Genomic DNA, 132,699 nt, shown 5'->3' with positions numbered 1-132,699 from the left:
CTGTTAAAAGGTTGTCGACATCAGTGACTTTACCTTAAAGAAACAGGTGAGACTGTGTTAATATTTAAGTACTTGGGAGACTATTTTCCCTTTCCTGACAAAAGGCATAACCAGCATGTTAGGTCTGTTAAACATAAGCGCGCCCAAGAAACCACAAAGAACACATCAACCGTCAGTTCGATTACAGCGGGGCAGGCAGAAAAGGCACCTGGTGATTAAGATCTTCTGGAGCCGAGAGAGGAAACCCTTTATAATGTAAAAATTATAGTCAGGTGGGGTCCCGGAAAATCTCCCTTATGTTCAAAGCCTAATGTTGACAGGTATGGTACATGAGTGGGTGCACGTAAGCCTATTTCCAGTCATCTCAGCAGCAAATTAAAGGAAAAAGTCAACCTCTGCATCCCATAGACTGTTAAATGTCAATCTGTAATGTTCGCTGTGTTCCCGGAGTTATTTTGCAGCTCTGTAATTAACTTTTTAAAGACTTAACCTGAAAAAAGAAAACATCAGAAAACCCTCACATGAACCTTTGTGATTTCCACGGTTACTGAAACATTACAAACCATTAAAAACCTTCATTACCCATTAGGCCCGTTTGCATAGTGGTTTCAGTGGGTTTAATCTAATGGTTTCCACTACATCTTTTAGCAGTGGTTAGTAATGGTTTCCATTACAGGGTGCATTTATTACTAATGGTCATGACATGTTCCGGGAGATTACAACAGACAAATCAACAAACCGCTATGCTTTAGTTCATCAGAACCCATCACAATTATGGATAAACCTCTGAAACTGTTTTGTAAAGTTGTTTTTCTTCAGCAGGTTATTTTCGATCCCCAAAAGACCTCCCAGAGCTGGTTTTAGGCCTCTCACTTTTGAATTTGAAATCGTTGTCCAGAAACTTTTAAACCTTTTATTTTTGTTATTTTATGTTATTTTTATCACTCCATGAATTAACACAGAGGAACATTAAGTTCCAGGAATACAAGAACTGATGATAACTGATGAAATGTAAGATGGACTAAATATACACGTTTGTGCTTTTAGATTCATGATTCAGCAGGCAAGGTGCATTTGCAAAAAGGTGCAAAAAAATTCAGCTTTTTATCCCAATCAGAGACATGTTGTGAGCACAGCGCTGACATATCATCGCCTGTTAAGTTAATATATTGATCTTGTTAGCAAACAGTTGCTTATTTCTTCATCCAGTGGTTACGGAGCAACATTATCATTCATTTGGAGTCGTGTTTCTGTCCACCTGGTGAATGTTAAGTCTAATATTCACCCTCTTTTAGCTCTGTTTATACTCTCTACTAACTCCTGAGGGAAATATCTGGCTCTTTAGCCTCTAAATGCTCCACTATGGTCACCAGCTAGTCACTAACTGTGTCTGTTTGCCATTTGGTGCTGAGCAGGTAGTGTACAGTGAGTTTTTAAGAGATTTTTCTCTGAAAACAGCTGCCTTCTGCGGCCAAAAACGACATTATGAGAGTGAACCAAAACAATAAAGCTGCAGCTGGACAGCTAAACAATGAGCTGAAACTCGCCATAAAGCCCTCTGACATTACACACTGTCATTTCACACATTGTTATTATAAAAAAATATAGACTATAGCTGCTTCAGGTGAAGAAATCATGGTGTTCTGAGTCATCAAAGCAAAGAGGCAAATGTCTTCTCTTGTGCTGCCAACTACAGTTGACTACTCTCTCTCAGCACACTCTCTGCATGTAGCGATGCACTATAATATAGTGCTGCGTCACAGCTGGATGTGGTCACGTCTGTGCAGATCACAACTAGCTGTGATCATGTGTGTGGTCAGAAGTTCAACCCATAGCGGTGAGTTCAGCAAAGCTTTACCTCCGTACAAGAGTTACTTAAGTGCAGTGGGTATATTCGGCCTTGTCCTTGGATTTCTCTTTCTTGTCACTGCAAGGCTGTCAAACTGATCAGTCGTGTAACTGGAATTAAGTCAGTCACGGCTTAGTCCGGAGTCTTGGTCCCGTTCCTGCCTCACTACAGAGGCCTGAGCATTGATCCGTGATCAGGTTCTGCTCATCAGCTGTTCTGTTGCTGGCAGAGCGGGCAGCAGCAGCAGCAGCAGCAGCAGCAGAGCCAGCAGCTCATTTAATTAATGCGGATTTGACTGGTCACGCTGCTGCTGCAGACTCAGAGCTACCTGCTGCCACCGAAAAAAAACCTTCAGCCGTGTCACAACACCACATCAAAGAGATTTTAGAATTTCTTATGTAATTAATTCGGACCTCTCTCGGTGAGGCCATCACGCAGCTCATCATGCAGCTGGCAGGAGAGTTTTGTCATGTTCCCCGCCGTCTAAAAATTACCTTCATCCTGTTGTTTTTGACAGCTGCCTCAGATTTAGGCACTTGTACGATAATTGTCATCTGCCATGTTTTAATATAGACACAGACAAGCTGATGTTCAATACGGTTGACTTGTTGCCATCAAACTGTCTGCTCTCATTCGGTACTGGCCTGTATAATCATTTTCTTAGGCACCAGTGATTTTAGAATCACATTAATACAGTGTGAGAGCAAATGTAATAAAAAAAAAAAATGGAAAGGAGAGAATGACAGAATAACAGTGGCATAAAGAGACTGAGAGATTAAAAAAAAAGAACAGAGACTGAAAATCATTTCTCACAGCGTGTTCAGGTAAGATAAGTCTTTACATTCTATTCAGTCTGTTTAATAAAACTTTTTAAATGTTCATGTTGTTTATTCGTCAACATGAGTTTGAAACAGCTGCTTGGATAACTCAGCGACGAATGCTCTTTCTTTCAAGAGGTCACTGTGGTTGTTAAATCGTCATAAATATTCATTAAAGTCTGCTGATGTAAACATTCTGTAATATCTTCTCATGTATGAAGTATATATAGATAAATCTATATCTGTGTGTGTGTGTGTGTGTGAGCCTACACCATATTGCATGTTAGATTTCGCTATCTGCTGGCACCAGCTGTGAAACTATTGGGGATTTAAATATTTAACATGTTGAGATATCATTTTCACAAGCTTCACTCGCCGTTTCTGTCCCCGTACGTAACTGCAGAGAGGGTGAATCTCTGTTACACACTCGTACGTGTGCATTTCAACGTGTGTTTGCAAAAATCTGCAGGTTCATTTGCATGTACAGTATGGCCACTATATATATATACACACTATATGGTCAAAACTCTACCAAAAAGTGAATGTGAAATACATTTTTTTTCCAACAATCATGTGTGTCGACTGTATAGACAAATCTAAAAGCAAAGGCAAGTTTATTTATATAACACATTTCAACAATGAGGCAATTCAAGGTGCTTTACATAGAGCATAAAAGGCATCGAGACAGAGTATAAAAGCAACACAAAGAGATGTAAGGAGACATTTAAATACAATTAAAAGGTGGTAAATTTGGAAATAAAAGAAAACAAGCTAAAAGCAAAAAGCCATTCATGTGGTGCTGCCTCACTTGTAAACCAACATAAAACAGCGTAATTATGCACTGTTGGGATGCTTTTACCAAGAAATACATTATGTTGAAGAGATCCTGTAAAAGCAGTCTATACCTTGAAAATATAGTCATCATATGCAATTATAATACAGGTTACAATCTACTAAACTTAACTTTTCTGAGAAATTGAGTTCAGTTATTAGGTCTTTCCTTTTTTTTTTGTACAACTTTTATTTTTTCAGTTTTTACAACAAGAAAACGGAAATGGGGGGGTCTGGGGCACAACAGTACACAAAAAAAAGGAAGGAAGATACAGAGAGATATGACCACTCGATGTCTATTTGGTAGTAACAGTCCCATTTGTTCCAGTATGCATCCCCCCTTCTCTTTCTGAAGTCGAAGAGTGAAAGTCATTTTCTCCATCAGGCGGATAGAGTTGATTATACTAACGAGGGCAGCGATGGTGGGGGGGGTTTTCTGAAGCCAGCATTTAGTTATTGTTTTTTTTTACTTGCAACCATAAATATCTTCAAGAGATATGTGTTGCTTTTACTTTAAGACCTTGAGGGATATGTCCGAGCTCGTTGAAAGAGAAATCAGTGTCCATGTCCAGAATCTCTGATACCAAATTTCCCTTCCAAAAAGGCTGAACATACGGGCATGACCAGAAAATATGAGCATGGTCTGATCCGAATCTGATCCACACTCCCTCCAGCAAAAGTGTCGTGTCCCACTTGATTTTGATTTTTGGTAAGGGGTAACAAAGAAACAGGTCAGAGTTTTCCAGCAAAAGTCTCTCCAAAAAAATGAACTTGTAGTAGTAGACTGGGTTTAGCCATGCTTTAGCCCACATGTCCTCAGTTATTACCATGTTTAGTTCCTTTATGTAATCTGTTGAGGATTTATTCATTGAAGTGATAGCCTTGTATAGTTTACCTACGATGCCTTTGGTGTTTTTTGAGTTGTATGCATCAATAAATACCTCAATTATTTTAAAAGTTACGGATCTGTAGGCGCTGAAAAAAATCTCCTCTGTCCAGCTCATAAATCCAACATATATCCTTAAAATCATTAAAGTCTCCGTTTGTTACTATCCATCATAAAGCAGTTATGCACTGCTTAGCCGTCCGTCTGAAGCTGTGCTGTTATTATCAGCTGTTCTACAAAGAAACTGACACTTAGGAAAAAACTTTCATGTTTTGATGGCATTCTGAACGACCGGGTACCACTAAAGACCGAGAGATCTGCTTTCACGGGGCTAACGGTGAGCTGCCACCCCACTGATCTCTTGCTAGCTAACGTTAGGTGCTACGGTATGTTTCCTAGCTGGAATTCCATTTTTACAGTATCAAGTGTTTGAATTATGAGTTTAAATTATGCTTTTATTCTGCTTAAAATGAGAGAAATTATGGAACTTGATTGATTAAATCATAAGCTAACAAGTAGTTCCTGCTGGGTTAACGCGTCTCCTCAGACTGTGGAGGTCACATAGAAGAGTTAATGTTAATTTACATCATAATGAAGTTCAGACTAATGTTTAAAGACTTATTTAGAGTTATGATGCTAGTTTAGCTAAGAATTGGAGGATATGTGAATCGTGCAGCTGAGGTCGGGACTTCTGGAGTGCTGTGTGCCATAAGTGAGGCTAAGCTAATGCTAGCTGTTGGATGGTCAGTAAATCCTTCCAAACTGTATCTTTCCTGCCTGTTAAACTACAAACGTCTCATTTTCTGTTTCTACATGTGTTGAATACAAAACATGCAAACATGTGATAGTAAACTGAATATATTGAATTTTGGGGATGTAAGTTGGACAAAAGAAGCAATTTGAAGAAAGAAAACTGTGATAGGCATTTTCTATACTAAACAAAATAAATCCATAGTTACAGCCTTAAATACAAGGATGTTTTATGTGTCCAGAAAGAGGACATGAACTGATATTAAACCAGTAACAACCAGTAAAGAAGCAGCAAATCTGGGCTGTGAAACAGGAAACTGAAGAGGAAGGTGAATATTTTCATCTGTACATGCATACATGTATAAGCATATACATATTTATTGTCATCTTAGATATTTCTCGTTATTACAGCAGGGATGTCTCTCTTTATTTTTCTCTCACAGAATATTTCTTTTTCCCCTTTTATATCTCTCTCTCTCTTCTCAACCATGAGATTACCTGAAGGGACAGCGAGCTATCAGTGTAGCACACACACACATACACACACAGAAGTACATACCTGAGTGCACACACACACACACACACATATATATATATATATATGAGGGAGAATACACATGAACAAGCTGCACACACACACACTCATGCAGAGGCAGGCGGTTGTAGCAGTCAGTAGGGACAGTTAGCTGAATTGCACTCATTTAGATGGAATGGCCATTTCACACTGCCTCTCTGTGTGTGTGTGTGTGTGTGTGTGTGTGTGTGTGTGTGTTTGTTCATGTTTGCACCGTGCAGAGCTTTGGGAATAAGACACTATTACCTGAGAGAGTCTATGAGAAACTCTGTAAATATTGACAGAGAGAGGGAGAGCGCAAGATGAGGCGGAGATATGAACCCTGAGGGGGTTGTGGATTGATAATTTAATGGTTTCACTGGGAGAGAAGATTGGATCGAAAGGAGAGAAGGAGGAGGAAGAGGTGGGATTTGAACCCTCGCTGTTGCCATGGCAGCATTTGGCTGTGAGATGAGGCAAACGTCCGCAGATCCTAAGAAAACACTGCAGGAGAAGAAGAAGAAGGAAAAAAAAAAACTAAACACAGCAGAGAGTCGCGTCGCGTCGCCGCCAGCAGCGCCGCCGCAACTCGACAGCAACAAACAGAGAATCTCGTGGAAAGGGAAGACCTTTAACAGAAAAAATAATTAACTTTTCTTAATTTTAAATTAGCCTTTGTTACGAGTCAACTACTGGGAGGAGTGACTTTAGGGCATTTGTGAGCTGCCGTGTTTATATGTCAGGTTGAAAAGAAGAATTAAGTACTCCCAGATGAAAAGAGTGAAAATTATGAGTTTCAGTCCCACAAGGGATTTTCATCAAGCAAGCAAACACAAACAGGGAGGTCATGGTTGTTAAATAGAAACACTAATTATCTACATGCTTTAACAATTTGGAAATATCAACACAAGAAATCAACTGAATATCATCTAATTCACCATCATTAGTGTAATTAGCGTCATTGTTTATAAGTTTCCAGATGTATCTCGATTCATATCACACACATGCAGTTCATGTATATGTGTTGTGCAACACTCAGAACTTCTGGTAATTTTTTAAATATTGTGTCCTTGATTTGTCACAGAGGAAGACAAAAGCAGGTTTTTTTTAATTTCTAGTCTGTGAGCATTGATTTTACCACCTAAAATGAGAAACTCAGACAGTACAATCCTGTCTCCCAGAACTATAGACGACTAAATCGTTTCCCAATTATGTTGCATTAGCAAACAAAATCACTGCCTGGATTATGTTTACAAGTAAGTTTTGTTCCAAAGGAATGAAACTCTACATTTAAATACCAAACTGAAGTTGTTAGAAGTTGTTCAGGGTGGATGTGAATGTACAAAACGCAGGAAGTTGATGCAGCAGATGGAGGTTCGCAACAAAATATCTCCTTTCCGGGAGCCGCCATCTGGCTTGTGTGACGTGGGGCGGGATGACGACCTGTGGGACACGCCCCCTCAGCCGTCCAGAGGTTTGAGCGGCTGTCACGGCTGTCAATCATGATGCCACACCCCCTTTTTATGTCATTAAATAACTAATTAAAAACAAACATCAGAAAAATGAGCACTTTGACATACATCAGAGTGATAAGAAATACTTAAAATGACAGAAACCATCTTTGGGAAAAATTTATTTGATGTGAACTTTGATTTCCTAGTTTGGCTCATGTCCCATCCGCTAACATGGAGGGGGCGGGACTCATGACCTATACTGCAGCAGGGGTGATCCAGATGTTTTAGCTTCACTTTTAGGGAGCTGTCATGGCGTCTATGTTTATATACAGTCAGTGGTCGGCGCTATGAACAACGTGTGTTCCCAAAACCCAAGTAATAAACCCTAACCCCTGACCGTAACCCTAACCCTTACCCTAAGGGGTTAGGGGTAGGGTTAGGGTTTATTGCTGGTAATTTTGGCAAGACTGCATTGCTCAGTATTTATGTCTCTCTTGCAACAACTACATCTGCATATGTTGATTACTGAATAAACAGACACAGTCTAACAGACACAGAGGACTGTAATTTAATAAGTGCTGCAGTATCTGTGCCGACGGTTTCTATCCTGTATCAACACGGCTTGCATTGTGAGCATACACAGTATAAACCATTAGAAGCCCCCAAAATGCCAGCAAAAACCTTGAAATTGAAACTATATGCTGCCATGTGTACTATGTTTAATGCAATTCTTTCCTGATGTGTTATGTCCCTTTTTGTTTTTTTTCCAGCCAAGGACTGTGTGGGTTGCACCATGAGGTCTCGCAATGGCCTTTGTCTGAGATCAATGTTTACATGCACAAAACTGTTTACGCAGACAAAAACTGATCCAATGAAAAAGAAGTAAGATTATACTTGTCTCTGACACTTTATAAAGATGATCTGATTATTTATTTGTCCAGTATTTTAACATTTTTTAGGCATTGATAAACAACATGTTATCTTCTGTTCCCATTAGTGACTTGCATTTGAGATCCTTTGTAGACATGCCAGAGGGCCGGTTCAGCTTGGGCTTCATGTCTACACCTGGAGGAGAAGCTGATGCTTCGCGAAGGGAAACATACCAAACTGATGACCCTCCTTCTCACTCCTGATGTAGCCGCACCATTGAGATTTTACATCTCTTCTACAAGCTGCTTGGTATCGTTGACCCCAGGTAGGCTTTCTGCTGTCCGCTGTGATGTAACACTTGTTTCTTCTTCCTCGCTTTTTGTGTTGGATTTTCCTTTCCATCATGGAGACGTTCCTCTGGAGTACCAACTCCATCTTGAAGAAGAACACCATCGAGTGGCTCAATGTCCGCTACTTCTCAACAGAAGCTTTCTATCCATTATGTGACAAGTGTGCTAAATATGTTTTAATTCATGTTGCTTATATTGTCAATGTGTATCTGTACTATAATTAATATGTCTTACATATACTTACACTACTTTTGTTTTTCATATGGTGTCAAGATGGTGTTCACTGTGACTTCAGGACGGACACACTGGTAAATTTGATATGGCAGGCATCGTACTCTGTATCACATACGCTTGTCAATCCTGTTCCACTCAGAGTGCATCATGTGCACCATCATTGCCAAACAAAACGACACAAACTAAATCACTACAGCCCTCAGCCAGAGTCCAAAAGCCGGTCTCCCATCTGCCGCCCTTCCACATATACTTGATCAGCTTCAGGTGATTACTGCTCCAATTGTTCCAGATTATTATTTATTACCATCTACCCAGTCATGTTTACTTTGATCACTGATATTTAACAAATAGCAAGAACTTTCCATTTTCTTACTAATACAAGGAGGAGATGTTGGGATAGACGGCGATGGTTACCAGCACATTTGGCTCAAAAAAATCAGATCTTTCATGTTTAGACAAATTCTTTAGTTATGTTTTGCAACACGTCATCATCTAACCTTCAATTCTATTCACAGGGTGTAGCTATTCCAATGTACTACCCATTATCTTTCATGCCTGTTCAAGCCTGTATTTCTGCCCCCAAGGTGACGAAACACTGACAAAACTATCTGACTCGAGAGGATCTAGTCAGTCCTGTTCAGTTCAAGTGCACAAATATCCGACACAATGCCACAAAACAATACAGTCCTTAACCTCCAATCTGCCTTCCTTACACATCTGCTTTTCCAGCTCCAGGTGACTATAATAACTTAATCAGTAATACTATACAAATATACAAGTGCTCTTCCATTTTCTGTTTAGAGTTAGATATTTCTAGATGAAAGAATGGGGCATCGGGATCAACATCCATGTTTATCAGCTTAAACCGCTGAAGAGATAGTTATTGATATTTGTAAGGTACATTTCTTTCAAGGACACACATTCTGAATGTTTGCAATTTCATGTGGTTTATGACCTTGAGAAGTACTCCTACTCCTACCTCCTACATGAAATTCTGCTACACTTTATAACAAGTTATTTGGAATTAAATGACTGTTAAATTATGTTGTCGGGGTTCCTGTGTGTCATCCGCTGCCATTCAAGACTGTTCATTGAGCCTTTATGTCCGAGAAGAAAGTTTTGTTGATCGGGTGTGTGGGATTGGCAGACTTTTGGATGTAGTGGAAGGAGAATACTGTGGTTGGTTCTTCGACCTCTCACACCAGCCACTGTCCGGGTATCCGGTAGTGACTGACGGAGCTAACAGCATGTTCATTGACTCCCTGGAAGTCTCAGTAAATGCAATTAAACAGACCTTTTTTTAAAAATTTTTGTTCAACTCTGCTATCTCTGAGCACAGCGGCACAAAACATTAACCCTGCATTAACTGATGTTTTGTCCTCCTGTGAAACAAGCAGAACACAAGTCTTCAAATGTCACATTTTGTCCAAATCCAAATATATTCAGTTTACTTTTATGTATGACACACAAAAGAGCTTAGAATCATCATTTGAGAAGCTGCAACCTTTGTCATTTTTCCTTATAAAATGATTATTTAGTCATCAAAACAGTTACTGATTCATTTTCTGTCTATTGACCAACTGATTCATCCTTGAGCACAATTTTTTGTCCATATTTTCAGAAGAAATAAGTAGTGAACACAATACAATGTCAGAAACTAGTTATAAAGGTTGGTTATAATTTCTTAGAGCACATGCTAATGTCTTCAGATGTATCACGTCCTACTGGGACTTTTTCTGTGGTTTTTGGACTCTTTGTGTATTTTGTTCTCTTGAGTTTTCAGTGTTGCATTTATGTTGCCTGGTTTTGGTTTTTTCTCTGTTTCCCTTGTGTGTTTCCTCCTGTGTTTATGTGCATCTCCTCTCACCTGCCCAGCATCACCCTGGTTAGCCCAGCCCTGCTCCTAGTGTCTCCCCCAGTTTATCTGCTCCCAGTCTGCCCGTGTGTTGTGTCACCTGTTTATTTTAATTCCTGTTTTATTTTGAAATATTTTCTCCTTGTGTCTGCTTCCTGTGTTTGATTATCTCATGTGTTTCACCTGTGTCTAGTTTGCAATCACACCCTGTGTATTTATAGTCCAGTTTTCAGTTCGGTCTTTGTCGCGTCGTCTTCTTTCGTGCTGTGTTTATTCCTGGGGTCATGGTCGATGTTCCTGTGTCTCCTGTGACTTTTTTTTTGAATTATTTCATTAATATTTCTGTATCAGATCCTGCATCTGCGTTTGGGTCCACCTGCTCCATTCACCTTCATGACAAGATGTCATATTTTGTCCAATCAACAGTCCAAAATCCAAATATATTCAGTTTACTATCATATATGACATGAAAAAAGCTTTAAATCCTCATGTTTGAGAAGCTGCATCAAATATTTTTGGCATTTTTCCTTAAAAAATTATTATTTAGTTATCAAAATAGTTGCAGATCGACTAATTATTGCAGCTCTAATTGTTTTTGTCATCCTGTTTTCAGCAGAGATAAGTAGCGAACACAAAACTATGTCAGAAAATAGTTTTAATAGTTATATTTGCCGTGTCGTCATCATTCATATCTATACAACCAATGTGTTCATGATTAAATTGTTTACTTAGAACACAAAGATCTTCATAGATCTCTTAATTTTGCTCTCAAAGTGCACCAGATCGATGCATTTAACTTTAAAATGTACAAAAAATTCTCCCCGAGAGGATCCGAGGTCCACTCACCACCGTCTCACCAGATCCGTGTGCTTGTCAGTCACATGAGGAGTGAACAGGGAAGGCAATGAGGCCTCAAATTTGCAGGGTTTGCCAACTTGAGTCCAAATGGTTTTCTGCTTCTTTCCTGGAAAACAAAACACACATGGCTTTTTGTTATTGTGAGCTGTTTTTCATGCTGATTGTATCACGCTGATTTATTGACGTGGAGTGTTTTAGAACTCATTTGTCTTGCCCGCCTACTCTATATATCGCTTTTAACGTCAGTCATGCCGCTGAAAGGTATACGTAGCTTTCCTGCATCATAATGTCTAAAAAACAACTGGACCTATGCTGTATATTTTGTTCATAAATTGACTTTTTACCCAGTTTTAAGCTACACACACAGATTTCAGCCTTAACAATGTGTGATAGACAACTTTTGCTCATGTTTGATCAGCAGCAGCAGCAGCAGTCCTCCTCCTTCCCAGTTCCCATTTGGCTACTATTTTCACTCAGCTGGACATTGTATGCACTAGTGGAAAACCCTGCAATATAGATAATTATAATAAAAACATTGACCAAAATGTGCAAAAACAAACTGATGGTAGCCTTCCCGGTTCTAATGATTGTGTTCAAAGTGCTAATCTGTCTGACTGTGATGATGAAGAAGAAGAAGACAGATACAGGACCAGTGACCCCATTCAAAAGCAAAAATTTTGACACAAACAGACTAACAGTGTTTCTTAATAACTATCCAGGATTAGATGTAAGACACAGTTTAACTTATTCAACTGAAGACTCTGCCATCAGTTGCTCACACTCAACAAATAGCACCTGGAGACGGTAAAATACCAACCAGTATCTTGCAGGAGTGTGATTGTCTTCATCCCAACATCCTAAAGAGAGACACATTTTTATAATCAGTATGCAACAATATTTTCAACAAAGATTACTCTAAATGTTGATAGATTTGCTAACATGCCCAGCTGTGCCTTCGCTGCTTTTAATGAAAAACATCAGCTTGAAAGAAATATAAATATATATATATTTCCTAAAAGGCCAAAAAACACAAACAAGTGCTGGATGCCTGAAATATACATTAATATACACCCAGATATTGACAAAAGAAAAAACTGGAATTAATCTCTAGACTAATTTATCTGTCATTAACCTACATCATTATTAATCATCCTACTATTTCTATATTATTAAACACCAATTATATCATGTATTCTTTTAATGCACATATGCTCCAATAAAAAACAATAAAGTTGGTTAAACTCACTAATATGCATTTGACTGTATGTGAGAAACTGAGTAGAGCCTCTAAGAAACAGTCAAGAAATAGCAAATTTAAACAAAATCTTATTGTGAGTTGTATGAACCTAAACATTAACTTTCTGTTACCATCACAACCTTTCTCTTTTCAAATCTAATCCTTCAAATATCTGAAAGCATTGACACATTACTGATTTAACAAATAAACAGAAAGAAAGAGAATTTTAAGAGCATGTTGATGCATTATTTATTTAACATTAGCAGTAAAAAGTGTTTTTCATAAACCACACTCCATATAACAGGTCAAAACTCTCAGAAAAATTCCTTTTGTTACTCTGCAAACTTCCTCCAGCTCCGGAGGCTACACAAACAAACAACAGCATTAGGATTTAACTTCTTTTTCTCCTCCTTTACTTAAAACGACAACTTCTCAAATACACCTGAGAACGTTTGAGCTGAAATCTGATCCAAGATATGCAAGTGGACACCAATCCCCATGAAACAACTCTAGCAACAAAGACGACAAGACAGACGGGCATATGCGACAAATCTGACATCAGTCAACTTTACACAATGTAGAACCACTAAAACTAGACTAACATTAACAGGAATCACGCAAACATTTAATGGTCTTGAACACAAATAACCAACAGCCTTTCCTGAGTGGCAGGCTAGGAGCTGTCGGGTTCAGTAACTTGTTTTTGAGGCTCATGAACCTGGAAATTGGTTTTGGCCGCAGTGTTTCCAGTCCCACAAACAGTCTTTGAACAACTTCAAAGGTTTTGGACAGTTTTGAAGGTTACTCCAGGTTCAGAGCGTATGTCAGGCCAAAAAGAAGGCAGCCACGTTGTCCACATCAGTAAGCACTGGGATGCCTTCAATGATGATGCACCACTGCATCGGCCTCACATAAATCTTCATGCTGTGCATTTTAAGGTTCTGTTGCATGTCGAGCTCTGCTGTTCGCTGTACAACATACAGACAGAACACAATAATGAAGACAAACGGTCTCATTTGTTGATGAAAGATACCAATAAATTAGATTTTATGTTATCTACTTCAGGTAATGTTTCAGTTTCATCAGAGCAAAACATATCACATCTGTAGAGTTCTGTATAAACATTTAAATTATTCTATAAGAATTCTTAATTTGAGATTTTGTCCAGATTTTTAAAAAGCTTTGCAGCTACTGCACATGATGCGTGCAAGTACATCTATTCAAAGGCTACATAAACATCTAATTGTTTGTGTGTAGATGGTGTTACATGCCGTGTGCAGCGTTGTCTTGTTGTTTGATTTTTTTTTAGCCTGCTACTTCCAATTATTACACAAACAAAAAGCATACAGCAGTGCTCAGAAAGGAAGAGTTTTCAATTAGATTTAGCAGTTAAAAGGAGTATTTCAGGTTTTTTTAGGAAATGTAATTGTTCATTTTATAGCAAAGAGTTAAATTAGAAGATCAATATCAATTTTGTGGTATCCTTAATTATGACATGATTTATGGAAGATGCCTAAAGTGCCTAAATTAAAACATATCAAACAAATGAAATACAACACATTATTAATCAGAAATAAGAGTAAAAGTTACATGTTGTGCTTTCAGGGTGAATTATGTGCTGTAAATGTTTCTTGGCCAAAGCTACAGGAGCGTAAGAGCTTCATGAAAGGTCAGTATAAGACAAATAAAAGCTTTGTCAACTGTGAAGCATGCAAAGATATTTCAGTAGAGCCCAAAAATAAAAATATGGACACAGAAATGTGCATGATATGTCCCCGTTTTATGCTACTGCAGACATGAGTGGCTGATTTAACAGGTTGCTAGCCCCAGCATGCTAGTTACCAGCCCTTGGAAGCTAATGACCAGCCAAACCAGTAGGCGATCCAGCAGGTTGCTAGGTTAGACGCATGAGTTACCACCTTGATTGAATGAATAGTCGCCTTCTCATTTCAGTTACCAGTGCCGGCTTGCCCCTTCCCCTCCGCCATATTCATCACACCAGGAAATTGTGTTTTTAAGATGAAATGTTTTTCCAAGTAAGGCAATCTGTACAATCTCTGCCTCTCATACCATTAGAGTATCTGGTTCCCTGGACAGTGACCATGTTAGCCAGCTTTACCTGAGACTGACAAGGAGATAAGACACCTGATTGACTCCTGAACATCTGCAGGCAGAACATCTAATGGCACTGACGTTACTCGTACACTTACAACACTCATAGCAGGCACATCTGCAGCCATGGATAGACTTAAAGTAGGATCCTTGAACCCTACTGTATGTTCTTAAAGCTGCCAGTATGCCTCACAATCCATTTAAAGTAGCTGTGTTTGGGTTCAAATCTCATTGTCTCATTGCTACCGCTGGTCCAAAAGCTTTTATTAAATCAGGATAGTGTTTTAAGAAGTGGTGCTTTGGGATTCATTTTTCATTAGGAGATACTTACATGAATCTGTGTCATGTTTGGGAATTGTTGAGTCAAGATAGGCAAAGCTTGAGACCACAAACTCATTAAGAAAGTGTTTACTGAGGTAATAAATCAAGGGAGAAGTTGGGTCATTTTCTTTTGGACTTCCTTCATTTTGCAACCAGTGGAGTCGCCCCCTGCTGGCCATTAGAGAGAACGCAGATTTAAGTCGCTTCTGTATCGGCCTCATCTTTCAGACCCGGATCTTCCCACTCGAGGGCGACACATAAATCAGCCATGCGCCCAACAAAGCAGTGGACACAAGAAGAGCAAATAACCACTTTAATTGTGATGTCTGACCTGGTAAAGGAACTGAAACATATTGTATACTTAAATGTCTTGCCTGGAGTTTAATTCCTTACAAAATCTAGTCAAAAAGACTAGTTCTGGTGCTGCATGTGTGGGCAGGTTATGACCATAACGTTTGACATAAGCACTTGACATCAATTTATCGCCAAGTGTAATAAAAGTCAATTTAATTTTACAAAATATTGTTGCAGTTTTTACTTACAGATGTGTAACTTAATCAAATGCACATAGAAAGGAAAAAATTAATTTAGCAGAAGAAATGTACATTTTAAAGTAGAGTAATATAGGCAGAACCATTGAAGCCCTTTTACAATGTGCATAAACTGTATAATATACTGAATAATTAATAAACTCTACCATTTACTATTACTGGGTGTCATTTGCTTCATTATAAGTTCTCTTTCAAATCAAACATCTGGTTACACAGTGAAACAGTCAGCAGACAGCAGAGCAGGAGAGAAAACAGCTCTCCATGTGCCGAGAGACATGAGGGAGAGCGCACAGTTGAAGCACCCGAAATAACAATCACTCTGACAAAACACTCGATGCAGAGTGAGTCATAGAAAAACAAGAGACATCCGCAGATAGAAACAGATGAAAGAGCAAGGGGGAGTTAACAGATAATTAGCATAGTTATAATTACAATTACAATGAGTTAATATGTTAAGATATGAGTGTAAAGAATTGTTCTTGCAAATGTATTTATAACATTTTTTTTGTACTTAAACGTAGATTAAGCATGTCATGTGATACGCTACTTCAGTATACTTTAACAACAAATATTACTGGGACCACTACAGAAATTTGCAGATGAACATTTAATATCCAGTAATTCACATTATAGACACTAACACTGACTATCCCTGTAACACACTGACCCATATCCAGCCATATACTAGGTTTTGACTTAGTCTTTGTAATAGTAATGTATGAGCTGTCAGTGTGTAATGTGTTGGTTGTGGCTTGTAGTGATGAACGTACAGAGAATTATCAGCAACTCTGCAGCTACCTTCGGCTTTTATAGTGAGTTTCAGCTCATTGTTTAGCTGTCCAGCTGCAACTTAACTGTTTTGGTTCATTCTCAGAGCTCTCATAGCGTCGTTTTTGGCTGCAGCAGGCAGCTGTTTTCAGAGAAAAAGCTCTAAAAAGCCACTGTACAATACCTGCTCAGCACCAAACTGCAAACAGACACAGTTAAGGTGCAAACACACCGAATCCGTTGACGGATCCCATTCATTTTCTATGGAGAGCAGGAGATCCAGTGTGTTATGCATGATGTATACAGCATGACGAGTTGACGGACCAACTCAACCTCAACTTAATGCAAATGTGGTCCATCCAGCGCAACACAGCCAGCTCACTGAACTCAGATCAAACTGTCAAATTAGGCAGTGCTGATCAAGTACAAATCAAGATTGTGTTACTGCATTGCCTGTTTCTCACCTAAAATGTTTTCAGAAACAAAATGAGATCATTTGTAACACGACTGCCTTGTTGAAAACGGCAGAGCAAAAACCAAGCGCTGCCCAACTCGCAGTACGTCACCCACCACGTCAACCACCTGTTCAGTTGTCTGGTGTGTCCAGATGCACCATTACATTACATTACTTACTGCAGCTCCATGCCTGAGCTTTCACATCAAGAGAAATCTAAAGATCGACAGACCTGCTGTGCCTCGTTACAGTTGATAAACTATGATTGGACAATATCTTTCTGGGGGAGGGGTTTAGTGAACAGTCAGTTAAGAATCTTAAATGCTTTATTCTAAAAGATATAATAATATTATAAAAAGTAAACCATTTGTTTTGGTAGAGAAACAGACTAAGTCCCACAGAAGCATAATGTGGAGACACATTTTAAAAATGTCCATACACTATATACTGTACTTACATGGGTAATAGAGCGAATAAGTAATGTCAGTTAAGTCGGGGCGGTGCTCAGTGTCATATAAGAACAAGAAGGTGGAGATATTTATTGATTTTATTGAACGCTTGTGACATCGCCATTCACATCTGCCTGTCATGATTCCTCATGGGGCTGCAATGTACAGTTTTCAATATATCTACCAGCAAATGAGTCGTAAGCATCACATTCATCTTTGTAGTCATCACCGTTATCGTCAGCACCAATCTCAACCAATCAAACTTACATAAACTATCATTTCATTTAAAAACGTATGGCAAGTTAATTAAGTAATGTTGTTGTTAGCTAGTTCTGATGGACTCCAAAATCTAACGTGTCAATCTGGGCACTGTTGAGGAGCTTAGACCACGGTCCAGTGAAGTACTGTTCCTATTGGTTTGGTGCCATTTAACCGTTCACAAGTACTGACGTGTGGCTCTAGTTACTAGGACTACTACGCCATCTCCTGCGTATCACTTTGTCAGGTTTTGTCAAGGATTTAGTAGCGCACCAGGAGAGCGAGAACGAGAACCATCTTCCAGTGTCTCTAATCACTGGATAAAATGTTAATAATAACAACATGGTAAATTACTGGTATCAGTGAAATCAGTATGTGTTAAAGGTCTCTCCTTCTCCTGGAAGTCCGTTAGTATCTGACAGAGAGCCCCAGCACCAAGCCAGGAACGCCCCTCGTTCTAGGCTTTACCCCGATACGTTGGCTCCTGTTCTAACCCTTCTAAGGCTGGTTCTTCTTCTTGAGAGATCCAAATTAGCACTACTAACACATTAGAGAAAGTTTAGAAGTTCAAAAATGAGAAGTTTCTGTCTTTCAGGAGATCAAGATGATCTACTTGGATTTATTCAGCACAAAAGCAAAATAAAAAATACAAAAACAGCAACAGCAAAAAATGTCAGAAAATCCATCAAAGAGCTCCGCTGGAAACTCAAAATCTATCTACCAACTTCTCTCCCCAAAGGATATATGCCTTTAATACTCTGGACAAATAGGAGATTGTTCCTGTCAGCTATCTGAACACATCATGCGTATATTGTTTAAAAGCATTTCATTGGTTACGAGGCACATGCATACATTATAATATTCAAAGATGTATGTAAAGATGATATCATGAGAAGCTAATATGGAAACAGGTCAAAAGGCCTTTACAATCTTTATAATAGTAGCTGTTCACGCAAAGATCGTATGACATATTTTGAATAAAAATCCTCTTTTCAGTTCATTGAGACGTATACTGTAAAAAGCCCCAAACCCGCCATTAACAGCTGGCAATGATGAAGGTCAAACACAGGTCATGACAGCACCATGACAGATTGACAGTGTCAAGAAAACAAGTCAACATATAAAGGTGTTTAATAGCAGTCCTTTAACTGATAAGTCCGGAGATCATTAACATATTATAGCGTGGAGCCGTCTCTCATTAAGAAGGTCAGAGATCGGTCGCCAGATAATAGATCCAAACATTGGCTGCAGATAACGGAGACAGAAGCAGCCCCTCGCAGACAGCGGCGTTATTATCCTGATTTCACAGTCTGAAGTGGGATTTCCGCAGGAATAAAACCTCCTCGTCCTCAGCGCTGTTCTGACACTCCTGACCTTTTGACCTTTCCTGGGTAGAACGCACACACAGGCTCCCGTCACTCTCACCTTACGATGTTTAGATTAACGTCTTAAATCAGACTGTATGGCAGCTACTGTAGGAGTGGCTGCACAGTATATATGAGTATAAAGATGGGTACACACATCTATATTGTCTCTCTTTACATGTTGCATATCTCACACCTCTAATGACAGCAATAATAACTGAAAAACTGATTGTTCAACCTTGTTTCTGCCATTGCAGCGATGATTTTCCTACAAATGTTTTGATTCTGACTAGAAACTTGCCTCAGTGGGAGTTGTGTAAATACTGTATGCTTAACTGAATTTTTATTTGTTGTTTTGAGTTTTATAAGCCTGTATGAGATTAATTAAAACACAGTTTTAATTGGGTCAAAACCATCTCATTCACCTATGAATTTAACCTTCTTTTAATGCTTTAATAACCATATATCTGACTGTGTAACATTATGGAGCATATTTATGACGTGTTTTATTGTTTCATTAAAGGAAACAACCATCTTTCACACCCCTGCAGTTTTTATATGGTATAATTACCTGGTGAACAATGAGCGAAACACATCTGGGAGGTTATACGGTATGTCTTTTTTCCCACTTTAAAGTCCGTCAGCTATAGTTTTAACGATTCACATCTCAGTGTTTCTTTCCCACCTACCAGTCAACTGACCGTTCAGGGTGTCGTTTCCAATCAGCAGCTTCTCTGCTAATGAGCTGCTGCTGTGATTGTCAGCCATAGCAGAGGCTTGAAGACTTGCAGTAAGTTAGAGCTGAGTGGTCGATTTCAGGCGAGTCGACGCTGACACTGCAACAAAATCTGAACTATTTAGACGAGACAGTTTGTTTGTTTTAATGTCAAGAGACTCCGAGGACATAGCATGATGAATCAGCTATTCGATAAAGTACTGCAAGCACCAAAAATATCAGGATTTGTCAGATTTTAGGATAAGGGATGCAACTAATGATTATTGTCAATATCAATAAATCTGCTAATGATTTTTTATGATCAATTGGTTAATCATTTAGTCTATAAAATGCCAGAAAATGTTGAAAAAATGCCCACCAACAGTTCCCAGCTTCAAGATATTCAACTGGCAATGATATTAAACAGAGAAAAGTATCAAATTCTCACTTTTGAGAAGTTGGAACAAGACGATGTTTGGTATTTCAGTTTAGTTAGTTAGTTAATTAGTTGGTTTGTTAGAAACTTTATCGTCCATATTGTAGAAAATTATGTTTCACTTCACTACTTAGTGTTAAAAACAATACAAGATAATTGATAATACTGGATTATGATGAGGACAAGCAGCAGGAACACAATATCAACAGACAACATGATTTAAAATACATAAATACAGCTAAAGTAAAATAAATTATGACAAAATAAAACGAGAATAGGGCTAGATTTTTGTGAAACTGTGGGCTGAAATATAAAATTATATTAACAATGAGTTGATTATCAAAATTGTTGAAGATTAGAGTAATTATACATCCATCTGAAAAGCAGCGTTTCACTGCTCTCTCTGGTTGTAAGTTTCAAGTCTGTTTCACCTCCAACTAGACGCCAAACGATGATGTCACGATGTACCGACACACCCTTAAGTACAGTTCTACATCACTACAGCAAAGTGTGAAGGTCAGCCACTAGACAACCTTCAAATAAGCAGTTTAATTTGCTTTTTGGTATTTTCTGTTATTTATTTTTTTTACTGTTATGATGTCAGATGTTAAACATGGTCAAAATTCCAAAATTTGAGGTCAAAAGCCAAAGAGTCAAAAGCTTTGTTTACAATGTTATCTCTACTGACACATTGTCCGTTTGCATATTTTGAATCAGATTCCAGCTCAAACGTGTACAGATGTATTTGAGAAGTTCATATTTTGAGTTAAAAAAAACGAGAAACAGAAGCAAAATCCGATTACTATTGTTTGTTTACGTAGCCTCTGAAAGGTAATCAGAGCAGAGTGGGCTCATTTTGAGGGAGACTTTACAGAGTCAAGAGCTAAAACAGCCTGTTTCAGACAGAGGCTGAGCTGAGGGGCTGCATAAAGGACCATTATTAAGTTAAATAAGGAGTTGTTTTTTTTAACTGTAAATCATGCAAAGATATTCCAGTAGAGCCCCAGAATAAAATTACAGACCTGGAAATGTGCATGATATGCCCCCTTTAACAATGTCTTGGTCTATTAGTAATGATTTACATTTATTTCTCTTACCAGCATGCTGTTCTACTATATGTATCTCTTCTTTGTGTAGTGACGATAACGAGGGGGGAACAGAGATCCATTTAGTCTGTGTGATCCAGATTGTGTATTTCCTGTCAAAGCTGAAAGAAAACCTACACTCTCAATGTTTTTTTTTTTTATCCCTCAGGCCCACTTAGCATTCTGGTTTTATTTTCTCAGCTCTGTTTTGATCGACAGTGGACATATCTTGGTGGACAGACGATCTTGGTGGACAGACACACAGACAACACACACACACACAGAATGTAAGGCATTTCAGTGGAAGTGATGGAATCAACATTGTTGATTTGTCATTTGGTTGGTACACTGCAGGCGGCTGCCAAACAGCCACTGATACGGTTGCCATGGAAAGAGCACTGGTTTGGTGCATGTGAGGCAGAAATCTGATGTGCTGCCATTCTGGGTCTGGTTCATTTTTTTCTGTGTTGGAGATTCACTCTGAAAATGCAAGCACATGCGAAGAACGGATAAGTTCTGCTATCGATCGGCTTATTCCTCGTTCCTCAGCGTTACAAACGTATCGTTTCCTGCCTTTTAAGGTGTAGTTGACAACGGGAGATGCGGCCAAATATGTAAATCCTGATAAGCAAACAAAACAGATATCACTTCATGTAAATCTGTGACAACATTTCAATCTGTATTAAGTGTTGTGTTTCATATTTTAGTTCACATTGAGCTTCCTAGAAAGCAGACTTTGAGGAGAAGTGACACATTTTTGGATTAATTTTCTCTCCATCTGCCTCCTCTTCTTCTTCTTTTCCTTCTCCAGAGCACTTTGTCAAACCTCCAGCGTAAGAGAGTGAACTTGCTTCAGGTTTGCAGCAGTATAGAAGCAGGACATAAGAGCTTTTCTAGTCTTTGTTTTTCCTGTCAATAAAAGTGAGACTTGTGTGCTTTACTCAAAAAAACAACTTGTCATGTGGCAGCTTTGTACTCTGCTGAGGCAACTGTCACGGGAGGAGTTTCCACTCCTGCCTGTTCTTTGATAGATATTTTTCCCTGAATGATTGTTGGATGTTTGTTTAAAATGTAAAAATAGAAGCTTTTTGGTGGTTTTATGTTTGGACAGTGAACTTTTTTTGGCACACATGAAGTCAGATTTAAATCAGATTTAAAAAATGCACAGGGTTGGTACAGACCAGTAACAACTAGACCTGTATAAAGATACTGTATGTTTTTTCTATTTTAATACATACTTCCTTACTTTTGCTTAGCTTTGTTGTCTTCGTTTAACAGCATTACAACCATATGCTTTGTTACATACAGTTGTGCTTGTTAACGATTATTCTGCTGATTATTTTCTCAGTGAGCATTACAGTTTCCTGGAGGACTTTGAGGAAATGGTATGATGAATCAGCTTTTCAGTAAAGTATTAAATTCACCATCAGTATCAGGATTTGCCACATTTTTGGGAAATTTTTGCAAATTGTTGCCGATTCATTTTCTCACCATCGACCAGTTTTCACTAAGAATATCCCACATTTAACCTTTACTGTCCAAATAAGCCATTTATTTTACAAAACGTATCGCTGTATGAATAATAATTAACGTTTGTTAATCATTATGTTATATCCATTAAAGCCCAAGGTGATTTTCAACTTGCAATAGTGAGTTACAATCACATTAGACAAAGAACAGCAGCAAATCCTCACTGAGAACTAGGTAATAGAAGTAGGCAAAAGCTCTTTATTTGAGAGTAAGTGTAGAGAGACAGGAAGCAGGGGGTGTGACATGCAACATAGGTCCTCTGGCTGGGAATCAAACTGATTGGGCCACTGGGACGACCTGAACCTGGCATTTTTGCTTGAAAAATAAAATAATTGCAGATAGATTTTTCATTTGTCGACTAATGAATTGTTGACAATTTTCTTCCAGTTAACAGATGTTGGTTAGTGCAACAGAGGAGATATTGTTGACCTAAACTTTGTTATCTGTTCCTTTTATTAATTTTTTTTAAATGCACCTTCACTAGTGTTTGACTCTTCTAGATGTGGCTGATTTTTGGTTTGTGTCTATGAGATGTGTGCCTTGTTTATGTCAGTATTTGTGATTTTAGCTTTCTGCTCTGGTCTGTGCAGCACTTTGGTCGACGTGGATTGTTTTTAAAAGTGCTTTATAAATAAATTTGACCATCAGGTAACAAACACATACATCGTTACCACAGTGAGACTGGATTTGTCTGTCTAGACGGTTCTTGATTGTCTACATGATGATAGACAATTATCCATCAGCTCTATCTATCTATGAAAAAAAAACAACCTTAGAGATACTGTATCATTCCTAACAACTTCTGAAATCAAAGACATTGTTGACTACTCCTGAACTGATATTCTACCAAAATAGAGTCTTTCCAAGTATCTTAGAAAATTAGTCACTTTCATTTACTTAATGGGCATCTTTTCCAAACACATGCAGTGTTCTGAACTATTCAGATATTACATCAGTGTCTGCTGTACTGCAGTAATTACAATCATGCCTCTAAATAGCTTTCTTAAAAAACATTAAACTCTCAAAGCAAAAAAAAAAAAAAAGCACTAAGTGGCAACAGAAAATTATAAAACTCCAAAAAAGGAATAAAAGAATTTCACGGCTCATTAGCCATTGATTTTTGTCAGTGCAGACTCCAATCTTTTGTCATCGCCGAAGTGCAACATCAGTGTGAGAACATGAGTGAGAAAGTACTCGAGGTTAAAGACACAGAGGGGCTGCAGCACAGCCAGCAGAGAGAGAGGAGACACCTAACAGCATGCAAAAAAAAATATATCCACGGAGCAATTAGCAACACTTAAACTTCTGCATATTGTTGTCATGACAACACTAGGACAATGTCGGTCATGGTTCAAGTGGTTACAAGACAACAGAAGGCGATGATAGAGAAAATAGAAAAAGGAGACGAGGAGTCGCAGAGGATGTCAGGAGCTGGGAGGAGAGGAGACAGATGGAGCCGAGAGAGAGAGAGAGAGAGAGGAGTCATCGGATTTGTTTGGAGGAAATGTGTTTTGAATTTATTGTAAAATTGCAGAAAATTCATGTTGGTGGCATTGCAGCAGTACAAAATAACATGTCACAGAGCGGGTAAAATTAGGCAGAGCTATAGGTTATGAGCGATGGTTAATTATAAATACACTTATAAATAATTTAGAGAAATTATACATTCGCTCAGTAATTATTTTAGCATGGCGTACAGCATACTAAAGCGGGGGATCTATAGTGAGAGTCCAGTGTATGGGGAGAACTGGAATACTGCACAGACTGACTGAAGCTCTGTCCGGTTCTGAATACCGCTGATGAAAGCAGAAAGTTGCATAAACTTCTCAAGTAAGTCATAAGAGTTACAGAGCATTATGCATAAGTCCTGAGGCTGTAAAATGGCACAGTGAGCAAATGCAGGGGTAATATAAGGTTGTGCACACAGTGTAAAGCTTTGTAAAGAGATTGTGCAATTACTGCCTCAATAGTGCGGAACAGCAGGGAAGCACTGCTACAGGGGGGGTGGACACAATAATATGAATACCCGTTCAGTCTAATGTATAATGCAACAGTACAACAGCTGTGCAGCAAATGCTAATACTGCAAGCCTGTAATATTCAGGTTCGGTCGAGACGGTGTCACAGAGGTGCTTGTGACTCACACATATTGGTTTGTTATATTCTAATATCTGTGTTAAATTATAAACTTCCACACCAAGAACCTGTTCGGCAAACCTTTATAGATTCAAGCAGGAGTGTGGTTTGAGTCATGTATATTAGATTAATGGAATAAATTCATTGCCTTTAAGGTCTGGTTAAAAAAAAAGGCTGCAGGTTAGTTTTTAACAGCAGAAAGCAGACGTGGGACCAAGTCGCTGTTTTTCAAGTCACAAGTAAGTCTCAAGTCTTTGCACTCAAGTCCCAAGACCTAAACTTTGAGTTTCGCCAAATGTGATGCCATAACAACAGAGTAATAATATATTAAATTTATGCAAATCATGAATGCTTTTTAAAAAATTCTATTTATTAGTTAAAACAAGTTAAAAAGAAGAAGGGACACTGTCTTCACTTGCTCAATAAAGATACTTTAATATATACAATGTTTTGGTCAATGACCTTCTTCAGGTATATGCTGACAAATGGAGGTAAATTTCTTTACAAAAGGCAGGGTTCACACTGACCAATTATCACAAACATTTTATCAGTGGCATCAGGCTACACCTTGTGGCTCAGAGTATAATTCACAGGGCCTCATTTGACCTCAATCAGATAAACAAGTTTGTTAAAACAAGTGTGACTGAACTTAATCATAAAAAAGTAGTGCTGACATTGTACTTTCATAGCATATAGCACTACTAACCAGTACCACAACAGTATGGATTTTGTTGTATTTAACTTATCTCATTTTGGAACAATGTCTATAACTTTCTCTTCCCAAATTTTTAAGACGTTTGTCACACGTTTTATGTTTTTTTGTCTAAATGAGAGAGAGAGAAACATAACAGATGCATAAACAGTTTCATTCACCCACAGGGTTGTGCTTTTTCTGTCATCTCAAGGCCCTATGATGTATTGCCTTTGCAATAGACCAAATTGGCCAAAAGTCTGTCAGTCATTTGTGCACGATGAGGCCGCAGTATGATGCCACCATTGCTAAAAACTTGCTCCGCTGGAGCACTGAATGCAGGCACAGCCAAGACCCTGATGGCCAATCAGAACAGTGAAGGAAAAGCCTTCATGTTCATTGCCCAGAACAAAAGGGCGTTTTGTCCTTTGGATATGTAAAGGTAGTGACTCAGCTGTAGTGCTGGAGTGGTCCCAACATCCTTCATCTGACTCTTATGGTATGCGGCAAACAGCCCTTCCCCTGGTCCAAAGTCCTCTCAACAAGAGGCACAGGTTGCTCAGTCTCTGCAGCATTTTGCAGGATCAGTTCTGACAAAACATGTAAAAAAACCAACAAAAATTACATTAAACTCAATATTTACCTTTAACATTTACCTCATGATTGACCAGCACATGGTGGTCCACCCACATCAGAGAAACAGGTGGATCCAAGGCAGCTGCTTTGAGGTAGACTGGATCTGAAAAGGGGGCAGTGATTCCATCTTGCGTCCTGGTCATTTTCACACTGATGAAGATTCCAAGAAATCTTTGGTTCAGGAGACTTCTGACCAGGCTGCTCAAGACACAAGGTGGTGATTCAGGGACAGGACAGAGGGAACAACAGAACTGATTGTGAGTATCTTCTCCTCGTGTCAAATCTGTTGCTTCTCCAAACAGCTTCAAGATGTCCACCAACTCCTTTAACAGATTCCACTCCCGTGCTGTGAATGACAACTCCGTGTGCCCAACCTTTTCTAGAACGTGACGGAGCTTTAGAAGATCACATTGAAGAACTGCCCTCACTCGCTGCAGTGTTGAGTTCTATCTTGTGTTGACAGCAGCAGGGATGCCTCTTTGTTCCCCAAATTTAGCATCAAAAACATCTTTGAACATCACGCTCGTGTGCAGCAATGAGCTGAGTTTGGATAACTTTGAAAGAGATTAAGTTGTCACTTTCATTTCTTTCAGTCTCCTGTCGACAGCTGGAGAGTGAACGCAAAATCCTGGTGTTTGCTGATCTTCCAGGGTTAGGTCATGCCAGAACTCTGGGTCATCAAAATGATCTTCGTCACATACTTGTTCAATGGGGAAGCACACTGTGAATGCTTTCTACATGTCCCTTATAGTCCAATTTATCTTTAATGTTGTACTCATCACATGTGGCTTCAAATTACTCACAGATTCTTTCGGCTGTGTGTGAGCCTTTGAAGCAGCCACAGGCTAAGAGATTGGACTTTAGCTGTATATTTTCTGCATCTCTCTCTATACGTTGCACAGTGACACCAAGGAGCCCCTTCATCTTTTGGTCAGACCGAATGTCCACGGTGACGAACAGGGTCTGTGTTGCTCAACTGAGTTTCCAATTTTGAAAGTATCTCTGCAGCGACGTTCTCTGCTTTTGATGTCAATGTTCTGTGACACACTCGGCTGTAACTTACTGTCAACTACTGTCAGAAAGGGCAGAAAACTCATGAACCATGAACTGTGAGACTGAAGGCTGTTGTGGTTAATTTGTGATGCTTTTGTTCATTTGGTATTCTTCAGATCTGTAAGTGGTAAGCATATTAAATAGATGTCAGAAAACGCTTCATAGCCCTACACGAACTGCAGATTTATTACTCATATTCTTAATTTGATTATGAATTTGTAATTATCAACCTTGTCTCTATAGTTACAGTAACATTGAGTTTATTGTCATGTTAATGACATGACAATAACAAGCTAACATTAGACATTTCTGATTGTTTATTGATTTTATAAGATGTATCAATCTTGTATCCACTGACTGTGTCTAGTGCTCAGGCTCAAAAGACTGGATCGCATACACAGGAATAAGGTGAAAATCATTCATTTTCAATGAAGGAAGTAATGTTACGTTACCTTGTGAATTCAATACAGTAACGTTAGCAGATTGCAGTGTGTGCCCATCTAATTTAGAAGCTGATTTGTCATCTTGTTTCAACATCAAAATAGGAGTCGAGGAGGGAACCTGCAACACTCGTCTGTTTAAACAAATCATTGCTGTACAATGGCTGAAACAGCCTGTGGTACTTAAAAGCTAGGGGAGACGCTGTGGTGGACGCAAGGGATTGCTGTGTATGCAAACTGTGAGTTTCCAGCCTTATTGATTTAAGTAGCTAGCTAGTAAAGTTACTTATCTGTTCAGCTAACGTTAGCTAAGCATTGGCTTGCTAGCTATATTAATATTAGCCTCGACTTACTGTTCTTGGTGCAACGTTAAATCCAAATAAAGTTGGAAGTCTCCATCTGTAATTTTCAACCCACTTGTTTTGCATACTTCAATTACTTCAATCAGTTTTCGGGTGACCACTGCATAGTTTTTGTACGCAAACGACATTATCTTTGGTATAATTTTTTTCAAACTGGCACTCAGTGGATGCTGTTGGACTGGTTCAAACAAGGTGGATCTGAGTAATTAAGTGTCAGCTTGCTGGGAATGAATTAACATTAACATTAGTTTATTACGGAAATGAAGGGAAATTAATTGATTTGTGGCACACTTTTTAAATAACATACTTCCTCATCTTTGGGTTTTGGGAAAGGTATCAAGTATTTTCAAATCAAAAGGCTCAAGTCCAAGTGAAGTCAGGAAAGTCTAAGTTGAGTTGTAAGTTTTTTTTATTTTGACAAGTCAATCTGAAGTCATCAAATTTTGAATCTAGTCTGACTTGAGCCCAGGTCATGTGACTCGAGTCCACACCTCTGGCAGAAACTAAATGTTGACATGTTCTTTACATATTCTTTTATACTTGTAGCTACAAATGTTGATGTAAATGACATAGACCTGAAACGATTAATCGATTAGTTGATCAACACAAAATTAATTGGCAACTATTTCAGTAACCGAATAATTGTTCAGTCATCTTTTTCTTTTTTTTTTGCAAATATGCCATGTATTTGCTGGTCTCAACTGGATATATTTTGGTTTATATTTGGTTTTCTGACATTTTATAAACTAAACAATAAATCTGTTAATTGAGAAAATAATCACCAGATTAATTGATAATGAAAATAATCGTTAGTTGCAACCCTAAAATTACAGTAAACATACTAAAAGAAACATGCCTGAGTAGATATTATGTATGTTTTGTCTTCTGTCATCCCGACACTGAAACAAAATCTTTGAAATAAGTTGACCTTGGAGATAGTAGTTTGACAAAAACCTCACCACAGTCTACATCAGGAGAGTTTTTCAACGTGACAACCCCCAAAACAATGAAAAAATGCCATAATGTTGACAGAGCGGAGGAGTGAACTGGCCCACTGTGTGTGGAGCAGATGACCATAAAAAGAAATCTGTCACAAGCCGGGGTTCACCTCTTTATTTGACACTTTGGCCATGTTTGATATGAACATCTGACATTGTAACATTATATATATATATGACTGAAAATAAGGAAAAGCATAATAGGTGCCCTTCAAGAAGTACATATAGTAGATGGCCACCTCTAAAGGATGCTGCACACACATAATCCTCAAAGTAAAGGTCAAAATGGTACATAAAAAACACAAATCACCAGTCACAAGATAGTATTACAAAAGAGACCAATAATTTAATACCTGAGTCTATATTAAAAACAGATAACACACAGAGCAAAAACTACAAAACTGGAGTTAAAGTGCAACTTACATTTTTAAAAAAATGAAATTTATACTTAATACTGTCTGAAAATGACCATTTGAAAAGTTAATGCAATATTACGTACGCATCATATTACGTAACAAAAGGGAGTCGGTCTCCTCGGCTCTGCCTCAGCTCAGTGTGCAGTAGTCAGTGGTAGTGAGTCTGAACAGTTGTGATATAGCGAGTCGGTCTTATTTCAGTAGTTTTATATTGCTTTTCAACATTTATCATCATGGTAAATTATTGTGTTTGTGCAGGTTGCACAATCTGATGAGTCATCTGAAGAGGAGCCATCAAAATAGCCACTGCAGGAATCTCACCCTGATGTCAAGTAAGACTTCTTTTTAATTTTAGATTATGTGTATCACCAAACTGTGTCATAGTCAGAAATAATAAGTGTTTTTTTCTTTTTTCAGTGCTGCTGATTGTGTGCCAAAGCCAGCTGATGTCCTTGTTTACCATTTGTCCTTCCTGTTGTGGGGAAACCCGGGGAAACGTGGAGCAGCAGGATGGAGGAGGGAGGGAACACGGAGGGAATTTATATAAAAATAAATCAGCTAAGAGGATATTTGTAAATTCTACTGATAGAAAAATAAAGTTGTATCATAACCTGTACGTTATTTTTTATTGATTTATTTGTTTTATTAATATATATACTTTATTATTTTATGATATAGTTTATTTATGACTGTTAAGAGTTCTCTTAGGTCTGTGCAATATGTGTGTTTATGGGCGTTATTGGCAGAACCAGCCAATGCTGCACCGAAACATGACTGCCTGCAACCTCTTACTGAGTGGGGCCATCCGCTTTTACGGTTGCATGGCCACCCAGACCATAAGGATGCTGAATCTGTTTGGACTTAAGCGCATCAGTGCCGGCACCTTCTTCCGCATTAAACACCTGTATACAATCCCTACCGTTGTGCAGGTCTGGCAGAGTGAGCAGGTAAGAGAACTGAATGAGATGGGGTTGAGCTAATCCTCTCATGACTGCAGGTAGTACACTTCGACTTGTATCACTGATATAGAAAAGAGATCAAAACAATATTTGCATATAGTATAATTTAATGTGTCAGTTTTTGTGCTTTAACATCTGAATTGAACTGTTTTTGACATTCATAGGTCAGACTCTCCTCGCCTTTGTGCCAAATATGACACCTACTCTTTGATCGAGGACAGAATTAACAAGGTTTCGGATCTCAACGTGTCCAGATATGTTAACGTTTTCAGACACACATATCAGTTGTCTGATGTAACACAGATAGTGATATGACCGGATGTTTCTAACGGAGCTCAAAGGTGTCGAGCAACACGTGCAAGTGTCGGCCGTCATGACAGACAGAAATCGGCAGGTAAAGACAATCTTGGCCCTGACGATATTTGCAGCTAAAAGTAAATTTACTTATAATTTAATGTGTTGTGTCGCACGCTTTAGGTTGCCAAGTGGGTGTGGGAGGAGTTGTGTCCAGAAGGAACAAGCTATTTCTTTGACCTCTGGCATATTGATAAAAATTCTTTATAATTACATTTTCTTTCTTAGCATTTTGTGTTTCTTTTCTGAGACAGGTCTAAAGAAAGCTTTGGATGCTGCTGCAAAGGAGAAACAGTGTGAGGACCTGAAGCTGTGGAGGCCAGCTGTTACCAACCACCTCTACTGGACTGCAGCTTCCACTCCTAATGGAGATCCAGATGTGATGGAGGCCAATTGGCAAAGCAAGGTCAACCATGTTCAGGACATTCATGAACACGGCACTCCTGTGTTTACCCGCTGTGCACATTCACCTCTGGAGGGAGAAGCAAGGATCAAAGAGCGGCTGGAACCTGGAACAACATACTGTGTACAGCGTGTGGCTGAAAATGTTTAGAGGTTCAATCTTCGGTGTGCTTGTTGGTGTTTGGTTTATTTTGGTCCTATCAATATATAACCCAGAATGTGCTAAGACACACCAAAATTTGTACTTAAAAATGAGTTAAATTCTCCAGCTCCATCATGTATGAATCATCATGTTTTATATCTGGTATTTCAGCCCAACAGCCTTCTTCAAGATAAGGAGACAAAATGCATGAAAAAAGGTGTTATACAAATCACACCTGATCATATAATCAGGCCTTGTCAGTCTATGTAATAAATGCATATATAGACAGTTCTATTAACATCAGAACAAAATATGTGTTTATGCAGGATCAACTGTAGCAATTAAACCTGGAGAGTGTAGCTACTAGCATTACAGCTACAGCTCTTCCACTACACTACAGCTCCAGATGTTCAGCAGTCGTCCCAACAGCATCAGATCTTTTCAGTGGAGGCATTTCACTCCCTCTTCCTGCACTTTGCACCAAAGCCCACTGGGTTCTCCTTCCTTGGGATGTACAACAGGTAAATATTATGTGATGGTGAAAGAATGAGTATGATGGCTAAAACTAATGTAGTCTAACACAGCAGCCAAAACCTCAATGATAAAAATCTGACAAACATAACATAAGAAACATCACTCAGTGTTACACATTACAACTCAACAGAATCAAATACTACACTCAAAAATGACCATAATGTTGAATCATCGCCTTTCGAAACAGTTTGAACAAAAAACATTATGACCTTTATGAAGAATTTATTGCATGGCTGTTGTATTAGACTGCTTTAATTTTAGCTTGGTGTACCTAATAAACTGGGAACTAAGCATTTATTGAATTTATTATTAATAAATAATAAAATTTATTTGTACAGCACCTTTCATACATAAAATGCAGCTCAAAGTGCTTTACAGGAGGAAAATAAAATCAAAGACAGGTATTAAAAGAAGACATGAGGGGCAATTCAAATTCAAAATTCAATTCAAATAAAAAAGAGCAATAAAACAATAAGAAAACAATTTAAAAAAAAAGAATAAAAAATGTATAAAAGTTATAAAATAGGTATCAAAAACAGTGATGTTAAAAAATAATTAAAAGCAAGATCATAAAAACAGATCTTCAGCTGTTTCTTAAACCTGTCGATAGAAGTTGCTTGTTAAATTTGTGGTGGGAGTATGTTCCAAACTTTTGTTGCATAAACACAGACGGCTGCTTCACCAAACTTTTTACAGTTAATTTTTGAAATATTTAACAAGTCTGCACTACACGACCTAAGGGGACAGTTTGGAACATACTCAAATAAGAAATCAGAAATGTATGAAGGTGCTGAACCATTAAGAGCCTTAAAACGAGTAAAAGAATTTTAAAATCTATCCCCAGTGACAAAGGCAGCCAGTGTAACGATGCTAAAACTGGAGTAATGTGATCTCTTTTCCTGGTTCTTGTTAAAACTCTGGCTGCTGAATTTTGTAGGAGCTGCAGCCTATCAATGTTTTGTTTTTCTCAGTAATCCAGAATAAAGTACATTACAGTCTAACTCTAACTAGGTGATAAAAGGGAATCTTTGTAACATTGTTTATGTGTGAATTAAAATCTAACTCAGAATCAACAATAACACCGAGGTTCTTTACTTCCAACTTGTTCTGTGGTGCCAGACTTACAAGTTTGCTAAAAATCTTTTGTCTGTGTTCATCTGTACCAATTATGAGAATTTCTGTTTTGCCTTCATTTAATTTAAGGAAATTGTTGCTCATTCACTGTTCCATGCTTGAGAGGCAATTCATAACGGGATTCAGTGCATCAGAGTCATCTGGCGTTACAGATAAATACAACTGAGTGTCATCAGCATAACAATGATAATTCACACCATGATAACCAATAATTTTACCGAGTGGTAGCATATATAAACAAAATAATAAAGGATCAAGAATTGAACCCTGCGGAATACCAAAAAGACTATCATGCTTTCCAGAGACATCGTCGCCGAGGCAGTGAGGTATGTGTTAAACCAATTTAGAGCTGTACGTTTTAGACCAATCCATTGTTCAAGTCTGTCTAGATGAATCTTGTGATCTACTATGTCGAATGCTGCAGTTATGTCAAGAAGTATCAGAATAGATACATTTTTCTTATCTGCTTCACTCATCATTGGTCCTTTTTACCAATGCTGTTTTTGGTACCCTTCTAAAGCCAGACTGAAATTGATCATGAATGTTATTGCCAAGTAGGAACTCATCCAACCGTTAAAACACTGACTTTTCCAGTATTTTACTTAGGAAAGGCAGGTTGGAAATGGGTCTGTAGTTACTCAGCACAGAAGAGTCAAGGTTGTTTTTTTTTAAGTAGGGGCTTTACTAGAGCTGTTTTTAAGTGCATCTGGGAAAATGCCTGTCTCTAGAGAGCAATTAGTTATGTCTAATAGATCGGGAATATTTGAATGTTCTGTCCTGTCATGGCTGTCTATGACTAATGGCACTTTTTAGTTACAGGGTGGCAGCATTGCGTCAACAGTACACAAGAAAATTAGGTTTTGCAAATTTTCTATAAGTTGTCTTTACATCTGGGATTGTTCACATATGTACAACTTGTGACTGTGCATCCTTTTTCTACAGCTTCTCTTCTCCCTGCATTTCAACAGTAATGGCAGCAGAGAAGTTGCTCAAACCATGGTGATGATGGTGAGGTGTGTTATACGGTTTGCTACCCAAGGGTCCAGAAAGGTGGCTGAGTAGTCCGTCCTATCAAGGAGAAGCCATCATACAGCAGTTTAGCCGTTTCAGTCAGTCCCTATATAATATTTAGGCAAAATGCTATAACACCCTGGTGTCAGTAGCCAACAGTGCTATTTGTACCCAGGGTGGAATGGCCAATGTGGCTATTTACACCAATAAAAGTCCTGAGTTTAAGTGACAAGTAAAGTAAGTGGAAACATTTCATTTTTCCAGGCTTTCTATTTCTATTCTGGTTTTAAAACAGAGCTTCTAACAAACGGAGAGATCATTTACCACACTAAACACATAATGATGATTTTAGCTGCAATTTAATTGTGCAAAGTTAATTTTCTCCGCGGAGTGACAGCTGAGAGTGTGGATGATTTTACACTCTGATTCCATCACTGCAGCTCAGAATAACATGAGACAACTGTGTGATGATAACTGGAAATAAAAACGAAAGACTGTTTTATTAGAAAAATAATCCACACGCTGTTAATTGGCTCCCATTATTATAAATGCAAAATTTCAGTCAGATAGACCTCATCAGTCATTTACACTCTTTGCTTCTGTAGCAGAAACAGTTTGGCATTACTTTTTTTATGTGCATGACATTCAGAATGGTTTCTTCATCATCCAACTAAATAAAGAAAAATACTCTCTATACTTAAGTCATACATAATAATACCTACATGTCTTTTAGCCTACTTTTGTCAAAAAATGATCTTAAACTACTGCTATTGTTTTTAAAGCACTGAATGGTTTAGGGCCAAAATACATTTCTGATCTGTTGCTACATTACGAACCATCCAGACCTCTCAGGTCTGTTTTCTGTCTCTACATCTTCTTATTCTGTTGTATGATTACAGGCTCATCTACATTTCACTTCGTTGAATGTCTTTTTGCTGTCCCTAAAACAGATTTTTTCCACAGGTACTTGGTTTCACCGTTTCATCTCATATCATATTCAGTACTTCATCCATGGTTCAGATGATGTCCCTCGTAATTAACAACCCAGTTTCTTTCACATACCTGCGCTCCTAGCTGGAAAACCCAGAGTTAAGTGAGCTGGTTGATAGCCAGCTTCATAGTGCTGGTTATCTGGACGGCCAGCGTTAGGCTCAGTGAAGCCACTTAACAAAAAGATATCCTGGATATGTTGAACTTGCTTCGTAGTACAGGCTCTAAGTGTCCGTAGCCAACAATACTATTAGATACTATATGTGGATGTGTATATGTACTGTATGTATATTTGGTAACACTTTATAATAATGAGCAGTAGTAACTCATTTATAAGACAATAGTTAATGATGAGCTAATCATGAACAAATCATTCATATACCTTTGTAAATGACTAATTAATATTATGTTGACATCACTAATATCTTGTAAGTCATCTATAAATGATTAGTTAATTATGAAATATTCATGAATAAATCATTAGTTTGTGGGTCTGTAGGGGTGGAATAAGGTGAACCTATGCACGTTGTGACCTGACAGCATCGCTCCTCATGCAGGTGAACAGGGGCTGTGTTAGCTCTAGACCATCCCCAACTACTTTCTTTCTATCATCCTCATCACTTCTAAATGATGTGTTAATTTACAACTAAATCATTTATAAGTCATTTACAAGTGCTTTTGCATCCCCCTAATCTGAAGTGTAAACAAGTAAGCTGAGTAAAGCCTAAGTGACACTTCAGTCACTTTAATCAACCAAAATCACATGTAGTGTTTCATCATACTGATATAGCTTTAACTTTGACTTTCCTGGCTAACTTAACAATACTAACACACTAATACACCGTAATGTGGGGTGCTACCATGGATGTATGAAAAGAACTGGACTTTTCCCATGCTTGTGTGCAGGACAAACACTTTCTGGGCCTGTTGGACCCGCATGTTGTAATTCTATGTCAAATTGTCTTCAAAGCCCAGTGTTGTTCCTACGGGGCTTGGGTGCTACCCATAGACTGTAAAAAAATATGGACATAGTGACTGTGACATCACCCATTAGTTAGCGGACTGCTGTTTTGAAGCTTTGAGTTTGACCATCGCCATCAGTCAGTCCATGAGTCAACTTTAATGTCACTGAATGTGATCTAAACATTTGTTTCCCTGCCCCAGCATGTACATCGGCCCTCATGGAGTCTCTAAGAGTGGGATACTTCCACTACACCTGCCCCCCTTTTCGAGATCCTGCCTGTATCTTACACAGCATTTAACACAAGACGTTAGTGTGAAACCAGCACAGATGTTTGAATGACTAATTTTTTGTTTTGTTTTTTAAGTTTTCTCAATGTTGCATAAGAGTCTTTTTTTTTTTACTATTTACCTTTGCTTATTATACTTATAAAATACATGTCTCATGATATTCCATGTGTATTTACATGTAGAGCCAGATGCAAATTAAAATGTTTTCTATAAATAAAATATCTAATTGAGGATTGATTCAGCTTTAGTTGGAAGTATGCGCTCTTGAATGCTTTCTAGTTTTAAATGGGTCAATTGGTATAGTTTTCTTTTGATCATATACTGTACATTTAGTACATCCACATACATATTTTAAAAAGTTCCAATCTTGTGTTTTGAGTTTTGGTTTTAACTCTTAGTTTACGTTTGTGGTACAGAATGAGCCTTATTGTCTTAACTGCAATTCATGAATGTAAGAATACATAAATAGTATATTTATATAGGACATGTTTGTTATTAGCCTTAGGCTTCTGCTGCTTCTAGGCCTAACCATTAATTCAGATCTGTTTGATACATATATCTGATCTAAACTTCATAAAAAGTTTTATTTACACAGTAAAACACTTTGTGATTGTGATTAATTTTTATTGCCACCCAATTAAGGCCATTACAATCCTTTGTAAATTCCTCCTTCCTCTGGAAACTCTTCTGATGGCAGACACAACACATGCAGGTAGCTAAGGGTTTCCTAATGTGCCGGCCCAGCGGACAACCTGCCTGTAAGCTGTGTAGAGGCATTGCCTGGGGATAGAAACACAATATCAATATTGATACTTATTATTAACATCATCAAGAAGTGTGGAGGTAGTGATGGTCTAAATATGGGCAACTTGTAACAGACAAACAGCAAAATATTTATGTTTTAATATTGTCTCTAATTTGATATTTATCTGCATATAAATACTGTACTATGTACTGTTATTCTATTTTAAAAAAGATCAAGTATATGATTTAAAATCAATGACTTCTAGGTTTAGAAACCTGCTGAACACTCAGCATCAATATGTGCTTTATTATCTTGGTCCACAAGGCTTTTATTCTAATTGTACAGAAAATCAGACAATTGAAGGAACTCCACAGAGTAATAGATTATTTCTGCCCTACACATACTCATGTCTGCTGGCCTGGAGAGGGCCATGCTTCTGCCTGAAGTTCATGTAGGGTATCTGTTGCACAAAGGGATTCAGACAGCATGCTTCAAAGCGTGGGTGCAGTGTCAGGCACGGTGTATCAGGTCTGTAGGAGAGATTTTCTGTCAGGGCCCAGAAGGCATCAACATCCCTGCAGCACATATTCTCTATAGCTGAGGCCATGGGCTGGTATTTCCTACACAAGCACCTATCAAACAAAATGTTTATCAGAAAACTGTTTACCTCTCTGCCCCCTCTCTCTCTCCCTCTCTCAATATGCCTCGCTGTCTCTCTCCTATGTTACACAATGTGAGATATGACTGATACAAGCTGATACCAGCGCATTAGTTCCTGTTATGGGTAAGTATCAATACTCCTGCCAGGATTAGACGACCAATCTAATTTTGTTATAGCCTGATACATGATAGCAAACTTTACAATGTTGTGAGGTGAACACAGTGTTAGATATTGTTAGCTTATGTCCATAGCTATATATGTGTATACAGTATATCTATAAGCTATAAGCTGGTCACTCACCAAGACAGCTGACCAGTTCTCCACTGGTTCTCCTCACACCACAACTCAATTTCTCTCCTCTGACTGTTATTCCTTCTAAACCTGGTCTGTTCCTGGTCTCTTGGACGCCTAGCAGGCTCATAATTACAAGGCTGTGGTCTGTCATATGCGTATGAATAAACATTTACAACCTCTTCAGTGTCAAAAGAGATCCAATCATTTCTTATTGTTCTCCCTTCTGTTATGTCACTTCCAGTTTGGCTTTTTTAGATGCAGAAGTTAAATTCTCCCACAAAAACAACTCCAGAAGTCGCTGTAGTGTATATCCAATTATATTTTAAATTTTAAATTGCTTTGGAATGAAAATGACCCTTTAATGAGAGCATTACGTTGACATGTCTGTCTGTTATAAAGCCACAAAACCACGTGTTTGAGATTCTGATCAGCAACGTTCATGTTTTCCATCTCCTGCAGCTCTAACTGTTGCTCAGCTCCACCTTCACCTGTTTTGGTAAATCTTCTTCTCCTCGCAGTAATAAAACTGCACAACTAGCCGAGTGGAGCCGCCACCTCACCCGAGTCATTACTGCAGCCATTTTATTCATTTTATTCATTGAGTTGTCATACAATTTTTTCACGCTCGAGTGCGACTGCTTTACCCTGTGGGCCACTGTAGGTGAACTGTGGGAGCCTCGGTTTATGGCTGAGGTGATTCTTTCCTAGGTGGTCAGGGCGAAGGGTAAATGAAACAGTTTCCGATAGCCAGGGCTTTGGCCTGCTCTGAACGCTTAGTTTACAAAGTTACCTCTATTTCATCAAACTGACGTCAGATTGTTCGTGCATGCCCACAAGTGGCTGTCCGTTGGTAGCCTTTGTTGCTAAGGTTGTTCCAAGGGTTGTTCGTGTTGTCCACTCGTATATTTCGGATTTGATTCAGGCTTGAACATGTACGGATGTATTTGAGATGTTGACATTTTTGAGTACAGAAGGAGCACAGGAGGTGAAATCCTACTACTACTGTTTGTTTACGGAGCTGGTGGAAGTCTGCTGAAACCATAGACTGTAAAGAAATATGGACATAGTCTCTGTGACGTCAGCCATTGGTTTGTGAACTGTCATTTTGAAGCCTCGAGTTTTGCGATTTGACCATCGCCATCTTGGATTTGACTGTCGCCATGTTTGATTTTTGGAGCCAGAAGTGACCATATTTGGATGAGAGGGTTGAGCTGACTATAGCACTAGCTGCTAGCTTGGTTAGCATTGTGCATTTACAATCTGTGGTTAACAGCAATAATGCTAATGCTAAAGTGTGTGTGTGAAAAACAGGCCTAAAACCATTAAAACAAAATGTACTTACCGGAAAAACGGAATATCCGACTCCTTAGAGGGTCTTTTATCACAACCAAAGCTGAACAAGACTTCTTATAGGAGACGAAAATGTTACGCTTAACTTCCATGAACTGAAAACACACTGTGAAGTAGCAGCAGCTACGCCTATACTCTAAGGTTACGCCATGGTTACATTATGTAATCAACGTTGTTGTCGTGGAAGCGACTTGTCAATCACAACGTAGCCACATCCTAAAGCATACTCTGCTTTATCATCTATTTTACTCTAAATGGGACCATAATTTACAAAATGAACACCGTGCTGTATAGAAGAAGACTTGAAACTAGCGATTGAGACCATAAACTCATCAGGAAAGTGTTCACTGAGGTAATAAATCAAGTGAGAAGTAGGGTAATTTTCTCATAGACTTCCAGACAATTGGACTTCTTTTTGCAACCAGTGGAGTCGGCCCCTGATGGCTATGAGAAAGAATGCAGGTTTACAGCACTTCCGCATTGGCTTCACTTTTCAGGCCGGGAGCTATCTTCTTGGCTGAGACGCAGCTTAGCCTGGCCAATCAGAACAGAGTGGGCTCACTGGGAGGCGGACCTTAAAGAGACAGGAGCTAAAACAGCCTGTTTTAGACAGAGGCTGAACTGAGGGGCTGAATAAAGGACCAGTAGAAGATAAGTGTTTTTTTTTTTAACTGTAAATCATGCAAAGATATTCTAGTAGAGCCCCAGAATATAAATATAGACCTTGAAATGTGCATGATAAGTCCTCTTTAAACATCAATAAATATGAATTTGCAATACTCAAAAAAACTTAATCAAGGAGAAAAGGTTCATAATGTCCTCCACTATACCTGACATAATCTTAAAGTAAAAGAAAATAAGTTTAAACAAATCTATGCAGTATATATTTTTGGAAAAATGTTCTCATATAACATACAATTGTACTATTTTGTATGCTACCCACGCACCATCTACACCCTTGTAGAAGACCCAGATCCCACTGAAAATCAGATTGAAGACACTCATTTAATTAATATCCTTGATTTTGTATAACACAATTAACAGTGTGAGTGTGAGGCTGTCAGCCAGTTGTATGGGAGGAATGAATGAGTCCAGATTCTGTGGAGGTGTGCTGCACTCCGGCGTTGGATGCAGGGCGGTTTGAGGAGGGTGACAGAAAAGAACAGCACATTCCCTCAGCTCTCCTCGCTATAGTTCCTACTCAAAGCAACACAATGTTTCTTTCACTCTTCAATTGGCTGCTATTACCAACCTCCTGACAATGAAAACTCTGGCTGCCTGCTACAATAAATCACTCCCTGTTTGTGTTATGGGATGCCTGCGCTTGCGGGAGATAAATTCAGAAATGTACTGTAGACGCACTCGTAGAGTCAACACAAAGTCTGACTTCAATGAAAACACAACTTATTAAATGTGCAAATACAGGAGAGTGGAGTAACTACAGAGGGTTATTTAAGGACAAGTTGATGTTTGTGATTCAAATTAGAGCTGCACTGTTAATTAGAGCATAAATTATGATTTTATGTTTCCATGATTAATGTGATGCAATTTAGGATTTTTTTTTAAGTGTTTCTCGTGTTTTTTTTTAACTGCCCTGAAAGTAACTTTGTGGTATATCAAGCACATTAATTGTTCACTCCATTTCCTCCCTCACCAGTTGTTGAAAACCAAAAGCCAAGTCAGAATATATAGCAACATCAAGTCAATAACAAAGTCTATGTACTATAATCTATACATAGAAAAAACCTTAAGATTTATGGTCTTTAACATGTGTTTTTTAAGCAGGTTGGACTAACTTTTTTCCTCCCATCTCTCCTCCGAAAAGTCACAGGCAACTTCATCTGATTGAGATGTTACTGCTGCTCTCGGTTTGATAACTGTACCAAGAGTCCAAACTAGATATAAAGAAGTTACAGTGGTGTACAACACAGGAACAGTCTTCCAGAAGATACAAGACGTGACTGATTCATAAAGTCTTTACTATCCAATTTACGCTTAATGCCTGCAACTTCTCAATCCATCATTTAGTTTATAAAAAAGTCTGAAATGTTCACAGTTTCCCGGAGCAGAAATCATGTCCTCAGATTGCTTGTTTTGTTCAACCAACAGTCCAAAACTTTAACATATTCAATTAACGGTGATATGAAACAGCGAAAAGCAGCAAATCCTGCCAGAAGCAGAGAATGTTTGACATTTTACTCGACAAATGACTAAAACATTGAATCAATTAACAAAATTGTTGCAGATTAATTTTATGTCAGTCAACCAATCAATTAATTATTTTAGCTCAATTACACTTGGACCTTCAGACCAAATCTGTCTGATATCAGGAAAATTACACCAAGAATTGTCAGTTTTAATGCTTTTGACTTCTTAAATAATGTCTAACTTTTCAACCATCATATCAGTTCTAGTTATGTTATGTTTTTCTTTGTTTTATTTGAGTTTTGGATGTTTGGTTGGATAAAACAATCCAATTATCTGCGTGTGCTTCAGGAAACATGGAGACATAACAATTTAGCTAACATATATTTATTTAGGAAATCTCATTGAGATCAAAATCTTTCAAGAGAGACCAGAGAACAGGTTACATGTAGGCAACGCAGTATCACATTCACATCACCATCACAAAACAAGTAACACGCACCCCCAAGGACACGTGATTTAACGGAGAAAATAACCGGCAGATTAATCGATCGTGGAAATCATTGTTAGTAGCATCTCTTATGAACAGTATGTTGCAGAAAAACTACTTTTACATTTTCAGTCTACTCCAGAATTAATCAATTTTTGGCCAACTGGGTGAAGAAGAACTTCAAAAACAATCTGACAGACACACACGCCTGAAATATCGTGGAGTTTTTAAGTTATTATTGTTGACATTTCAGCAAACAACTGTGTATTTACATGTGCAGCAGATACAGAGCAACATCATCATGCCATTGGATTCATGTTTGTGTGTCCACCTGATGAATTTAAGTCTGTTATTAACTCTCCTTTTATCCAGCATTTTGCTCCACTTTCTTCACCAGCTAGTTTCTAACTTTGTCTGTCTGCTGTTTGATGCTGGGCAGGTAGAGTAGAGAGAGTTTATGAGAGCTAGTTTGAAGAAAACAGTGAGAAAATGTGCCGTAAAACCAAAACAATGAGCGCAAAGAGGCTGAAAAGTTCCATAAAGCTGCAGATCCTCACTCCGAGTGCTCCCGTTCACATCATACAGTCGTCGGATTCAACAATAATCTATAAAATATTGATTCCCGGAGCTTGAATTTCCACTCAACATGTGTTGATACAATATCTGCCATCACTTGACCTCCCGTCAGCCGATTCTTGGAAAATGGACACTGTCCTTGCCGCTGAAGGTGTGTGACAGTGTGTATCTGTCTAAAGTGGACAGCGGCCTTTGTCCCTCAGCACTCAGACTTCCTGATTGCTGTTATTTAGTCATCCATGGCACCCGCTCGCTGCAATTTACAAGACGCAAAAGGCTGTATGTGTGTGTGTGTGTGTGTGTGTGTGAAGAGAAGAAGAAGAAGGAAAAAAAAGGAGAAGAAGAAGAGTGAGGGGAAAGAGAGGAGAAGAGTGTGGCAATTTGGAGTAAGCACAAGCGCGTGTTTCCAAATGTGTGTGTGTGTGTGTGTGTGTAGACAGTTCAAGTAGCAATTTGGAGTACGCAAGTGTGTGCGTGCCCGTGTGTGTGTGTGTGTGTGTGTGTGTGTGTGTGTGTTTGTGTGTCGACAGCTCCAGCAGCTTTTCGAGTGGCTACTTTGATGTCTGACCCACTTTGGCTGTTGCTGAGTATAAAGCTATTTATTTAGTTTGGAGTGTGTGTGTGTGTGTGTGTGTGTGTGTGTGTGTGTGTGAAGCTATTTATCTGGCAGTGGACTGGGAGAGTTTTGCTGTGTGTGCTGTTGGACCCGCTGCTGGTGGAGACAGCAGAACATCTCACGCTCCGTCTCCTCCTCCTCCTCCTCCTCCTCCTCCTCATCTTTCACTTTCCTCCTTCCATCCTCACCATTTTCTTCTTTCTCCAGCACCTTCTCCTCCTCCTCTTCCTCCTCCTCCTCCTCCCCTACACTTAATATAATGTGTTCTCCTCTTCATGCCTCATAGTACTCCGTCCTTCCATCTTCCGCATGCCATTAACTCTCTCTGATATAGTGGTTAGTTGTGGCTCTCAGCTCTGATTGGCTGAATCGTGTTAGGAGCTGTTGCAAAGTACCACATAAATCTTTTCTCTCTCTCTCTCTTCCTGCCACACTTCACCACAAGGTTGGTTGTAACCAGAAATAAACACAGCACACTCCGGTTTAGAAGTGCTGTCATTGAAAGAAATGACAAGTACACAGGTTCCCTTCAAAATAATCCAAGGCTTACTTGGACCAAAAAGAGCTAAAACTGTCCAGATTTCTATCCGCAGGATAATAACAAGCACTTTTAATTTAGTTTTAGTTCTACACCGGTCTCCTTATTAAATAATAACATCAGTGAAATCTCTACAAAGAAAACAGAACACAACTTTTTCTTGTTTTACTGTTTTTTTTTACTGACTATCCAGAAGTGTTGACCACAGATTAAATACCTGGAACTCCCCACAAGCAGTAACACGTCATTACTTTTTTTCAGTAATTTGTAGTGTAAGGGATTATAATTTGATTATAAATTATTATAATATTACAGTCACCCAGTGCACTAATGCTCTTTTACACTTGAGAGTTGGTGTGTTTGCTGTTTTATCTGGATTAATAGAGGGTTGATATCAGTGCGGTCTCTGTGATCAGCTGACAGACGGCTCCAGAAGAGGAGAAATGGGGCTTGTTGTCTTCTTCACATGTGTGTTCTTAGCTTGCTGAGCTATTCAAGAGTCACCTGATGATAGTTGAGCTCAGAATCGGAGGATGTGTGAATCGTGCAGCTGAGGTCGGGACTTTCTGGAGTGCTGCGTGCAGTTAATGAGGCTACGCTAACGCTAGCTGTTGGATGATCAGTAAATCATTCCAAACTGTATCCCATCTGCTTGTTAAACCACATCACTTACAACAAAAACATTACTTTTATAGCCCTTTTTTTGTTGTGCAGAAGTTGCATCTCCCTCTCTCTTGTCTCCCTGTGACAATAGACTATGGGACTACAGACTGATCAGGGCAAGATTTGGACTACTGTGCTGCTGTGGCTGGCGTGTGGGGAAGGTGGCGTCGCCTTTGCATGAGAGAAGTCACAAGGAACTCTCCTCCGTTTTTTCTAGGTTGTCCTCCTCCTCTAATACTTTCTCTTCAACTCACAGTCTCCTTTTTCATCTTGGGAGAACAGATCCACCAAATCACTCCTTCCACTCCACAAAATCAATAAAATAGGCACTCAGGTACTTTTTATAGTCCTATGAAAGCTGCCCTCCACTACAAGGAAGACTATGTCGGGCAATCACTATGTTGGTTGCCTGGGGATTAATGGGTTTGATTTGTTATTTTGGATAGGCTTGTTTGCAGGTGCAGATACACAACTAGCTGTTGCAATATCTCGGGAACACAGGCAGATTATGTGACAGTGTCAAGATCCTCTTTGAGCTCGGACTCAAAGCTCTGCCTGTTCTTTTCTGTTGGCCTGCGTCCACGTCATGTGACTGTCAAATTTCTGTCTGTGAAAAAAAAATACAAACAGCTGCCATTCCTTTTATTCTCAATGGAAAATGCAATTCGGCATTAAAATGCATTTTGATAGCATTTCTGGCGAGAAATGTGCATTTTATTTTCATTATCTCAGTTCAGTGAATGTATATGATGCTTAGTTTTTTCAGATTTTTTCAAGCTTTCTATCGTTGCTATGGTGGTTGCTACGGTCGCAGCTATCGCCGAAACCATGTAGTTGCATGTCGTTTGAATCATTGTCTTTGCATTGTGTAGTTATCTGAGCTGTTATCTTATTTATGCTGTTTTATGTAACTGATGATGTTCTTTCATTAAAAAAATGTAGATTTTAGAGCCTCAGGGATGAAATTCAACTTGAAATGCAGAATTTGAAGCTTTGTGATTGGCTGGATGGAGGACCCGCGGCCCTGAAGTATTTTCCTCAGTGTCATTGTATTACGGTTTCCTTCTTTTTCCAGACAGAAACTTGACAGTCACGTGACGTGGACGCAGAGAAGAACAGGCCAAAAAAAACATAGGCGTCTCACAATTTTAGAGCCGTTATTGTGAAACTAATACATTTTGCTCTGTTGACCAAAGTAGCTATTACACATTTAGATGTGAGACTGTGTTGCAACAAATCCCATGAAAACACCAAAACTGACAGTTTGTTAGTCTGTCTCTTAACACCCTGCTCTGTGGCACTCAGCCCCAACCGTCGCTTCCTACTGAAGATGTAAATATTTGAAAACAACTCACAAATATAACATACATCATTTTATTTCTTTATAATAAGGCTCATAAATTTCCTGGGCATTATAGTTTTTATCAAACGTCACTCAAACATGAGTAAATAGTGTGTTTAATTGGGACTATTTTCAGCTGCGGATTAATACACATTTCGTGCTCTAGTGAGTGTTTCCGGCAGCAGGACAGAATATGTGGGACTGACTCAAAATAAACTATATCTGTCATGTTCATGGTAATGAAGGAACATGTCAGCCAGTGGACCCAGAAATAAGATCTATCAGGCTTCGACCACACAGACGACACTTGTCAGGAGGATCGTTTCACTGTTGGGTTTTCTTTTTCTGAAAAATATAGAATATCACCAGTCTTGCCCTTTATAGTCTGTCATCGAGGAGAGCAGTTTTCACTTGGTTACAGTATATTAGTGCAGGTTTCCTTGTTTCAGGATTTCTTTAATACAACATATTGTCTCTCTTGCACTGAACAAATGTATAAAATCAATCAATGTTTATTGGAAATAGAGGAAAGAATCCTACCAGAGGATTTATCTGGCTTGTTTTGTTTAACTAAAATTGTATCATACAAAAATATTTAAAATGACAAATAATATCAAATATTTTCTTAATTGGCAATCAGATGTGTTTTTCTGCTTTATCAATATGTAATCTGAAATTTTACCAACTAGCCAGTGCAAATAAAACTGTTAATCTAATGATGTCATAGAAGCAGCAGCATAAACAACAAGACTGTTAGCTTTGTTTGACATTTGACAAAAGAATCTCACCACAGCGTCCATTTAGTTGCTGTTCTGGAGCTTTCAGTCGTATCACATAAATGTCATCAGCACATGTTGAATTCTCCATTTTCCTCCTCTTCTCGTTCTTTTTTTTTATGGTGACATTTACATTTCTCTTGTTCTTATTCTACCGTCTGTATATTTGGCAACATTGCTTATTGTCTGTTTGTGGACATAAATCATGTAGGTTTGCAACTAATAATCATTTTTATTATTGATTCATCTCTATCAGTTTTATTGGCTAATCACTTCATATATAAAATGTCAGGAAATAGTGAAAATCACAATTCCCTAGAACTGAAGTTGTCTTCAAATAGCTTGTTTTGTCCGACTAAAACCAAAAGATTTTCAGTTTACTGTCATATAAAACAGAGAAAAGCAGCAAGTGACTTATCAATTATGAGAATAGTCGCTTGCTAGTTTAATTTTCTGTCAATCATCTAATCAATCACATTAAATCTCTCCATCACAAAAAGGATTAGACTGCAACAGCTTGAGTCAGACACAATATGCTCATTTATTTGGAACAATATGTGTCGAACTGACGTGTCAAACATCCTGAGTTACAGTTAGACACCTAAATTCTTGGTTGAGGAGGAGGAAGAGACTGACTTTATGGATTCATATGAGTTTAACCTTTGATTTAAAATGAAAACTTCCCTGACAGTGGAAACCTTCTTGGCATGTGTTGGGATTTAAGGTCACTGGAGTTGGAGGTAAATAGACACTTTGATCCACCAGCTCAGCCTCCACACTCTGACTTTGCTCTTTGCAATTTCACTGCCAGACCTCTGACTTTATGTACTCACTGTGCTTCATGTAAGCTTTTCATGTCGGGCGAAACATATTTCTCTCATTTTTCATGCATTCAGTACCATGCTGCAGTTGGAGACTGTCCTTCCAAGCGAAAAAAAAAAAGACTGTAGTTGTTTCAGCAAGTAACCCAAAATGACATATGTTCACGTTCCAAGACAAAGTGTGATTTAAGTGTCAGTATTATGATGGAAGCAGAGGAAATAGGATGATGTTAGAGTGACAAAGTCTCTGCACATGGAGGAGGTTTTCTGCCAGTTTGTCCCAGTGTCCACTCACAGAACAGCAACAAATCATCTTTTTCCCCAAAGATACGTTAATAAGTCTGTATAACTTTCAACAGGATACCTCGAACTGCAAACAAGGTTAATTATTATTCCTAGAAAAGTGATTTTTAAGTGTGAGGCGTCATCCCGATGTAATATCTATGGGAAGAGTAGGATGCAGCAAGCAGGAAAAACACAAATGCACATGTGCAGTGGACTGCACGATGCAGAAGCAAACCTGAGAGCTAGAAAACGTCAACAAAACATCAGATTTTAATACTGTTCAGTTCCCGTTTCTAACTGCAAGTCAACATTGCGATTGTCTCCTAACATTAACCATGTAGTTATTATTGTAACCATGACGACAAAGATCCCCTAACTTCACCGAAGTAGTAATTTTAATCTAATGTTTTCCTAAACTTAAAGTACTTGAATCCAAACCATGATTCTTTCCTAAACCTAACAAAGCGTTTTTTGTGCCTAAACATAATCAGACCTTAAAGCGGCTATAATCAATATTTTTTACAACAAAATATGAAATGACAGTGTGTAAAGTGAGAGGCGTCACTCGTAGTGATGAACCTACAGAGAATTATCAGTGACTCTGCAGCTCCGCTCGGCTTTACGGAGCTTTATAGTGAGTTTCAGCTCATTGTTTATCTGTCCGGCAGCAACTTTACTATTTTGGTTCACTCTCAGCGCTCTCATAGCGTCGTTTTCTGCCACAAGAAGAAGCTGTTTTTCGACAAAAACCTTTAAAAAGCCGCTGTTCACTACCTGCTCAGCACCAAACGGCAAACAGACACAGTTAGCTGTAGACTAGCTGGTGAACATAGTGGAGCATTTAGCAGCTAAAGAGACAGATATTTCCCTCAGGAGTTGGTAGAGAGAGTGAATATTGGACTTTACCAGGTGGACTGAAATCTCACTGGCCACCCCAGATCTAATAGGTCACTGGTCAACTTCATTAACACAATAAGGCGGGACAAACGCTGGTCAATCAATGAGCCAGTTTGTCATTTCCTCCTACTATAGTAACAGTATGACTGAAGCTGTGAGAGCTGATCTCTGGTCAGCAGACTTTTGATCATGAGTCAGAAAAAAGCAGGTCTCAAAATCAAAAGTACGTGCTGGCCGTCAGGACGCCGGTCACAGTGACTGCAAGCTGCACTAACATCATGATGATATGAATAATATGCTGACAGCTGTTTTAAATGTGTTTTGCACAGGTAAGAAAAGTATAATGGGACTGTTATGGTGACAAAACTGATCTGGACACTGGTCTGGGGTCCCATACAATGTGAATTTGAATGTACAAGTGGGACCGGGATGTGTGTATGTGCTGGAAGCATTAGCGTTTCCCACTAGTGATTAGCGTTAGCGATTAGCATATGTAATTCACAGTCTAATGTGTGTTAATAGATAGCATTAGTGGCCATTTTGATGCAACAAAGCCTTTGAAATGTTTAGTTCATGTACACCCACCACAGTTGTTCAATTTTGTTTAAAAGCATTTTACTGTGTCATGAAGTTAATATTATTTGTGTTTAGAGTGTTTAAGTGTGAGATTATTGCTAGAATACAGTAAACAGTTAACCAGCCAAGTTAAACCTGTGAGTCTGTAGAGATGTAGGCTGGAAAGCGAGTTCATTGAATTTCCCAGACATTGTTAGACGGTCGAGGTCATTCAGTAAAGGTGTGACGTTAAACTGAGTAAGAGACATCTATGTATGTGTTTCCGTATTGTGTAGAAAATGTTCAGGTGCACTTTACACATGTAGGTATTTGTAGCATTGTGTTTAAAGTTCATGAAGTCCATTGAGAAGTTTAAAGCAGGATTGTAAGCTAAAGCTATTAGAGTGACGTTCACAGTTCAGAGATAGTAGAGCTGATGCAAGCCGAGTTAACGCCACAGCGATGTGAATAACATTGCTGACTAATGTTTTAAATATGTTTTGCACCAGTTTGGACCCAGAGCTTCATCCTGAACCTGTAACATATACAGTATTTACTGTTCCTGACCAAGTCAACTCAAGTTTTATTTATCACATACACATTAACCCCCTCCCCACCGCCTGCCCCTCCATTGTGCAAATAAATACATACATACAAGAATAGATACCATAATTAACTAAATAGACATGTTTAAATATCCACTGCTTCCTATAAACTACAATAGGTTGAATGGAAGATGTAATCTACATGAAATAGAAAACTGAATAGAAATGTAGCTGCATGTTAGAGCTGTTCTGGGTTGTAATATTAGTTTTAGTTGTTGTGGTTCGTCAGCATGACACCTTTAGTTTAATGCTGTATTATTGAATGTAAAAACGAGTACAAACATTAATGGATGCTTTTGGAATTCAGTTATGACTCATCTGTGCATAGGTTGAAGCAATGCAATGCATTAAACATCTTTATTTAAACATATTAATCACCTGCTGTTCATTAAGGTTCGCTATAGGCCACCTCCCACACACACACTAGCTCTGTGTCCCATCTTGGCCACCCCAGTCAAAATGTCCTGGATACGCCGCCGACAGAAACACGACTCTAAATGAATGATAACGTTGCTCCGTAACTGCCGGATGTGTAAATAAGAGACAGTTTGCTAACAAGTTCAACACAACTTAAAAGCTGATGACAGTCTGTGATAACATGCGGCCAGTTAATGCAGGTTTAATCATTGTGTGTATACATCATAAATGCATTTATATTTTAACAGTGATGTGTAACAGTTTTTGAAAGGGCGTCAGATCAGAAAACGCTTGTATGTGTTGTTCGTGGACCGACGACGCACTGTGTCGTTTAATTTGGAGGACTTATCGTGCAGTTCTTCACCTCAATCTGTCGCTGCTCTTACATTAGTTAACAGGAGGGATTAGAAAAAAACTTCACACTTATATGCATAAATGAAAATACTGCAGCTTTTAAGTTTGATCATTTATTATACTGCAGTCCCTTTTATGACACTGGCGTTACCACTATTTTATCAAAGCAATAAAAGAAGCAATAAGCTACTTGACAGCTTGCTTTACTCTGATCTTAAATCAGCTAGCAGGATTTTAAAAAGACAAAGACTTTTCTTCTTCAACCACTGTGGCCTCTCGTGGCTTATTCTTTAATTTTCTGCTCCTCCGGTCTCCCCTCTCCTTCTTCCTCCCCCACCTCTCCCCTACATCTCCTCTCCTGCTCTCCTCTTCGGCTCTATGTTTTGATGTAATTGAGGAGGAGGTGGTGCGCAGTTCTCCCCCTCAGCCAAGAGTCCAGAGACCGAAACCTCTAATCAGTGATGTCAACAGCCGACACTTTGCAGCGCTGCGCCACAGACGGTGAAAAGAAGACCCGACTTTGTGGATTCATGTAATGATTGTTTGAGCTTCTGACATCCAGATCACATTCATTTCAGCAAAGCAACAAAAGGCAGGAAGCCGTGAAATATAGCTCTATACCGACACTGGTCTTAATACATCCACAGTCCCCCCCTTTTTTCACTGTTAATGTGATGCTGCTTGAAGCAATGCAAAAGCTCGAGAGGCTGAGCTGGAGATGTGAATACTCACACCATCTTGGTTGTTATTTCTTTAACAAAACAAGGCTGAAGGAAATGCTCCTTAAATTAAACCCCCCCCCCCCCTCTTTCTTTCTTTCTTATCCGTCCGTAATAAGTGAACGCGGTGAATCTTCTTTTGGCGCATTAACATTTAAATTAACATTTATGCGGTCACAGGTGTGCATTTATTGGGTATTTAACAACGGCTCCAACTCAGCCAATCAGAGCCGGGGACAAGGAGTATCCGTTTTATAAGTCATCATTAACATTGCGGAGCGGCACAGATGTCACACTCACTGATGTTTCTAGGGAGCAACTAGCCGCGTTCACAAATCTATTCCTGACTATCCTGACATCTCATCTCAATTATTTTTTCTTACACTTAAAGGACAGATGCATTTTCACCACAACTGCAGGCTCAGAATCACCTCCCCAATCTTTTCTTATTTTTTTCTCTTTGTGGCTCGTCTGAAGGGGGAAAAGCTGATGAATGAACAGCACTTAAATGAGAGACAGAGCTCAGCACTGTCATCTGTAAAGCTTTAGCTCAGATGTCACAGTTCAATCACTATGGATTACGGCTTTAAGAGGGGCTGACTGCCAAAATAGCCTCTGTGTGGATTTGTGTGTTTGTGTGTGTGTGTGTATCTCTAAATTTTTATATATATATATAAACAGAGAAGGTTTTCCTTCAGTGTGGCGCCTTAATAGTTAAACCGATGGACCGTTAAGTAATTTTTAAGGCTGAAAAGAAATAACAAAATATGTTGTTTATATATACACAGATTAAAATGTATCATGCTTCATAGGTCAGGTATTTATTCTCCTGTTCAGATCAGCTGCATCAAGGAGATTTGAGCACATTAGTTAAAGTCCCCGCATTGCCCGAGAAGCTGAATTGAAGGCAGAAGCGTGTCTTTACCGTACACGTTGCTGTGAGTGTTGGCTGACCGCTGAGTCGAGTATGGAAAATCATTTTTATATGTGACCACCAGACAGAGAGGGAGAGTCTGAAAGGTTTGGGAGCCTGAAAAAAAGAAAGAAAAAAAAAAATACACACACACAGTGAAAGTGAAGATTTTCTGGCTTTTTTAGAAATGTAAAGCTGTTAAGACGGACGAAAGCTGCTTATTGTTTTCAGAATTGGTTGTTTTCACAGTTAATCTATTAATAATTCATAATTTGATTATATTTTGGTCTGGTTTATGTGGTTTTAGTGGCAGAAAATAATGAGTTTGCAATTGTTTTGTCCGACCAAAAGTCCAAAAACCAACAACATTCAGTTTACAATGAAGTAAAGCAAAGAAAACCAGCAAATACTCACATCGGAGAAGCTTTAAACAGAGAATTTTGGCATTTTTGCTTAAAAGTAACTTAATTAATATTCCGTTGATGAACTAATCAAAAAGCTATTGTTGGACTGAGGTCTTTGGAGCGATGCTGAACTTGTTTCTTTTCTTTTGTTTGGGTTACTGAAATTATTTTTTACCAGGTATTCAGACCAAAAATGGTATTGCATTAAAAACATTAGTGCAGAAGTGCTGCAGGAGGTCCAGTTTGAGTAATAAATACAAAGATTTCAAAGTTTATCTAAACTCTGCAGAGGTTTCTGATGGTAGAACTATGCTATTTTCATTATAAAGTAATCTACTAGGCATGTGCACTTACTGAAAATTACTATATTTTGGCTAACATGGTGCATCTTTTTGCCAGATCCTCATAAAAGTGAATGAAGGAGCTGTGTTTTCTCATCTAGTGCCTAAACACGGCCTTACTAACCATCCAAATTAGTAATTTCATGAATCATTACACTGATAGGTGTCATTACATTCCAGTCGGTCTCATATCAGGAAAAAATACTTCTCTGGGAGAATCAGGTGTTGTGCCATTAATCATTATGCTTGTTTACATCTGACAGTCATATGAACAGATGCAGGATTATTTCATTAGTGCAAATATCAAATACTGAAAGACTGTCTGTCATCCGATCACCATCCATACCGTAAAACCTAAAGATGACAACTGATTTTCTCACGAAGGAAACTAGATATTTTGTATTTTTACAGTCTTGGTATGTATTTATTTTTGTAGATACTTGCCTTGTTGGACTAACAGTGTTGCTGTATCACCAGATGCCAGCAACAAAAGTCAGCATAACTACAAAAACCAGGATCTGGGATGTTAAAGGAAAAAAAAAACAATCTTTTTAAAAGGATGCTGTTAAAATAACAACATCCAGGTTTCACAGCTCCTTCATCTGCCAGTTTGTACAAACTAAATTGTCAGTGTGGCTGCAGTTTACTAAAAGTGACGGCGACAGCGTACAGTGCAGCGTTTGTGACAAGAAAATCACTTCCAGCACTTAAGAGCCACAACAGTAACTGAGCGACTTTGACTGCAAGATGAAGGCAGCGTGTTTGTTTCTTAAAACCATATTATAAAGTACTCAGGAAACATCAAGACCTGTCAACCTACCTGTGATGTAATTTAACAGTATGACAATCAGTATTACGGGGGAAACCTTTCAGACCGATTGTCCGACTTGAAGCTTCACTGAACCGACATGCTGCTCTCCGTTCTGGGCGAGTTCATGCACTTCAGTTCCTGAACCGTAATCACTCCACTGCTGCTTCCTCTGCTGCTGGCCGGCGTGATCGCCACCTGTGCTGACAGCGCTGGCAGCCACTCAGAAACCGCAGCCAGGAAGTGCATCAGCATTTCATCGCTGAAGTATGATTAAAACACACGCTTTTTACTTCAGTTTCATGGTGTGACAGTCTGTGATATCTTTCATTTCATGGCTGTGAGACGCCGGCAAATACAATAAAGCAAAGATGTTACAGCTAAAACACGAGTGTCGACGTGGTTCTAGATGTTTAAGCTTGAGGGAGTTGAGTTTTAACAGTTGTAGAAACATCTGGGATGTGATTGAAGTGTGTTACTACAAGTGTGGCTGTCTTTTTTTATTGTCAAATTGTGTTTAAACAAATCATTTGCTCCTGTTATTCTAAAAATACTTTAAAAGTGTTTCACAAAGAAGACATGAGGCTCTTTTTTTAGGCATTAAACAGTCACTGCACTGTTGAAAATTTTGGGTCTAATGCAACTTGTATTTTAAGGCGCTCCTGTTCAAGAAATAGGTGCAATAACAAAAGGGGCTGCACCTGATTTATCACTGCAGACTGACCACTGCAGCAGAGTAAACTGAAATTGAATGTCTGGGAAAAGCAGCTGTAACGTCTGCGGCTGTTTTATCGGACACACAAGAAAGAAAGAGAGAGACTATAACCAAATCAAAACTGTGAGTGAGAGAGAAATGCAAAAAAAAAAACCCAAAAAGATGCATTACAAAGTGAAGTGATTATTTGTCATCTGTTTACAGAAATAATCGAGTAAAATTAGTTTTTACCAAAAAATCAAACGTCATTTAATCACTGATGTTTTTGTTGAGCTGACATCAACTGTTATTTCTTCACATACAGTATAACGTTCCTCTTCCAGAATCAATATACGCTTGCATTTCCAAAAGTGTCTTCTTTTCAAGCAATATTTAAAGTTCAGCAGCAGAAAGTGCTTCCTTTGAACTCTCACTTACTTTCCAGATATGAGAAACACACAACAAAGCAGCCCGGCATCAGATCTTAGGGCTGTTTAGTCTTGTTGAATTTTCCTCTTTGGTACGATTCATTTGGGCAGATCTGAACACAGTAAATGTACTCAGGTGCGGTTCAAAACAGCCGTACTGAAACCCTTTGAGGAAGTGGTCCCAGTCTGGGCAAATATTAACTCTAGAGTGGTTCATGTGTGGTGGGAACGTGATCCAACCTCGATGTAAACAAACTATAGGGGTACTCTGCAAGTTTGAGCTAAATGGCTTCCGTAACTGGGTGCAGTTTGTTACAATGCTACAATCTTACAGTTTCATTTGGTAGACGCTTTTATCCAAAGCAACACGAGGGTTAATACAACACAAGCAAAGATCTAGTCTGGAGAGAACAAGGTGAGTATGAGCCATGAAACTAAGTTCAGGTCTGAGAGGATGAAGGTGGAGCATAGAGGTAATGAATAGAGTGCATAGAAGCAGGTAATAGTTTTTTTGTTGTTGTTATTTTATTTATAAGTCCATCAGGGTAGTACAGGGGTGTTCGTGAAAGATCTGAGGGTCTTTAGCTTTTTCTTAAAGATTAAGAGGGACTTTGCAGATCGAACAGAGTTTGGCAACTCGTTCCATCACCATCGAACTACAACAGAGAAGAGTCTGGCTAGCGACGTCGGGCCCTGATGTGGTGGTGGCACCAGGTGCCTTTCATTGGCAGAGCGTAGCGAGCAGGAGGGAACGTAGACCTGGATGAGGAGTTCAGGTTGGCGGGAGTCGTTTTAGTTGCTGTTTTGTAAGCGAATGTCAAGGTGTTGAAGCCAGAGGAGGGACATGAACAGCGTAGTGATGCGTTGTTTTGGTCTGGTTGAAGATCAGACGTGCCGCCGCGTTCTGGATCATCTGCAGAGGTTTGAACATGTGGAAGCCCTGCCAGTAAGGAGTTGCAGTAGTTAATGCGTGATATTATGAGAGCCTGTGTGAGAAGTTGTGTTGCACGCTCAGACAGGAAGAGTCTGATCTTCCTGATGTTGTACAGAACAAATCGACACGACCGAGCAATCAAGGCCACATGAGTCAGTCAATGCCAGATAGCGTAGCATAAGCTATCTGACATTGTAGCCTAGCATAGTTCCCTAAAGCTGTCGCAACTTTGGCTGACTATTGTAATGTTAACTAGCTAATGTTAGTGTTATGCTAAGCAGTGTGTGACCTAGGTCTTTATCATATCATAATATTATTAGAATGTAAGGGTTCCCTTGATAAATGTGTGAAAAGGCTGTAGAATAGGTTACATTTGTAGCTCTACTGTGCTAAAATGTATGCCAGCTTATATATTAGGCTGGTACAGGGAAAAAAATAGATTTCATTTCCAACAACAGGCAATGAAGTTGTCCTACATTTATTTTCAGGTATGTGATAACTATTACAATATATATGATGATATGGATTATTGTTATTACTATCTGTTGGGTAACGTAGGTCTACATGTAGCCTTCTCCAGACCTTTCTCCACCTACAGTGTGTTCAAACTGTTTGGTGCTGCTGTCCAGTAATCATGCACATGAGCACCTGTGTGCATTCGAGAAAGGAAACAAGCACGCCCTTGATTTAATCGCCCTGTCATATACACAGATCTATTACTCCTCTCTGGACATTAATATAAAACAAACAGGTGATCTCTTAACTGTGTAAACACCTCATGTAATAGTCATCATCAATATTTGGATACTTGAAATCTGTATGAACTGAATAGTAAGTTAGTATCCAAACAGCTCCATGCATTAATTGAATAAACAACTATTTGGTATTGTTTAAACTGTGCAGCTTTTTGCACGTCTTTCTCAGGGAATTACAACAATTCTGGATCTGAATTTATAATCTATGTCAATACTCCACCCAATTAATTGTAATCATCTCTCACTCGCTCCTTATGTCATCGTCTAGTCAAGCCAGGTTGTTGAGGGATCAGTGGAGGAGAAAGACAGGAAGGAACAAGAAGCTGTACACTACTTGAGCCTGCCTGACAATTACTTGTACGTGTACTTGAGTATGAATATTGTGTACTCCACAGCCACCTCTAATCACCAGGGAGTCAGACAAGAGCAAATAGTACCACAAGGATGGTGTACTGGTGGGCGTTGTCAGACCAATTGTTGGGGGCCGGTCTGCCAGGGAACCAAACGTCAAGTTTACCAACTCATCCACTGATTTGGACCAGAGCGAACTAACTATAGGTTTGAAAATGCCCTTATTTAGAAGCACTAACTGCAGCTGGTTCATTTACATCTTTAGTAAATACCTCGCTAAATTTCAGAAATTGCCGTCTGTCTTTAATTTTATTCCATTCCTGTATCCTCTTAGGATGTCTCACCATCTCATCATCCTTTTCTCTAAAAAAAAAAACCCCAAAAAAACATCAAATTACTGAAGAAAAACACCCTCTCACGCCTACCTGGTTTGTTTCAGGCACATTTCCTCAGTCGAACGGTTTTAGTCGATCACGACCAAATCAAGATCCTCGTAGTGATTCCTCTTTTTTTTTTTTGGACCGCAGCTCAATGTCAAATCAATTGTACCCCCCGAAACTCTGAATTTGAATGCGAGGCAGACTTTGTGTAATTGGGGTTTAGGCTTCTTGTGGGGAAGAAAATAGGTGGTCAGGGTAGCTCAAAAACACTCGGTTATTGAGCACAGGAGCTGCTCAAGGCTGCTTTCTCTCTCTCTCTCCCCTCTGCTGTATTTTCTTCACACAATCGTTTGTGTATCCCAGGATTAGTCTGTAAAATTGTTTAAGCTCACAGAAGATGCCACAGTTGTTGGGCTGATTATAGATGATGAATCACTTTACATAGCGAGCGAGGAAAGCACCGTGGAGAGGTATTCAGTCGGAAATAACCTTTTGTTTCACCTAAACAGGGGCAGCAACAAAAAGGAAGAAAAAAAAAACACTGACTCCGGGCGAGAAGTGAGACGCAATCAGTCATCATAAATGAGCAGAAAAGTGGAAAGGCTAAAAAACTTTTTAGTTCTTCAGCACTAAAACATTGTCAGCTTTGAAATCGGAGAACGATGTTGACAGCGTGGTGAAAAAGGCCCATCAGAGATTCCACTGACTCAGACGACTACAAGATGTTTGATGCGTCTCTGGCAGCCGTGACCCATTTCTGCACAAGTAGCAGGAGCGATCAAAAATGTTAGAACAAATGTTATTGCTTTCTGTTGCTTCCCTGCGGTTTTCGGGCTCTTTGAATCTCGACTTCCTGCGAGAGGAAATGTTCGCCCGTCCTGCACAGCCATTACCAACCATCCGTAGTGTGTCGGTGCAACCGCACACAGGAAGACTGATGCCTCAAGGATCCACCATATATCCCTGAAGTTAATGTAATGATACCACAACGGTTTTACAAGCAAAATTCCTGCATTTACAGTTTTATTTGGTAAAAGTGTGCAAATATTAGCAGTTACATGTAAATCTCCAAAGCTGGAAAAGGTCTAAGAACCAGCAAAAGAGGAATTACATGCTCCTTTACTAGCTTAAAAGATAGTAGATAATGTCTAACAGTCATTCTGTCTTTAATTTTATTCTCACCGTGCGATGCTGCCACCAAATCCTTCTCTTGAGAGGAATTACATCAACTTAAGAGAAGCAAGTTGAAGCTCTTAAAATGCAGTGTCACTGTGATTTTAACAGGTCAGTGATGATATTCAAAAATCACTTAATATGTCTGATTTTGTGTCTGCGTTTGTTATTTCTCGGTTGTTGCAGCAAAGAAAAAGGGATGAGGGACAGAAACGATGAGAGAAGATGCTGAACTGAACGTGCTGAATCGTTAGGTGAACTCCGGTAGCCGACACTCGTTGAGAATTGGTGATCTTAACACTAAATCCATAATTATTACGTGTAGGCACAAAACAGAAGCAGACCATGAGCCATAATACATAGAAACAACCTGAACATTAACATCAATCAGGTTAGGAAATTAATAGGACTTTAATTTGATGTTATGTATTACTTATGTAACTTATTGCAGTAATAGAGGTGTTAATGGTTATATTTATCATACCATAAAGACGCTTCAGAACTTGCCTTTTCCCTCAGTATCAAAGTAATCCAGCGATAGTCATCTGTACGTCCATGGATATAGCTGATACGGGATACTTTTAATGGGGTCAATTTGCCAAAATGTAAAAATGTAAACAAATATAAGCTAAAAACAGGGCTCAAACCAGCTGACATTATGACAGCCCATTTGATGAGCTTTTTATGGGGTCTCGCTCCCTTGATGGATTTATGTTTCATCATACTGGTTTCCAGTTGGTTGGTGTTAGCATGTTTCCATCTACCAGACTGGAAAACATTATCTTTGTTGTGGAGGGGAAAAAGCTCAGAGATCCACTTTAATATATAAGGACGTCACTCTGGATGGGATTTAAATTACAGGAGGACCAGAGAGTTTGTCAAAAAAAAAAAAAAACAACAGTAGGTGATTCCAGCAGTAATTATTACTGGGGAGGGGTAATAATTACTGGATTAGAATCACTGACCACAGCACGTAATGTTAAAATCACTCCACCTCCCCTGGAGGAATAAATCCTGTCTGAATGAGGTTTAAGTTTTCCCAAAACATAGTTTAGTGAGCTCAGAGTTAATTCTAAAGCTCGCTGCCGCTGGTGATGTTGACCATGCTCACACACACACACACACACACACACACACACACACACACAGAAAATAAGCAGCTTTGCAGTATAAATGGTAGAGCGGGTCGTCCGCTAATCACAGGGTCGGCTGTTTCCGGCTCCTCCTGTCCACATGTCTCAGTGTCCTTGGGAAAGACACTGAACTCCAAATTGCTCCTGATGTTGAGACCAGCACCTCGCATGTATATCGCCGCCATCGGCGTGCGAGCGGGAATGAGAGGCAAATTGTAAAGCGCTTTGGATAAGAGCGCTATATAAATGCAGTCTATTTACAGACGTGCCTTGGCATTATATACAAATATACATTTAAATAAGATGTTTGACACAAATTTCACATTTGACTGTCATCCAGAACTCACTGATTGACCAGAAATGAGTATTTCCTGTTTCTCTGGAGCTGCAGCATGACATCTACAAACCATTAAAATAATTACATGGCAGGTAGTGTTGCTGCATTCACATGAAAATGTGGTTTTATAGGTGAAACAAAGCAATCTTTTTTATCTAGTTCTTAACAAATGCGTCTATTTTTTCTCTCCTTTTCTTAAATATATTGCACATTAATATAATTTCACTCTATATCAGAATTTGTCTTCCTTCGTCGTCTCTGATTTTTGGGATTTTTGAACTTAAAAACCAGCAATATTCTTCAGATATTTCTCCTCCTGTCTACCCTGGAGCTCCTCTGCTACATAAATCATTTCATAGTTATTTTTGTAAGGAAATATCATCAATCTTTCAACGTATTTTGTTTCTCGTTAAGCCCGGGGAGAGTGACGGCAGCCACAATGGCTCATTAATGGACGTGTTTCTGAAGACCTTTTGTCTCTCTGGCCCTGATGAAGTACACAATAAGCCACTTCTGAGGTTTTTTTTTTTCTTAACACGTTGTTGAGTAATTTCTGCGGTTTGAAGCAAAGGAAAGCAAACCATAATGCACCGCCGCCGATGCATCGAGGAGGACTATTAACTCGTTCACCGTAAAGTGCTTGCCTGAGTCGAGACATCCATCAACCTTTCCGGGAGAGAGCGTATATGAAGAAAAATAAAAAATAAAATAAAAATCACAAAGACCATAAGAAGCTTGAGTTCAGGGCACAAAGATCACACAGACACTTTTTTTGAAACTAATTCCACACAGTCAAGTTTTAATGTCAGACGGTTTTTTTTTTGTTGGTTTTTAAAGGTCACCGAAGCAAATTACTGAGAGCCATTGATTCGGTTATGAAGTGAACTTGACTTGTCACACTCACTGAGTCTGATACTTAATTAGCCTAAACACACACACACACACACACACACACACACTTATATTTATACTGATAGAAATAACGAACACATGTAAAACACACTCACACAGCCCCAGGTGTTGAACATGTTGAGTTTTGACGCTATTTTAGTCATTGAACATGATGGGCCCAGCTGTCTGTGGGCCTTCTGGAGACACACACACACACATTTACAAATAACACACACAAGGTCTCAGTCCCAAAGCATCTGATCAGCCCGGGGAGCAGCGTCTGAGCTCTCTTGTATCTTTTTTTTGTCCAGGTTTAAAATCCCCTTTTTCAGTCTGAAAAGTGACTAAAATATTCTCTGAATAAGCTCTGAACTCTTTTTTTGTCTTTGGCTTTATTATTTTACACACAGGGGAAATTACAGGAATGTGGCGGTAAGAGGTATCGATTCACAGATTTGTCTGCTCATAATGGAGGAGGGGTTTTTTTTATTATGAAAGTCATTTTCAAGTGATTCTTTTCTTCTCTTTAAAAAGAAAAAAAAACACTGACAACAAGACACTTTGATATCAAGTCTACTGATTTATTTCCATTTTCAGAGTAATTTGTTTTTCTCAATGGATTTACTAGATCTATTATATTAGCAGGGATAATATCTGTGGCTATGAGTGCTGAAATTAGATTACAAATATTAGTTTACCAGGATCTCAAGACATTTCTGTATAGAGCAGATGCTGACAAAACTGGGAGAAAACTGTGGCCTATGAAACCAATTAATTGATTACCAGAACATACGTATGTACAACAGCTTAACAAGAAGACAAATTAAGTGGGTTCATTTCCTAAATAGCATCGGAGTTACATGATACAAAACCTGTGCCTCATTCAACTGAGGTTTCTCTACAAAAATACATCTAATAATAGCTTCTTTTTTTTTTCTTCTTCTTCTTCTCTAATTTACACAGATTTATCACAAGTGCTCGTAATAAATAAAACCTACGCTCGTATAGAACATATGGTTTCAAACCCCTCGTGGTCCGGAGCTACAGGGAGAGAAACATGTTGCCGTATGTGTCGTCACATCAGCTAAATATGATTCAGGTGTGTTCTAGCGCTCCGGCTGAACCGGAGCTGTAGAAGAAAAAGTAGTAGAAGAGAAGTCTCACATCATCTCTGTTCATAAACTCTTCCAAGGAAGCAAAAGCTGCAAGTATGTCACCATGGGCGTCATAGTGTCACCATGGCGACATGCCCAACATACTGGAGATCATCTGGTTTGGAATCAGCAGCTATTTACTGAAGACCTCTGGGAAAGCTAGCAGAGCTGGCAGGAGTGCGACTAGAAACTGTAACGATTGAACAGTGTGTGTCCGGGCTTCAGGGATCAGTGCAAACCAAACCAAACCAAAATATTTGACAGCGAACGCTCACAAAAGCTGCTTCTTACAGTCTAATTTTTTATGCATTTTTTTTTTTATTATTCATCTTTGTTTGTTTGTCATCGCTGCTGAGACCAGAATAATCTATAGTAGCTGAGACGGATAAGCGCTGCCAGTTATGCCCCGAAGCCATCGCAGCCAGATGTTCAACTTCAGAGGAATGTGAGAAAGCGTCTGAGTAAACAATGTGTTACTAAGTGTGGGAGTTACCCGGTGATACTCCCGCTATACACACCTCTGAAAGTGCGGAGGTGTCAGGAGTGGCTCTCCGGAGCTACGAAGGTGCAGCACAGTCACGTTCTGCTAATTGTGAGGTATTTCTGCTGCACTTGATGACACAAAGCGCTACTGAAAAGAGAACATTTGACAAAGAACAAAGAAGAAGGAGCTGATCCGCGCTTATTCACACCGTGGCTTTGACCTAACCCTTAGCTTTAAAAGGAAAAATCCACCCTGAGGGGCTGTTCAGATAGAAAAGTGCCGCAAGGAAGGAAACGCTTTGAACTTCCTGCATTTAAGTGGATGAATGCACGACTGCATTTGTGTGGGAAAATCACCTGTCAAACTGCAACAAGAAGCCATTGAGTGACTACATTTTTAATATATATATATATAAAAAAAAGATTGTTTTCTGATTACCTGACAATCAAAACCCTCACATCCTCTCAGATTTCATCACAACTCATCATCCGCCTCCGTCGGGGGACACGGTCCCGTTACATGACATCACTTTCCATTTGTTTTGGATGAGTCACTGAATGTAAAGTTATCTGCCGTGCCGGGTTATTTTTAGCACAGCTGCGATGGCGTAAGGATGGCAGAAAATCAACAGTCTAAAACGTCAAGAGTAAAGGTCAGGGCGTCGGTGTCAGAGCCTCAAAATCAAAGAGCAAAGGCTTATTTCTAAACTTAACATTTTGCACTGACTCTCAGCAGCCAAACAGGGATAAATACACTGCATCAGAGGCTGAGATACTACTTAATACTCTTTATGACAGCATCAGTACACATGTGTGGAGCAATAAGATCCAAGTCCATACTACAAACTCATAGTACACAGTATACGCTACGGTAATTTTCAGTAATTTGCTGTTTTTTTCAGTCGGTATACAAAAAAATCAATTTAGTAGAAAACGACACGAGATTTAGCCCATTGAACATCAATCAAACTGCCACTTTAAAATGTCAATGTCAATTAAACCTCACAAGTAGAAATCAAAATGTTCCTCCAAAGATTTTATACTCATTTTTTCTTATTTTGTGAGGCGTTCCTGAAGCAGTTTTGCCATTGAAATTGATTTTTTCCAGCTGGGAGCAGCTACTCGATTTCCTTTTGTGAGGCGCATTGTGGGACAATAGTGTCCATCAATGACACCCGGAAACCAAGCAGATGTAGTCTGCGTACAGACGTCTTTGTGTATCTCTGTGATACACTCAAAATATGCTTAGAATGAGTATGTGGTATGGACCGGGACACAGCTACACTTTGGATGCAGAAAGGGTTTCTCTTTTAAAGTTATGCTCATCGCTACAGAGAGCTTTCTTTCATTTAAATTCTCATTGAGGGCGTTTTTCTACATTCTAAGCTAAATGGATATTTATTGATGCACTGGGAAAGTAAAATCCAAACACTTCATAATTTTAACACACTGTAGAGACAATAACAAGTCTTTTGTTTGCATTCAGCTAACTACAGCTCCCTCGAGAGAGAGTCTGTAGCTGCTGCTGCATTCAGTCAGCGTGTAGCGTTTATACTAGCAATGGTGAGGCCAGTAGTTAGCCTTGCACTGTTAGTCCGTCCATCCATCACTGAGTGTGTTGACGTGTTAACGAGTATAACCTCTATCCAGGTTTTCTACCTGGATAGAGGTTAGAAACAGGAATAATGTGTCGTGTTAAACATTATCCAGTTTTCTGATCACTCTGCCATGTGTACAGATTCATTATCAATTCATGTTACTTAATAGGTTGTCAGTAAAACAAGAAATATGACGGTAAATGATCTCATCATGTAATGAGATGAAAGGAAATGTCCGACTTCATATATACAGGAAAATAACTAAGTTTCTCCATGTAAAGGACAAATTTTGGGCTGTCTGAGCAGAAAGTTGACGATCGTAAAAGAAGTTTGGTGAAATCATCGGTCGTCAATCCAAAGCCTAAATCGCTCTGTGAGACTCGTCCACCGACCGGAGCCTCGGCTACCGAAGTCATTCAATAAATGTCTGATATTTAGGACCGAAGTCTCACAGCATGACTGCTGCTATGACTCACGTCTACAGACAAATCAATCAGAATATGACATGAAATGACACAGGATACACTGTCCGGCGTGACATTTCATAAGTGCAGTCTTTGAATAAAGTTTAGGGGGCAAAACACACTCCTTAGTTTCTTAGTCTTTTTTTTTTGTGTGTGTGAATGTGTGTGTGTGCTTGATTTTTGGTTGTTGTATTTCTGTATTTTTAAACTTTAAAATGATTTTTATCATGTTGATAAATTGCTTTCACTCTGATATTTGGCACCTTGAACTGCCATTGTGTATGAAAGGTGCTTCACAAATCAAACTGACCTGACTTGACTTAATACATCCGTTTCTACTCGGCTGCTTGTAATTACGGTCTCTGCAACTGGATGTGAACGCAGCTCTCATATTCTGTTATCAATATTTGTTTTGTTTTTGTTAAAATGATGATGTGTTTGAATTTTACTATTTATTTATTTCAATGTTTCAATGGATATCCCAGAAACATGCACTTCCTGACAGAGGCTAGCTCTCAATAACAAGTTCTCATCTGTTTTGAAAGTCATTCTGGGAAATGTAGGAAATCACCAAGTAAAATATAATGAGGAAGTCCTGCATTTATGATCACAGACTGAAGATATCTGAGAGTCTACAAGGGTGGATTTGTCCTTTAAAGTCACAAAAACCATAGTTTGAAATTCCCAACATGCCTTGCAAGCAAATCATCGGTTTAAAATGCAAAACAGGAGCAACGAATGATTTCTGCCAAGGGAAACGAGCCCAGCTGTGTATCCCCGCCATGATCCCGCTGGCTGCACACCTGAGGCTCATTTTGAGCAGGATTGCGACTGATGAAGATAATTCATTCAAAGCCATAATTTTTTCAGATGTGTGAATCAGTGCTTGGAGTGTTTGGACGGGGGGGTGGAGGGGGGTGATGAGGTTGCCGGAGGTTGGCTTTAAGAAAGATTGGTTTTGTTTTTCTACTTTGTCTTCCTGAAACTGTTATCCCTCGTGTTTCGTCCTCGCCATCGAATATGCGGGTAATGACACGTAAAAGCTGCTTTCACCCACCCTGACAACTCTCTCTCTCTTTGGAAAATGTGAAGATGAGTCTATTTCTTTGCTTCATTCTAAAATAAATTTTCTAGAACAACACCTGTAAGGGCAAAACTGCAGGATGGGGTGGGGGATACAGAGACGGGTGGTGACTCTGCACTGGGTGAAATGGCGTTGCTAAGGGATACGGACCGGGTGCATCCAGGAGAGGGATGTGGGACGAAGCGTAGAAAGAGGGAGGGAGATGAGGGGGAGGAGGAGGAGGAGGTGGCGGTGGTGGTGGAGGAGCGGGAGGTGGATTAAGAGCGAGAGGGGAGAGATGGGGGGAGAAGGAAGGGAGGAGGTGAGGATAAGAGGGGACGGGGAGGTGAGACGGAGGCGGGAGGAGGGAGAGGTGGTGCTGGATGATGGTGTGATGGAAGGAGAAAGAAGAGGAGGAGAGGGACGGCGGGAGGAGGAGAGGAGCGTGCAGGGGGATGCATTGTGGAGGGAGAGCGTGGGGGAAACAAGGCCTCTTTTCCGGGTAGAGATGCTCAAAATCTATCTCTCTCTCCTTCCTCCTCTCCCTCTCCTCCTTCTCTCTCTCTTTTCTCCTCACCCACTCCTTCTCCCACTCCTCTCGCTTCTCTTTCACCCTCTTCCTCTCCATTTGTCTCTCCTCCTCCTCCTGTCGCTCTTTCTCCGTATCTCTTTCCTCCTCCTTTTGCTCAGCTCGCATCAGCGGAGCGACGTCCGCTCCGTTTCTGGAGCTATAGTTATCAACAACATTACCACAGCGATCACAATCAGTGACATGATTACTGTTAAAGTGATTACACCGAACACTGTCAATATCGTCACCGCCATTCCTGTCCGTCTGATCAATACCGCTGCAGGATTTGTAATCAATCGCTGAATCAGAGAGGCGGCTTTTGTGTCGAGTGTGACACTCGGGTTTGGTTTTATCATCCTCACTTTGGTTGTCTGTGTGGTTATAACCGTAATTGTGATTACACGTGTCATTTGTTTTACAGTTACAGCCGCCGCTGCACTTGTTTGTGATGTTACAGGCTGCCGTTTTCTCACAAAAAGCGGTTGTTTTGTCAGTGTTGTCAGCGTGCTTGTTTTTACATTGACAGTGATCAGCATGCGTGTCATTGATGCTACAAGTGAATGAGTCCACAGGTGAGTCAGTGGTGTCACTGATGGGTTTATCACTCCTGTTAGCTGAGTAAAGTTTGTCCGTGTGACCGGGAGTCTGATCCCGGCCTTTGTAGCGAGGATCGTCATTAGTGTTGCTGATTGCAGCCGTGCAGACGCCGGATTCATCATGTTTATCGTCCCTTTTGCCGTTTTCACTCCGCTCGCTGTAGCTGCTAGGTGTGTTACAGGTGTGACAGTCACTGACAGATTTCTCAGTCCGGCACTTCCTCTTTTCCTCGGCTCCGGAGCTGAGGCAGTCATTAGCGTTGCCGCCTTCGCTGTCATCACAGCGGCAACAGTTATTGAGTTTGTCAGAGGTGTTACAGCTAAATGTTTCCTCCCGGCTATTAGCGTCATGACACAGACAGTGTTTCATCCGGTGAAGTGAAAGGCAGTTAGTGTTGTCATCCTTTGGACTGCACTCTGCTATGTTGTCCAAAAGAGTCTCAGTCTTGTCGCTGTGGGGTTTAGGTGCCTCCATGTTTCTCTCCTGCGTACAACACGCTTCATCTGCGCCAAGGTCAGAGATCAACTCGACACAAGCCCTCTGCTGTCTCTGTGCACAAGCCCTCCTCGTTTGTCTCCTTCCCCGTTTCCGTTTCTTCCTCGGTGTCACCCCGGCCTCCGGCGATTCCCTTTTCCTCTTGCCGGCTGTTACTGCTCTCTTTGACATCACTTCCTTTGAAATTGCATCGCCGGGGAGGGTCATGTCTGCGCAGGCCGATCTAATTCGCGGTTCTGTTTCTGTCTGTTGTGCAGAGCAGCGTGGGGCCGGGCCTAAAACGGGATTGCTGTGTCCTGCAGGTATTGTTTGTCTTTGACTACACGCTGTTTCACTAAAGGAAGCAGGGACAAGGCTAATCGCTGAATCACATGCTGTTTCCCTGTGAGGTGAAGGAACAAGACAAATTTCTGTCTCACGTGCTGCGTCTCGACAGGGAAAAGAAACGCCGCTAATCGTCAGGTTACACACGTTTTCCTTAGCATCCTGAGCAGCTCTTATCTCTGTCTTCCTCAGATTCCTTTGCTCCTCATCTCTCTGCCCTTCCTCTTTCCCTGTTTGTGTATTTTTGTGTATCTCCGCCGTCTCTCTGCCATTCTGAGCAGGGTCGGGCATAATTGCAGGACAGCATGGCGTCTCTATAACAGACCCAGGGACGGGGCTAATCACTGAGTTACATGCTGCACCCCTGCAGAGGAGCTTTCTGAGCCCCTGGCCCCACCCGGAGGCTGATTGCTGGGATTGATGCTGGCTGGCCTCCCTTTTCACCTGCAGACACAGCTGGTTACACCGATTACACCGATTCACAGGAAGATTACTTAATAGCTCTCGTCTCTTCACGTCATTTCTACCTGCCCTCTCTCGTTCCGTCTGATCTCCTCTTATCCTTCTCTCTTCTGCCCTCATCCTCTTTTCTCTGCCTCCTACCAGCCGATGCTCTGCGAGATTACTTAATAGCGCTTTTTCCCTCCTCTCCTCTTTTTCTGTGCCCTCTCTTTTCAACCCCTGCTCTGCTCTCCCTTCAAACATCTGATTCATAGAAAGACCACTTATCATCCTTCTCCCTCTTTCCGAATCCTTTCTGTCTGTCTCTTCTCCTCGTTTCCTCCTCGCCCTCTTCCTCATTCCTCTCCTCACCCCTCCCCGTCTCTTCCTCCTCCTCCTCCTCTTCCCTGGTTTTTGAAGGCCTAGCGCAAGGTGGCATTCTGCAGTAACGGGAACGAATTTTAAAGCACTTTCATCACGGCAGCCAGAGCGATCCGGAACTGCGTCGCTGCCGCTACAATGGGCTACAGGTTCCATAGGATTTCCTGCCTGTCCTCCTTCATCCTCCTCTTCCCTTTCATCTATCTTCACCTCCCTTCCTCCCTCCATATCTTCCTGCCTCTGTTGGCAGTTGGGTTGTTTGATCACAGATGGCTTTATTCTCTCCCTCCCTTCCTCCAGCCCTCCCTTCTTTTCATCACCCCCTTCCTTGGCCCGGTTATGTGCTCTGAAGTCATACAGTAGAGGGTTGACGCTGTAGGAGATGGATGGTGAAGTTTTGGTGTAACTGACCATCTCCGACGGCCAGAGAAGAACCCTGCTGCCGTCTCGGCTCAGGACACGACAAAACGGTTCTTTGGGACGACCTGGAGGCAAAGAATTTGAATCTTTAGCCCAGTTTGATGAAGAGGACTTCAAGTCTTTGGCCTGAGGCTGAACCGAAGACTCTTTGGGCTCATTTAAAACACCAGAAATTGATTTTTGGAGCTCATTTGTAGCGGGACAAAGCAGTTCTCCGGTAGGGTCTAACTCTGTCTGATTGTCCAAATTTAAATCCAGATCTCGGGCCACAACTTCACTGACACTGTCAGAAATCTGTCCCGGTATCCCACTGTTTAAATAAAGATGAGCTCCAGTCCTACTTTCATTGCCGACTACTTGGGCTCCAGTGCTGTTGTCATTACATAAGGAGATCTGGGCTCCGTTCCCACTGATAACAGAGTCCTCAACCCTGATCACATTGCGATTACATAAAGAAAGCTGGGCTGCAGTCCCAGAGAGGCCTCCAGTTCCCCTCTCGGTAGACATACTGGCTGCAGCCTCGGAGTGCTGGATTGCAGTTTTACCATCCACACCGCACTGGTTTCCAGTGTCCCAGTGATCCACACTTACAACATCAGCATCTGGAGATACTGGAGATTTGAGCTGCTGATCTGTGATTTTGTCCCCCTGATCTTTCACAGCTGTCACACCTTCGTGCTTCCCCGACAAGCCCGAGCCCCGTCCGGCTTGGATGAAGACCGCAGCCGATTGGTGGAGAAGGACGCAGCTCCTCTTGGGCAGCGAGAAGGAAACGGGACGGACTCTGCCGGGGACGGACTGGGCGTCTGAAGCTCCACACATTGCTCTGTTCTCACTGGTGGTAGTGGTTTTCTTGAAAATAGAACCATTAGTGGTGGTGTTAGTGGCAGTTATTGGGATGTTTTTGGGTGTAAAGGTGTTGCTTAAATAATTATGAGCCCAAGGGATCTTGTTAAAGTGTCTGGTTTTGGTAGTGTTGATATCTGTGTTATCAGCGTTCGTGCTCATGATGTTGTTGGACGTAACGGCGGCGGCGGCGGCGGCAGTCAGGTCGTTGTAGTCCAGTTGGGTCTTGTTGAGGATGCAGGTTCCAGCAGCAGCAGCAGCAGCAGCAGTATCAGCGTTGCTGTTGGAGTCTAACTGGTTGTATTCCCACTGTGTGTTATTCAGGAGTCTGGTTTCCAGTGCAGGGTCCAGAGGAAGGAAAGGCTGGATCAGCGGGGTTTGAGTCTCTAGATGGAGGGAAGAGAGAGGAGAGCAGAAAAGATTATAGCAGCTGGCACCGGTTTCATTTACATGTAAAACATAACAGAATTATCTGCCTAGCCTGGCAATAAAGAACAGAGTAGGATGGTACAGATGTAGAAGAATAGCATTAATTTTTATATAGTAAGCTCCTTATGCATTTATTCAGCATTTTGGCTTCTCTCCTGTGTTCTTTTGTGGCTTTCAACACATCTGAATGTGATTTATGGGTGTAGGATGGACTTAAGAAAAACATAAGCAGAGTGATGAATGTGTGGCTCACTCAAAAGGGGGGAAAAAAATTAAGATTAAGGTTTTTATTCCAACATGTAATATCCATTTTTTGCATATCCATTTTGGAAGCAAAACGTGCTGCCAGACATTCATCTGTCTGTGCGTCAGTGTGGCTGATGATTCAGACAATTCTTGAGTGGTGGAGGTCTTAAGATGACTTATAACTTTAAAAGAAATCCATAATGTGCCTTCCTCTCAAACCAGAAACCCCTTTCATTAAATATTGGGAGTTTTTTTTTTTTTTTTTTTTTGAAGGGAAGCCCTCAAATGAATTATTACTCTTCCAACACTAAATGTGAAATACATTTAGCACTCGGAGAAAGTCGACTTTAAATGGAGTTGTTGAACTTTTCCATCGGTCTCAACTTTAAAATGAGAAAATAAAACTTTACTGAGTACATATTCACAGAGGAGACAGGGTGACAATTGATTGTCTCTTTGAAACACCAGGAATGATGCTGCTAAATTTCAGATTATTCTTTCTTTTCTTTTTTTTTTTTTTTTTTTTAATTAAAATTTATCTTTCACCCTAAAATCCACTTGAGATAGAGCTGATATCACCTCCTGAATCAGAACAAATTCAAGCCGAATGACAAATTTAAGTGGAAAATATTATCCCAAAGCCATTCTTATACAGCTGCATATTCACAGACAGGCTTTTATATACTGTACATCTTTATTAGGTACACCTCGCTAAAAGTAAAGCGGTGTAATACAATGACTCTGCAGTAAATCCTCCCTTTATGAAGGTTATAATATTCCTTTTTACTCAAGACATTTATTGTTTATTGTTATGAGGATCCCCTTTAGCTTCTACTGACGCAGTTGCTGGTCTTCCAGGGGTCCGACATGATCTATTGTATACATTAACAATTATTAAAGGACAAAAGTTACCAGAGTAATATACAATTAAAAGACTGAACCACACACTCAATGCAAAAAAACACTGATATATAACCGAAAAGAGATTACAATACACCATTAGTATAAATCTGACTCGCAGTTTGAAACTTTTTGGATTAGAAATGTGGTTTTCATCTTCAGTCTGTCTTCACTGATATAAATGAGACAGAAAAAGTATTGACTGTAAATCTTGGGTGGGTGTACCGAATAAACTGGCAACTGTAATGTTATTTGGCATATATTGAAAAGTAATATATCACTAAAAGGATACAATCATTAGTGCAATTATTAGTAGAAGTAATAGGAGTGGTAGTTGTAGTATTTGCAGTGCTGCCACTGAAATAATTAAAGTACAGAAGTAAAAGTGGAGTTTGTGCAGTTTCCTCTCAGAGAAAGTGGCAAAGCTAAATTAATCTGTGTATTTTCATTAAATGGGTTTGTGCTTGAAACTTGGTGACATATTGACTATGTGTCTCCACACTAACCGGGCGAGGAGTTAACACGGCGGTAAAACAAGCCGAAATTTCCTAACAATTTTGGAAAGCATTTACTGAGAAGAAAAAATTTAATTTGGTACTAATTATAGGTTGAAAGGAAATGACCCTGAAAGATTAGCTGTGCTAAAATATCCATTCATAATTATACGCTTACCAGTAGACAAAATCACATTTTGCATGTCCACCTGACTAAAAGGCTCCTTCTCTAATTGTAATTATTATTATTATTATTAAATTATTATAATGAACTTTATTTATAAAGAAAGTTACAAAGTGCTTTACATGGAAGAACCCAAATAAAACAATTCAGCACAGTAAAATTAAATAAAATCCACCCACTAAATGTACAGAGAATTGGTAAAATACCCATTAATTAAGGTACAAAAGGTGAAATAATCATATAGAATAGATAAAACATATTGGAACTAAAGGTAGTAAAAAAGATATGTTATAAGAAGTGATTTAAAAGATGTTACTGACTCTACAAGCGTCTGATCTTCAGGCTGGGAGTGCCAATTACAGTAATTGGAAGTGGACCAACTGAATCCCTATTGATTCCCAATTAAATGACCATACATAGTAATTAGTAGTTGGTAACTAAATGGGAAATTATTAGGAAGTTACAGACCTATAAAAGAAAGCATTACCACCATGTATTTGTTCTGTTCCCTCCACTCCTGCCTCATGATTGACTACAAACCTCATGCTGCACCTCTTTTGTGAAGCACTTTGGCAGAGCAGCGTTATATAATACTGGAGTTACTGTAGTGTGTTGCAGCTAAAATGATAGCTTCTTCTATTTTGGACTCTCGATTCCCTAAAGGTCAGCACCGTCAACACGGTTTGTTATTGGTCAACAGCAGGACCTTGAGTCTCAAAGTTCACCAAAGTTTAAAACTCTGATTTATGACATAAAATTCAGTTTGTGGCGATTCCATTAAAACGAATCGATCCTGCTGCTGTTGTAAATGTTTGAGCCCTTAAAGCAGTTTTAATTGCCCGGGACTTGTTCCTGTTTTGATATGGCTTCCTCCCCTAAACCAAAACGTCTCATCTGTGTGTGCGTTTTGCATCTCATGTACATAGATGTTCAGAGCGGCCCGAGTCTGCTGTCGATCAGGATATTTCAGCATCACTGCAGCAGACCACGCTCTGTTTAATCCCTGAATATCAAGAGTGATATCCTCGTCACCAAAACCAAACACATGCTCATAAAGTATTTAAGCGGCGCAGTACACGCCTTTTAAGAAGATAAGAGTTCTTACTTGCTCCCAGTGTGCTGCCTGTACGGATGTCGGCCCAGTTCTGCATGAAGTCTGGTCTGGTTTGACTGGCTGGGTCGACCGCCACGGTGGTGGACCTGAACATGGGACCGGAACCAGGAGCACTGAGGAGAGAAAGGAAGAGAGGATGAAATGAAGGGAATTAAGGAGGAGAGGATGAAAGAGAAGAGATGAAAAGAAGGACAAAAGAAGAAGGATGAGAGGAAAAGGGAGCAGAGGAGGAAACAAGGGGGAACAGAGGACAAAAGAAAATAGATTAAGAGGAAGAGAAGAAGAAACAAATGAAGAGGGGGAGGAGGGAGTGAAAGGAGAGGAATGAAGGAGGAGAGGAGAAGAGAGGAGAGGACAAAAAGGAAACATGAAAAGAGGAAGAGAGGAGAGTGGGAAGATGAGGGAACAAATGAAGAGGGGAGGAGAGGACAAAAGCATGAAAGGAATGATTGAGGAGAAAAGAGGAGAGAAGACAGTGAGAGGAGGAAATGAGGAGGAGAGTATGAAAGAAATGTAAAGAACAAAAGGAGAGGAGAGGAAAATAAGAGGCAGAGCAGTAAGGAGAAATGAGGAGATGAACAAATGAAAAGAGAGGAGAAAAGAAGAAGAGGAAACAAAGATGGGGAGGAGAGGATGAAAGGAGAGGAAGAAAGGAGCGAAGGGGAGAGGAGAGGAGACAAGGGAGCAGCGGTGAGGAGGGCGAGAGGAGCTGAAATCCAGCTGAAAATCAATTTGGTCATGCTTTCCTCTCTCTCTGCCTTTTTGCCAGGAGCCAAACTGCATTGTTGCAAATCTAAAAAATGGCAGTGACAGCCGATACCGATACACGACTTTCCATGCAGTGAGTGGGTTCAGCCGCTCGACGCGATTGGTCAGAGACACTTTATCGCCATGCTGATAATCCCCTTTAAGCACAGCAAGGAGCAATTTATTGGTTGCTGTGCCAACGCTCGCTGTAACCAGGGAGCTAGTTAGTGATCTGTCTTTTCTTTTTTTTTTTCGTTTTTTTCATCTTGAACAATAACTGTGAAACAAACATGTCAGTCAGGACATGAGGTGTTTTTTTTTTAAAAAAAAATAAAATCCTACATTTAAATTCTAACCTTCATGGATGGATATTTTAAAAAAGTCGTGAATGTTCTCATCTTGTCTCCAGGGACTATTTTCTGGCGGAGACCTACGTTTCTTTTTTTTTTTGCGTGGGCATCTTCATCAGGTTATGACTCGCAGCTCTGAGCTCAAATTGTGCATTCATGTGCTATATTTTGAGAAACCAAATTCTCTGTTTGGTAGCTCGCCAGATGAACTCTCATCATAACATGTTTTCAGCAAGAAGCAGCCAAAAATCCACATCATCTGTTTCTAGACCTCAGTGTTTGTTTATCATTTGTATTACAGGGTGTTTTTTTTTTTTTTTTTTAATTTTATTCATTTATTTATTCATTTATTTTAAAGACAAACGGCACGTGAGTTCAACACTATTTGGCAGCCCACTTGAAAGTCCCAGATGTTGACGCCTCCCACCAGCACATGAACACACAGAGCGATATGTAGATTTTTCGGCACCATTAACACACAGCTGTAAAATAACTTTCACAAACATTAACACAGCAGGGTGTTCACTGTAATGGATCACCCGTCTCAAGCATGTTAATATTTTCTGCACAGAACACACTGTAATTAGACGGAGAGAGGACATAAACAGCTAAAAAAAAAAAAAAAAAAGCGTCTGTCTGTCTGCTTTGAATAAATAGACCCTTTTCACAGCAGACATTCTTGACATGTCACAGTAGGAAAAGCTCAGGTGTAAATAAAATTAATGATGGCTAAATTCCATTTAGCTGCTTCAGTTTCAGGGGTCCTGCTGTCGTGCACGCTGGCTCGCTGTCGCACTGTCATGGCAACGGAGCCATTGTTAACAGCGTTAGTAACACCTGCGCTTCTCCTGCGATGACGGGTCGAAAAAGTGTAAACACACGAGGGTGAGAGTGACGAACTTAGTCTGGGCATTCGGAAAATCTGTGACATCAGTGAAGCTTTTAGTGAAACCTTTGAGATGTTATGAGAAGTTTGAGTAGATTAGGACACATGGCGGAAGAGATCTGAGGATCAGCACTAGATGCATTTTCATCCCATCTGTTTTTATTGTGAGGTAAGTTTAAGTAAGTTTTTACATTTAGATGAGGAAGAAAAGTTGGTGTAAAATAAAATAATGTGACAAGTGCGATGGAAAAAGACTTAGTGAATAAATTATGACATGAAACCTGTGATTTAAACGTCCGCTGAAGAGACGAAAAATAACACCTGCTTCTCCTGCGATGGTTTAATAGCCCCCAACTGGCAAATTAAGTAGCCACCAGCTGTTTATCTTCAACTCCAAATATTTGTCCAACAGCAGTTTCTGCATTTTCTGGAGATTCGTTTAAACATTTGGATGGAAACCTGTAGCTACTGGTATCACACTCAGGGGTTCCTTGTATTCAGCCGCTGATACGACACACCTCGGAGGTTGAGTTATGTCAAGACAACCCTGAAAGGGTGACGGTTTGATTTGTTATTTTGGGATGTTTGACAATTTGGGAAATTTGCTGTCCACTCTTTTTCCACATAAAATAAAACCTAAACTGCCAACATCAAGAGAATAATGGAGTGAGCAGTGAATGTAAGTCCTATATTCACCCTTTTTTAGCTCTGTTTTTGGTCTCTACCAACCTCTTGAGGGTTTTTATTCATATTTAACGCTGCCTGCTACACACAGACTTGGTTCCTTCCAGCTAGAAGCGCTACGTGTTAGCAGCGGAGCTCGTAGAGCCGCTCAGCTGCAGCTGTGGAAGTCGTGTTGAATCAGTGCAAACTGCAGGTATGTTAATTACTTAAAGCTTTACAATTTCCTTAATTAAAGCTAAAGTGACTTTAGCATCAGTGGTTTTAACTGTAAACTCACAAGTAATTAACATTAGTGTTAGCTTGTTGTCCTTTGCTATTAAATTGTTGGGGTTTTTTGGACAAAACAAATTTGCAGCACTGAAATGCGTCCTAAATAAACAGGGATGGACGTAAGAAGAGTCAAGAGCTAAATAATGTCAGTAAAAACAGCAGCTACATGTTTGTGAGCTTTCTTTACTTAAATAATTAACAGTGCCGGCTCGCTAGGCAGCTAACATTACCCCTGAGTTTAAAGCCTGTTCACTAACATTGTCTTGTTCAATATTGCATTTAAATGTAATATAGTGTTAATAAGAGTCAGTCAATTATAGCTCTATAGTTACTGATATGGAGGTGGTTTGATCAGAAACATAGTAGCCAAAGCAGGTAAATACTGGTAACAGTTTGGTTTAGTGTGAATATTAACATGTGCATTATGCCGCCTCAAAAAAAGCTGACTGCATGACGCCCCTGAGGACAGATATAATAGACAACAAATAAATATTAAATTACTGCGTAGAAGTGTGTTTTCCTCACCACTCTCCTGTCCTCCTCTCCTCATGTTGATGGAGTCTCCTCAGCGCTCTCTCCTCTCTCTTCTCCTCCCTGCGTCTCCTCTGCCTCCTGCAGGCCAGCGCTCTGTAAAACTCCCTCTGTTTCAGCTCCTTCAGGCGCTTCAGGAGGAGGACAAGCACGGTTATATTTTCATTATTAAAAGTTAGTAGAAACAGTCAGGAAGAATTAGGAGGTCAAGAGAGAAGAAAAAACTGTAATATTATGTGTTTAAATTGATCATATAGCATTTAGTTTCTGTGTATAGTATGTGTGTGGGAGTTTATCTGTTCGCTCTGCAATTCTTTATCTGCTCTGTGTGTAAGTATAAAGTTGTGTATGTATGTGTGTGTGTGTGTGTGTGTGTCCTTACTAAGCCAACCAGTGTCAGCTTTAGTAGAGTCCAGACCAGCTTAATTCACTTACTGAGCTCTGTCTGCGAGCTGTCTGCAAGCCGGAGATACTGATACTGTGTGTGTGTGTGTGTGTGTGCGTGTTTGTGTCTGAGTGTGTGTCACAAATAATAATAATAATAATAATATAGCGGTGGGTTCATATCGCAGACAGACAGATGACAACAGACAGACAGACAGCGAGGCCGGCAGAGAAACCGACAAATAGATAAACAGACCGAAATAGACAGACAGATAAAACACAGAGGCAGGAGGACAAAAAAGATACAAACACACAGAGGGACAAAGAGGCGGGCAGGAAGACAGATGCTGTATATTTTTTTGTAAGTCAAACCCGCCTCAGGAATTCTTAGAAGATACATACAGTATGACGGCCGGACAAAATGACAGGAAAACCTCACAGTAGACAACAACAAACCTCTCTGCAAAGCAACATCATAACAGTAGATTTACCTACTTTAAAGTTATAAGATGTGATTATTTGTATGTAGAACAAAAATTGTTGACAATTAGATGAATATAGAATGTATAACGTTTAATTTAGTTGCAGGTTGTTTGGCCTGATATGCAGCTTTGGTTAGAAATTAAACGATGAAATATGTTGTTTGACATCGTGACTCAAGAACGGCCTATAGGAGCGTTTTCTAATCAGCTGGACAACATCTGTCTGAGCTTTACAAAACAAATCACTGTTCAAAAATAATGATGTTTTATGATGATGACAACACTGTGGTTAAGATCTGATTAGATTTAGGCACAAAAGAAACATGTGGTTAAAGTTACTTCGTCCTTAAAGTTAGGCAACCTTCGTCGTCATGGCTACAATAATAACCACAGAGTTAAGGTTAGGAGACGATCGTGCATTTGGAAACAGGAAGCGAATAGTCTCCTGTTACAAACATAGACGCATTAAGGAGAACCGCATTCAAATATGGCGCCCAGTCAATTCTATGAAAGTTGCTTAATGGTGCATTTTTCTGGCCGAGCCGGCTAACATCCTGTTGGCTCCTTTTTCACTTGAATGGCGATAAAATAATTTAATCATGTGGCTCTTTTAGACTTTCCAAATGTTATCGGACCAAATGGATCAGAATCTGTTAATCAAACGAGTCGTTTCGCTCAGAAACATTCATTCACAGTTTGACAACAGCTGCTTTTCTGATTATTATGTGCAGGGAAAATGCTCTCTCAGTGTGCATCACGTCTCCGACCAGGAAGTTGTAATTACACAGTTTGTTCAGAAGTTTAAGAAAGTGAAACTTTGATTGATTTCTGGAGCCGGATGTCATGATGAGGATCATATAACTGAAATGAAGCAGTTTCATGAACATGCGTCATTCTGTCATTATTTCTGTATAAGATCTGCTGTATGTAACCATGAGAAAAACATACAAATGAAAAAGGAAAAGAGAAGATAAAAATATACCAGCGGGGAAGTGACATTTCAGCCAGAAGAGATGAAGATATTATATGAGAAGAGGGAAAGGAGGATGATATAAACTGGCAGATCAATTATTGAATTTATGTGTGTGTGATTTAGTTTTACTCTCTAATTTAAACATCATTATCATCATCATCACTCAATTTACATCAAATGCCACTTAACAAAGAACATCAGTGTTCATGAACGAAGTAGAGACTAAAAAACAACGAGAACTTCAATCAAACATGTAGTTTCTGGTTCTTCCTGCAAGTTCTGGAGTTTCTTAAGATGCTCGAGGAGTCAAGAAAGATGAGACCTCCAGCAACACTTGTAGTATGAAGAACAACTTTATTAGTTGACCGACGGCTTGTGGCCTTCATCAGGGTCATCATAAAACACATTACAAACACCATTTAAATAAAGTAAGTTGGGCATGAAAAAAGGTTAAAAAAATATATATATAGAAAGACAACCAATCATAAACATCCAGACACATATCAGCCAATGGGACATCTACAAAGATGGGTTGGATATGGTCATGTGACTACAGGCCAATCGTTGTCCAAGAGGGGACATGGATGGGTGACGCCATATTTGGTCCATTAACTAGAAAGGTGCAACTAGGGGGAGGTACTTGGGTTTTTTGTTCATGCAAAAATGTGCCTATTAGATATGGCATACATTTAGAAACGCTTTGCTCAAGGAGTCATTCATTAATCTACGATCATTTCTAAGAGCGTCTTCAGTTATGTTCAGTAATGTTATGCGGAAGTTGTAATTACACAGTTTGGCCACTATGTCAAATTGTCCTCAGAGCCCGACACTCTTCCTCAGGGTTTGGTGACCCCACCCGCTCCTCTGAGTCTGGAAATGTGTCGACATTTATATACAGTACGTCATCTGACCTTCGCCGCTGCTCCAGGTCGTAATTACTACAGCTGCTAGATGGCATCTGTCACTCAAACGTAACTATGTGTCATTTTTGGACGGTTGAAATTACGACCTATTGTGTGGTTTTTCCTGGAAAGACAGACTCTATAGATTATATCACACATAATTAACCAGCTAACTGATAACTGACCTCTCAGTTTGGTGATCACAACATCATATTACATGTTTTTCTGGTTCAATACCACACAAACGAGCATTCTGATCGGTATGGATTATTCTCCAATAACTACAACTTCAACAACTTCATCACCACTCAGAATAACACTCATACACAGATTCTCCTGTTTGTTGGAGTAATAAAGTTAAATTTATTACAAGGTTGACAAAGATAAAAAATTAAAAAAAAGGCTCCAGTGTATTCCCCCAAACACTGACTGACTAAACAATATTTATGTTTAGCTGAGAAGACGTATAAGCGAGGTAATCCACTCTGATCCATGTAGATATAAAAAGGATAATAACGCATGAGGCAGAAGAAATTCCATTAAATTCTAGAGACTATATTTTCAGCATAAGGAACTGCTTCAACAGCACAGATTTCCTCTTTTCTTTTTTTTTTCTGTTAAGACACTGCATATTTCAAATCTGAAATATCATCCAGTGTCTCATTTAAGAAGGTAATTCGCCTTTACTGATGCTGTTATAAGTGAAAATGTCAGCGGCTAATCCCATTAAATGAGCATTATCTGAGCTGATATAATGTACTGAAATTGCAGGTAATTGCGGTTCACTGGGGTGATGAAGTTAGTTGACATTGCTGATACCAAATGGATGACCCAGCTCAATCTTAGAACTGTCTGTAAGCTATGTAACGAAAATACACAACATCGCAAAGTTTAAATGTTATAAAAGACACAAATAAATGTTTTATACTCGGTATTCAGTATGAAAATGATGCTTAATGTGCAGTAAACAGTCTTTATGATTCATGTTACTGGGTGGAAAGTTGGTTTAAGAAAGTGAACTTTGATTGATTTCTGGAGGCAGATGTTGCGCTGAAGATCATATTAAAAGTGAAATGAAGCAGTTTCATGAACATGCGTCATTCTGTCATTATTTCTGTATAAGATCTGCTGTATGTAAGCGTGAGAAAAACATACAAATGAAAAAGGAAAAGAGAAGATATGGAAGCTAAAAATATACCAGCAGGGAAGTGACATTTCTGCCAGAAGAGATGAAGATATTATACGAGAAGAGGGAAAGGAGGATGATATAAACTGGCAGATCAATTATTGAATTTATTTGTTGATTTAGTTTAGTTTAGTTTCATTCAATTTACATCAAATGCCACTTAACAAAGAACATCAGTGTTCATGAACAAAGTAGAGACTTAAAAAATGTACAAAAACAATGAGAACTTCAATCAAACATGTAGTTTCTGGTTCTTCCTCCAAGTTCTGGAGCTTCTTACGATGATCAAGGAGTCACTCATTAATCTACGATCATTTCTAAGAGCGTTTTGCATTACGATGCTTTTGGGAAACACCTTTTAAGCCTAATAAGGTGTGTAAGATGGAATTTACCATCATCTTAGCCTTAATATACTTGGACCCGAGGTACGGGTCGATTTCTCAAGAGGAGGAGAAGAAGAGCATCTCCAGTCACAGTAATTAAACACCGTAGCAGTGTTTCACTTGTAGACTGTATATCAGGGGAGACATAGAGAGGTGTGACATCATTCATTGGTTTGGATCGAAGCTGGTCGGCGTCATGTTTTCCGTTTGGAGCCAGGACCTTTTAAATAAGGAGTTTCACGCTCTGGAAACTCGTCCTGCTACCTCGGACCAAAACGAACATTTGGGCTAACGTTTGCTGCTTTAGCTAAATTGTGCTAACAGGGCAGGTATCAAATAACATTAAAACTTACTGAAATATTGTGACAATAGTTTGACTCGGTGGTGAGCCAGCTGTCAATCACAGCTGTCAATCAACACTCACATGGCAGACATCAAAATGACCACCAGGACGCTTATTTAGAGATTGAGACCAAAATGACTTGTTGAAAAAAAAGACTGACTTAGTATTTCTAGAGAGACGTTGACGCTTCCACATCGGCTTCAGCCTCAAGTTGTCATAGTTGCCGCTTGCTTTCACTACTCCAACATGCACACAGAAAGCTGTAGATATGTGGATAGTTTATACTTAAACAGATAAGATTTGACATAAAACTGTCACTACGTGGTTAAAGTGTCAGATAGGAGGGCACAGTTCATCTCATATTGATGTAAACCTTTAATATAGCAGCACTTTCACCTCATACTCATTGTTTCCTGTCAGCAGAGCAAACTCTACCTGTCACCTCTCTACTACTTGTGGCTCTAACTGTTTAAACTATATATTCAATTAGAATAACATACAGCCTCTTTAAGCAGATAAACTGCATACGGTTGTTTTTCTCAGTCTGTCTCGTTGCATCCGTCACGCCGGCGAATCAAGCGCCGTGTGACGTCGCCTCTCAGCGAACGGCTTCCATTTCCAAAAGAAGATGGGAGCATGACTGACCGTGAACTAAAAGACGGGCAGCTTAGCGACAGTGTGTGTGTGCGTGTGTGTGTGTGTGTGTGTGTGCAGCTGCGTTTCCTTCAAGAGTTACAGTCTTAAACAATATACCCTAAATGCTCCGCATCCTCAAGTAAACCTAATAACTCTGACACACAGCTAACTGTGAAAAATATTATGCCTCTTTCATCGCTCGCAAGTGAACAAATGATAATTGCAGTAAATACATTCCTCCCAGCGCCTATAATTTTCTAAACACCCAAACAGCTGCAAGTTCTCAGTCGCCTTCCTCCACATCCCAACATGGAGAAACAAACTGGTTTTACATTAGACTGAAAACGACAAGACAAGAAGAAATATCACAGAAAAGTGACAAGTCCTTCCATTTTTTAAGTTATCACTTTGCATTATTGATAAACTGAGTGCTATTATGTAATCAGTGGCATATATACTATTGATTTTACCCTAGAATGACGCCCTAGATAACTGTCATCATTAATGGGTTGTTGTTTTTTTGCTTTATTGAAAGCATTGTAATGAAGATGCCCTAGTTGGGTTTTTTTAATCCTCATAACAATTAGCGCTCATAATTGATACAATTAGACTTCTTCAGTCAGTTATAAGATATACAAATTAATTACAGCTTTGTTGCAGCAAATAATAACAAAATATCGAGCGAGACATCGTACAAGATAGATTATTTCATGTTTTTTTTCTTTTTTCATTAAGAAAAAGCTTCTCCTTCAAATAATAATGGGAGTAGTTGATATGGATAAAAACACTGCTGCAGTCTAATACAAGAACCTTCAAAACAATTATTATGTTCAGTTGTTGATTTATTTTGTGGTTATTTTGGAGGCTGTATTGGGTGATTGAATCAATGACCTGATTGACTATAATATTGCACAAATAACTTTTAAAGTGTGTAAAAATGTGTTGCAATCAAATATGTTAAACATGTTTGTAAAAAAAAGGCAGCAAATGTCAACTTAAGGAATATTTAAGTTTAAATTAATTTCAGTCATTTCAATAAAAGTGGATCTTCGGTGGCCCTGAGATGCAAAACAACAACAACATTTTACAAAAATGTTTTGATTGGGTAGAAGTTCTTTCTTCTCAATAGTGTCAATATACAAATTTTAAACCGAGTTTACAAGGATAGAAGAAGAGACTGAAAAATACTGGGATATTTGAACAAAGAGTATTAATATGATGTTATTGTCGATATGCTTTCAACATATCACAGTGTCAAAATATCCTTTTGGACCCTAAACGCACGTTTTAAAAGTGGGATTTAAATGTGTTTTCTGAAGCGTTTTGCACTTCAGGGCCACCGTAGCGAACGTCAGGAACAATCTTGAGAACCTAAAAATGTATAGTACAATAAGGAAATCTTGAAAATTGTTTTAAATTAATGTGATACACAAATATACATTATATATGTTTGATATCCCATCACAGTCTACATACATTATAAATCACTTCTTGTGATATGATGTTTTATTACAGTTTACAGTGTGTATCAGTGTGTGAATGAACATGTGTTTATGTGCGCGTACATATGTATATGTATAATTACTTGTTTAGTTATTGTCTGAATTCTGTAGCTTCAAATAATAAAACTTTTGTGTGTGGTAAGGTGGCCGACACCATTTCGGTCAATGCTATAATCTTTTTTTTTTTCTTTTTTTGCATTTGTTCATCAAGTTGAAGCTGTTTAAACACTTTAGTGTATTATTGTCTTCAGTTTTACATAAAATCATGTATAAGTATATACGTATGTTTGCAGAATGTGTATATGTACTGTGTCTGTTAATTAATTATTATTTTACTTCTTTCATAATTTGTTTGCCTTGTTTTTATAACTTAACTACCAAAATAAATAAATCAATAAATCAATGTTCCTAATATTTAGTCTAACTTAACTCATATATGTCAATAGGATAGACAAAATAAAAGAAGTCAACAGATTATGATATATGACATTATGTATGTGAAGTTATTGATATATCATTACAGAAAATCAATGGAAAATCAATTGAGAAACCCATAAAAAACCAATATTGCCCTAATCCAGTATCCACAATGATCACCCTAACATATTATGATGGTCTGGAAGAATCTGGTTCAACCGTTTAATGAATGTATTCATAAAAAATCTGTTTTTCTGAGTGGGTGTTAACATATCAGTGATAAAAAATCAATCAGCAGAAGTGCTACAATTCATGTGTTTGTGTGATTTTGTCGACCACAGTGTGTGTTGTGTTGTGAAACAGAAACCGGAGCGGGAGAGCTCTGAGGTGGAACAAATCCATGACCTTGGTCAGGAGGGTTTAAGGTGTTGTGTGTGGCAGGATAAAGCAGACCTCTGGGTGCCTCGTTAAGGAGCTCTGACTCACCTGCTTGTGGTGGTGGTCGTAGGAGTTGATGTGGTTGTCGTACTGTTGATGTCTCACGTACTGCTTATCGCACAGCTCGCAGTAGAAACTGGAGTCTCCTTCCTCCTGCACACAAGAGAGAGAGAGAGAGACAGATTGATAGAAAGGAAGAAAGAAAAAGAAGTTAAAGTCTCATTAAGTCATCTCACTTCTTGTATTGTGTGTCTTTGTGGTGAGTCATCGCACCAGTAACACGATATATAAGTCTTCCTTTTCAGATTATAATGAGTTTTAATGGGAAAAAATACCCAGATTTGATTTGTTTTAACCCTGATCTTATGTTGATAAGTCTTTCTGCTGCATAAAGGAACTGATCAGCATAGTATCCAGCAGTCCTCAGGTAATAGAAAGTGAAGAGTTATTGTGAGAAACTATTGATTAGGTTCCAGAACTCACCTAATTAAGTTGAAAAAGAAAGAAAACAACGAGGGAAGTTGCTTCGCCAGTTGTATTTCTTTCGCAAATGTTCTCATATTTGTTTCAAATAAAACCAAGAACAGTGAGCTCTGAGGATTCTGAGTGCCAACGGTTTGATTGACAGCTGTCTCAGTCAATTATATTCAGTCGAAGCTTCGTTCTCTTTGACTAAATCTGTATTTCTTGCCAAAACGTCTCTTTAGAAACAAACAGATTTTTTATCTCTGTATAAGTCTCTGTCATTTTTTTAAAGTGGAAGCAAGTAATTAAGTACATTTACTCAACTACTACTGTACTAAAGTACAACTTTCAGGTACTTGAACATTTCCAATTTATGTTTTTTTAAGTATTACATATCAGAAGGAAATATTGCACTTTTTACTTCAATACATTTATTTAACAGCTAGGTTTAACTTTACATTTTACACACAAATACATGATTAACCTGATGCATTACTATAGATTAAAGATTAGATATATGGAGGTTGGAGTTATGTAAAGCTACAGTATGTATGCTGGGTTTCACGTTTAGGCACCATCTACTAGTAAAAGGTTTTTTTGGGGACATCTGAGATGAAAGCTGACAGTCGTGAAAGAAACGGTGTCCTAGATTTCACTGTGAGACGTCCACCGACGACCGATGTGGAGCTTCGGCGACCAAAAGAAAGCCTGAGGCAAAATCCTGACAATGTGACTGCTGCTACAACCCACGACGACAGAGAAACCAATCAGAATATGACAAGTAACAACACCGAGTCAACTGGGCGGCGTGACATTTGCGTAAATGCGGTTATGGAATAAAGTTCAGAGGGGAAAAAAAAACACATTTGATCTCCTTAATAAGTCCGTGGCGCACAAATAAAAGATGACATCAGAGCTGCAGGTGGATGACGCACTTCTGCTTTACGTCGTAGCGCTACAATTCATCACACAGTCTGACAGCCTCACACTGATAATCTGACACAGATTGAGACCAAGACTCGTCTCACACAATGTGACATAAACAATAAACTTACACAATCATTGTCACACAGTTTAAATGCACTTTTAGAAGGATTCAGTTGTAAATTGTCCTGCAATAAAACTGAACAGAAGAGCCGCAGAAATCCTCCTAAATAATAGTTTTTTTATCCTGAAGTTCAAGATAAAAGATTGTTATCTCGTGCACAATTTTACACTTTGAAACTGACTATTTTGCATAATTATTACTTTTATTTTTGATATTTTAAGTACATTTTTCTGATGATACTTATAACGTATAGAGCTGCAACGATTATTAATCGATCACTCGGCCGACAGAAAATTAATCAGAAGCTATTTTGATAATGTAATAATCGTTTTAGTCATTTTTTTAAGCAAAAATGCCAAATATTTGCAGGTTTCAGTTTCTCAGATGTGATGATTTAATGCTTTTTTTGTCAAACGTGATGATTTTTTAGAGGTTTTGGACTGTTGATCAAACAAAACAAGACATATGAAGACATCACCTTTGACTATGGGAAATTATAACATGTATTCTTCACTATTTCTAACAAAAGAATGACTCGATAATGGAAAACAATCATTAGTTGCAGCTTTGCTTATGTATAAATGCATGTTTACACTGCTGTATTTCTATTTTTACTTCAGTAAAGCAGCTGAACACTTCTCTCATCACTGATATTACTTTTCCACATGACAGCAGTGTTAATTTTTTGCTACATATCACCCATGAGAGAAAACTGGGAATATACCGCACCGTACCTTTCATGTTACGTTTGCATATTTATAAACTATGACTCTGTTCGTCATAAAAAAAAACAAAATGTGTGTGGCCAGAGCCGGCGCAGGTCGTAAAATGTGTTTATGTGTTTATGGGGAACATATATTCATCATACTGGAGCTTTTCATTCGTTACCTGTCATATGGAGTGTGTGTGTGTGTGTGTGTGTGTGTGTGTGTGTGTGTGTGTGTGTGTGTGTATATTTGTGTGTGTGTGCATGCTCATAGAGTTTGTCATGTGGAGTGATGCTGTCTCTATTGCTTCCGATGGCTAATGGGCCCTTCAATCACAGCTATTGATCAGCAATCTGAGTGTCTGAGTGAGCGCACACACACACACACACACACATACACACACACACACACACATATATCTGCAAAACCCACATACATCCATAGCTTTTAATACAGCAGTGGGTCTTAAGCTCACACAGACATTCACAGATTTTCACAGAACTTTTAGGCCTCTACACACACACACACACACACACACACAGATAGAGAGAGAGACAGACACACACACACACACACACCATCTCCATTAATGGAAGATTGATTTATCTTTAAAAGTAGGGAACATTCAATCTGTGACACGACCTTCAGTGGAGGTCTGGATGCTGTGTGAGTGTCTCTGCGTGTGTGTCACAGTTTGTATAAGTTGGAAATTTCCAACTTTTTTGTCTCTAAAAAAAAAAAAAACGCAGTGGAAAAGCTTCCTGGGGAGGGTGGATGGGAGAGGACCAGAAAGACAAGAAAAGACAAACAGCCAGCGAGCCAGACTGAAAATGTGACAGAGGACAGATGGAGACAAACAGAAAGACAGTGACAAAAGCAGAAGGGGAAACACAGACAACCTTGTTTAATCCCCCCCCCCCCCCCCCCCCGCCCCCCCCCGAACAGCCGCCATCCTCCGCCATTACCACCAGGGATCTCCTCCTCCTTCAGTCAGCATTAGCTCATCAGACAAGTGATCGCTGCAGCTACCGTAATTCCATTAAGTAACGAATTTATGCTACATTATTCTATTACAGAACGAAACATTACATTTGCATTATTTAATCAAAGACGGCATTGGTTTGCATTATGTCATTAAAGATGTCGTTGGGTTGCATTAGCCCGCTGAAGATGGGTTTGGATGTCCATTAAACATGGCTTGCTGGATAGCTTGGAAATTGCTCCTCAGTAAAGTCAAATTAAAACACATTACAGTTTAGAAGCTTTTGGTACACTGTGTCGCAACCAAATAAAGGATGTATTGTCTTGTTGCCATGTGAACATCTCATAGCTTTATAGCTTTTTGTTTTGTTTTTTTGTTGTTTTTTTTTTTGTACTGCAGCTGAGGGAGAGTTTTGTTGAAGAGTTAAGGAAATAGCCCAACCCATAGTGGGAATGAATTTTTCAAAACCCACAGGATAAACTCTCAGATGAATAGTGGTCAGGCAAAAAAAAAAACAAAAAAAAAAAACAGACTATATCTTGCAAGCTCAGTTTTTTAAAACTAGATTTTAGCCTGAAAAATATGCTGAGAGGCAACTGAAGCAGATCAACCTGCTCAAACACATTAACAAACTATTCATGAGAGTTTTGATTTTTTTTCTTTCTTCAAACTCCTGAACCTTGACGTTAGATTATATTATGGATGATTCTGGCAAAAAAAAAACAACATGTATTTTGTATGTAATCAACAATAACAGATTTATTTAGTATAAACGCAATCATTCACCGGATGCATCTTCTGAAATTTGAGTATTTCCTGCTTTTCTCCTTTTTTTTTATTGTCATCAAATGGAAATCTTCAGGCTTTGGATTGTTGGTTGGACAGAGTGAGTAATCTGGAGATGGCTCAGAGAAACTGTGATGAGCATTTTTCACAATTTTGTGACATTTGTGCTGCTGGAGCTGCAACGATTTTTTACACAAACATAAAATACATCAATAGTACTCACACAAAGATATAACATAACTTACATCACAAACACAAATAACAGACATACCACATATACACATATATACACATATATATACACACATACATGTCAAGTACTAGGGGCAACATTTAGTTCATGAATCAATTAGCTGATCAATAGAAAATTGATTGCCAACTATTTTGACAGTCGAATAAACGTTTTAGTATTTTTCTTTGAGCAAAAATGCTGAATGTTTCCAGCTTCTCAAATGTGATATTACATGATAATAAACTGAATATCTTTGGGGTTTTTAGACAGTTGGACGGACAAAACAAAGACATTTGAAGACAATTAACCAATTAATGGAGAACATATAGATCAATAGCAGCTCTGTTATACATTAAAACATAGAAGAAATGTCTCTATTCTCCAGAACAAAGTTATCAATATCATGAGTTGATGCTCTGAAGAAGCTTTATGCCAAAACATGTCAGCAGATTTATCAGCCTGTTGACTGTGAATAAACACATGAGGCCATTCATTTACTGTTCTCTTATTACGGAGCGCCGTTTCCTCTTATGAAATAATTGATGAGAACTTTGACGATGTCATTAGATCAGCTTTCATATATTTTTAGCTTGAAAATCAGAAAGATGTCTCAGTAAGAAGAGAACGATTCATCTCATCTTCTCTCATCTGATCAAAACAAACCCTTTTATAGCCTCACTAGACTAGAAGAAGGTGAGCTGTCTATTGAAACGCTTCAATCTGGTTTAATTGTAACAAAACTCGCACGTTTCTCAGAGCTTTCATGAAATCATTTTTTTGGCTGTTTTGGTAGAAGAAATCCATAACAAATTTTCACAGAGACACATCCCTGACATACCATCGGCTTATAAAATGCTAATGTGTTAGGAAACAGTTACACATCCAGCTGACACACAGCAACATGAGAACCCCAAATTATGTTTCTGATTAATTTAATTATTCACTCTCCTTTGAGTTCTGGTTTGATCTCATCTAAAAAAAACCCAAAAAAAACAACAAAACCAAACAAACATCTGACTCTTTAGAAGCTCGATGTTCCACTTTCCTCACCAGTGGCTTGTTTATGTCGTGTCTGTCGTTTGATGCTAGACAGTTAGCGTGAGCGCTCTGGCTTGTCTGATTTTTTGTTTACTGGAAACGGCTGCTGCAGTCTTTGTTCAAGCGGGAAACCAAAACAGCGAACCAAAAGAGGCTAAAACCTGCTCGGAGCTGCAGAGTCGGGTGCTGACTGTTAACACCCAATTAGATGCATTTTGACTTTTTTACTTGAGGAAGAAGACAAAAAAAAAAAAAAAGGGAGGGAGGAAAAAAAAAAAGCATCAAATAACTACATCTTAGGATGCCTCGCTCGAGTCAATATCTCGAAATGTATTACTTTTGCTGAAACAAAGCTGTCGGCTGTAACTAATTTGATTTTCGATGTCTTCTAACTGGCTTGATAAGTCTGAAGTGTGAAGACGTGTGAAGTGAATCTCTCTCTCTCTCTCTCTCTCTTTCTCTCTGCAGCTTTTCTTTCCAGCCTCGCTTGCTCGCAGAGCAGCTCCTGTAAATGACTCTCTTACTGACAGATCTCTTCTCCTCTGCCTCCCTCAGGGTTATGTTCTTTCTCCAAGCTTGTAGTTTCTTAACACTAATGACTAACCACAGCCAGTATGTAGATAGACATTTTTATCAAGTTTTTTTGGGGGGGGTCAAGTTAGGTCATTTTTAAAAATATTTTTGCAGTAGAAACAGCCTTTATGTTGATCGTTTGGAGCCCCTGCGATGAGGCGGATTCATCAGTTGCTTTAAAAACTAAGGACAAGGTCTCAACCCGCTTTGAGAACCTACTGTGATAAAAGGCGAGAAAATTGAATCGGTGGGCAAAATATCTGAGGAAAAAAAAACACAACAAATCTGTAGGAAGATGCAACAGCAGTTTGTGTCTTCTGCAGGAAATGATCAAATTAAACGTCGTTTCACTGGAGTTTCATTAAATACTTTTTGAAACCTTTTGAATCGTAGCTTGGCTCCGCAGCCTTTAGCAATAAGAACAGATTAGTGAGCTCGGTGAAAAGTAGCCAGGAAGGTTACAAGCGTGCAGCGTGGGGAAAAAAACAACTGACTCAACCCTGAGAAACATATGGTGAGGAAAGCTGATGCCGCTCCTGCTTTGTCCCGGTCAGCCCCACCGAGGGCGGTGTGCGAGCCCTCTGGGTAACATCTCAGAGTGCCAAAAAATTCAAGAGTAAAAGAATAAGGGATTACTTTATCCCCACTGCACTTTAACTGCTTAATTTGCAGACAAGATGATGATGCTTTCAATCTGTGCAAGGGCGTCATATTTTTCATTGATAATCAACATTTTATAGGACTATATGGAGCTATTGTTTTTTTTTTTTGGTCTGTGTATGTCATGCCGCAGTGTGTTTTATTGTGCGGTTTATTCAGTTTTATTATTGTATGTTTTTCATCATAAATCCTGTTGAGAAACAAACAAAAAAAAAAAAAAAACCCTTCTGGGACAATAAAGGTTTAAATTAAAAGGGAAACGAAGTGAAATGAAATGAGAGAGAGAGAGAGAGAGAGAGAGAGAGAGTGTGTGTGTTTGGTGGCCAACACCCTCCATACAATCAGAATGAGTGCATTCATCTAATTGAAAGGAAAAGAAAACAAGTAGTTGACCAAATGCAGCACTCAGCCTACATATAAGGAATATATTATATTATATTATATTATATTATATTATATTATGTTATATTATATTATATTATATTATATTATATTATATTATATTATATTATATTATATTATATTATATTATATTATATTATATTAGTGGGCTGTTCTGGTCTTCTAGAGGCAAACAGGAGTTTATTAATTCGTTGTGAAGACATCCAGGCTTCCATATTAGCAGCAAACAAAGCAACAAACCAACTGTGATGTTGAGAAACTCTCACAGACTCGACGGTGTAACAAACAGTACAGTAGCTTTCTGTGCTTACAGTAGATGTAAAAATCACTCCCTTCATTTTCTGTGTGGGGGTTGAATTGATGAGCACTTTGCAGGGTCTGTTAATTGGGCGAATAAGTTGCTTCTTGTTCGTTTATTAGAAATTGGATGTGGGTCAAGATCATAGGGGGGCCCCCTTTTCTGCTTACAGTTGAACAGTTGTTGTGTTTTTTTAAAAGGGAGGCAAGAAGATTTACAAAGGAAGAAAGTAACGGAGCAACTGCATCACTAATGTACAGGAAAATGTTTGGTAATTAATTCATTTTAGAATATATTTTAGAAAGGAAAGCCTTGTTTGAAAGGGATGCACTTCCAGTTTTTTTATGGCATCTTGATCTTGTTCCTATAGACTAACGCTGCAACTAACCATTACTTTCATTATCAATTAATCTGCCGATTATTTTCCATACTAATCGATTAATTGCGCTTTGTTTTGGTAATGTTAGGAAACAATGAGGAATGCCTGTTATAATTTCCCAGTCAAAGGTCAAAGGTGACGTCTTCATATGTTCAAAACCCAAATAAAACCAGATTACTGTCATGTTTGACGACAAAAAGCACTAAATCATCACATCTGAGAAGCTGAAAGCGGCAAATATTTGGCATTTTTGCTTAAAAAAATACTAAAATAGTTGAACTATTCAATTAATTGGCTAATTGTTGCAGCTCTACTATAGACTCCACAGTATAAACCTGGTATTTGAGTGTCTGTATCCACGGTTACCTTGATGACCAAACATATAAAAAGGATTCCAGATTTATTATTTCAAGTATGTGATTCATTAGAGATGTATTCAAACTATTTTCCCATTAATTATAGCTGAAAATAAGCTACAATTCTTGTGATAGTTAAAAAAAAAAAGGTCATTAGGTCATTACTAACAAGACAAACTAAATCACTGTGTGAACAAGCACAGCAAAAGAAAACCAAACAACTTTATTTCTGCATTTATTCAGCAGTTTAGCATGAAATTCTCACGTTCTCTGTATCACTATAGTTTAGCTGAGTTTACCTCCACTATCCTCTGATGTATTTTTTTTTTTCACGTCAGCTGATGGTGAAAGAAACTACAAGGGGGCGAGTTTGGCCGCTTTTCATGTGTTTGTCTCTCGGGAGCGTATTGCTGCTCACTCAGCTGTTGGAGTTGCTGCATTTTCGGTTAGCCAAAACAACTTCCCAGTTTGTACACGCAGGGGACCTTATGGATTACTTCACATTTTTTTTGAGCGTGTTGTCAGAGTCGAATCACACTGGTAGAGCTCGAGTTCTGCACTGAGGGACTGCAGCAAAAAGAGCGGCAGAGGCTGCACTAGCTGGGACTATAAAGGCCGAGCTGACTGCATGCGTCTGTGCTGCAGTGAAGCTTTCTCTGGACTCTGGACTGTTTTTGTTGTTGGATTCTGATGCTGACAGCAGCTCTAAAGGAGTGTCTGTGACAGCAGGGGGGGGGGGGGGTTGAAATGTTCCTAAAAGGTGAACTGAAAGAAAATGCAATATAGATAGAAGTAAGAGAGCTTTTATTGGCATTAAATAACTGTTTCTGTGAGCTGACCGAGCATTAACTTGATGATTTGCAGGCGTCAAGGTTAAAAAGTCAAATTTGATTGCAAAGGTTGAATAAATCCACAGTATTTCAACAACCATTTATCACTGTAAAGCAGGTTCTAACTACACATTGAAATATAATCTAAATTATGTGACCTGAATGTTTAAACATTGTTAGTTTAATCCAGTCTTCACCAAAACACAGAGACGTCTTTTGACTTGCAAATCACAGTACGCCACATATACTACAGTACATGTGTCCTATTGTACTTGCTAATAGTAGCCACATAGCAGAGCTAATATGGGACAATTCACTGTTTCACCTGCTTTTTCCCATCCACACTAAAGGTAGCCATTATTTGGTTGTTTTATAATATATATTATCATGTAAAACAGTGATTTTTATAATTATTATTTGTATATTTGACAGGTAGCAGAAACCTTGTCTGACTGCTGAAAGTATTTCTGCCAAACAGCCAAGTTTGCCTTTAATACCTTGTTCTCATCATATTCTACAGACTTTAAGGAAAAGCAGCCGAGTGAGAAAAACTACTTACATCAGCTTTCTAGTTGGAATAACAGCACAAGTAGGAGATAAGGAGAATTTCGGATTTGATAGAAACTTGTATGTCTCACTTGGCACAAGAGGAAGAACTACAGTAGTGTCACCATCACTGGCAATGTAAATAAAATTCAATATATATTCAATAGCTATATATGTGTGTGTGTGTGTGTGTGTGTGTGTGTGTGTGTGTGTGTGTGTGTGTGTGTGTGTGTGTACATTGCAAAGAAGAAGCAGGAGGTCTTTGATGGTTATGCAGCGCTGACTTTTCCTTAACCTGACATTTTGGCAACAGCATCCTTTAGAGCTTAAAAGACAAAACTAAATCACATCATATGTATTTGAAGCTGGAAGTTCAACCTAAAGTAACCTGTTCAGTATATATGTGGGGTTGAAGGATACAAGATCCTGTGTTTGCCATATAATGTATAAAATTCTGTAAGATTTTATGCATTTATGCACTTTTTAAACTGACTTATCTGCACATCTTGGTAACTTCATATATATATATATATATATGATGTGATGTGAGCTGACTAACTTACACAGTTTGTTTATATCTGGTTTACCTTGTTAATGGCCCACTAAAAAATATGTAACTGGGCAAAATAGCTACTTCAGTCTAGTCTACAAAAACACAAAGCCTGAGCACAGAGTCCACTCGCTGGAGGTTTACAGGCACATCATGTGGACGACATTGACAGATGATGTTTTCTCAGATTTCTAGACATTTAGGCGTCTAAGTCAATAGTGAAACCTCAAGCTCAAGCTCAAGCTACAGTACAAGCAATCAAGCGATGGGAACCGCCATCTTGGAATGATATATGAAGGCTCCCATCATGTTCTTCCCATCCTGTCAACATGGCGTGAGTGCAGTATATGGATCTGACATGCACAACGTAAGAGTACATGTTGGCCCAGTGGGACGAGATCTCTGAAGAGTAGAGAAGCAGTTTCAGCCGGTATAAAAAAAAAAACTATACAGGTTCCAGCACAAAGAAGACATCCATATTTAAGCATGATGACAATGACTAAAAGATGTAAAAACCTGCACAGCTGGTGTCAAGAAAATGAAACCATTCGTGTAATTTTCATGACAACAGAAAATCGCACTCCGACGACCGGCTTATTCATGTTTTTGATCTATTACGTAATTTGTCCCACAATGAGCCGATGTCCATCATCACAGATGTCAGAAATAACACCGGTTAAAAGATGTATGAAAAAGAAGTCAAGAGTCAGAGAGCAGAGCAAGCGCGTTTTCTTGATTTTAATCCACATGACTGTGAGACACCACGCTGGATGCCAAGTCTCAAACACTGGGGAAGATGTTGCGTGTAGATGTGTGCTGGAGCCTAAAGACCTGAGAGATCAAACATATGGCGGTGCGTCTGGCTTTATATCTGTAATGCAGGATGTTTTGCATATTTTACAAGTTGTGTTGTGTAAAGAGGGTGAGGATGAGTAACAGCGTTTTATATAATCCAGATGATGTATTTTGAGTTTAATTCGTCGCCAAAGGGCTCGAACGTCGCAACATTAAGGACGAACAGCCAAATATGCTAAAGCTGCTTTTGCAAATCAATTATTTCCCCTTGATGAGTCAAACTTTGCAGCCTTTTCATTCTGTTTTCCTGCAAAGTTTTGGATGTTTGTGGGTCTGGTTTAATCCGGTGTTTCGTCCCTTCAGTGTCTGGTTAATTGGCGCACGTTAACCTTATTATCCTGATGGGACATTACCTAATTTAGAACTTTGATTGACCTCTGTCAGGAACCAGGTAATTGCTACAGCATCAACAGGTCTCTGGTGTAACTGTGTCCTGTAATGAACAACAATTTCCCCCTAAGCAATATCCTGGTTATCTGCAGGTGGAAAGACTTCCAGACATCACGGTTAAAAATAGTCTCAGTTTGTTGGAAAAGCGACATTTTTTTTTAAGGTGTCGTGGCTACATATAACCGTTGTTTCAATTCATATATTTTAAGGTGGATTATGTCATAATAAGATATTGAAATATGGTCATTTAAATGCTGTTGAAACAACCATCTGCAGCTTGATATATTGTGATATTTGTTAGAGTCGATCAAGTAAATAATTCTGCGTATAGACCCAGTTTCACTGGGTAATCCATCAACGGCCGTGAGATCAGCTTTACTTATTTATTGGTGATTATTTAAATTACACTTTTACAAATTGGAGGTTGAAGAGCACATTTTCGGTTTGATGAATAATTCTGACAAATGGCTTAAAGTTACTTAAAGTTAATCAGCCCTGTTAACTGTATTTTTCAAGAGTCCCAGTAGTGCAGAGTTGTACAAACCAGCATCTTCTGTGTTATTGGATTGTCTGGATTTGTTTGTGAGCTGACTGGATCCTTTTTTTTTTTTTTAACTCAACCGCCATCTAATTATCCTTTTAAGAGCTTATTATTGTTATATTTCTCCAAAACTCCGGCCCAATGAGGCTCATTACCTGCAGCGGCTAACTGATTGTGAGCAGGTCTCGATGACTCAGGAATCGTCTAGACTAACTTCTCTCAGACTTGCTGTTAGCGCTAAAATGTTTTCTTAAATAGTCTTAATCGCTTAGAACTGGTGCTTACGATGTGTTGTCCGACCACAAATCAGTTGTACCAAACAGCTTCACTCAAAGGTGAAGTGGAAAGCCGAGCGTCACAGAGGGAAGGGGGACGACATCGTTTAAATATGGAGGTGATGGCGGTCATGGTGCTGCACTCGTTTGTTCACATGAAAAGTGTCATAAATAGTTGCGTCAAGAGTGCAAAAGGAGAGCTAGAGAGAGAAGTTAAAGCCCCTGACTCCTTTTTCACCCTTGCAGAACTGGCCAGTCACTGTGTGAAGTGTAAATGTCGGCTTGTCTGTTTGGGAAAGTTATAGACAGAAAATGTCGGAAAGGTGCAGGGGGGGTTGGGAGGGGGTTTAATGGGCATGTCTGAAGGAGAATACAGTCACCTTTAGTCCAAAAACTCAGCAGTCCTAAAGTTAGGACTGATACGCCCCTCATTTTTATGAGTTTCTTCCTACTCTGCCTTTTAGGAGCTACTTTCAGCCTCAGGATGTTTTGTGAATATGGATCCAACAAACCAGGATCTTCTTGGAGTTGAGGTGATAGCGTCTTCATCACTAATGCTGGTTGCTGTGTCAGATAGTAAGTGAATGAGTGTTTTTATACGACCTTCTGGGTTTTTAGTAAGTGTTTATCTTGTCATTAACTCTGTGACTTGAATGTAACACTAATACATGAGAGGCACAAACCGAGGTTACTTTTACAACAGCTTGTACGTCAGCAGCTTCTCACTTGACTTTTGCTAATCTGCCAGGCACTTACAGTCCAGACAGTAAGTAAGGACTATATCTCCCACACAGATCTCTTTCTTCATTAGTGTAAACCTACTCAAATTAAAGTTGAGACTTGGCATTTTATTGTAATATCCATTATTTTATTTCAAAACCGAATGTGCTGACTCAGAGACCGGAACAACTAAAGATGGTAACAGTCCAGTAACTGTCTGGACTGTATATTTCACTTCTTGCACCTGCAAGTCTTGTGTCTCTTGTATCAGATGGAACGTAAAACTTGAGTGCCAAAGCATTTATTCTCAAAGGCTTCTTCTTGATCTACTGTTGCTTGGATTGTACCTCGTTTGTAAGTTGCTAAAAGAGTCTGCCAAGTGAATAAATGTAAAAATGTACTTTACCAGTGTAAAAGTCATGCTTTGACTCAGCACACTGTTGAGCCAGCCCGCCCTCACAAGAAAAACAACAGTATAGGACTAAAATTCAAGCTGGCAAAAACAACCTATAGTTACGTTTACGCCATCTAGCCGCCATAGTAATTATGATGACGTCGTTATGAGGTTGACTTGATGATTTTGCCTCATTAAGAGGAGGCCGGATGGGCGAAAAGTGGACCTTGCTGCAGGAGACAGCTGTTCACTTCCTGTTTCCAACTGCAAGTCTGGACATTTTTTTTAAGAAACCATAATGTTGTGGTGTTTACTGTTGCCATGACGACGAAGGTTCCATGTTTCAAGTGATCTAACCCACCTAACCAAGTGGTTTTTTGTGCCTAAACCTAACCAGACCTAACCAGACCTCAACCACAGCCTTATCAGTTTGTAACAGTTTTGTTATTGTGGTCTTATGGGTCGTTCTGGAGTTCATTACTGCAGCTGCTAAATGGTGTAACTATAGTTTGTTAGTTGCCGGCTGTTTTTTTTTTTTACTCATCCTGTCGTTTAATTATGAGGATGTGCTGAAGCAGTTCAGAGATGCTCTAAATCTTATTTATTTACCATCAGATAGCAAATGAGCAACAGCAGTGTTCAGTTTTTTTTCAGCCTTATGTTTTAATTTGGTGAATTTGCTTGTGAGATTTCTTGCAGAGATTTCTTGCAGAAACATCCTTTTCTCTTTGGTTGGTCAGCTGTGCAGCAGCCAGTGAATTTACAAATTTCTCGCAGCCAATTTGATCTCATGCCTGCCAAAAATTATTTTTTTGGATCACAAAAGTCGGATCGAACACAGGTGGGCTACCTTCCAGAGCGGCTAGTAGACCTGACAGACTTCAAAGCCAAAGTCAAAATGAGCACACACACACACATATACACACACACACACACACACACATACACACACACTGATGCATGTGCACAGCCTACCACCCACACACACACACACACACACACACACTCACACACACTCACACACACAGAAACTCTCTCTGTGTCTTGATAGCGAATATTTCATGGCTCATTTGTCTGAGTGAACAACAGAAACCAGAGATACAGAGAGATAAAAACTAATGATAGAGACAGGAAGAGGGAGGATGAATAATAGAAAGAAAAGATGAGAGGGAGTGCGAATAATAAAAAAGAGAAGATGAGACAGTGGAGGGAGAATGGGTGTTGAAGTAATGATGCAGGAATAACATACTCCTTATTGTCTCTGCGTCTTCCTCTTTGTCTCCTATCTTTGTCTTGTCTTTCTGCCTCTTCTTTTTCGCCTCCTCTCCACATCTCTCCGTCTCTCTCTTGTCTATCTATCTCTCATCTTTCAAGTCATTTCATCATCAGCCACGCTGCGGAGACAAGACCGAGTCAAAAAATCACTCCGAGACTCTGAAACCGAAACCGCAAAGGACCTCTTTGTGGCTCACATCTGATCTTCTCAACTATCTTAAAAACCCAGAGTCTGATTCTTAACTGCAGGACTTTTACTATTAACATGCGACTCATATCCAGGTAGACTGGAATTACCACCACGTTCCTGTAATCTGTTACACCTGCCATTTAATAATGAATGTTAATATATCACTGCAAAATGCCCATAGGTGCCCCCCCCCACCCCCAAACCCCCCTCCCGCCAGGCACCTTTCTCTCACAGCTGATTTAAAATGGCTGCGATTCAAACGTCGACTCGCCATCTCCAGGGAGGTCCTTAGGCTGCACGTTACGTTTCATTAACTTTAAAACAAGTCTTAATTAACACCCCACAGGTATCAGCTGCTTCTCTTTATCAGAAAGCTTCTATTTAAATAGTGTGTGTGTGTGTGTGTGTGTGTGTGTGTGTGTGTGTGTGTGTTTTACACCAGTCTGAATTATTTGATCGCAACCAAAAAAAAAAAAAAAGCAAAAGAATAAGAAAATGTGGCGGAACGAGCGAGGTTCATTTGAAAAGGAAATGAGGAACAAGTTGCTTTGATAGGAATGTGACATCCCTGAATCATGGCTCCTTTCTTCTCTGTCTGACCATCCCCTTTCCTCCTCCTCCTTCCTCCTCCTCCTCCTCCTCCTCCTCAGCTCGCTCATTATGTGCTGTTTTAATTAGCCCGTCTGATATGGCAACCGGACTTCAGAGAGACAGCAAGAGAGAGGAAGAAGATAGAGAGATAGAGAGACAGCGAAAGGAAGGAGGGGAAGAAAAAATAGAGAGATAAAGGAAGAAGTGAAGAGGGGTTTTTGAAGTCTACAGTGTACTTTGTGGGTTAATTACACAAGCTTTCCCTCCTACTTCTCTCTTTCACTTTTTTTTTTTCTTTTGTGAAAGAAAGGAGATGTGATGTGAAGACAGAGGGGAGTTGGACTGGAAATTTTTTTTTTGCAATGAAATAAATAACCTAAGCAGATGAATAATGATGTTATATGGCATACTGTCTGTTGTAATAGTCTGAAATAACCATCATTTACATGAAAATTTCATTAAATTTGTACTTATGTTGCTTACTTTATCATTTTTCGACTTATGTTAATTACTTTATTCAAGTTAGTAAAGTGACCGAGAAGCTTAATATTCTGTAGATTCAAGTTTAATTTAGTATCCGGCGTCGTTTCAGCAGTTTCGCCAAACTAACGAGAATATAAATGTACTTTTTGTGTCAGAAATTAGAGCTGAAACAATCAGAAGGTTAATCAGTCAATTGAAAGTTAAGGTTTTGGTGATTTTAAGTCATTTTGCAAGCAAAATACCAAACATTCTCTGAATTTTGGTCATTTTCTATGTTAGTAAAGTGACTATTTTGGTGGTTTTTGACTGTTAATCAGGTAAAATAAAAGTAAAAGTCAACTTTCACTCTGAGAAACGTGTTTTATTGGCCAAGTGATTAATCAAGAGAATAATCTGCAGATTAGTTGATAATAAAACTGATCGTTAGCTGCAGCCTTAATAAAAACAGTCAGTTTTTTTAATCATGTAAATTTGCTGCTGTTGATTTTGTTCAGTGAATATTTGCATCAACCCTCAGAGACCGTATTGGTTAAACTCCATTGTGTATGTGTTGTCGTGTCTCAGCGTGCTGATAACAGCCAGACTTCTAAATTGTGTTCAATGCCAGCTGCTTTTTAATGGTGATTTCTGTTCTCAGTGTGAACTCTTTTTATATATAGAAGGCACGATCATCCATCCATGTCATGAAGCTCAAATAATGAAAACAAAAGCAACACTTGGTCATTTTGATGCTCGGTTACTCGCGTCTGGATAATATGTTTATATTTCAACTCTTTTTTTTTCGCTGATGCACGTGTCAAGAATCGAACATTATAAAAATTCACTGCCAATTGTGTTTTTAACAACGATGGTGAATATGAGGAGTCTGCTGTTTGCTTGACCATTTATTTTATGATTTCCCAGCTTTCTACCCTCTAGCTGTGCTTCTTTTCCCCGTAGTCGTCCCCAGAGCGCCTAAAAGGAATTGATCCCTTCTCACTTGTGAACAGTACATCACTGGTTCCCAACATTTTTTGGCTTGTGACTCTTATTTTACTTTGCCGGCAAAGTCTGGCTCGTTTTCAGTTGATCGATAAGCATCGCTCCTGTCGGATAAACTAATAAAATAATAAACCAAACTTAAAGTGAAGCTTATTGTCTCATATGTAAGAGCTTCAAGCACTTTCAACAAATGAGTTAAGGTCCACTTTTCATGTTGTTTAATTGAAATAGATTTTAGAGGCCTGAAGAGATAAAAAGCAGTCAGTCTTTCACAATAAAACGCTGAGAGACACTAAAAACATTAGAGAAAAAAGATAGAAATATATTTTGTGTAGCAGATTTTTTTCCTTATTGTATTTCCAATCGTGTTGATTATTTCGAGATTCCTTTTATTTATCTGACGATGTTTGTCGTTAGGTTGGAAAAGGGGTAACTACTAGTATAATAAGGGCAAACCACAGTCTTACTCCAGAACTACTTAACGAGATGCAGCCGTTTTAACGTTATCAGTTACTTGACTTGTGTGTTTTCTCTCTTTACTTTGTATATTTTTTATTGTTATTTTGTTGTTTGTCTGCTGACTGCGAAGCAAATATCTTGTATGTGTGTGAACCTGCACGGCAATAAAACAAATTCTGATTTTGATTCTATGATCAGTTATTTTTAATTAGTTAAGTAGTTAAAATAAGTTGAAATAACTGGAATAACTGTTGTTCTTGGTAATTAACATGTCAACTAATGTAAAGATTATGATGTGCTCTTTTATGGTAAGTCATCTCTCCTGTCATAGTAGAATTTTTATGAATCGGCTTGAATGATAAAACTCCGATCTATTCAACATTCCCTTTTATCCTCACGTCACATTATTAACAATAAAACGTTTGACAGCGCCCCTCCTTTTTGAGCGTACCGGCCCTTTAAGAAAATCCCACCAAAATCTGCGACAGCGAGATGAAAATGAGACGGGCATATTGACATTAATATTGCATCACTTTCAAGAGTGTTTGCCATGTTGTCTGAACACGACCCACATTCAAGCCAAACAGTCTAATCTTATGAATAAACATTGTTCAAATTAGACAACATGCACGCACACACACAAACACGCAGACACACTGTACATTTGTCCTGAGTGTTTACAGAAAAAAGTCTTCATCGCTAAGGCTGCAGGACTCATCTCTCACGGTTATGGCGGTTACTTCATGTACGACTGAGGCTTTATTGCTTCTGTGGATGAAAGAAGGAGGCAATTGCGTTGTGTTTTTCAATGGAGAGAAAAGGCTGAGCATCACCTTTCCATCTCTAAATAAACAAGAAATGAAGCCGCCTCAAAAAAAACGAGCCGGCGGGCCCCGCTGCAACACTGTGAACCTCCACTTTGCAGTCGCTATTAAAGGCTTTTTATCCTGCAGACTTCACAACCTGGAAATCACACTGAAGCCCATTTGATTTGAAGACGTAGATTAAAACGCATTTGAGAGGCGGCTTTGATGAAAAATGTCGGTGTCTCGGAAAAAAAAAAAAAACCTGTCGGGTGAGGACCTTGGCACGCCGCGGAAACACCAGCGCCGAGTGAATGTACCATTCATGTGCATTGGAGTAAATGTGTGTGTGTGTGTGTGTGTGTGTGTGACGGAGAGTGTGAGTGAGTGTGTGATATAGCAGGGAGGGCCAGATGGAGACAAATGGATGATCTTTCAAGACAACAGCCCTCCAATTAACACGGAGGCACACTCACAAATCACTCTCACACACTTATACAAAGCAAATAGACACACACACACACACACATAGTAGTGCATAAACATGTACACACAATCAAGTCTGACAGGAATGAGCCTCAAAGACTCACATGTAGGGTAAAATTTTTACATTTTTGACAACTATATACAGAGTCTGTGTTTTAATATTTTCACTTTCATACACAGTAAATGTATGTAAATGTATCCGGCTTTAAGATCAGTTACAGTAACGTGCAGGTGTGAATGCAAATGAAGACTCAGGAAGAAACAAATAAGATCTTAATGTGTTTGTTTTGTTATTTTTGCATTCTTGGTTTAGATCATGAAGAGGAGGAGGGGGCGGGGGGGGGGGGGGGGGGAAGAAAAGTGTGTGGTTTGAGTGGGCTAGGCTGGGAACTTTATGACATGGGTTGCATTTGGAAATTAATTTCAAGCCTGCACAGAATCAGCTATAAATTATGCTCAGTGATTTACATTCAGCAGCTCGTTCATCTCAGTCACCCACGTGAATTCAATTTAAGTTGAAATATTACGAATGCAGTTGATATAGTTCCTCATGGGGCCTTGGTGCAAAAAAAAAAAGCATAACATAGACAAAGCAATCAACACATGACTGCATATAAGATGATTTCATAATAAAGTATTGAAAAAGCTTTAAAAAAGAACAATATTCACTCCTTCGACTCTGGTTTTCCATGTTCTGTCAGTTGTTCCCAATGCAACTCAAATCTTTAACATGAAATGATAACATAGCAGCTCTTAGTTTGCGTGTCAGTAACTCTCCCAGACTTGATGTTGCGATGTTTTATACTGCTGCATTTGGTTTAGTTATCACAGAATTGAAATGTACGAATAAGCAGTTAGAAAGTTTGACAGTGAACGTTTGACAATAACAAACCATTTTAGTGATGTTCTGTCTGATTTGTCTAAAGCTGGAGACAAACCTGAAGACTAGCTAGACTAGAGACGACACACTGAACAACTGGTCAGTAACAACTGGAGTTCTTGCCCGTAAATCGCCAGTTATCGCATTTTCTTGCACAAAAAAAAACATGGATGGCAACAACCTGCTTGGACTGTTTATATGCAGTGCAAATGCAGAGAGAACTGGAGGTGAGTGAAACTAAATTCAGGGTCTGGTCGGTTGTGTACGTCTGTGATTTGTAGTCTTGCGGTACCAGACAATCGGAGATCTCCGCCTACCGAAGTCTGGGGATTTCTAAATGCACGGTAGTTGCTTGAACTGTGTTGAGAATGGCGGCTAACAAACTTCGCCACTTACATTTTGTCAAGGACACGCCTTACTGGAAATGATGCTCTCCCCTCCATTCTCCTCCGTAGTGAACTGCATGTCTCTGCCCCAATATGAAGGGCCGCCCTAAAGACTTTGAGCGAAGTGTTCACAGACTGACCTGTGAGATTAAAATCTTTACATGTCACACACAAAACGCTTTAATCCGCCGACTGTCAACACCAACTGACCCAGACCGGAGCAGACCTGCTCCACCCAAATCATATGCAGAATTAGCTCATAAGTCGTCGTGTGTGTCCTCGCCTTTTAGGGAAAAATCAGCATTACATTTCCACTAAAACATATTGTGGAAATGCAGAAATAGTTGCACACTATATGAAATAGAGTTAAAAGTAAAGACATACAGAAATTAAGACAGACAACATTCAAAAAAAGCTTAACGTGTCACCGTATGGCATCTTAATTGTGCCTTCTTATATCTTCCACCACTATAGTTTGAGCAATAAACTGCCCAACATGTCAGGATTCTGCTGCGGTGTTATGGATTCTTTGGAGCCTGCAGCGTGACCGGGAGTAACGATTTTGGATCCTGGCTTCAAGCGCAGGATCTGGACAGGTTAGTGCTGCTTGTAGTTACACGGCCCGTCTTTAACCTCCCACCACCTCACCCTATATCTCACCCCTCCTCACCGTTGCCTCCTCCTCCTCCTCCTCCTCCTCCTCCTCCTCCTGCATCCGCTGCCTCCTCCCCAGGCGGGCGTGCAGGCAGGCGGGCAAGCAGGCAGAGCCGACGTCCGGCTGAACCGCTCGAGCAAAGATAGCGTGACCAGGAAGAGGCTTAGTCTCACTTACTACCCCTGCCCTTTCCTCATACATTTAATAAAGTAACTTTTTATTGAACCTGAACTTTCCCTCGCTGCATCCTGCAAGCTGAGTTTACCTCCAGCGATGCCGCAACACACTTATACGTGTAGGCAACACACACACACACACACACTTACACACACATATATTCTCGGGGCAGATACACCAATCAGCCTACAACTCTGTATCACACTCAGACACACATCCATGGGCTTAGTTAGGATTAGACCACACTCACACACACACACACACATAAACACACACTCTGCAGATATCCATCCACACACGCACACACACACAAACAGATGCTGTCTTTATACACACATCCTTTGTCATACTGTGTCTCTTTCTTGCACACTCACACACACACTCACACACATACAGGCGCAGTGTTTCTCATTATCATGCATAGTGGTAGTGGTTGCATTGATTTCCACTCTGTCTTAAACTTAGCCCACACAGAACGTGTATGTGTGTGTGTGTGTGTGTGTGTGTGTGTGTGTGTGTGTGGTCAGCTTGGCACAGCTTCTCCAGGCTGAGTGAAGATTATGGCTCAGAGATTTTTCACTTCTCTTTTTTTTATTTTTTTTTACTCCTTCCCTCCCTCCCTCTCGCTCTCACTCTTTCCCTCTATTATCCCGCGCTCACTCTTACTCTCCCTCTCTCTCCTCCTGTCTCTTTATTGCTGTTCACTCCATCAATCTCTGTCTTTCCTCTTGGAAGGAAGGAAAAAAAAAAAAGTGCCGCTAAGGAATTTCTAAGAGGCAGCTGGAGGGAATGTGGAGGAAGAGATAGAAATAAAGAGATAGACGGAGATAGAGATGAATAGATGGAGAGGTGAGGGAGGAGCAAAGACAGCAGAACAGATAGGAGGAGGGATGGAGGGAGACAAGGGGATAAAAGAGAGAACAAGCAGGTGGGTAAATAATGAAGACATGGAGGGAAGGAAGGATCAACTGAAGAGATTTCGCCCTGAAATTATTTTGCTGATCGTGAAAAAAAATCCATCGGAAAGGATTGAATACCGAAGCTGTGACAAGCACATCGTATATGTGACGCCTGAGGAAGCGGACGTCAAATATACAATGTGCTTCTTCCTCCACGCTCACATGTGCACAGAGGTTGCTCAGCCGAGATCTCCCAGGCATAATAGCTATATTATGGGATGTCTTAACCGCCGGCATTGCTCCATTCTAATTAACTACCTCACAGCGTATATCTGGCTCCTCAGACATTTAGTTAATGGTTTGCAGCAAGGCATGAGCAATCCAATACTGCAATTAGAAAGGTTTACTAACTTCCTAGCAGGAGATACCTGCAACATAATTACTTAGAGCCTAAACCCATAATGGCAAGACCCGTTTTTTTCTTTTTTCTTTTTTCATCACAGATTTAGGAATGAATTTCAGAGTAGAATAAATACGGTTAATCCGAGAAGTCACTGTCAGCTGAGCCGACTCCAGCTGTAAAATTTAAGCTTCATATTAAAGCAGTTGAATAGTAAATAATAAATGTAATATTGACAGTAAGGTACTTTTTTGCATTCACATATTGTGTTGCAGCAACTCAATACTGTTTCTATCAGCAGACTCAAGCTAAGAAGAATAAGAAGAATAATAAACTATAGTTGTATAGCGTGTATTGTATATAGAGTGCTTTACATGAAAACATGTTAAAAATATTAATGTAACATATGTAATAAAACCAATTTGATAATAAAAATGAAATAAAATAAAAATAAAGTTAAAGAATAGAATATATTGAATGCATAAAATACAATAAAATACAACATTTTAAAAGAAGTGCAGCAGTGTATTAGTGTGAAGCAGAGTGCAAAAAAAGAATTTCAGGCCTATATAAGGAAAGTCATTGTTAGCTAAAGGCTAAAGTGAAAAGTTTTTAGCTTTCTTTTTAAAATATTTAGCAAGCTGACTTCCCTCATATCTATCGGTAGTGTGTTCCATAGTTTTGACAGAAGCTGTGTCCCTAATTTTCTTTCAGCTGTTGTTTGAAGGCAAATAGTGAACGAGGGAGTTAGCGATGTAGCTCGGTCCTAGCCCGTTAAGGGTTTTGTATGTAAGGAGGAGGACCTTAAAGTCAATTCTAAATGTTACAGGAAGCAGAGCAGCTAAAACTGGACTAATGTGTGCTCTCCTCCTGGTTCTGGTTAATAGCTGAGCTGCAGAGTCTCTCAGTGGGTTTTTTTGGGGGAGGCCAGTAAAAAGTGCATTACAGTAATCAATTTGGCTTGAAATGAAGGCTTGAATGAGTTTTTCAGCATCTTTTTGATTTATGAATGGTTGTACTTTGGCTATGTTTCTAAGGTGGAAAAAATGATGTTTTCCTCACCTTATTAATGTGGGACCTGAAGCTCAGATTTGAATCTAAGATAACACCAAGACTTGTAACCACAGATTTAATCCTGAGAGTTAATTTCCCCAGATTATTAAACAGCGTTTCTCTTTTTGTTCAGGGGATTTCAGTTGTCCTCATTTAACTTAAAGATATTATTGCTCATCCATTTATTTATTGCTAGAAGACAGGTAGTAATGGAGTTTATAGCTGCAGCATCATTTGGTTCAGCAGAGATGTACAGATGTGTGTCATCTGCGTAACTATGGAAACATACATCGTGCTCTCTGATGATGTCACCAAGTGGCAGCAGATACAGTGAGAATAATAACGGACCAAGGCAGCTCCCTTGTGGAACCTCAGACACATGATCTCCAAGACTGACGTATATTTCTCCCTTTGATGTATGTTTTGATCCAGTTAACCAACCAACACAATCAGAAAGACCAACCCACTTTTCCAGACAATTGATTAGGATATCATGGTCAGTCGTATCAAACACTGTGCTTAGGTCTAAGAGGATAAGAACTGAGATCTTGTTGTCATCATAGTTTGGTCTGAGGTTGCTGATTATTTTAGTAAGAGCAGCTAGTTTCAGTGCTGTGGTTTGTTCTAAAGCCTGACTGAAATTCCTCCAGGATATTGTTTTCTTTAAGAGAGGAATTCATTTGCACTGAAACTATCTTTTCAAGTATCTTACTAACTGAAGGTTGGATATCGGCCATCTAGGTTGTGTTTCTCTACTAGGAGTTTAACAGCTGTTTTGAAGACATCTGAGAAGATTCCTGTTTGAAGAGACGTATTTATAATCATCAGGACATGACTTGAAACACTGTTGACCACTCACTTAAACAATGCGGTAGGTACAAGGGTCAATACATGAGGTGGAGGAGTTACACTCAGTGACAGTCTTGCAAAGCTCGGTTGGTGTAATACAGCCAAATTTTCCCATGGTTTCATCATTTTTACAGGATTCGCTGAGATCATCGGTGTTACATCAGCAGCGATACTGGATCTAATTGAGGTTATTTTGTTATTGAAGAACAATATGAGTTCATCATATTTTGATGCAGAAAACAGCAGGGATGGTTGGGGCAGTGTTGGGTAGCTGGTCAATAGTGGAGAATAATAAGTTCCCAGCATTCTCTGTAGTAATGTTGGATTGAATACTGACACTGTGAGAAAAGAGAAACAGAAAATACTAGTTAAACCCCTTTAATCAATGTTTTTGATATTAACTTTGCATCTGAAATGTTTACACAGCCCCTTGTAGTGTCAAAATCACAGAAAATGATCTACAGTCAGAGCTTTCAGGGATTTGTAGCTTCTTTTAGCCCATTGTTTTGGTTTTGCAGCACATTTTAATTACAGTTTAGTAGCAGTGATCGTATCTACAGAAGCACATTGTATTATTATTATAGCTTAGTATCTCATAATTACAAGACCAGGATCTCATGATAACAGTGTTACACTGTAGTCTGTGTCCTGATTAGGAGGAAAAAGCTATATTGCCTCTGCAAACGTTTATATCAGACTTTATTGCATGATCTATTTTGATAGTTGTTGCCAAATGGTTCCATGGTATTTAGACTGGGTTACGAACTTTGATAGCTTGGATTCATTACTGAAAGATAACTTTACATGACGCATCTCTTACGAGCTGCTTCTGAACAATAGAGCGACTTCAAGCAGATCAGTAAGTGAACAATCCCAAAGACCATAATTATGAGATAATTAGATCTTTCCTTGTAATAATGAGATCTTTTCTCATAGTGATGACATACTATGTAATGGTGAATGCAATAGACTTATGTATTAACCACATTTTCATCCAAAAAAAAGTTGTAATGGAGCCATTGTTTGCTAGCTCAGCACCAAACAGCAGACAGACAAAGTTTGTGACTGGAAAACAAATTGGAACATTTGGCAGCTAAACAGATATTTTAAATGGAGAGTGAATATTGGACCATCATTCATCAGGTGGACACAAACACTCCAAATGAATGATAATGTTTCTCCATGTCTGTCATGTAAAATAGCAGTCGCTTGCTAATATGTTATCAGTGTGCAAATCACACATAAACCTGCTACGAGACATGACTCCCCAAAAAAATATTAAAATGAAATTTTATAAAACAAAACATTTAAATTCTGTTTTTCTTTATTACATGTAGAAATGGCACATTTCAAGCCTAAACTGGCTCTTCATCAGGTACAGAGGTATCAAACTGAGGTGTTTGTTATTGAATAAATCTCAGTCTCTCCCATGAGTGTGGCTACTACTGCAGGATTATTGCACATCTCTGAGCTAAACTCAGTAAGATGTGAGTAGTACAGTAGTGTTCAATTTGGGTTTGAAACGTTGTTGTTTGTCTAAATGTAATAAAGAAAAAACATATTTAAAGGGAGCACACTACAATGTTGTGACTCTTTGCTAATATGTTAGCTTTAACATCTTTATAAGTCAGCGTTACGGTTGTGGCAGCTGCTTAAAGATGTGAAACTGTCTCTAAATGAGATCCTGAATGAATTACAAAAATTAGATTTTCATCAAACTTAAAAAAAAAAAAGGTAAGTTCATTCATTGGAGCACAATTCAAAAACAGAAGCATTGTTGAAAAGCTTTACAAAGAACCAATCATGAATCTATTTATGAAATGTGATGATCAGCAATGTCTGAACTTCCCTTGTTTCCTTTGCAGGTTAAAAAAAAAAGAAAAGAAAAATAACTACATACCCTTGGGCTTGTGAAAAACTCATGGCAGTCAATCTGAGAACAACAATGTTTTTCTAAGTTACATAAAGGTTGACATTTGAGAGGAATGTGTGTTTTTCCACTGACAGTATGTTGCTTTTTATGATAACGGTGTTTGTTTTGTCAATTTCATACAGCCAGGTCTATGTAACTGCACAAACAATTTCATGATTACAACCAATAGATAATTAAGATAAGTAATCACTCGTTTAATTACTTTCCTGTGAGTTAAAACGGGGCTAAATAAGGTGAATGTTTAAATATCAAGGTTACAAATAACTATGGTTTCAACAGCATTTCAATGGAGAACAAGACCTAACAACACATTCAAATATAGCTATTGAACTGTAACATGGACATCTGAAACACTCATTTTTCAAACAAAATTATACTGGTTTTAAATAATAAGTCTGATGATATTTTGTGTTTGTCTTTTTGTCCACAAACACCAGCAATGAATTGTATGTGTATCAAAGCCTGATATATCTTGTTCTTCTGTGCTGTAGACCTCCATTGTTGTCCAAAGACTACTGAAAACACATCAATGAGCCACTCTGTTCCACTGTGTGACATGTTCCTTCATCACCATGAACAAACACACTGTAGTTTATTTGAACTCAACCCCACACACACACACACACACACCTTCCTGCTGCCAGAAATACTGACTAGAGCACCAAATGTGGATTCATCCACCGCTGAAAATAGACCTATAATAGTTTACGTTTGTTTCAGTAATGTTTATTAAAAACTACCTTTTATAAAAATGTAACTGTATATTTATGACCAGTTTTTACAGGAATAGTTAAACATCTTAGGAAATATGGTTATTTGCTTTCCAAAAGTAAGCATAAAAAATGACCTTCCATAAATCAGAAGAAAACATCTGGCCTTGCTCTCTCCAGAAAGATGTTGGAAGGCAGATTTTTTGAACATTGGAGAGAGCTGAGCTAACTTTTCCCTCTGATTTCAATCTTTATGCTAAGCTAAGCTAAGCTAAGCTAATCACCTCCTAGCTCCATCTTCTAACATATGGCACAACCATGTGATTGATATTGACCCTCTCATCTAACTCGTGGAGAGAAAATGAATGAGCGTACTGTACCTCACAACATGTAAACTACCTAACAGGGTAGGAAAGTATCAAGAGACTTACTGGCATTGTTGTTTTTGGTCTTTGTGTCGTGGGATTGAACACACAGTGAGGTGCAGACCAGTGTGAGCATCAATTCAAGTCTATCAAAATTAAAACATGTGATGTAATTCTACTGTATTACAACACGCTTCATAATCAGGGTGGTGTCAGAAGCAGCTTTAGTTTCTCTTATATACAATTAATTGATTCATCTTTGATCAACAAATCACTATCAATACCATATATAAAAAAACATCATCAACTCCCTCTTCAAAATTAAACTATAGCAAATATTGTTCTATATTTATTTGATTATTGTTATATTTATATGTTGAATTCATGTGCTTTGTGTTTGTATTCTGTGTTAAACTGCTGCAGAAACAAGTGCCCCTTGGGGACAAATAATATAATATTGACTGATTGATTGATTGAGATCACATTTAGAAACAGAAGTGGCCTCAGACAACAGCCTGATGAAGGTGAGCTAGCTGAAGATGTTTGATGAACAAAGCACGGTGTACTGGAGAAGAGTTGTGCAACATGTTTTAATTTTGATGGACTTTTTAAGGGATCTAACGTTTAGAAAAACACCGACCTTCATCTTTTAACCTACACCTCTAGCTATAACTGCTTTGCACTGCAGATTTCATCACCTTCTGCACATTTTCAGGTCTATATTTATATTCTGGGGCTCTACTGGAATATCTCTGCATGATTTTCAGTTTAAATTTTTAGCCCTTTATGCAGACCCTCAGTTCAGCCTCTGTCTGAAACAGGCCGTTTTCGCTCCTGTCTCTTTAAGGCCCGCCTCCTGATGAGCCCACTCTGTTCTGATTGGTCAGCTTCTGAAAGTTGCCCCTCAACTCTGGAAGTTACATAAACATCAGTAGTAGTAGAACTTCTCTTCTTTTTCTCGTTCTACTCAAAATGGAAACGTCTTTCGAGCTCCCCGGTAGCCGAATGGTTACTGCACATACCACAAAACCGCAAAATCTCTGGTTCCAGCCTTTGTTGCATGTCATATCCATCTCGTAGACTCCTGTCTGACTCTTCTCTAATCACCGTCAATTAAAGGCAAAAATACCAACAAAAAAAAAATCTTAAAAAAAGGAAACTTCTCAAATACATCTGTGCAAGTTCAAGCCCGAATCCAATCTCAAATATGCAAAAACACAATGTGAACAACCTTAGCAATGACCTTTGCAACGAAGACTTAAGAACAGACGGCCGATTGTGGGCATGTGTGAATGATCTGAGGTCATCATGAGGGGTAAGTAGAGTTAACTTGAATGAAGCATTTAGAAGCATTGAGAGCAGGTTGAAGCCCTGGCTTTTAACTTGCGGAGAGCATTTTTTTTGTGTACTTTCACCTCAAGACATCCAACATTATAACAGTATAAAAATAACAGAAAATGTATGTCCTCCTAACACATCACTGGTTTTACATAAGCTGCTTATTGGCTCACACATCAAATCTCCAGGTTGCTCTCTTGTCCTTTCCTCTGTTGTACTTTGCATGTGGTTGCCACCTACAAAAGGAAATTATACTTTCTGAGTACAAGAGAGTTGAACTGACAAATGCAAAGTACAACCTTGCAGCGCCCTACCTCGATCCCTCTTGTCTTCCTGTCTGTACCAGCCATAACTCATTTTTTTCCCTCTCACCTAAACCCTATACATCTCTTTTTATTCTCTCGCCCTCTATCACTCATTTCCCCTCCTCTATATCTTCTTCCATCGTCTCCCTTTGCCCCTCATCCCTCTCTTTCCCCTTTCTTTCTCCCGTCTTCTCATCCGTCTCCCGCCTCGCCACTCTCCTCTCTACTCCCATTTCTCTGCCGTCTTCATATCTATCTCTCTCTCTGTCAGGGGTAGAGGAGGCAGAGTATCATTTAGAGAAGATAGCTTTCGCAGACATGCCGATGCACGCACACACACAGACACACACACACACAAGTTAGCTTGGCTATTCATTGTCTCCCAGTGTGTCTGTTTGGTGGGCAGCTGCTAAACTAGATGTTATAAAGTGCAACTGGTGCTCTGTTTGGGGAGAGAGCTTGAGAAGAGAGAGTAATGGAAAGAGAGAGAAGTGGAAGGTAGAGAAAGAGGAGGGGAGAGAAAGGGGGAAAAGAGGAGGAGGGAGACGAGGTGGGGGAGATGGAAACAGGAATGAAACACAGGAAAAAGCGAGGCGGGGGGAAAAGCAATCCTGTTGGTGCTGATAGATTTCTGGGAGAACAATGTTATCTCTGTTTCTCTCTCCACACACACACATACACACACACAAACACACACCTTGTAATAGAGAGCGCTAACAAATCTTTGTGGAGAAGTACATGTATCCGCAGCCTTTATTTTACAACCATGAAACGCTCCAAAGGAGGCGCAGTAGACTCACAAAGAAGTCGAAACCGGCCCAAAATAGAAACATGGTCGAACTCGTCGCCGCATACAAATCCGTTTGTGTGTGTGTGTGTGCGTACTCGCTGTGACTTCTTAGTGTTTATTTACAATCCACACTGCATGGGGGCATGTGGTGAGGAAAGAGGTAGACCGAGGGAAGCCGGAAATAGTGGTGACAAAAATCGGGAGACAGGTGATATTCAATCTGCGGTGGCAGAGTGACAAAGATAGCTGAGAAAATATTTAGAAAGGATCTGAGTGGTAAAAGTGACCACAAGATGGTTTATATTACAAACAGTACAGTGACTCATTGGTTAAAGGAATACTCCACTAAAAGCTTTTGTCAAATTTGTCACCCTGGGGGCTTGAAATGAATCTTTGAAAAGTTTGTAGCTTCTTGTGCAGCTGCTGTGATTCATAACAATGGATTTTAACAATTGAGACATTAATACATTCATAGAAACTTCTCTAACTACTCAATATTCTGCAAACAGTCATTGTTTTACATAAACATTATTAAATATGCTACTTACGACAAAGCTTCAGAGCAATGAGGAGGCGACAGCATGACATGGATGCAGTGTATTTAACTATGTTGTAGAAAAATTATAAGTTTTCAACATACTGAATAGTGTTCCCAGGTGTAAGATGATTATTATTTTACAATGTATGATCAATAATTCTACAAACCCCTAAATGTGGGATAATTTTGACGTCATAGTTTCAGTTTTTCTGCCATAATACTGAAATGTTACGGAGCTGATTTTGGGTATCCAGACCGAATAATAACATATTATGCAACAGTCACCATGGATCTTCCATAAATGATCCTATCAAATCTATTTCTTGAGAAATGCATGAGAAATTCTCATTCTTTACTTTAAATGGAAACTTCTCAGATACATCCATACATGTTGGAGCCAAAATCCTAAATATGAGAGTTGACAATGTGAGCAATCCATCAACCAACTTCAGCAACAATCTTAGCAACAAAGGCTACCAACGGACGGCTGTTTGTGGACATGCACGAACAATCTGATGTCAACACGAGGAGGAAGTTGAGGTAACATTGCAAACAGAGCATTCAGGCAGGCTGAAGCCTTGGATTTTTTTGCAGGGAGCATTCTTATGTTCACCTCAAGTTTTACAATTTCGACCATGTTTAACACAGGCATCCAACATCATAACAGTAAAAAATCACAAAAAAGCCTGATATGTCCCTTTTAAACCATTCTGCATAAGCAGATTAACCACAGTGAGCATCTTTAACCAAGATTCTGTCATCTGCAAACATTATATATTATGTGTAATAAACAGAGGCATGTGGTCCCCTCCTGCATTTCCTATTGTGAAATACATGTTTTAATGAACGTTGTTTTTGTTACTGTTGTGTTGTGTGAGTGTATATATTTCAGTTGTTACTCTCACATAAATCACAAATAATTACAGAAACGATGTAAAGCGATGACTAATGAAAAAGCCTAGAGTCTTTGTCTTTGTGCTTTTCTTCACTCGACGGCGGTATGTATGTGTGTAATACGTTCAGCTTTTCCTGGTGGCCCCTGATTGGTTGACACTGCACACCAAAAATAACTGGATCTGGGACAGAAAATTTTACTCCCAAGAAGTGTTGCCAGATTGGGCGATTTTCCGGCTAATTGATTCTTCTTTATCAGATAACATTAACTGCCTGAAAAGGCAGGCAAAACGTACACGGATCCTTGTGATACTGTGGTGATACTTGCAAAGTGAAAGCAGTTGCTAAGAGGCCACCAAAAGATACTTTTAAACATTTAGAAACCGCTATGCTAGCCACTAGCATAGCGTAGCAGCTGGGTCTCTGCTACATTGTAGAGTGCATGCTCACGGCCAAAATAAACAGAGCTACCAAGAGCCGTAGCCAGACATAGTGGAAAAGTGACTCCACGCCACTAGTAATGAAGGGTGGCCTGTTGTTGGAGTCAACTTGGTGAACCCATGGATGTATTATCAGATATTCAGATGTTGAGATAATCTTTAGGATTGATACTTTCTGGATTTACAGTCTATATATGATGATTTTCCTTGAAATAGAACTTCCAACTCTGATATAAACAGTGGAGAGATGGATTTGTTTTGAGAAATTTCTATGGACGTTGCAACTCTGGACTCTCCGCTGGAAACCACGGCATCGGTAACTGCTGTGAATCCAAGCTGTCTACAGCTGCTGTCAAAGTTACAAACCTTTCAGAGCCACCTTTCAAGAGTACATGTGGTGAATATTTAATAGTCAAAGGAGAGAATTTCAGTGGAGTACTGCTTGAAGATTGTCACCTCACAGCAAGAATGTCCTGGGTTTAAACCTGTATCCTTTCCTGTTTTTGAACTCTGCCTGAAATAGATTGTCCTACCAAGAAAAACAATAAGATCAGTCATTCTAGTGAGTGCCTCCCCCCCAAGAAAAACGTGTTTATGTTTAAGTGAGCAAAGATGGAAATCAGTATAAAGCGACAAAATCCCTGCAGGGAGGAGGTCGTAATGGAAAGATGGGTCAACAAAACGTTGCACAAGAGACATCAAGAGACAACCATCAGTCAATATAGTTTTTTTTTATTTAAATCATGACTGTAATCATCTCTTAACCTTAAGCATACTGTTATTATTGTAACTGTGACGATGAAGGTCCCTTTACATAAACAATGTAGTATTAATTAGTTGATTAATTAGTGTTAAGTAGTATTAGTATTTTAACCCAAACCATGATCTTTCCCTAAACTTAACCAATTTGTTTTTGTGCCTAACTCTAACATGGCCGTTTTACAAAATAACGTCCTGCTGATAGGGGCGTCAGATCTGAAAACACTTCGTATTTGATTGTTTAATTTGGAGGATTTCTTGGCCCAAAAAACCAGAGTGTCCAAATATGTGCAGTTCAGGTGAACATGGAAGCTCTAAATTGTTCATTTAGTGTGAAGGTGTTTGCATGCTGTTTGTGTTGCTACTCTGTGACAGAGCCGAGGAAGGTGAACCAAGAAGTCAAACTGACCTGAAAAAGAAACACAGTCGAACTTGGACGCTGCATACAAATGTGCGTATACTCTCAGGTCTTATTATTCATTTATTTGCACTCCTTTCTTCTCCGGAGCACCTGGTGATTAAAGAGGCAACTTGACTCATTGCAGGACAAAAGACAAAACTAGACATCTGGATCAAAACTGGACTAAATTTGGCTGAGAAGAGGATGTATTTTTATGCTTTTAGCTTACACATAACTGTTGTTTCAAGAACTTTTGAATGACTATATTTCAATATGAAGCAGCTCCTAACTACACGTTGAAATATAGTCATTTTAACACTGTTGACACAATAGTTTTTAAGGGAGAATGTATCAAGTACATTTCCAGGAATATTTATAATCTGGGGCTCTACTGAAATATCTTTGCTTTACAGTTAATAAACTCCTTATTTATCTTATACTGGCTCTTTATGCAGCTCAGCCTCTGTCTCTAACAGGCAGTTTTACTTCCTGTCTCTTTAAGACCCTCCGCCCGATGAGCTCTGTTCTGATTTGTTAGCTCCCGTAAGTCAGCCGAAGCAGCTCAGGAGGCTACGTAAACAAACAGCAGCAGCACAATTTCACTTCTTTTTAATCTTCTCAAATTGCATCTGTACATTTACAAGATCGAATCCAATCCGGAGTATGAGAGTGGACAACGGCAACAGCCTGTAAAACAACCTTAGCGACAAAAGCTACAGAATGGACAGCCGTTTGTGGGCAGGTGTGACAACAATCGGATGACATCACAAGCAGGAAGTAGAGGTAACTTTGCAAACAAAGTGTTCAGACCAGGTTGAAGCCCTGGGTTTTGACTTGCAGGGTGCATTTCACATATATTCACCTCAAGTTTTCGACCTTTGACAATGTTAGTTTGACATAGACATCTAACATTATAACAGTATATAAATAACAGAAAAACACCAAAAGGATGTTATGTCCCCTTTAAGTGACCTAGACGTCTAAAGAAAACCTCGTCTCAACCATATTTAGCCCAGTTTTAACCTTGATGTCTAGACATCTTTTGACCTGCAAATCACCAAAACCAATATCAGTGACAAAACTGAGTCAACGAGCTGCGGTGAAGTAGCGACAGAGGCAGCTGAGAGATTTAGAGGGGTTTAAGACAGCATCTGATCTGCAGAGTCGACCGCGAGGCAATGAACCAGAAGGCAGGAAATGGAGATGCTTTCCCCAACACAACCAATCATGTGGCATTTTACACTTATCACAGACGGTCACAAAGTGGCGGCTGGTGTGTGAAACATTCGACGAGTTCAGCCAGAGAGCGTGCACGCACTTGGAAGTACAAAACCAATGTGGCGCTTCGTGTTTTTTTTTTTTGTTTTTTTTTAATAAATGTGCCCTTTTGTCTGTGTGAACCTGTCAAAATTAGATTAGTTTTCCACAGCAAGCATGGCCTTTACACATATAATAACACACAATAAGAAACACATAGACAGCTGGGCGCACATTCATACACACACGCACACTTAAAAGGACAGACAGTCTCACACACACACACACACACACACACACCCAGGGATAGACTCAGCTTCCTTGTGTGAGGCCAATTCATTTTGCCACAAGTAGTCCCAGATTGGATCTGGTCAGAGTCCCATTACGGCTCACCTTGGCTGACCTTAAACTGCCACACCCAACCCCCCAACACACACACACACACACACACACACACACACATAGATGAACACACACTTACATATGCACACATACACTCAGACAAATTCACTCTCAAAACTATATTAAGGCACACACACACACACACAGGCACAGGCACAGGTAGCCTCACCAAGACACAGGTCAGGTCATCAAGAATGTATGCAGACACCCCCCCCCCCCCCCCCTCCCCCCGACTCCCACACACACACACACATACACACAGACAGACACACACAGAGTGTTATTGATTGTTTGTAACGTTATCTAGATGGGATCATTTCTATTGATTTAGAAAGAGGGGTCACTCTGATCAATGCTATCTGCTCGTCTGCTGTGTCATTAGAGCAGAGACTGAGTGCCAAAATATCGGACTATCTTTCTTCCTCTTAGAAAGGCCACTAAGCAGGAGAAGGAATTACTTGTTTGATCTCAGGTATCAACAGCGGCCCCGACACTGCCGACGTGCCCCGAAGCAAGGGCATCTATATGTCATCTGTTCTTTTACGCTGTGTCCGGTCTGCTCAGAGGACTTGTACTGAACGCTAGCTAACAGCCGCTAAACAAAGATAACAGGGGTAGTGGTTCACGAGGCTAACCTTGTGTCTGTTTATGGTCACTGAGAGCTGAAACCCTGTAGAAACGGTATGATCAGGCTTCAGATGTGATGAGGAAAGCTCTAGAAACATTCAATTTATTCACTTTGTTCCACTTTTTTTGGCTTTATCTTTGAAAAGAAAATGAGAAATGGTAAGCCTGTATAAAACAAAAGCACGTGGAATTCACAGATTTCGCATGTTAAATATTAAAATTCATATTTGAAATGACAGATTGTGAATTTTACTATTTAAAGTACCTGAAAAACTACAAGAAATCTCCTTTACTCACATGAACAAAAGAGAAACATTGTAGCTTTCTATTAAATTAAGCAAATCCACTCAATATTTGAGCTGTAATGTCATTTCACATCGTAATAACCGTAATAACATTACATTTTATTTATCCAGCGCTTTTAAAGAAACTCAAAAGATACTTTACACTTACATAAACGAATTGGCAAAAAGAAATTACACACAACAACAACAACAACAACAGAGCAGCAGGAAAGACACAGCGTTAATACTCTCATTTAATGTTATTGGAACAAGAGCTGAGCATTAGATAACAGCGGTTTTAAAAAAAACAAATTTATTGCAGTTGCAGTGATTGTAGCTATTGTACTGGAAGTGTCCTAAACATTAGTATCATATTATCCTCGTAATTTTAATGTGTACAGTCATAAATGTAGCAAATTATGAAAATTAGACCATTTTCATTCAGCTACGGAGCTTTTAACACACAAACAACTTGAGAAATCTTAATTTGAACATTATTTTAATCATGTGTCACCACCACAGAGAGCAAAAATGTTTCTACGTTTTTTATGTTACGGTTTTACGTTTAATTTAAATTTAGTTGAAAATACATAGCGTGACAGATCATCATTATTTTTAAAAAGGGGAAACTGTATGAATTTGCTTTGCTTTAGATGTGGTTATAGGGTTAAAGCTAGAATTAAGTTTATGTTTATGGGGTTAAGCATAACAGTCCTCACAAGTATAGATGTACAAATGCATATGTGTGTGTGTGTGTGTGTGTGTGTGTGTGTGTGTGTATGCGTCCCGTGGGCTGTTATGACCAGATGTGTCCTTTTGCCCGTCATTTTTTGCATCGCTGCTTCTTAAAGTTCATCAGGCACACACACAATCACCTTCTGACACAAATAAAACACACACACACACACACACCAACCCGCTCTCATAGAAATGACATTCATATTCAACTAAACTGCAACAGTAAATATGTTTTTGCTAGAAACAAAACGCCGTCTGAATCGTGTTTTCTCTCAACACAATGAGAAAATGTTGTTAATTTGACGACATTTGCAAAAAATGTTGATAGTGAACGTATCAGTGAAAGAGGCTGCCCTCCCAAGAAAACAGGTCGTAATGTCAGTCGCCCAAAAAACGACATATAGTTTCGTTTGAGTAACAGACGCCATCTAGTGGCCGTAATTATTACGTAACTACAATCGTCTCCGAACCTAAACCCCATGGTTGGCATGATTGTAGCCATGACGATGAAGGTCACCTAACTAACTTTAGGTAAATACTAACTCTAACCTGCGTCACATTTTTCTTTAACCTAAACATGATCATTTTATCCCAAACCACCTTTTCCTAAACCTGATCAGACTTTAACCACAGCATTATCACATCATCAATCATCATCATCGATCATCATTAGAAAACGCTCCTATGTGTCATGCTGGGGTTCACATGGTCGTTTAATTTAGAGGACCTGTTGAAGTGGTTTTTTTCCACCAAAATATCAGATCATGCAGTAAAATATCTGCTAGTAGAAGCTACAGCTATATTAAACTTGTTATGGTTATGTTTGGGCACCAGCAGCACTTGGTTGAGGGACTCTCTGGTGTCAGAGTCCTGCGTCTTGTACGCTTGCCATCCAACCCCGAACCTCCTCCTTTCAACTTCATAAATACATAAATGTAACACTTAATTTGTCACCTGTGAACATAATCCAAGCAGCAATTACATTTGTCAACGCAACGTAATTAAGAAAACAATTTAGCTGCATCTAAATGTAATTTCTAGGAGACAGATTATTATACAGTGTAAACCGCTTACAGTGATCAACCGCTTATATGGATCACAAAGGACAGACTATACAAATGCTGTTTAAATAATTCACTTATAGTAATCAAGTAGTCTGCTTGCAATGTTCATTTTGGGTCTTTTCATCCATAGTAACATATGGGGAAAAAAAAAGTTAAAACTACAGTAACTCTATTCTTTTTTTACTTTACTCCCAAGAGAAGCGGCTGCGGCGTCATTATTGCTTCACAGTGATCCAGCTGTTTCCAGCTGGTGAACCGAGGCTGCTGCTGCTGCTGCTGCCGAGGCACACTGAAATCATGACGGGAAAAAGAAAGTCATTTTCTCTCAATGAAAAGCGTCGTCTCCTTGAAGCTCGCGACAATAACGAGATGCGGCAGCGAAATAACAAGCGTTTGAAACAGCTGTATTGTCAATAAAACTCAGTAAATAGCGAAGCTGCCCTTTTCATTACTTTATATTCATGTAATAAATATACAAATGTCCATTAGCTGGTAATCTGCATGAGAAATAAAGAAAAAGAAAAAAAAAAATTCAGTTATAATAATCATCCGCTTATAGTGATCAATTTGACCCGGACAGACGTGATCGCTATAAGCGCTTCCCACTGTAATAAATTCATAAAACTGTTGAAAGCTAGTTGTAAAAAAGTGTCCCAGGATGTTTAGACGGAGACATCCAGAGACATCTTATGACTGAAACACTAAAAACAATAAAATAGTCATGAGGAACTTTATCAACAAGCTTATGAAAAGTCATTTATTCAGGTTACGTCTTCCGAAGCAATCAAAGGCTGTCTTTAATCTCCAAATAGCAATCAGAAACAACCGCAGTCATTTCAGCTTGATTACTGTTTTCTACAAACTTTGTTTTACTGTGACGGGAGGCGACGTCGCTCCCTGACCTCCAGGTGTCTTTAGTCTGAAACGTTCCCTCGAGTATCTGCAAGAAAATGTTTTTTGGATTTATCTCATCTTCCTGTGGCTGTGAGGACACGAGGTTCACACAATGACAAGAGTGAATACTCTCTCTGTTCACGTACACAGCCTCGCTCTATCTCTCCCTCTATCACACACACACACACACACACACACACACACACACACACACACACAGTGCAGTCGCCTCCAGTCAAGCGTGTCTTATTGGCCTTCTGTTTGACTTCCTATTCGGCTCAGTGTGTGTGTGTGTGTGTGTGTGAGTGTGTGTGAGTGTGAGGGTGTATATGAGAGATCCAGATGGAGATGGGTTTATAATCACGGGACAGTTGTTGTTTTTATTATTATTTTATCGTTTTTTTTACTGCTCACTAAACTGAGAATGAAGAGCGGAGAGGAGAAGGAGGAGGAGGAGGAGGAGGAGGAGGAGGAGGAGAGGAAACAAGGTGTGATAAGAGGAGCAACAAACAAAGGAAATGGGGAGGAGAGGAGAACAAAAAAGTGATTTGTAGGATCCAAAAAAAACAAGCAAAGACGAGAGGTTGCCTGTGTGTTGTTGAAAAGGAGAGGAGACAAAAATGTATAGAGAAGTATAAAAGAAGGGAGGAGTATATGAAGAAAGGAGGAGGAGAGAAGTCTGATTGCAAATGTCTTTTTGACAAGAGAGGAAGAGAAGAAGAAGAGCAAATGATAAGTACAGATGAGAGAAACGACAAGAAGACGAGTAGAAAGCAAAGTTGCAAAGGTCTAGAAGAGGAAAGAGGAGAGATAACAGAGCACTGGAGAGGAAGAGGAGAAGTAAAGGATAAGGATATGTAAAAACATAGAAGAGGAGGAGAAGAGAAATGACAAGAAGATAAAAAAAAGATGAGTAGGTTGGCTGCAAAAGGTCTTGTAGGACAAAAGAGGTGAAATAAAGGGAAAGGGGAGAGAAAAAGACGACAAATAAGGAGGATGCATAGAAAGCGAGGTTGCAAATGTTTTATTAAAAGGGAGAGGAGTAAAAGATAACAAAAGGTTACAAAAGAAGAACGGAAGAGGAGAGCAGATTAGAGAGGAAAGAAACAAAGGTTGCATATCTTATATCTGGAAAATGTCAGGAGCAATAAATGAGGAAGAAAGGGGACAACAGAAGAACAGAGAAATGACGGAGGGATGAAAAGACAGATATAAAGCATAAGATGCCAATGTCTTGTTGTGAGGAAGAGACAAGAGGAAGAGAGGAGATAATGGTGAAGGAAGAAATAAAAGTAAGGAGAGATATGAGAAGAGGACAAAAAGGAAAAGAATATCAGTTCTGGTTGAATAAAATGAGACAAAGAAAACAAGAGGAGAGGAGATAAAGTACACAAAGTGGGAGAGGAAACAGATAAGTAAAAGAAGAGGAAGAGGGGCAGAGGAGAGCAGGGTCGCAAAAGGAGAAGTGGGGAAGACGAGAAAGAGAGGAGACGAGGGGCAAATGAGGCGAAAACAAGAAAAGGGGAAAGAGGAAAACAAGTGGAGCAACAAATATGGAAGAATGTGGAAACGAGAAGAGCGAAGACGTGATGGAGGGAGGAAAAAAACAAGCAGGAAGTAAGGTTGACCTACTGAGAGGAAGAGGAGGAAGAGAGGAGGAGAGAAAAGGGAGGATCCAAGATAGAAAAGAAGGCGAGAAAAGGAGACAAAGGAAAGGAGGGAAAAGAGAGGAGAGGAAACAGGAGACGAGAGCAGCAACAAACACAGAAAGAGAGGAGAGCGGAGAAATGAGGAAAGAGTTGTAAAAGTCTTGAGGAGACGAGAGGAAAACAAGGAGAGGAGAAAACAGGATGAAAACAAGATAAATGGAGGAGCAAATACAGAAGAACGGGGAGAGGAGAAGAGCAAAGAAGTGATGGAAGGAAAGGAGGAAAAAAATGAGCAAGAAGGTTGCCAATGACGTGCTGAGAGGAGCAAAATAAGCCTAAACGATGAACACAGGAGGAGAGGAGACGATGCACAAAAACACAAACAGCAGAGAGGTTGTTGAAAGGAGCGAGTGAGAGGAGACGGGAGGAGTAGAAAAGATGAAAGGAGGAAGAAAAGACCTTCAAACTTCTCGTAGCAACAAAACTTTTATCAGTGTCTCTTTCTTACTTTTCTCCATCTGCTTCCATTTCCTCTCTCTCTCTCTCTCTCTCTCTCTCTCTCTCCATCTCTGACTCCTTATCTCCATCTCTCTCTCTCTCTCTCTCTCTCTCTCTCTCTCTCTCTCTCTCCCCCTCCCTCCCACCACATTCGCAGGGTTCATCCAAGTCGCGTTGACGCCCACTCACCTCCAACATGCTACCTCAGTTTCCATGGTAATCGAGTAGCGACCGTGCTACATAAATATATACTTTAACATTCAGCACTCCACAACTCATTAAGAACATCTCTGGATGAAAAATTAATCTCTCAGGGTGTTGCTCCTCTTAAAGGGCCGACGCTGCTTAGCTTAAGGAGTTTGTATTTTTAATTCCTGGCATCTAAGAGAGAGTGTTTGTGAGCGTGAAGCCGGAGAGCACTGACAGCACATAAACCTGTGAGGTCGTCAGGATGTAAACTCGGGAGCTGCTCCGCGGAGCGTGACATGATGGTAAATATGACCCAGGGGGGATTTTATGGATACAAGAGAACATTTTCTAGTTCACGACTCATGAGACAGTCAGAACAAAGCTCGTTTAGGTATAAAAGCTCAAACATTGTGTTCACGAAATCACTCTTCCATTCAGCTGTCTGTGAAGTGTGCCTAACGTGCGCTATATTAACCCTTTTGAGAGTTTACGGTTGTTTACAGGCTAAAAAGACGAGTCATTTCCAGTCTTCTTCTGTGTGTGAAAGCAGTAAAAAGCAGTGTTTGAATTACAGGGGAGCTGGGGGGGGGGGGGGGGGGGGTAGCACGCCCAAAAGACTCCTGAGCTCCTCTGGATGCGTCTCATAAATAAGATTTAGCATTTCTAATGCTGCAATAAATGATATAAAAAATTAAATCAATTTTTAAAAATTAACCCAACAGTTGGACTAAGATCATCCCCTAACCTTAACCCTGTGGTTATCATTGTTGCCATGACAACAAAGGCCACCTAACTTTAAGGAAGTAGTAACTTTAACCCACACCACATGTCATTTTAACCCAAACTATGATCTTTCCTTAAACCTAACCAAGTGGTTTTTGTGCCTAAACCCAACTAGACTTCAACCACAGCATCGTCACGTCATAAAACATCGTTATATTTTAACAGTGATGTGTAACGGTTTTGGAAACTACAGACTAATGATGATGTACTGCAGATTACTGCCGATAAACCAGATTAGAAGTCACATGGTCAAACGACTTGTTGGAGAGGAAGGAGAAAAAACCCACAGTAAATAAAATAATACATTAAAATAAAATAAAGTAAAAGCAGATTAAGTTCTAAATGTTTTCAAAGTGTAGTTATAATAACTAACTGTGTATGTACTGTTTTTGTTTTGAGGAGATTTTAGAGTTTAGTAGAATATGTAAAATGATGAAGGTTGTTTTCAAAAAATTACATCTGTGAATGAAAAATGTTCCTATTGTAATCATTACATTTATTATAAAATCAATCTTAGGGTCTTTGCATTTAAAATATGTCATAACATCTTTAATATAAAGTTTAAAATTGTCTTTATGTTGGAAATGACGACTAAAGTCTGACCCAAGTTTGGCAGTAAAGTTACAATTGAAGAAGTGATGAGTGAGTAAAAGTACAGTTTAATATCAACATCAGCAGAATGTGAAACATTAACATTTGTGTATTATACTGTATGTTAAATGTATTTCTCTTATTGGATACACAGAATTAATCAAGGTTTATTCCCAGTTATTCAATCATTATTCTCTCATTGTTCTTCATTTTTAAAAGTCCTTTCTGATGTAAACAGAAGTGAAATGATGGTTTCTGCTGTGTTGTGTTTGTTGTAGTTGAGCTGTGATGACACATGCCTGATCCTCCCCCCCCCCCCACTGATCTAGTACCACCACCTGAGGGGCGCCAAAATATATCTCCAGGAACTGGTCTTCAAAGCCAGCGAGGGACAGCAAAAGCAGAAACAAAAGCAGAACCCGGGACAGTCGGTACAAGTTCAGCTTTGGGTCAGTAAGTTCCTGTAGTGGAAAAAGGCCTAATAGATAGTTTCATTGATTTTTCTGAAAAGCTGAAAGTGTTCCCGGAGTTTACTGTCTGTGTTTTAAGCTAAATGGATTATCTACTGTTGTTCTGGGTAGTAAAATTTAAAACAAAGTTGTTTTAACACAGATAAAGCAACGGTTATCTTGTGAGCATTCAACAACAACATATGTCGTGTGTCTGTGAGCCTTTCTGGCTCGTCGTCAAAGCAGTAACAGTAGCTGCGCCCGCGTGTGCACACAGTCTCCGGTTTCAGGCGGAGCGTGAGGATTTCATTGAGATAAAATCAAAGCCACGAGGATTTCATGAAGTAGAAGCGTGTGGATTTTTCATTTTGTGTTCTTCCAAAGGTAGAGATTGCCATTACAGTCGGAGCGGCTGATAACAGCAACAGCTCGGGAAGTCTTTTCTTTTTAGTGATTTGCAGGTGAAAAGACGTATAAATGTAAAAAAAATCTTTACAAGTGAACAGAGGCTTCTTTACTTGGATTAAAAGTCTATTTACCTTCTCAGTGTCTTGTTATTTTGACATATCTGAATATTTGTTGTGTCAATGTACAAATGAGCTCAAAAATACATAAAAAACACATTGAAGGAAACATTCAGTGGACTAGAGTGTTTCCTTCAATGTGTTTTTTATGTATTTTTAGTCAATTTTATAGTTATTATTGAGTCTATCACTATTAACAGGTCATTTTTATATACTGAAAAACTCTACAGCTCCAAAACACAGTGGGCCAATATACAGTTTGGCATTTTAACTTTTAACTACAAATTCATTCCTTTAATATATGAAATAACTGTATTGAAGGAATCTGCATCAGATATAAAATCACAGAAACTGTTTTGGATGTCTGAAGCATGAAAGAAGAAGCTGACGTGTAAATTTGAACACATAAAGACAGAAACGCTGTTTCATCCTGACGAGGATTTGACAGTATTTAGGAGATATTTTAGCTTTGATGGACTCGAGCTTTGAAACTTCATGATGTCCCACAAGAAGAAGGAAAAAAACAACTTGTTGGTTTAGCAAAGTAGTCATAAATTCAAACAGGCAGGCGTGTGCATAAATACACACACACTGCTGTGTCACGCTAACACACAAGAAAATGCATGTGTGAGTGCACGCAAAACAAACACACACACACACACACGTTCTCTAACTCTCCTTTGGAAACAGATGGCTCCACAGTCATAGCTGATGTTTCACACATCAATGAAGCACACCATGTACTCACAACTACTGAAAATACACACACACACACACACACACAGAGGCAGTGACTGATACACACACACACACAAACACACGCATGCACACTTAGTCACTTAGTCACACACATGCACAAATGCGCACACATGCACAGAGTGTCCTCATCGGTGTTAATTTATGGAGTGAGAGCCATGTTGTTGGCGAGTTAGCTCAAAACCTCATAACACACACACACGCACAGACACACACACACACACACGCACGCACATACGCAGGCAGTAGCGTAGTATTGTCATGGGTGTTGTTATGCCTGATGTCTTTTACTGCAGGAGTTGGAGGGCTTTTTAGTCTGAAGCTCTAAAAAACAAAAACACTTCCTCGAGAGCGACTGTGCACTTCACACATCGAGCGCAGGAAGCCTCCAAAACAAATAAATTGTTCGAAAAAATATAACCGCTGAGAGAAAATTGAATGCTCAGAAGGAATTTGGTGTCAACTTTCTGTGCCAAGTAGGGTGTAGAAAATCAGCGTTATTTAACTTACTGGAATCGATGTTTCTATAGCAACACAACTCTGGCCTGGCTGATATTGGGGAAAGGTGTGAAAAATTCCCTGACAGCTGGTGGGCCATCATGAATTAATGTCACTGCAGAGTCGCTGTGAACTACCTGATTTACAAAAAAAAAACACATATATACACAGTAAAAACACAAGCTGACACACACACACACACACACACACACACACAGAGGCAGGATGAAGAGAGGACGACTAGGACACGCATACACTTGTTGAATGATTTTAAATGTTTTTCGAATAAATTAAGACTGTGGACCACCGAGTGTGGATATGAGACGAGCTGTGATGACAGCCTGAATAGTAACACAGAGAGACACAGGCAAGGTGCCCAAATATCTTTGGCACATTCGAGCAATTAAAGTACAGAAAAACATTTGATTCAGGGTGTTAGAATGATTTGTTTTCTTCCAGAGAGGAGAGAAGATGGTGATATCAGCATGCAGCGAGAGAGATGTGTTTGCACTCTGCAGAAGAAGAAGGGGAAAAAAAACACAAAAAAAACGCTCACCTGTCAAACAACAAAGAACATTTCAGCATTTCAGAAAATAATAAGTCTCAAATGCGGTTCATATGAAGATTACACTGCGATAACAAGAAAGGATTATGTTACAGTGGTTTGAATTGGATGTAACTTTTCCTTGTTGGTTATCCAAACAAATCACACTCAAAAAAATAGGCTATAAAGCAGCATCTTTATCTTTATCATGTGCAGTGTTTCTTGAGGTAAATGAGAAAATGCAGATATCTTGCATATAATTTCATATTCCTATTATATCTCTATAGGAACTTGTCTGATATGATTTCTAACATCACTATAATGTTTTAAAATATTCATAAAACAACCCAGAGGCTACTGAGCATGTGCGGGAACTGTTTACTGTTTAACTTCTTGACTAAAGTTCTTTGATAAATTTACATTGTAGTATAAAGTCAAGAGGTTATGATACGTAGCGCAACAAGCTAGCGAAGCCCGCACATGCTCAGTAGTGTCTGCTGCACACAGAACTACTCTCTGGAGACTGAAAATGTGATCGCTGTTATTAGTTTCTAAACAAATAACGCTGCCCGAACTCTTCAGGGCGAAGATAAATGGCTCATTGACATGTTTTTAACTGGTTCGGACGACAACGAAGGTCTACAGCACAGAGGAATACTTGTAAATAGATTAGCTAATTAGCTTTATTAGCTTATTAGCTTTATCCTTTAAGATTTGTCCATTTTTGGTGACGTTACATTTACAGACAATTATGTCTTAAGTGAGTCAAAATGAGTTAATTCAACCAAATACTTGATCTAGATGGCATCAAACACTGGGAGTACGTTCCTCACAGTGTTTTCAGTGCTACAGTCCGAGTGTGAGTTAATGTTTTTCACACCAGTCAGCGTTTAAACTGCATTACTATGCAATGATAATGCTACACTGAGAACCATTAATGCAGACTTGATGTTCACTGTGATGAATTACGCAACTCAAGCAAGTTTCAAGAGCCTGGTTATTGATTTTAACACCATCCATAAAGGAGCAAATCGTAATAATAATAATTAAAACCCTTTTCCATTTGTATGATTTGTAGTTAAGGAGATAAAACTCGCAAACACGCTGATGAGGTCGTCTGAGTTGACTGAATCAAACGGTTTATTTTAGGGAGAGATTTTGGTCATGATTGAGATAAAAAAAAAAAAAAAGAGTGAGAGAGAGAGAGACATCTTTGCAAAAACATGGAACTGAACTTGAGTCATTACAGTTAAAAGGAAACTGCAGACGCTCATCCATCCCACTGATCCTCACACACACTCACTCTTCACTATGTTGGCTTCAAAATCTGCTGCCTATTTCAGCTCGTGTGTCTCTCTCATACGATCCTTTTGTGCTGCGCAAACATATATATCTCTCATTTTTTCTTCCCCGTGCACAGGGCATGTTATTTCAAATTTTAAGACGTGATCGTTTCATGCAATTTCATCAGACCTGCCCGCACTAAAGAACTTGGGAGATAAAATTAGCTCCGGTATATGAGGATCCAAGGTGATTGGTGATAGTCATGTGTGGTTGTTCGCCAATTAAATCTCTTGATATAGCGTTTCTATTCCTGGATTAGGTGACGAACAAAGTTGAACGCGTGCCTTTGAGATGCCTCCTCGTTTTTCTTGTGTGAGTAATTAAAGAATATTTATTTATGGGATTGTGTTAGCACTGCAAACTTATGTTTTCCAAGTTTGATACTGTTTAGTAAGTCTGCAGCTGACTCGCATCGGCGCTGTGATTGTCTCATTAGTTTGTCATCTATTTAATGAAGCGCAATAATTGACGTGTTAGAAGAGGAGTTAAGTTAATGTCAGTTGTTTTTCCTTTGACAGGCTTTAATGAGAAATGTGGGTTTCACTATTAAGTGTGTCAGAACAAAGTTTGGAAAGAGGCCCCTGTCTGGGAGGAGGATATGTCAAAAACAGAGAGGAAATTTGATATCGTCTTCAAAAGAAAAGCGACAGCATCAATTATTTAAGCAAATGCCCAAAGCGGCTGCAGGACTCTTGTCCGTCAGAAGCAAAGGAGGAAGTAGTGAGACGTTTTAGAGCCACACATCATTTCCTGTCAATTACTCAGGTAGGTAATATCAGTCCAATAACAATAAAACTTAATATATAAAGAGATACATTCAGTGCAAAACATCAATAGTATGATGTTTGATGTCATCAGAATGGATTATACCTTTAATTTAGAGAAATATGTTAAAGGTTTGGTTTCCAGATTTGGTTGATTGGATTTGGGATTTCTCAACATTAGTTTTCATTTCAGTTGCAGTTTGCACCTAAGTTATTTTAATTATCGATTAATCTGTTGTTTATTTTCTTGATGAATCAATTAGTTGTATAAAATGTCAGAAAATATTCACATTTGAGAAGCTGGAATCAGAGAATTTGTACATTTCTTCTTAAAAAATGACTCAAAATGATTAATTGATAATCAAAATAGGTGGCGTTTAATTGTCTGTCAATTAACTGACTAATTATTCCAAGCAGCACTATTGTTCTGCATCCACGATGGGAAAGTCCAACAATCACACACACACACAACATCTCCTGCATCCCTTCGCTATTTTAATCAAACATACAATAAACAAACTTTTATGGCTGCAGTGTGTTTCATTGTTGCTGCAGGCTCCATCGGTTGCCTTCAACTTAATTACAGGCTAACTCAGAAGCATTGTTGATTTACTGTAGGCCAGTCATTCGCAAAGACTTATAGCCCTATCATTTCACTAAGACGTGTCATCATAATGTGTGATTTATGATGGTTGTTAAAAGTATTGACATAAGTAAAAGTGAAATATGATCTGACAGTGATATCAGACGCGGCAAAGTGGAACAAAGACGAGCTGCTGTGCAAACTCTATTAAAGCCATCGCTGTGTTGTTTTAAATGTATTTCTAATGATAAATACATAAAGAACATGAAGAGAAAACATAAAACAACCCGTTTATGAAGCTAAAACATAACAAGAACCCTGTTTTAAAGAGGTTAAAGTTTGTATTTAGGGCTAATTTTAAGTAATCAAGCTAAAATCAAAATAAGTAGATGTAATTTTACTTCTACAGAGAGGAGCAGCAAGTGCTTCACGCCTAATGAGTCTACTGTAGCAATGTCCTTAACCTCCTGACGTCTCATCTGATGTCTCTCTTTGAAGCCCGAAGGAATATTCAGTGCGTCCCTGACAGGACTCGCTGTAATTACTGTATGTTTGCCTGTAATGTTGCAGTGAGAATGAAGAAGAATGAAGTACAAGCAGGAATTTAGATTATGAGAAAGAAAAAAAAAAGTAAAGAAGCGTCTGACTCATCTTGATCGGCTTGTATCTTCCCACACAGCCTCGGGTCTGCTCAAGTTATTTCTCTGAACTCATTTTCATACGGATTTTTAATAAAAATGCACTTAGGTTTTTAATTTGTCACCAAGTTGTATTTTTAACACATCAAACTCTAATCCAACTGCACTTAATAGGATTAGTCTTCTGACTTCCAGAAATGCAAAATAACTTCAGGAATCTTTTTTATTTTTTATTTTTAACATCTCATTAAAATGTGTTGCTTTTGATTTGAAGATTAGGTTCAAATCTATCACTGAAGCTGTGTGTGTGTGTGTGTGTGTGTGTGTGTGTGTGAACATGTGGCTGCTGCTTTTATAGAGCATAAGTGCCGTGTCAGATTAGGGATAACTGTCCGTGGTGAATAGTCTAAACCATCAACCCTCCTGACTTCTCACTGACCTCAAACGTCAGATAGTTTAAAGGCAGAAAACAAGAACGTGGCACCGAGTGCAGACAACGGAGAGCCGGTGCAGCTGTCTTAGCGTTAAGAGGGTGACCCTCTCCAGCCTCCCCCGCCCCCCCCCATCTGCATCTTCCTGCCTCCAATACGGTCAATTAACCTAATGGAAGTGGCAATTAATTAACTTGGCAAACACAATGATTAAGGAGCTGACAATCAACTGAGTGGGAGTGGTTTAAGTAAGGCTGATTTAAAGGTAATGACTTCCTGGCATAAAATTAAAAAACACACACACACATGCTCACTCTGGATTAGCCTGGGTTTATTTCAAGCAAACGTACAAATACTTAAAGCCTTGAGTCTAAAGATCTCTCTGACTCCCACAGTCTGGATGTAAACCACATAAACTTTTCAACATAAAGCACCTCAGATTTTCACATCAAACTCAGGAGCTTTTAAAAAAAACCAAACAAACCTAGTCATCTGGCCTTACCGTGTTTCTTTGGCCGTTGGTTCCTATTGGTCCTCTGAACACCCCCTTGATGCTCCTCAGCTGTCCATCACGCAGGTGGGTGGAACTGATCACAATGTAGTAGCACGCCATTGGATATAGTTAGCTTTCATATGCTTAAATATCTATCTATCTATTTATCTATCTGGACTTTCAAAAAAAAAAAAGTCTTTTCCTTCCTTAACTCTGTCCTCCTCTTCTCATTTCATCTCCCCGTCTCTCTGTGTCATGAAGTAGAGGAGGGACAGAAGAAATCTTAAAAAAGGAAAAAAAAAGAAAAGGAGGAGTGCAGTTTCCCCCTCGCTGCTCTGATTTATTCCCTCTCTTCTCTAAGTTTTTTGCCGGTGACTCTTTGACTCTCCCTCTCCTCATTCCTCCCCTCGGCTTCTGTCTCTTTTTAAATATTTCACTCTCTGCTCCTCCTTTTCTCTCCACTCTTCACTCTGCCTTTATCCTCCTGTCTTTCTCTAAATGTTTTTTTTATTCCTCTCTCTCTCTCTCTCTCTCTTTTTTTTGTCTAAACGTGCCTCCCCTCCCGCGGATGCCTCCTGCAGGAAGTGCCTGTCTCCCTTTAAATATTTCTCTTTAGGTCTTTTCTCTCCAGATGTTTTGCTCCCATCTTTCATTCATCAATATTTCCTTGTCATTGACTCCACCTCTCTCTCTCTCTCTCTCTCTCTCTCTCTGTCTCTCTCTGAGTCTAAATTTCGTCCCGAAATCTCAGCCGCTCATTGATCAGTCTTGCAGTTCCTCTAACTATCTCCAGTCCGCTGCCTCCCTCTCTCCACTTCACAATCTCTC

General features: G+C 39.3%; 1 protein-coding gene and 3 long non-coding RNA genes across 7 annotated transcripts; 1 reads left to right on the top strand and 3 right to left on the bottom strand.

Annotated features, from left to right (window-relative positions):
* Positions 1-25,256: 25,256 nt before the first annotated feature.
* LOC121911279 lies at positions 25,257-28,077 on the bottom strand. The gene is made up of 2 exons (XR_006099815.1): positions 26,105-28,077; positions 25,257-26,004 (listed from the first exon to the last, which is right to left on the bottom strand). It is a non-coding gene; the product is annotated as an uncharacterized LOC121911279 (long non-coding RNA).
* A 956-nt stretch (positions 28,078-29,033) lies between these two features.
* Positions 29,034-29,935, top strand: LOC121911278. The gene is made up of 2 exons (XR_006099814.1): positions 29,034-29,651; positions 29,737-29,935. It is a non-coding gene; the product is annotated as an uncharacterized LOC121911278 (long non-coding RNA).
* A 6,777-nt stretch (positions 29,936-36,712) lies between these two features.
* On the bottom strand, positions 36,713-53,832 carry LOC121911277. Of its 4 annotated transcripts, XR_006099811.1 has the most exons (4): positions 53,424-53,832; positions 51,871-51,975; positions 37,246-37,473; positions 36,713-36,876 (listed from the first exon to the last, which is right to left on the bottom strand). It is a non-coding gene; the product is annotated as an uncharacterized LOC121911277 (long non-coding RNA). The 4 variants fall into 4 exon arrangements; XR_006099813.1 differs by lacking the exons at positions 51,871-51,975; positions 53,424-53,832 and adding an exon at positions 40,943-41,314 and having other exon boundaries at positions 36,719-36,876; XR_006099812.1 differs by lacking the exons at positions 51,871-51,975; positions 53,424-53,832 and adding an exon at positions 39,139-39,348 and having other exon boundaries at positions 36,719-36,876.
* A 1,518-nt stretch (positions 53,833-55,350) lies between these two features.
* Positions 55,351-131,991, bottom strand: LOC121912124. Its single transcript, XM_042434208.1, has 6 exons — positions 131,881-131,991; positions 83,854-83,958; positions 76,154-76,290; positions 72,683-72,804; positions 65,827-69,710; positions 55,351-55,473 (listed from the first exon to the last, which is right to left on the bottom strand). Exons 1-6 carry the CDS (start codon positions 131,989-131,991, stop codon positions 55,351-55,353), a joined length of 4,482 nt encoding a protein of 1,493 aa, XP_042290142.1.
* Positions 131,992-132,699: the final 708 nt, after the last annotated feature.

The sequence above is a fragment of the Thunnus maccoyii genome, chromosome 14 (genome assembly GCF_910596095.1).
Source record: "Thunnus maccoyii chromosome 14, fThuMac1.1, whole genome shotgun sequence".
Lineage (NCBI taxonomy): Eukaryota > Metazoa > Chordata > Actinopteri > Scombriformes > Scombridae > Thunnus > Thunnus maccoyii.
This window is presented reverse-complemented; position numbering and strand designations above follow the sequence as displayed.

Excerpts from the sequence above, each read along its gene's own strand:
- LOC121912124 (XM_042434208.1), bottom strand. The coding sequence starts at position 131,991 with ATGGCGTGCTACTACATTGTGATCAGTTCCACCCACCTGCGTGATGGA. Across the intron at positions 76,291-83,853 it reads ACGACCACCACCACAAGCAG|CGCCTGAAGGAGCTGAAACA; the intron begins GTGAGTCAGAGC and ends CTCCTCCTGAAG. Across the intron at positions 72,805-76,153 it reads GAGAGGAGGACAGGAGAGTG|TGCTCCTGGTTCCGGTCCCA; the intron begins GTGAGGAAAACA and ends TTCTCTCCTCAG.